Source organism: Motacilla alba, chromosome Z, assembly GCF_015832195.1.
Source record: "Motacilla alba alba isolate MOTALB_02 chromosome Z, Motacilla_alba_V1.0_pri, whole genome shotgun sequence".
In the NCBI taxonomy this organism is placed as follows: domain Eukaryota; kingdom Metazoa; phylum Chordata; class Aves; order Passeriformes; family Motacillidae; genus Motacilla; species Motacilla alba.
Window position 1 is genome coordinate 63,602,258 of NC_052046.1, and position 144,179 is coordinate 63,746,436.

A 144,179-nucleotide genomic window follows, 5' to 3' on the forward strand; every position below is an offset into this window, starting at 1 on the left:
AAAATAGCATAACATACTCTAATAACCATGCCAATAAAGTGGGAAGAAATTGACCAGAAGTCATTAATATGCATTTTGTACTCATGAAAGCACCTACCTAAGTACAGACAGCAGCAGGAAAGTCCTTAAGCAGAGGTCAAAGAGAAAAACATGAACTTTACATGTTTTCATTTGGAGAGTTGCAACAACATAATTGTCTATGATTCAGGAAAGCAAAGACAAAGCCTTTATTTTAGAGTATGTATTTTATGTTTCTATTTACATGAAAGCATGTATTTATACATCCTCATAAATAGACACAGAAATGTATATATGTACAGACTTATGCATATACATGTGCTCGCACAGGGATGCTGTATCTGCTGTCTCTGGCATAATGAGAAAACAGAGACAGTCCTACTAAATTCTGCCTCCAGTGAGGAACAGATGCAAAAAGTCTTGCTTCAGAAAAATAACTTGCTTGAACCCTGTGTCAGCTGGTGCAGAAACCCGAGTATCTCCTTACAGTAGCTGGTGCAGAGGAGCTGCCCTGCTCACCGCACACTGGTGACAACTTGCCAACTGACAAAGCCCGCCAAGCCACAGGAAGTAGCAGAACTTTCTGCTGTGTGAAAGAGCTTGCTCACTAAGAGAGAGTTTCTTGTTTTCCCCAGAACTCTTAGAGCTGCCTTCCTAGTAGGCTTCCTCACAGAGCTTTCTCAATAGTACAGAAGCAATACTGTTTTAAATCATCACTAGAAGGAAATAGGAGAGGCAGCTTGTGACAATTCCTGCAGCCTCCCCCCTATTCTCCAGACAGAGTTTATCAGATGGCTCTTCCATTTAATGGACACTGCAAAAAGCTATCTTTTTCAAACTTTATTTTTTTCTAGATGACATTAATTCTCAAAATGCAAGGGGCTTTTCCATTTGGTAATTTCTTTGGAAATATACCTTACTTTTATAGTAATTATTTCTCCTCAGACTGCATCCCAAAGCCCTGTCCTCATCTCTCTCTTTAGATTTTAGCTTTTAAGCTTGTAGCATCCTTGGGGTTTCTCCAGAGACCCAAGCAGCCTTCCACTTCACAGTATGCAGTCTATGACCCTGTCACTCACAGGTCAGGAGCAGCCCCGTTGACTTCACAGCCCAAAGGATACAGTTTTCAGTCATATGCATTCACCTGAACATGGTTCCAAAACAAACACAGCATCTCCTCACCATCCTAAAGTCTCTGTGGAGCTATGCACAGCTGAGAGGAATGGGCATTCCTAGCAACACAGGCTCAGGATCTTTGTTGATTTAACTGCCCAGGCTCTAAGGTTTTTTAATTACCTTCTCATGTATGTAACACTTAAATGTCTGCAGTAAAATTAACACACCAAGTTCAAATCAAAACCTTTTATGGCCTCTTCTATTTTTTTTTTTACTGTCTTAAAAAGCACTCTTCACACTGTAAAACACAGTTCAACTGTGAGCTCCAAGCAAAGCCCACACCCATCTACCAGGACACACAACAGCCGAGCACAGGCAGCCACGTCCTGCACTACTGCAGCTGCTTCTGCTGAGCTTCTGAGCCCCTTTGCCTATTTAAAGAATTGAGAGTGCAGTATTTAAAACTGTGAGAAATCAGCAACACCATGAAGAACTGAACAACCTGTAGTCTCCTAGGAGCGTATGCAGAAGCAGCCCTGTCACTCTGCAGGCTTGCAGGCTCTAAGCCACCTCCCATTGTCCTCAGAGGAGCAGCACCACAGTGGCACTTGCTCCAGGAGCCATTATGAGAAGCAGACACACTTCTTTCAGAGGACAGCATCCTTACTGTCAACATCACCCTGCCTATCTTCCATGCTGTGGTTCCTACAAATCATTATCTCTGTTTAGAGCCAAATTTGTCAGATGAAGGCGTTAGAAAACACAGCAAAAAAAGGAAACATTTTGATCATTGAGGAAAACACACTGAACTCCAATTTTCCCGAAAGCCTATCTCCTGGTCCAGACAATGGTACCTTTCTGTGAATATTAGAGAAAACCTGCCTCTAAGTTTGGACAGTGAAATAGTCTGCTACATGACATATAGGATTTTTTCAGCCACCAATGAGAAAGATGGCTTTTTGCCAAATCCTCAAGGATTTGCCTGTGGAAGTTCTGGTCTCATGATGTTCTCAGGCACCTTGCAGAGACTGAGAGCATTTTACCAGGGAAATGAATGAGTGCACACTAAAACATGATCTTCTCTTCCACTTTTCAGAAGCAAACACAATGGTCTTCAGTACAAAGGAGGAAACCCTTACCAGCAAAACCCTCAGGTTTCTGGGTAGCAACTAACATGACTAATTGCTCAGGCTTGCAAGACACAAAACCACAGGCTGCTGGATACCAATTCATTGTGAAAAATCCAAATTAACTCAACTGTACAGCGGAAAATGGGGCCTCCTCAATTTCTACAGAGTCATCAATCATTCCCTGCCAAGTTCCTCATGTGCATGCAACCCCGAGCAGCACTGCCTTTTTCTTCAGCTTCATCCTACTTCAACCTATTCTTTTTTGCCAGTTTCCCTATCTTTTGCTACTTTTGACTGTCCTTCCAGCACAAGTCTTCTGTGTTCTGAACTTCAATTCATTTTTTTGGAGACAGTGACTTGCTTGAATTTCACTCCTGTCTCCCACCTACAAATTCTTCTTCATATTTCTCTGGTTACTAGTTAAACTCAGCCTTATTTCCCATAATTTGGATTGCTTTTAATTGGCCAGCATTAATGGGTTATGGTTAGCTTATACAGGGAGAACTTTTCTGGCCTTTTGTCTGTCTCTAGTCATCACACTTTCCATTCAGTGGGTCACACATCATGTCACTTAACGTCACTATCACAAAATCACTGGAAAGAGGACCTCAGATTGCTTTTAAGAGCCCTCTCTGTAAAAAACATGTAGCATCATTCATCCTTGACTAGAGAATGGGTTTTTGTTTTGGGAAAGAGGAAGGGAATTGTTACAAATATACAAAATTAAATCCTCATGTCGTTTAACATAAATCCTCTTAGTGATTATAAATGTGTATGACTAGCTGACCCATTTTACAGCAACCTGTTCTAATTTTAATGCAATTTTTCATTATAATAACAAAAATTTCTTGTTCATTTTTTTTTTTTAAGTCCTAATCACCAGGGGTTATATTGTGCAAAATGAGAAGATTTTCCTAGGTCACTAGTAATCTCTGCAACGAAGTGTCTTGAAAACACTACACAATATCTTAACAGTTTCTGCATAAAATAAATTGGTATTAAAACCTGGAGATTAATGTTTGTGCAATGGCTAGGGCAAATGGCATCAGATCTTGCTCTCAGCTTGTGCTTGCCTACACAAAACATCTGCTATCAGTGATTTTCCCCTCTGACTAAGGCAGACTGCACAAATCCCTCCTGAACCATTGCACCCTGGAGAGTAAGTCTTACACTGTATCACTATTTGATCCAATTTTCTCCTAGGAATAACCAAATACCACACTCATGCCCGGAACCTCAGTAGGTCACACCTCTTTTCCACGAGACAATGCATCAAAGAAGATGTATCGATGCATCAAAGAAGATGCATCAAAGCTGTTCAGGTGAGAAAATTGAAGGATCCCATTTCTTTTTCATGTGGGAGTACATGGTAGGCCCTAATGTAAGCTCCAGAGGACAGAAAATTAAGGAAAGCTGAGATAAATGCTTTAACTGTGGCAGAAAGGGGAGAAAATAAACTTCATATTAATTATACTCTTGTCCCTGTGGTAATTTTTAGGCTTAGAGGACATTCTTCTTGTGGCTGAGGAAGTCGGCTGCGGGCTGAGCGGGTTACTCTGAACTTCTGTAGGACATGAAAGTGCAAAGGCCCAAGTCCATGGAGACAGAGCACAGAAGAGACTTTCCACCTGGAGTGAGGAGGAGACCAGCATGGCATCAGACTGAGGTCTCTGAGGGATTGGCCCAGCCAGCAGAAACCCACAGTGAGTCAGACTCATGGCAGTATGGCACAGAGCCTGGCGCAATGACAATCTGAGAAGTCTGGCCAAGCAGAGAAACCACTTTCCTCCATTTGTCAACATCCATTAAGTGCAGGTCAGAGTACCTGGACTAGTAGTGGATTACATTATTATACATTGATACATACACAAATATCTCAGGTGGGCCATAAAATTTTCCTCAAGGCAGCCCTGATGATCAACCTGAGTCACACACAGCACAAGAAAACCACAGCCCACATGGCAGAATGTTGATTTTGTTAAAAAAAAAACAAACAAAAAACCACAAAAGGACAACTTAATACAAAGCACCAAGGTGACTGGCATGCACATGCATGCCTTCAAACATACACACAGACACAGACACACATCTCCCCATCTTGTGGGGAAGCTGTCACAAGCTTTGCACTTGAAAACCACGTGGATGTATTTTGCAAATCACATTTGCTACTTGGAAGTGGTGTCTTGGGTGACCACCATTGCTTTCCATCCTCTTGAAGCACTGACACTCACAAAAGCAAAGGCAGCAATTTTGTTAAATGTGTTTCTGCATTGCTTCCGTCATTGGCTGACTCATTGTTTTGAAGGTCACTGTTTTCAAGAGATGACTAGATGAGATTTATGTATCAAAGCTCCTTCCAGATGGTTCATGAGGGCTCTCATGAACTATCAAAGAGTAAAATCATCCCTATGACACAGAGTGCATAAATGACCTTCCTTATTTGTCTTCTTTGAGATAAAGCCAAGCCTAAACCAATCTTTCAGCGACTCAGGTCATTACCATGTGCTTCAGGAAGGTACAGTAAGTACCTTTTCCTACAGTGGTTCAGTACAAAATGTGACACATTGTTTTCCAGTGAGTTTTTCTAATAGCTTTTCCTATCAGGGCTGTCTATGTTGAAAAGCAAAGTGAAGCATTAGGCCTGGTAAACCAGTAACCTGCTACATAACATATTTGTCTTAGATAGGGTGGCAAACTAAGTGAATTGGGTTTTTTCTCCCCCTTCCTGCAAACTCTACTGTTTGCAGCCTGTGGTTAGGCAAACTGCCTTCAATGCTGTGTGCCACAGCTGGCCCCTCTTGTGAAATTCACGGGAGCATCATACACAAAACCCAGAGCAGTATTTTTAGGAATTAAAACTTTCTGCTTTTTTCACTTCTCCTTTACTGTTTATCATTTTGCCTGCATTTGATGCAGTAATTTTTCCAAGATTCATTTTCAGCTCTGGCCCAGAAAGCACTGTCACTGCTTGAACTACATGGCTGCTAAAGGGCATGCATGGCACACCTGGCTTACAGGCAGAAGGGCAACAGACCTTTCTCATTACAGAGCACGTCTGCAGGAGAACTAAATGGGCTCCTCAAACAATAGCCATATCCTTTGGGACAAGAGAAGCAGCGGTGCTTTCTAGCCTATAAAACCTTGGAAAGGCACATGAGTAAGGTGAATGTAAGCTAATATGGACAGATAATAAGCAAATTGCTATTAGGAGACTGCTTTGGCCATAACTTTGTTAGTTCTCCAAAGGCAGCCTCTAGGATCTGCCTGGGCAGTGCAGTTGGAGCAGGATTTTTTATTGCATTTTCTTCTTACATGCATTTCCTGATTTCTGCTGGCCCGAGATTCTGAAGCCTAAAATCATATTTATTTCAGACAAGCTCAGCCTTATTGAAGCTTGCTGCTCAGCAAGTCTGTCCCCACAAGCAGCACAAAAACTACTCTGTGGGTTTCTAGGTGACTGCAAGACAATTATGTAGGTTAGAAAGGAAAGAAACATAAATTAAACAACTGACAGGTCAAATAAGGACATGAAGCCCCTAATCAGAGTCTATGAGATCGCAATGAAAACATATACATGTACATCTATTTATACCCATCTATATTAACTGGCAGAATATACTGAGCAGAAATGTTTTTTTCTTTAGTACTGTGGGAGGAAGCCAATATGAAGCAAGAAATAAATAATCCTCAGAGTGACCTTCTGGGCTGATGTGTACTGCAGACATTCCCAAGGCTGATGGAGACAGCATGATTAATTTTCATAAATTATTGAACCAAAACCAACTTTCAGCATCTAGAAATACATATCCCGTTGATAACCGTTGCATTATTCACCATACATGGCCTGATTGTAAACCTATTTACCAAGTAGTGAGTCAAATGTTTACTCATGGCAGCAAGGACATGCACACCTATACACAGAGTCACAGGATTTTGCTGAGGTTCACATCCTAATAGAGGTACCACACATTTATTATTTACTGCTGGGTTGTTTTGCAAGATTCATTTGCACTTTAAATGGTGACATCCCCATTCAGTGTGAGTCCTAAACACTCCAGTTCTGTGAATGCTCTTTGAGGGGCCAAGTCCAACGTCCTAGCTCCTGTTCATGCTGCTACTTGCTTGCTATTTTAGGCCACACATGAAAAATATGAAAAATAAATTTTCCTCTCCCCTGGCCAAAGGCAATTTACACCTTCATAATTCATTCTTCTTGAATGAGTTTATCTGGACAAATGCTATCACAGGCAGGCTGCAAAGCAGAATTTACTCAGCCACAAATACAGAAAGAAGTGCTATATAGGATAAATCAGGAGGGAAGGATGTGGAAAAGGGGCCAGGATAAGAATACATATATTTTGGAGAGGATATTCAGAGTATATACATGCCATCAAGTTATTAATATGTGGTCAAATGTTTCTTGAGATTTGTTTGCATACCTTTCATTAACACTTCTGTTCGTCAACACATTTTCCAGACAGATTCACTTCCAATAGCATAACACCTATTACAATGCCACAGCACCTAGTAATATTTTCACTGAGAAATGGAAAATGTTTCACCTGGAAACCTGAGTTTTTCACATTCAAGGAACAATAAAGCCCAGGGTAAACTTTAAAATGTAACTTTTTTTCCAAAAGGAAGTCAAAATGGTTGAAGAGGAAATTGTTTTGTGTTAAGTCCAGAATTCTGTAGAACAGCAGTTTCAGCAGATATTTTCTGACAAGTTGACTGGTAACCTCCTTGAAACCTCATATAATTTAATATCAAGCTAGAGTTTTGTTTCAAATCTAACTGTAACTATCATCCAACTGATGCTATTTAAATGGCTTTGTCATAGCAGAAGCCAAGCAAATTAACTTCTTTTACTTTTAAACATTTTCTTTTCAGAGATATTCTGTCCCTGTGATGTCTTGACTCTTTGTCATGCTTTGCTGTCATATCTGGTTACTTGCAATATCAAAACTACGAAATTCAGGGACTGTCTGTATTTATACCTTTGTACAGACCTAGGAGGGGGCCTAGAAAAAACAAATGTCACTTAAATGGTGGCTGACTTGAGCACAATAAAACCAGAATATAGACATTAGCACTATTTTGGCTATATTCAGATTAAAAAAATTGCTATTTCTATACATATAGATCCAGGAAGAAGGTAAGACCCCAGGTATGTGATTAAGATATTGGCCACTCACTTCATTTGGAGGTCATCTTAGATAACCTGCATTTTTCAAAGCAATAAAAGTAATAATGGAAAAAATACTAACAAAAGTTAAAGCAACAAAATGCATATTGGGACCAGGGAAAAGGAGCCTTCATACCATCTGCATCTTACACTAAACAAGCAGAGTAAACATACTGTCTTTACGCAGATACTCAGCTTTCATCTTTCTCCCACAGCATCATTTGCAGTCCCCAGCCCCCTGGCCTCACAGAATTCCCTCCCCTGCCACTAGGGAGGGAGGGTTGCAGAGCTCTCTCTCCTTGGGCATGGCATAGCTGTGCCTGGGGGATCATCCCTCCCTCCCTCCCAGCAGCAAGTCCTTCAGCTGTGCTACCAGCCCTGGGATAAACTGATGTCTTCATTAAGAAATCCTGCTCTCAGAGTAATATCTGCAAACAGAATCGTTCTTTAACCAATTTGACTGTGAAATAAACATTTTATAAATGTAGGGTAATGCAGATTGCCCATAGGGAAAAGCCAGTTGACTGGTCCAATGCAGCATCAGGATCATTGTCCACTTATGAACACTCTGATTGCCCTTACACATCAATGTTCATTTCAGAGTTATTAAATTTAAGATATTTTTCAACAGAAGTGTAAAACTGATTTGCTATGGAAGTCATTTCCAACACTGGAAAAAAAGAAAAAAACAGGGTGAGTTGCTGCAGCCATAGCCAGAAGGGATCAGTCCCTTGGAGCATGGTCCTGAAACAACAGCCTGAATTACAGGCAGAAATTACATTTTACTTCTGTGACTCATTTACACCATTTCTCTTTCTTCCTAATATTTAGTTAAACTGTAATCTTTCTCTGAGGAGGCCCCCCCAGAGTCTGGAAAACTGAAGTCTAAAACTTTGTTTCAGGAAATGGAAGAAAGATTTCTAGAACCAGAAAAATTGCTGGGTCACTCTCAAGGCTTCCTGAGAAGCCTTTGAGTAAGCCTCATTTATAATTTTAAAGGCAATCTGGTGGCAGGAAGGGGATCCCTGTGGAGGCAACAAACAGCCAAAAAGCAACACTTTGAAGTCTGAAATGGGATTGTGCTGGGAGAGAGAGTGATACCTTACACCAAGGAGGAATCAAGGTGTGACTGTGCAGCAACAGTACCCCTCCATTAACTCCTGTTAGAGCTTTCCAGTAGCATATGACTTCAAAAACTTCAGCTTGGCTTTTAGACTGAGTTTGCATCACTAGCTGGTGGCTTTCCTTTAGCCTGTAGGCTGGCACTCTGAGTACATGTATTAGTATGGAAGGCTGTAGCATAAAATCTCACAAGCGGCGTTCTACTGCTGCACGAGCAGCAATCACAAGTGCCAGCTGAAGACTTTTCCCCCATCCCCAACCCAGGAACTGACATCAGCTGACTGACAGCCCTTAAAACTCCCAGGGCCACAGTTACCAGTTGGATTACTGGATCTCAGGTCTTCTGACCTTTTCATTGAAGTGTCTGTATTGGTCTAATACCTTTGATTAGGTTAATGACTTGTTATTGATATAGCTGCTTCTGTATGTGCTGTACAGATGATCATCCTTTTTACTGTTTATTCTCTGTCCTAACAAGATTAACCTACATAAGGATAAACTACACTGCTAAACAGGTGTAACTTTTCCTACTAGTATGCTTTCAGCTGCGTGAACAAGAGCAAAAAAAATAAAGCTAACTACTTTTAAGTCTAGATCACCATAACTGGTGTTAATTAATGCAAGGGCCCTTTATGTTCATGATGCTCAAAATGAGCACCTCCTACTCCCACTTGGGTTTAGCTTTAGATTTTTTCCTAAGCTGGTTCTGTGATCGTATCTGCAGCCTTGGGCAAACGTAGCCTTCCTTTTGCATAGCACAGACAATGAAAAATCTGAGTCATTCCCATTGCAAGCCTTGCAATTACTGCTAAACTACTAATATCTTCACATGACAAAGAATCAAACATACTCCTCAACAATTTCTTCTAAAGGCAAATTCCTTTGCTGAGAAAGAGTTGTAATTTTAATTTTATTTTGGATATCTGGAACCATGTTCCAACCACTAGACCTCCATTATATTCCTGCCTGCTAAGATTAAGCAATATGTAGTAGCTGATATGTTCATTTTCTTCACTTATGGTCCAAGATCAAGTTGCTTGGGGTCAAAAAAGGAAGACATTTCCATTTATCAGAAGCACTGACATAATTTCTTTTTGGCTGCTTTCCCTTCCCTCTGTGTGTTATTTTACTTTTATCTGGTCAAGTCACTCATCCATACTCAGTTTCCATTAAACATTCAGCACACGATTCGTTCGCATCAGCTGGGTCAACTGCAGTGCTGAACAATGGCCCAATTGTGCCTTCCAGGACTTCTCAGCAAGGACATGTCTATGGAATTGCTTTTTTTGTACACATCACACAAAAGGACAAATGGTTGATCACAACAATAGACTCAAAAGAAAACAGAAATAAAAGGATATAGCAGCAGCATTTACCCAGCAGCCAAAGGAAAGGGGAATTAATCCACTGTTAGAAAGACTGCCGGACCAGTTTGTTGTGAAGCAAAGTAACCTAGCAGGGAAAGACCCAGCAGCTATGCAACTCACCCTGGTTTGGCATTCCAATCTTCAAACATACCCCCATCCCAGCCTTGGAGACAAGAGAAGCTCCTGGGTGCGCCCTACCCTTTGACTGACTGTCTTGACACCACTGCAGGATGGCATCACTACTTGACTCCATGCAAAAACAGCCAAATACCAACTGAACTGTCTGAGCATGTGCCTCTCACATCCCTATGACTTGACTATGTGGGCAAACATTATCTTATCACCAGTGCTGCCACCTAACCAAGTCTTGGACAGTGAGTTCAGTTAAGAGTACCCAAAAGAGAATTCAGGGCTTTTCTCTTTACAGCCCAGCAGCCACTGTGGTTTATGAAGCCAAAGGTTCATCACACCTCTGCTGAAGCAGAAGGCACCAGGACAGCAGATATTCAGAGCCATCTTTTTCAGACACTATGCAAAGTGCCACTTGTTTAACAGAAAACATTTCAGTTTAATTTTAATCTTTCTGTGAACAATATCCAAACTTCATGCTACCATCAGCTAACCTAGAAAATATGGAAAGTCTATGGAAAGTTGTCACTCTACTCCTCAGCTAGACCTGAATATCATGCAGAACCCAAGATTTAGTTGGTGAAAAATTTGAAACAGATTTGAAAAATAAATCTGTCAAAAACCCCAAGCAAACACAAATAACAGAAATATGACAGCAGAAAAAACTCTTTTGTTGAAGCGGGGCACAAATACTCTTGGGCTAAGCAAATGAGTTATTGCTGCAGGTTAAACTGGCTTTCAAAGTGCACTTACCACTTAATCACAACCCAAACTTCCACTTCCTACAGCAGGTCATCTGAAGCATCATACAGCATGTCTGTATGTTTGAGTGCCTTTTCTCATTGGGAGCCATGCCGCCCAGACCTTGTCTCCTCTCCTTCCTAAGACTGTAACACTGGAGCTTTTCTGTTAGCATTGTCCACTCCAATGGCCTTGAAACACTGCTAGATAGGATCACCGCCCAAAGGGTTATTTCTAGAATGGTGGGACAGAGGCCACCTCTTCTGCCCCTTGCCTAGTGACTGCAGTGAGCAGTGCCTCAGCGGGGGACAGCGCAGTCTCTGAGGCACTGGGGAAACTCATGATGGTGCCACAGTGCCAGCAGCAGCTCTGTGGTGTGCACATCTGTCCAACAACTGAAATGGAAGCATATCACTTCACACAGACTGAAAAAAAAACCTTTCAGGTAAGCGCTCCAGGTAAATCTTTCTTTAATGTCTATTCTTGTTGGTATTCTGCTTTATTAAATGTCTCAGATTTCTCAAACTGAATGCTAAGGTATCCCCTCAATGACTGCAGAGAAATAAAATGCTACAACTACTCAATTTAAGGATGACTCAGTTTTTCATGTCTTCAGCTCTATGGTTTTATTACTGCAGAACCTGATTTGGCTGCCTTCATTCCAAATGAGGACAAGACATACAGTAATTGAGATCTTACTGTGTCTGCTCCAAAGATCTATGTACAGAGACTTTAAACAGATCTTAATTTAAGGCCATAAGAGAGAATGTCATGATTCTTCAGCCAATAAAAACAACACAGATAATATGATTAGCTGGCTGGTCTGGAAAATTATAATGCTGATGTGCTCTAATGAAAAGAAACAGAGACAATGCTTGCTCTGCTGGCTGAGTGGCCTGATTCCTGCTCCAGCTTGGTTCATGGAGGCAGCTCCATCTTCAAGAGTCTGACTTGTCCAGTCACTTGCATGCCAACAGACACATGCTTTTCTTGTTCTGCTCTACCATACCCAAATCTGGAATCTGAGACCTAGAAAAGAAATAAACCACCGAAGCCTGCTGATGGTTTCACAGAAATACAACTTGTTTCTGCAGAGAGGGATGGGCACACATCCCTCCTGGGCAACAGCTTGGAACTAAGAGAGCATTTAAAAGAATATTGTTAGCAATATAAAAATCAGGAAAAAAAAAAAAAAGTGACTCCAACTTCTTACAAGAACAGCTCTACGTCATCCCTATTCAATTACTTGGAATTGCTTTTCCAAAGCAAATTTTTTTTTTTTTTTGGTAATGTACATGATTTTACTCCCTTGGATATATCTTCTTGATATAGCCTCTACAACCCTTTATATCTATATCTAAATCTAAATACCTCCTGTACCACACAGAATTCTACACAAGAGGAAGAAGTTAAGTTTGGCATAGGAACAAGGGACATTTTTGATAATTTTTGCTTTAAATACAAGTGGAATAAAACACAGTTAATCTCCCAGTGATTTGAGCACATAAATGTACCAGTTCAGGCCCAGGATAGCTGAGCATATGCACATGTCCCACTAAAGTCAATTAAATAGAAATCCACTCATGGCACATGCTGATTGCACTAAGAATCCTTAAAACTGTTACAGGGGCAGAAAGGAAGTTTTAGGCTCCAAAGCAGATTAGAGTAAATGAGGACTAAGTAATAAAATTTAATTGAGATGGGTGCCTTACAACCATAAAGAAGCTGGGACTGCTGCATTAAAAGGTAAGAAACAACAATAGGGGGAAAAAAGCAAGCATAACACTGCTTGGAGAAAATAAATTGGGATCTTCAATTCTGCTATATCAAACCTCTGTATCAAGAGTACTTCTGCTTTCTCCCATCTGAAAGGTCTTGAAATGGATGTAATTATTCTGTGCATCAGATAAAAATGCATATACCACCTGTATTTTCATCCTACTTCCTAAGGTCCCTAGCAACTTAGTACTGAAATATTTGTGCGTAGTTATGTCCAAGTATGGTTTTCAATTCCTGCCACAGTTATTAATAAATGGTGATTTGAATCTCTACAGTATAAATTGCAGTTATTCTTATTTTCCAGCTGTTATGACACAACAACATTAATAGCATAATGGCTATAAATATAGTAGCATAACAGCTGGTATGGTGGCAATAATGCCACCTGCAGCATCTCTGTATACTCTCCATCTTCTCATTGCCCCAGGCAAAACTTAGACTTGCCATCCTTTCCATCTCAGAGCACAAATTCAGGCAGAGAAAAGAGGCTCAGCAATAAAAAAGCTGTTGTTGTTTAATCTAAATCACAGTGAAGTCTCTAACTGTAGCCCAGAGAAGAGTCTTTTGAGTAAGCCCACGTGTTAGAAGCAAATGCTTAAGATGCAAATGGGACATCAGTCAATAATTTTTCAAACCAGCTCATATTAAAAATTTGTTACTACATATAATACAGAAAGCATCATAAAAAAAACATTCACCTGCCATGAGCAGAAAAATCAGATGCTCCTTTTTCTGTCCTCTTTGATGCAACCAGCCCAGTCCCCTGAATCTTTTTGTAGTCCTCTAGTCAAATTCCAGTAAATTTTTAAGCCGCTATTTTTTTACAAGACAAGAAATGGATACAGCTCCAGGAATTTCTTTGCTAAATCATCTTTGTTTTTAAAATTACTAACTCAAGTCTCACTTACCTCGATCAGAAATGGCAGTAGCAACCATGCTATATGTAAGCATTTCCACTTAAATCTCTGCTAAGACATATAAATGAAGGCTCAGTAGCAATAAAACTTACTGTCCTTGCCCCCACCTTAAAAAATACCGTCTAACTCCTTTCCATCTAGGTTGGGTTCACCCTGGTGGGATGTCAGCTGCTCACCAAAGCCATTCTGTCACTTCCCTCCTCTGATGGCCTGGGCAGAAAAAACATAATGAAAGGCTTCTGGGTTGAGATAAGGACAAAGAGAGATTGTTCACCTATTAATTACTGTCATGGACAAAACAGACTCAGCTTGGGGAAAATAAATTTCTTACCAATCAGGACTAGAGAAATGAAAATTAAAAACAAACCTTTAAAAACCCCACCTTCCCTTACCCCTTCCTCATGACGCTACCTTCCTCAGGGAGCAATCCTTCAGGCACAGCTTACTCTAGTGTGATACCCTCATGGGGTCACAAATCCTGCCAGGAAACTTGCTGTTGTGTGAGCTTCTCTCTCCATGGGGCCACAGACCCTGCCAGGACCCTGCTCCAGTGTGGACCTTCCATGGGGTTGTAGCCATCTTTGGGCATGCACTTGTTCTAGTGTGGGCTCCTCAATGGGTTGCAGGTGGATCTCTGCTTTACCTTGGATCTCCATGGGCTGTAGGGGCACAGCTGCTTCACCACAGTCTGCACCACAAGCTGCAGACGAATCTCAGCTCCAGCATGTGGAGCACCTCCTGCCCCTCCTTCTTCACTGATGCGGTACCTACTGAGGTGTCTCTCACAGCCTCAATCTCTCCTCTCTGGCTGTAGCTGCTGTTGCTTGGTATGTTTTTTTTTCTTTTATTAAATATGTCATCCCAGAGGTGCTATCATCATCAGCCTTGTCCAGCAGGAAGTCCATCCTGGAGCTGACTGGCACAGGCTCTGTCAGATATGTCGAGAAGTTCCTGGCATCTTCTCACAGAATCCACGCCCACCCTCCTCCTGCTATCAAAAACTTGCCATAGACTTTCCTACTTGAAAAAATGCCTCATACAAAGGTTTGTGGTTTTTGCTTTCTCTGTTTTCTAAAAAAAACTGGTATTATAAAGATGAGTATCCCTTAGCCATAGAAAATGAAAGAGTTATGTAGCTCTGAAGAAATAGGACCAGGATAGAGTGTGTAACTGTCAGCTTGAAATACTAAACAGCACTGGGGTACTTTCAGTACAGATTTACTGCGTCTCAGTAACAGATCACATTGTTCTGAAGTATCACTTCTGTGAGCAGAAATTATCATCACCAGGAGCAACCCAGGTTCTGTAAAAACATCGATTTAAAACAGATATTGTACCTGAAATAAAACTCAAGGTCACACTGTAAACACATATTAGTGTGCCACACATACTCCACATTTGCTGTTTAAATACTGGTTTTCTTATGTTTAAACATTCTCATTTAAATGCTACAGTAATGACACTGTAGTCATAGAAATACTCAACAGGCCAAGTCTGTTTTAATTACAATTACAGATTAGAGTCTAATTCCTAGTCTTTCCTTTCACATCCTTTTATTCCCACGCCAAAGAAAATACATAGTGAGGCATTTATGTTGGTATATATTATCCTCCAGATTACATGTCTAGCCTAATAAATTCATTAACATGACAAGTAGTACAAATGTTGGCTCTGCATCTCTTTCACTAAAGCTCATTATTTCCTTTTCTTCCTTACTTAATTTGTCTGTGCTGGAATGCATTCAGCATTTTTGCTGTTTTCAGACACTAATAAAATGGTGGGCTGGACATATAGACCAGCACTGACAGCCAGGAGCAGTACTATTGCCTTCCTTATGCATCCTTCCTGAATGGGAAAACTAGGTCAACTGATAGTCCAGACTCTCCATGTGACCAGCACAGGGCAGGGTGGGTGGAAGAAGGCCAGCATAGTGATTATTCAGCAGAACAAATACAGAAGAAACCAATTTGTGCAAATGTATGTGTACTTCAAATTTGTGAAAAAACTTAGAAGGGGAATCTTTTAGAAGTGAGGAAAAGAATGAAGAGGGAAAAAAAAGGAAATCTAAGCTTTATTAAGGAAAATAAAACCAAACCAACAAACAAAGAAAACCACCAAAAAAACCCCCAACAAACCACGTGAGAGCAGGTAAGCGCCTACAATCTAAGTTTCAGCCGAAATAAAACTTTTTGTTTTGCCATAAACTAGGTTCAGCCACTTTACTACAGAAAGTTTGTGTATCATGCCTTGGGTCATGCCAACAATGGCAGACCTACCTGTGTAAAGAGTAGTGATGATGATGATGATGATGTTACCCATCCCTGTAGTCTTATCACTTAACTGTGATCCAGGCATCAGTATGGCAACATGGCTGAATGCAAGGCCAAAAAACAGAGAGAAACCTATTCAAAAGTTAAGACACTAATATTTTGACTGCTCTTTTCTTTGGAAACATTGGAATATATTCCTCCTCCCTTAGAGGTCTGCAAGAGTCCTGGGAAAACCCAAGAAAGCCAGCTCAAATTCAGTGTTGATCCTGTTTTGAGCAAGAGGCTGGACTAGAGGATCTTCCAGCCTCACCAATCCAATGACTGATTTTTGTGAACTGCCCTTCTACAACCTTGAATAGCCTTTAAAGCTGCTTTCAGAACAGCAGAAACATCTAGAATTCATTGGAAAATCAGCACTTCATAAAGTTGCAGTCTGTACACTGCCCACTTCCTCATCTAGCAAACAAGTGGCTGATGCTGCCTCACACTGTGCCACATCCGCCTCCACTTCTCCATCACCTTGGAAGAACGAGGTGCCTTCTTTCAAACTTGTTAAATGACAGGCATCATTCAAGCCAATTCAATTAAAATAGCACAAAGTTGCATGTTGATTAGAATCACATACTTCAATGAAGTTTAATGTGCTGATGGATTATTTTGATAAATCTATGGCAGATCAAACAACTACAATTAAACCCAAATGGATATATGTGTACATACATACATAAAGCCAGTTTAAATAAATACAAAATTTCAAATATATCATCAATTTATATGTACAGAATCCTGTAGCTTGGCCCTCAGGGATCCTAATATTCTCTTTTATTAACTTTTTTGCCACACGAGGACTCTATTTTATATGCAAGCACTAATACATGAATCTGTAAATACTACCAATATTTAATTTTTTACAAACTATAAATTACATCAAGTCAGGACAGCCTTGAGTAGACAGGGCATGTCACTGAAGTGCGCAACACAGACTTAAAAATAATCCCCATTTATTTCAGAAACAGTACACTTAAGAAATACTTGACCTGTGCAGACACAGACTCTATAAATAGTTTTGTGGATAACAAATTATCCGCAAAATAAGTTAATACTAAATAATTAGTATTGTGCAACCAAACCCACAACACGCACAGGTTTCAAAGTGCTTAGCAAGACAATAAAAATGATGGTTCTCATTTTACAATGGGAACAACTGAAAGAGAAAACTCAGGTGGCTTCTCTGAGAGCTTACTGAAAATCACTGTCGCAAATGTGGAAAAATGCCTGAGAATCCTGACTCTCAAACCAGTCTTGAGCCACGAATGACTTCACTGTGACCAAATTTAGAGACAAAATCTGAGACTAAAAAGCAGCTTGGTTCCTTCAGCTCAAATAAGGAACAAAGATTTCTCATTGATATGAGATATGGTCATTACTATAGCAATCTGTAGATCAGTAAGACCAGATACAGATATCCCAAAGTCACTCATGGGGAAAGGTCCCTTAATGAAAGACAGATGGCTAGAAAGAAGACAGTGGCATAGAGAAAGCTAAACCCCAGGATCCACTGGAATCACCAAAACTCAACTTGTGGCAGGGTAGCACTCCAGGGAAACCCCCAAAATGCCAGCAACATTTCTGAGTTGCAGAAGTTTCTGCAGAGACCCCTGCACTTACAAACACTTCCCCCATGCCAGAGTGTGGGAAGCCCAGCTACGAGAAGACTCCCGAGCCATTTCACTACTAGGGGGCCTGGCAGAGCCATGGCAAGCAGGGGCTGTAGGAGAACTCTTGCTCCACAGCTGAACCAGGGCCCATTCAGGCACCTGTCAGCCTGGGATCATGGTAGTGCACAGCCACAGGACTTGCACAGAAACACACTTAATGCAGGGTCTTCATTTCTGTAATATGGCTATTATGACTACTGCTCAACTTAGTGCGTTCAACACTTCAACAAAGCACCACACTGCTGAACACCCACTGGAAACAGCTCTGTGTGTAGGGATACAGTCTCAATAGGACTGGGAATTCACATAAAGATATTCCTACTGGCAGAGAGAAATGAAGATTGACCTCTTTTGGCACGAGTACCTCCCCCAGGTGGCTGCAGAGACTGCCCTTAGGGCATGCATGTATTCTGCCTTTGGAGAACACACAACTGTGTGCACTCAACAGTGCACAACTATTTCAACCAACTTACACTGTTTGTGAAACCAACGGTGTTGGCACAACACCTGATCACATGCTTTGTAGAAGGAAAAGCAACACCCAGGTTAGCTGCGAGAAGAGAACAATGGTACACACAAAGTAGCATATAGGTATCTTCTCTCCCTTATATCATCCAGTCATATTCACATTGCAAAGATCTATGCAGCTCCCACAGACAAGAAGTGTGGAACTTCAGGTGGGGTCACATGGCTCATTTGGTGTTCATGCTGATCTCTTGGTTTTCTTCTGTGAGATGGGCACTTGCAATTTTCCTGAGGTAGCAGATACAGAGGTCTTCCTTTAAAAGCAAAAGTGAAGGAAAAGAGGAGAGGCAGACAGAAGTGCTGAAGTTTCTTATAAAAGATACAAACACACTTGAAGTAAAATACAGTTCTGAAGTACTCTACTAGGACAGAGAGCACAAGAGCCTCCAAAAGCAAACTTCACCATCTCAGAATCACCCTGAAGACAATTACAGGTTTAATGTGGCAAAACAGTTAACCAGCGAGAAATTACTTTACATAAATAAATAGCCAAGCACCTGGCTCTGCAGGGCCTGGGACGTTATATAGAATGGACTTTTCCCTCACTGCCATCCTGCAGCAGGTCAAGGCAGCAGAACTGCAGGTCTGTGCACACAGCAGGGACAGCAGAGAACACAGCGCTGCTATGTCAAGGCATTCGTAGAACTTAAGTGCAGAAAGTGCTCATCCGAGGACAAATGTACCCACTCCTTCTGTTGTTCTGCCACCTTTTCTGCCAAGCATTTTACCAAAACAGGATCTACTTTGGAGTCAATCTTGTTGGCGAACCAGTGTCCGTAATTCAGCAGCCATCTTAGTTCTCCAGCCCCATAGATGCAAACACTGCGAAGGTGGGTACCAGTGCACGGAGGATACAAATAGTCTTCAAGGTAATTCCATTTCACCAGACGAGTTTTACTTTGCAAGTCTGTTATATCCTGGGATGATCTTGGAACTTCCCCAGGGACCCCAGGGACACGTACAAGAGTGGCCCAGAAATGTTCATCTGGAGAGTATGTGTCCCTTGACCACTCAAAAAAGTCTTTTGCAAGTGAGCTTTCAAGGGTATATTGAATAAATTCTCGGCTTAAAACAAAATAGGCACTGCCTACAAATATCTCAATATCATGAGGTGGCGGATTCTTGGAAATGTTGGTTTTTACAGGCATCTGCATGTATTCATAAGGCACTTTCATAAGTTCATAGTGATAAGTAAATCGTTCTCTTTTACTACTGCTTGGCTTTGAAGTTTCCAGCATGTTTCCTCCACCAAGTTTCTTCAGTTCAGCAACCAACTCAAAATTTGATCTCAAAGGGAAATCTTGGCCACACAAATTGATAACATACTTCCATGGAACTGGAGAGTCCATCAAATCAGACAAACAATTAAAATCTGCTTGCAGACGTGAAATATGTGCATAGTCCACTGTCTCCAATTTTGATGCAATGAAAATATTTGGGAAACATTTAGCTAGATTGTTCAAAGCAGATTTGAAACTTTTTGCTGCTTTTTGATCATAATGAATGCAGTAAATATTTTGATGACTGTACAATGAATGTATGAGCCTTTCTACCATTGCTGCATCTTTGTGAACAACCAAAGAATAGGCAATTGGAAAACTCTCCTCCTCTGGAGAAACAGGTTTTAGCTGGTATTTCCTAAGTGAACGATACACTTGACAGTCACTTGTCATTGCTACAACATCTTCATCAGCTAAATCAACTATTTCTTTTCTTCTTATCTCTAAACTCTTGCCAATTTCATGAGGATCTTGTTCATATATAGATGAACAATTAATTTCATACTGGAACTCATTTCTAGGGTATGAATATCTGTTTCTAACATAAGAAGAAGTGCTCAAGAAGTGTTCAACTAAGTAAATGCCTTTAGAAGGAAAAAAGTGTCTTTCAACATGGAGGAGCTTCAGCAGTGCAATCAGCCACCCAGTGAGACACAGAATCAAGATCTTCCTTTGTGAGGGACATTTGTAGGACCACTTGTGTCTCGTCATGCTGCAAGAAAAAAAAAGACATAGTGTTACTTTAAATCAGGAATCGTCTCTGAAATCATCAGAGATCATTCCAACCTCTAAGAAAGATATGTGCACACCAGTCTGCCTACGGCATAAATACCACCTTATTAGAAAGGCCACTGGTAATCTCAGGTTTCTTCCTAATCATAATTTTAAAATTTCATTCCCCTGAATTAGCTAAGTGAAGGCAATAAACCAGATGATTTCCCGTCAAATAAGAGTATCAGAACAAGACTCCCACTGGTTTTTTTCCAAACCTTTTAAAAATTTCTAATGAGTCACAAACTGAAGTACAGCAAACCCTGGATTGGCAAAAACATTACCGTCACCTATGTCAGTAGGAAGGATTGTTTATTTTCCTGAGTAACTACAAGGTATTCAATGGGAGCAGCAAAGGGATGTCTAGTAAGTCTACAAAGAATGTGTAGATGGTAGATAGTAGTATAGTTTTTTAAAAAAGCATGAAACCGTAAGTTTTAGTATTCAAACACTGCATTCTCATTATCACAAACACTGGAGCTGGCTCACAAAGATGTCCAAGAGGAAATTAATTTCCTCCCTATCCTGTGCCAACAAGATCTTCTGGAAAATACTTCTAACTTGTCCTGAAGACAGAGGTGGACAAAGACATAGCACTTTCATCCACTGGTATGAACATATAAAGAATGTACACCTCTGAAGGCAAAAGGGGTGGTTGTAGTAAGCAATAGTGCATCCATCCTGCTCTCTGCCATGTGACACAACCTTGGATGTGACCACAAAAACACGTGGCCCCTTTTTATACAGCATGTTATTTAATAAAATTCCTGTGTAGCACATTAACAACTGAGGTATTACCACAACAAAAGCTAAATACAGAGATCCTCTTCCACATAGCTTTGCTTTACTGGCTGAATGTAATCAGCATTGTTACTAACCCTGAATTAAAATTAGACCAGAGCCTCATAACAAGTGCAGCAGTAAAATTAGCTCTACTTAGCTTAAACAAAACTCCACTTTGTTTTTAAATTGAACAGCTTGTTGCTTTTCTGATTGCAAAGGTGTGCGACCTGGTTCTGATGAAACAGCACGGCGACCTAATCCTCACGGTCGCTCGGGCCAGTAACAAGACGCTAACACCAATGTGGTGGATGGTTAAAGGCGTTTATTATCTCAAAGCTGGGGTTTAAGTACCTTGGGGTTCTTCACTACATCAGAGGGTCCTGAGTTAGTAGGGAGAGTGGAAAAGTACTAGCACATTGTGTTAGTGGGGGTTACACTCCGGGGGTGATAGCTTATCTTGGGGAGAAACGAGTCCTGTGGCCTCTCCGTTACAGCCCAATATCTTCCGAGCGCCTTTCCCTATACCTACAACAGCTCCTAGTATTTTCTTTTGAACAGAAGCTTTTCAGAGTGCTTCCAGAGCCAATAAAATGGTGGGGCCAGCAGATGTGGCTCAGATGACTGAACATCTCACATATGTATGTAAAATGAAGTACTGAGATGTGCAATCAAATACATCGCAAAACTAACTTAGGCATCTTTAGCATACCCTTTGATGTCAGGTCTTGCAAGCTGTAGCTACATTCAAATTGCAGCTTGTCAAGGCAGAGCTTTTTCATTTGTCTGTTCTCCCTTGACTTAGCCTTTCCCTGTGCATCTTTGTCCTTAATATTTCTATTCTAGGGCAACAGAAAGAAGGAAACATTATTTCCTGGGGGTTGCCAGGTACAGACAAGGGTCAGCCAACACATACCTATTTTGCAGAAACCAAAGCTCATCAACTCTCTGCGGGTTTTAGAAACAGTCTCCAGATATACTAACAAAGAAAGAGAAAAAACAGATCTCATAGAATCATTGAATAGTTTGAGTTGGAAGGGACCTTAAAGACAATCTCATTCCAAAATCCCTGCCATGAGCAGGAAACTTTCCCCTAGGCTTTGAATAATTCCAGGGATGGGGAATCCACAACTTCTCTGGGCAACCTGTGGCAGTGCCTCATCATCCTCAAAATGAAGTGAGACATTCATACCCCTATGAAGCCAAAAATCCCATGTTCCCCAACAGCAAGCAGGTGCTTTCCTTCATGTCTTCTTCAAAATAATCCTAGCTCAATGTCTAATCTGGGTTTCCCCTTTACCTACTTCCTTTATGCATCTGTGGTCCTGGAAAAAAAATCACTTCTAAAAACTGCTCCTAACCAAAGGCAGGTTTTCAATCATATGAAAAAAAGCCCTATAGAGGGGGAAACAGGTAACCTGCCCTGTTTTTTTTCTTTGGAGGGAGAAGACCTATGTGGTGTGGCCTTTCTGTGAAGCCCACCCCATGCCTCTGCCCAGTATCTCCCTGGCTACCAAGGACAACACTTACCACCCCTGCCTGAACAGGCATGGCCTAAATCAAGGAGTGAATATTCTCTTACTCTCTCCTTCAGAAAGGCGAGTCTGAACAAAGAAAAAGGGGAAAAATCCAACACATTCCAAACTTCTCCCTAACCTCTCTATCTGTGTCAGCTCTGGCCAGCTTCTGCCCAGTGCCAAACATTCTGTTGCTATGAAACCAAACAAAGCCATAGAATCTTAAAATGTCCTGAGTTGGAAGGGTCCCACAAGAACCAGTGAACTACAACTCCTGGCCCAGCACAGGAGTAACATCATGTGCCTGAGAGCATTGTCCACCTCTGGACCACGAGAGTACTGAACTGTATCAGGCTGGTGCTCTGTGACCCCTTCCCTGGGGGGCTTCTTCCAGTGCCCAGCCACACTCTGGGTGAAGACCCTTTCTCTTATACTTAAACCTCCCTCAACAAAACTTCAGACTCCCTCGGGTCTTGTCACTAAGAAGAAATCAGTCCCTGTCCATCTGCTTTCCCTCACAAGGAAGCTGCAGGTCAATGTGAGGTCTCCCCTCAGTCTCCTCTGGGCTTAACAGACCAGGTGACCTCAGCTGCTTCTCATATGGCTTCCTCTCCAGATCCTTCACCATCCTTGTGATCCCTCCTTCTCTCCAACAGTTTTATGTCTCTCTTACACTGTGGCACCCAGAACTGCTCCCAGCACTCGAGGTGAGGCCACCCCAGTGCAGAGCAGAGCAGAGCAGGACAATCCCCTGCCTTGCCCGGCTGGCCATGCTGTGCCTGATGCCCCCAGGACACGGGTGGCCCTCCTGGCTGCTGACCATGTTCAACTTGCCATTGACCATTGCCACTGGTCTGCTTCCACAGGGCTGGTCTCCCAACCTTTTGCATCCTGGTCTGTCCATACATCCAGGCTTGCCCTGTCCCACGTGCAGAACCCAGCATCTGTTTTTGTTAAACTTCATATGATTGGTGATTGCCCAGCCCTCTAATTAGTTGAGATCTCTCTGCGGGGTCTCTCTGCCTTCAACAGCTCCTCCCAATTTAGTGTCCAAGTTTATATCTTTGAGTTTATCTTGAGTTCTGTATCCAAGTCATTAGTGAAGATGTTGAGGAGCACTGGCTCTAAGATGGAGCACTGTGGAACCCCACAGGTGACAGGTCACCAGCCTGATGCCACTCCATCCACTGTAACCCTTTGTGGCTGGCCACTAAGCCAGCTGTTCACCCACCACATAACATATCCAGAAGGATCCTGTGAGAGACAGCATCAGAAGCTTTACTGAAATAAAAAAAGATCACATCATCAACAAGGTGAGCTACCTTGTCATAAAAGGGAATTAGTTTGTCAAGAAGGACCCTCCCCTCATGAAACCATACTGGCTATGACCAATGACTGCATTTTCTTTCAGGGGTTTTTCAATAACTCCCAGATTAATCTTCTCCATAATTTAACCAGGCACTGGAGTGAGACTGACAGTACTGTAGTTATCAGGGTCATCCCTCTTGCCATGAAGGAATTCCTTCTCATATCCAACCTGAACCTTCCCTGGTGCAGCTTAAGGCTATTTCTCATCCTGTTGCTTGTTGCCTGGGAGAAGAGGCTGACCCCTATCTTGCTACAACCTTCTTTCAGGTAGTTGTGGGCAGCAGTAAGGTCTCCCATGAGGCTCCTCTTCTCCAAGCTAAAAAACTCCAGCTCCCTCAGTCACTCCTCATATGACTTAGGTTCTAGACCCTTCATCACTTTTGTTTCCCTTCTAAATCATTTATCAGTATAAAGCTAATTTCAGCCAAAACTGGGATTTCTTGATTAACAGTGGGAAACTGAAGGATTAAATCTCTTGGGATAGAAAGGCCATCACACACCTCATCAGGTTTTGACTCATCCGAAAAACTTCATTTTTTATCACATGCAGACTCAAAGCCCTACTGAGACATTGAGCTGTACCATACACACCATCCTCTCCAGAGGAGCACAGAATGAGTGAACATGGCAGACGAGAACCGCAACCTATTGCTGTCCAAAGCACCTATCTTGGGTAGCACTGACCAGATGCTAACTCTGGCTATCTTGCCCACAAAAACTTTTTCCTAGGGTGATGCCATACAATACACATGCAAGGTTCCATCTTTTGTATCAAGATTTTATATTATGAGTTTTGCATTGACCTCTTGGTTTGTTCTATAAAATGGGTTACTTGTCTTTCCTACATGTGAGAAGACTCCTGAGGTACATTTGCTTGTTCCAGGACTTGAGGAGGGCAGGAGCCGCAGGTCTTCATGCAGTGTAAGACTTCTATCCAGATCTTCCTAGGGTTACACAGCCCTTTCACAAACCGGGGCTCCCAGGGAAATCCTCTCTTCCTGCCTCTGCACCATCCCATTAATAAACCTCACAGATTTTACCCTCTCCATGTTGGCCAAAAACAAACATGTGCATTCGTATCTGATTACCAGATCCATTATCAGTTTATTATGTCAAAAAACCTGCATTTCCCTTATTACTAGCACTGTAATGCAAAAAAAAAAATTATTAAAGTCGAGGAATTGTGTCTCCCTTCACAATTGCTGCTCACATTCAGAGAAGATGGATGAAGGTAAAGCATCCATCCCTCGATCCCTGAACTACAGTTCAGCCTCACAAAGATCATAACCTCAACTGCAAGGACTACTGTGTCAAATGTTTCTGAATTTGTAAAGCCATGCCAGCACTCAGGATTCAATCCCAAAATGAAAATGAGTGAAGTTGTCAGGGAAGGGAGGAAATCCTCTCCCCAGGTCCTCAGGCTTCATGTGGGAGGACTCAGGCTCTTCAGGAATGTGGTAGCTGAGAAGTGACTCAGCTAAAAGCTTCTAGTCATGAACCTCAGGCATTAATTGCAACTCTTCTGATTGACAGCAAGCCTCTAAGTGTGTCTTCCGTGATACTGAAGTTTAAAAATGTTAGGCAGGGTTAAGGTGTGCTGCTAACATCAGACACATCAGACGCAGGCTGGAAAACCCTGAACATGCTGCTCTCTGAACCATGTGAACAACTGAACGATTTTGCATTTGACTGGTACCCCCAAAACACATGCACACAGCCTCAAGTCAATGTATGTCTTACAAACACAATAGAAATCCTTTCTCTTTCAGTGTTTTCTGTTTAAACTGAACTGAATTCTAAAAAAATCAGTTTTAAATGAGAACAAATATTACAGAGGGCAACAATCCACTTTTTGGCTTGTTTTACAGATTAGGGTATCTTCATCAAAATTAGGATAAATTAGAACAATGTTTGCTTCCTCATTTGTATCTTTTAATAACTAAAAAAATGTTCTTTTCTGTAAAAAATCTGTAAAAGCATCAGTGGGACTTCTGGCCTCCAAGGCAGACCCTAAGTGGGAGTGATGATCTGCCTACCAGAAAAACTATTCTGCTGTTTCACCTGAGTGCAGTGTAACTTTTTCTGCATTCTGATCCAAATATTCTGGCTAAGGCCACTGTGCACTATCACATATTGGGTATCAAGGTTACTGCAAAATTGAAGCTTCTGATTCCTGTATTATTTAGTTTTTGTTATTAAGAGTTCCATAACACTGAATATCTAAGATACTGTGGAACCAATACTAACCAGTGTAGGCAAGGTTTAAATTGGTTTTGAGTGTACCCACCAGAATTTTCCCTCTATTTATCAAATCAATGGAAAGCGAACCTTATTAACTTTGCATCTTCTCAGTGCTATGCAAAGAAATTCTTGTGGGCCCACTGGGGAACTGCTTATCTGGGTAGCGTTGCATACCTCATACCAATCCAGCATCTTTTCCCTGGAGGGAAGCAGACCACACGTACAGAAAGGGGAGAGAAGCCTTATCCACCTCCCTGTAAACACACAGGGGAAAAAAACCAGGAACTGTTGTTGTTTTTAACTGGAAGAAGAACACAGCAGTCAGGTAAAATTGTACATTATGAGATGTGGCAGTCGAAATCAAAGAACCACCTGTGAACTCATATATTAACTCATTGGGAATAACATTTTTTACAAATATACCTCCATTCCTTCAGGGTAAAATCATGTTTAAACTATCACTCCTACTGAGAAACTATACACCATCATATGTTGTTTCATAGAATTATAGAAACGTGGAAATACATGGCTTGGAAGGGGACTTTTAAATGTCATCTAGTCCAACTCCCCCACCATGGGTAGGAACATTTCCACTAGACTACTTGAGGTTGTCACATAACATCTAGTAATGCTTTATGTTAGGTAGCAGAACTTAATGTGGTGAAACTACCCAGACTGCTTCTAGATTTGGCCTTGAAAAAAACCAGCAGACAACCTGCTTGGCATCCTAGTTGCTCTACTGTGCACGTGAGACACACCTTGCCCAAACTGAGATTCTGATGCACTCTGCAGCTGGTGGAAAGATACCAGGAACTGCAAAGGATCAACAATTCATCCCAAAACATGAACTGTGAGATGGGCTGGACAAAGCATCCCTGGAAAAGTCATGGTCACAACAAACAGAAGCCACAAAGAAGCCCAGCTTTTGCACCATAACTGCCAGTTCTGCCAACCCTGCTTGCAATGGCACAGCTTTCTTGCACCTCTAATGTGAGGAATTCCAGGGGGAGCAGTATCGCACATAGCCATGATCCTCTGCCAGGAATACTCCAGCAGCTCCTCCTTCCCAGAGTGGTACTCAGATGCAACAGAGAAAAGCCAGGAAGCTGCTCTGGCCAGCACAAGTCTGAGTTCACTCAGAGAACCAAGATCCTGCTCTGGCTTACCTCCAATGGTTCATATACACCAGCACTACAGCAGCTTCTTTGAGGACACCCCTCTATAAATGTTTAAGGAGGTATTTGAGAGCTCAGAGGAACAGACAGGTTCCCTTCATCAGCACAAAGAAACTGGCAGGCTTTGGGCTCACACTGTGTCTCTGAAGATGAGTTTTTACTTTAGAAAGACTCTAATAATATTATGGAGACCTGGTTCCTGTGAGAGACCAGGGCACTTATTGCAGCTCCTGACACTATTATTTTTGCTTTTTCCACAACTTCAGTGTACCCAGACTCCCAGCCTGTGCAACTTTGTGATGCCAACGTCATTCTTGCAGAGGAGTCTACAGCTCCCTTCACCCTGAGCAGGAACAAATTAACAACTCTCATATTCCTCTTGCTCGGCATGGCAAGTCTCCCCTGCTGTCCACACAGTGCAGAGGTGTTCCCAGTTTGTCCAGTTTGTATTCAGAGCATATGGAATTAGCAGCTTCTGAGCTACCTTGTTTGAGAAAATCCAGAATTCTTCAACTCCCAAGCATTCCATTCCCTTTCCTTATTGTCTTTTCTGATACAGACTGTGCTGCATTAAACTCAAATGCTTCAGTGATTAAAAGTAGAAGCTTCCAGATGAATCTACAATGCCCACAAGCTCCCTGGATGTCACCTGCAGGTTGGAGCCGTTATGAATCACCCAGATCCATCACAGGAAGCACAGAGCCTGGTGGAGCTAAGATATCAGATATACCTACAGGTAGAAGGAGAAAACTCCTGCCTTGAAGGTTGGGTTTTGTTCAGGAATAAAGAAGGGATCTCTGCTCAAAGAGAGCTGACACAACAGAGATGGAAAGGCATTCCTTTAGTGGTGGAGGCAACTGGCTTAGCAGCAGGCATGCAGGCAGGACTACCCAAAAGTCTGTAATCTGTCTGCCTGCAATAACCAATGCATCACAACTTTCCTGAGGAAAACAAACATCCACTGCCCCCCCTGTTCTGTCCTCTGCCAGTCCTTCCTGAAGGACCTGCTCAGTAGGCAAGCAAAAATCGAATCTCAACTACCAGCTACATTGAGCTACAGAAAACGAAAGCCAGGATCTCTCCTAGTGCACAGCATTACCAAATTTATAATACTTCTTTTCTACTTAAGCTATATCAATAAAAGAGGTCTGTGACTTTCTGCCACAAATTACTTTTGGTGCCATGCAAGACAGACAGCTAGTGGGAACCACGCCTTGTCTTTTGTCACATCTGCTTGGGGCTGGTTTACCCAGAGCACAGACAGGACATGTTGACTGCTCCTAGAATAGGGATTCTCAGAAACTTCAGGCTGCCAGCAGGCAGTGTTCTCTCCTCAGTGGATATGAAATTCATGGGGCTTGCTATGAAAGCGTTGTGAGGCAGCCTGCTTCGGTGCTTGCCACGGAGCAAGAGTTAAGTGAAAAGGTCAAGTTTGAGTGCAAGTCTGTGGAAGGAGATGAAAGACAGAGAACAGTTGTAGGGGAATAGGAGTGCTTTTACCCCAAGAAGTGATTCTTTCTTGCATGGAGAAACCCTTCTGCATATGTACAGCATGAATCAAACTCCTTGCTGTCACCTAGGTTAAAAAAAAAAAGGGAATGCATGCTGAGAAGAGCAGGAGCAGCAGAATAAGGGTTGGGAAATTACAAAAAAGGAGAATGGAGAGAGGTGTCGGGTCTCCTGCCCACCCAGGGATGCCAGATGTTGGGTTTCCAGCCCCCGGATTGTGGTGACCCCAAAAGATGGAAAAGCCTCTCCTCCAACCCGTGCCTTCTAAGAAAGACTCAGTAGTCCTCTGTTGTCTGTTCTCAAGGTTGTTTATTGTTGGTTATCTAAAAGATTCTTCTCCCTGAACTGCTGTGGCCCGTTCAGCAGCTCAAAGGCACACTGCCCTCCCAGGGGGCTGGTGCCATCTTTTATATCATATATTACATACTACATGTTTATACCTTTTCCCCAATGCCTACTACCTATATTGAATAGTGACTTTCTACTCTAAACCAATCTGTGAGTGCCAACATCACCAAAGACATGGAGGTTAGGAAGGAGAAAGAAAGAGGACAGGGCACACCCAAATCCCTCCATCTTAGATCTCCTTACCCCCATGTACAAAACTTGGACCCCTGCGTACAAGGCTTAAAACCCCCTTGTACAGCACTCAAAAATCCTTCCTTTCACTTCGTGATTATCTCTACTATGCTATCTAAACTTGTGTGTGTGTGTGGCTTGTAATTCTTCATACAGAGTTAGTAATTTGCTCCATGGGCAAAGATCAAAACCCCACGTGTGTCTTTGGCTGCATGCCAGGGTCTCACAGCCCCCTGCCAGCAGCTCTGGCCATCCAGGACACCCAGAGGAATGTTCTGGATTCCGACAGAGAGGGAATGAAAAGGGTAAGTAATTAACAACAACAGAGCATTAACTAAAATCAGAGTAGCAGAACAAGTGATTTTTCGAACCTATTACACCCCCATCACTCAAAGACATCTGAAGCAAAACCAGTGTCTACCCCTTTCCTTGGAAACCAGGTCACAGTATATTTCAGCAGCCAACACCATTACTTCATAAAGCAGGAACTTAAAGAGGGAACAGTTCCCTCTCCTCGAAGTAAAAACACTTCAGGAAAGTTCCCCCTGATAAAATATCTCCGTTTGTTTAAAACACACCTGCTCACGCAGCAATGCAAACTTGGTGGTTTCATGACCAACCCTGTGCAAAAATTTAGTTAGCTCCTCCTGGTTTTCCCTGTGGTCTATACAAATCAAGTCTGGGCCTTGAAAGGTCTATGGGAAAGACAGAGGGGATGATGTTCCAGGGAAACTAGGAAAAAGGAAAAGTAATCGTGTGCTTTCCTAAGCTATTTATTTTAATTTTTTGTAAACTATCTGCCTGAATTAAACTTTTAACACTACTTAACTATTCAATGCTGCTAACTGGAAAAGCTAATTTATTATTGTGCTATTTTTTTTACTGCTGTTAGCCGGTTATTTCCATTGCAAAATCATCTATTGATAGGGATCATGGGATTTCTGTAGGAGTATATTTTATTGTCATTAAATCTCAATCAGTTCATTCTATCAAGTTAGTCTGAGTTTCCACCCACTTGCTCTGCACTGGAGCCCCAGCCTGTGCCGCTCCAACAGAGTTACACTTAGCACCAGCCTCATTCTGCACCCCATCTCACCCCCTTGTTTTGGCTTGCCTGCCTGAGTAAGTTAGATTACTTACTTTTCCCTTACATTTTCTCTGAATGATGGACAACTAAAGAGCTAAGTAACTTCAATTACTTAAACACTTAATTGCAAGACATGGAAAAATAAGTCATTACTTTTAGAAGTAATCAGATTATAAACTTGCCAATTTTAAGACCGTGAAGACTTAAAACAGCACAGTGTCCCAATGAAAAACAGTAAGAAATTACTACAGTTTAGCACAGCGTGATTTTTGCTTCTGGAAGCAGAAAGACATGTTCTTGCCACACACCTGTGGGAAACACAGCAAAGATCTGGCAGTTATGGATATGACACACAACTTTGTCCCAGTACTGATCATGAGGATTGTCTCTTGCACAGGATCTGTACTTCCTAGCAGAACTTCCTGTGCAGACAGTAAGTTGCTTTGCTTGTCTGTTTGCCACTCAGTTCCGGCTCTCTCTCTCTCTTTCTCTTCAGAAAAGGCTGGATTCTCCTTTCCAGTTGCCTCCAGTGGCAATCCTCACAGTTTCAGGAAAATATCTTACATCAATTTCAGCATGTTCACATCCCAGAGATATGTCAAGGTAAGGAAAGTCAATGTCTCAGCTCTCTGGCCAGGAAAAGAGGCAAGCAACTTCTGGAAGGTCATGCAAGCAGCACAAGAGAGAATGTAATTCCTCTGCAATCCCAACTAATCTGAACTGCTTTACAGAAACTTTTCACAAAAGTTCTTTTGCTGGAGGCCTGAAAAGTCTCTCAGCAAATCCCTTGGTACATCCCATACTACTGTGTGATGCCAGTCAGAGGATTTGCAGCCCTCTTAAGGCAAGGAAGTGTTAAGAAGGCACAGAGATAGTCAGTCATCAAAATTCCCAAGCCTGATGCTTATACATTGAGAATTTCAGTTCTCTGACATTGTGACATGGGGGTATCCATGCTTGCCAAGCACCTAGTGTACCATCAAGGTAGGTGTCAAGAAAACAAATAAACAAAATCCCACTAACAAATACATACTTCAACCAACAGAGTTTAGTCCCTTCTAATTTGTGGCAATCTAGAGTTTAACAGCTTTTTTCCACCTCATATGGGGGTTTAAAGCAATAGTACTACAGTGGAGAGAGGGTTAACCTTTAAACTACAGAATAACATAAAAATTAAACCCAAAGGGACAGAATTTGTGTTCATTGGCAAGGAGAAGCACCGTAAAAGAGGGTGGAAATTTCTTGTTAGACAGGGAAGCAGGAGAAACTGCATGGCACTGCAGAAAAGCTCCCTTTAACAGCTGAAAATATTTCTCCATTTCCTTCACCCCACCAGCAAGCTGCCTGCAGATTCTTTTCTGCCAAGCCACACTGTAAATCACCCTCTTTAAGTCATTTCCCCCCGCAAAGTCACAGCTTGTCACGTCAGTAAGATCACATCAAAGAGAGCTGCAGACCTATCTCCTGGACTTTGGTGTGGTCTCTTCCCCTCTTTAGGATGCTCTGTCCCAGGAGATCGATATGGGTACAGCCAGCTTGGTGGGCAAACAAAGTCCTAGTGTCTACTCCATCCTGCCACTGCCCACAGCCTCCACCAGTATCAGTGCTTCATGTGCATATGAAGTCAGACATACAGAAGTAGTAGGGATGACGTTATTTCTTGCACAAATCAAAAAAGAAAATTGTAAAATGTTAGCTGAAAAACAGTGAACATGGAGGCTCGGTATGTTAAGCCCCAGAGGTGGCTATGGTTCTGAACTAATAAGCCTCTGCTTTTTAGCTGGTTAGTTGGGAAGGTTTTATTGTTATTAAGCTGTGGAAGGCATTATGTGTATAAGAAGCATATTTTCTTGTTTACACACATAGCATTTCTGAGCACCAAGAAGGCAGGGAGAAAGGAACACCATAAAAAGAACAGATCACATCAAAGCAACCTAATTTCCTTCTTCAGCAGAGTAAAGAGGACTTGGGGAGAGGCAGAACAGCACTGGGACACGAGGAGTCTGCCAAAAGCCTCACCAAGGTTGAGATGGACGTAATACTTCAGGTACCAAGACTCCAGGTGTCAGAGGCCTTGCTCCCTCCACAAACAAAACAGTTCTGACACTAAGCTAAGGCCAGAAGTTTGGGCTACTGTTGTGAGACTCACAGTCCTCATGATACTTCCTGACATTCTCTCTAGTTATGATGACTTGCATTGCAAGTTCATCTATCCATAAGTACTTCGTACGGTATACAAAGTCTCCATGGCAAGAAATAAATTTCTGGGCTATTATACCTAACTTTTCTCTGTGTGATGCTTACAAAGAAATTTAAGGAACTCAACACTGTACTATTTGTGTATACCACAAACACCTATCATGGTATTTTCCCTCGAGGAAAGCAGCATTGCAGCAGTATTCCTAAGGCATATGCAGCATTGTCCTCCTCTCCATTCACATTTTGACCAAAATACACACACCAGCCTCCTCTTCATCACCAGTCTCCCAGATGCTACAGGATTATAAACTGCACTTTTGTGACTGAAGTAGGCTGAGTGTCATAAGCCCCAAAGAGGGGCTCTGGGTGTCACAGATTCAAGGGCTCCTGCAGTCCTGCCCTAGCTCATTGTCCCCAGCATAGTAAAATTATACAGAAATAACAGTAGCCAGATTCCTTAATATGGAATATTAATACTTAATATTGGCACTCTCTGTTTGTACAAGATGCAAAGTGGCAAGACAGTAGCTGGTTCAACTTAACCTCTTTTTTGTATGATGGGAGGGTACCATGGCCAATTATATAATGTGTTATAAATGGATTTTTAAAAAATTAAGAAAATGGGACATTTTTTGTGAGACAAAAGCTCCCAGCACATGCAAAACTGAAAAAGGTCTGCAGACAGCTATGCATGTTTTGAGTAAGATTTAGGATGCTGAGTTGTCCCTGCCTGGAAATCAAGCATTGCAGAAAGACCTCCTCCAGCAAACAACAATGGACCACAAAAACACACACAGGCCAACTGCACCCCACAGTGAATTTAAAAGGAAAAGGTCTTTGATTGGCACCAGGGAATCCTGCACAGGCCACGGGCTAGCTACTTGACCCACCAGACAAGCCATACAGTAGTTAGATAATACAAGGGGGTCTGTTCCAGGAGGATCGGTGGATCTCTGACAGGCTGGTATCTACCCTACCACCTGCCTTTATCTCGGTGTGGTGCAATTCAAGACCTCCCCTTTCTTCACAGCTGTCTCTCTTGTACTAAAAGCAGAGTGATCCCTGCCTCATGCTTGGTCACACTGCAAAACCCTAGTGAAGCCTTCTTCGAGTGTTTCAGGGAGTTGTCTGATGAGACTTGACTTGTTGACAATTACGCAAAATGTACTCCCTTGCTGGATTCAGCACCCCGCTGTTTATGTTGCAGAAATGAGCTTTTTATGACTCATCTGGTACATTTCTTAGTTCCTTTATCAATATTTCTTGGAAGACCTCAAAAGCTGGAGTCACCATATGACTCCTGATGACTCTGTAGCTGTAACTGCTACGTAAATGCTTTAAGCTTAATTCCTCTGAACATACATGGACTACTTATTTCAGATACAGTCTCCTGCCTCCCAACAAGGCATTTATAGGATGGTCACAGCCAGCCTGTTGACTGTCTAGAATAATTTGCACATATTAGGCCATAAAACAGCATGTACAGTATAGGTTAAGAACCACAAAACTTAAAGAACCTGGTACACTGCAGTTTTCAGTGTGTGGACCCCTTTCTTGGGGGTCTGAATATCCAGTGAAATAACACACAGAGGTGGTGTCAACCCAAGCAGTTGAAACTTGAATGTACTCCTTATCACCATTACTGCTTTTCAGAAAGTTATAATCCTTAGGAATTACATCATAATGCACTAGCCAGGTTTGTTGGTAATCTTTAAATGCCTTTACAGCTGGGCAGCATACACAAAAATACATGGGAACTGGGCCAAAACCCAACACTATCAGATGTATAAAACCAGAAACCACAGTTGTTCAAATGTTGTAGCATTTCAATTCCCTTTCTATGACCATCTCAGAAAAGCTATGTGCATGAAAGAACAATCACATCATATCCATGGAGCCCATCCAGCCCAAGATGTTGTCTCACAGTAGTCAAAAGCTGATGCATGGAAACAGGAGAAAGAATGAATACTCTTTAACATCTTCTCCACATGTCCTTTCCAGATCCATTTCCTTACAGCTCAGAAGCTTTCAAAGTCAGGTTAAAAATGTCTGTTTCTTATGAAATTTCGAAATCTTTTCTGTTTCTTATGAAATTTCGAAATCTTTCATCCAGTCATTTTTGGACCTCCATAAACTTTGACTCACAGAGACCAGGGAGTGTGGGGGTGGGAGGCAACACGATACAGCTCACTTGAGCATAGTGTAAAAACCCACTGTCTCGTACTTGTTTTCACTCTTCTGCCTCCCAGTGTCACTTGACTGTTGTAATTCCCTGGCTAAATGAAGCAAGCAGCTCTTTCTTCTTTCAGCCACTTCAGTAGCAAGTTTATCTACCGTCTCTACCCCTCAGCTGTTTCTCTCACAAGAAAGCAAATGCAAAAGGATTACTACTAAGGAAATTTATTTATGCAAAAAGGCTACTATTAAGGAAACATGCCTATCTCAAAATGAAACAGGTTGGTTTATGGATTAGATATTTGGAATGAGTCAGAGGATGTTCAGTGGAGCAGATCCTCAGGTGGGACACAGTTCAAGTCCCCTGTAAGGTCTTCTTTTTCTAAGCCTTACTCTGGCATTAGTAAATCTGTTCACCCAATAATAAGGGACAAGATGCTACTGTCTCTCTTCGAGGAAAAAAGAAGTTCTCACAGTTCTTGCTATTGTTACCTTCTGTTTCCTCACAAGGAAAAGGAACCTCTTTCCATATTAAAGAAACCACCAAGTGCACTTGGCAAATTTGAACACAGCTACATGAACATTCTGAACAATTTATGGGGAAACGAAAAAATGCCAACATCACAGCAACCCCGATTACTCTTACCAAACCTTAGTTTCAAGTTGGTGTAACAGTTGATTCTGGAGATAAGGTCACATCTGGGTACACCGCCTACCAGCCGGGCTGCGGGCAGGTGTGTGCCCCGGTTCCGGACACCCGCACCCTGTAATTGAGACGCAAAATGCCCCCGTAACTAACTTTTAAGACAAACAGCACCTTCTTACCGGAGCTCTCCCGCAGCACCGGCACCGACCCTCCTCCTCCTGCTCCGGCCGCCTCCAGCGCCGCGCCCGGCCCGGCGCTCTCTCCCCCGCGCAGCGCCGCCCCGCTGCGCTCCCGCGGAGTCACTCAGTGCCGCCCTTTCCTCCTTCTCCTCCCGAACTCCGCCGCCACGGCCGAGCATCCAAATTTGCGCCTACAGCGAAGCTGCCGGGAGGAGGGCGGGAGCTGCTGCCACTCCAGCGCGCCGCTCCCTGAAGTTAGAGTTTAGCATCGCGGGCCGGGACGTCTCGTTGCCGCTGTCCCGGGACGGGCCCGCCGGTCGCGCACTCACCCCAGTGGATCGCGGCCGTCCCGGGCCGGCGCCCTGCTCGGCTCGAAGGGGCGCTCTTGTGTGCACAGGGCGTGTATGTGTGTGCGGCACAGCATTTTCCTCTATGACGTGGAGGAAAAAACAAGGGCAGCCGCCCGCCCCGAAACCTGGCGGGCAGGAGGACGAGGACGAGTGGGAGGTGACGGTGAGGTCCCCGCCAGCACCTGGGAGCAGGAGGAACCCGCCGCCTCCACGCCTCCCCTCCGGCAAACGCGTCTCCGATTTCCCCATGACTGCCCCTCGGGGGCGGAGCGGCCGAGGAGCTTCCCAAACATTACAGCCGGCTCGCCCGGGCGGCAGAACAGGGCTGGGGCTGGACTGGGGGCGATTCCCTCCCGGCCCAGGCTCCTTGTTCTCTTCTCTGCTGCCCCGGGAGCGCACAGCCGTGAAGAGGGATGGGCTCTGCGGTCCCGGGGCGGGTGGGCACAAGGTGCGGGAATAGCTGCAGCTCTGAACTAATAAGCTGCACCCTGGCATTAAGCCTCTGCTTTATAGCAGGCTGGCTGGGGACGTTTCATTATTTTTATTTAGGAGTGAAATAACCTACCGCTGCACTGGAATACTGCAGCTCCCCAGCCACTTCCAGGCTAAGGGCGGTGTTTTAAGGTCAGGCCGAGCTGCTGGCTCTGCTCGCAGAGAGCCTCGAGCTCTTGGCCCACTGGCTCGGTGAGAAACGTGGAAGACGCCACAGCACCGGAGAGCATCCGTCTGCTGCTGCAGCGCCGACCCTGCAGCTGGGCACCACTGTGACAGCTCGGCTTAAGGCTGGTAATTGCATAAGCCACTGTGACCACGTTATATGTAACTGGGTGTTTGAGTTCTCCCACAGAAATGAGTAAGTGAAATCAAAAGGCCACAGATGCTGGAAAACTCACCTGTGGATAACTACAACACTAATATTGGTGTAAGTGGTAAAACCTCCTGCCACAGACAAAGCCAAAGCTTTGTTTTAATAAAAGCAAACAAACACCCCAACAAAAAAAAGCCCACAACCATAAAAACATAGAGGCACAAAAATCACATAAAAAGTTACTTGAATCCTGTTCTGAAGTCCCATTCCTTAGAAATGTTTTACTCCCTTCCTGTGTCATGGTTTTCTTGATATGGCCAGTGATTTAGCACTTCAAATGTCAGATCACTTCAATCATTTCCTACCCAACTAGTTAACTGACTACTGGTGATAAGAATAAAGGGCCCAAGTCTCATGTAAGCAGTCGCTCAATCTATTGATTTGAACAGAGAATTTTCCTCCAGTTTAGTATTAAGGTTTGAAGACCAGGAAAAAAGTCTTTGAGTTATCATGACAAAACACTTGCCAACTGCAACTGCTTCAAGAATTTATCCAAACTTCTATGGCAACATTATTCATCCCTCTCCCTCCCCCTTAGCTGCATTTCCACCATCAAAAACCCAAGCAGTATTGCCTTGGACTACTGTAAATACCTTTCCCAAGCTGGCTTTCATTCCCATTAGTCTCTTCCCTGACCCACTCTGCTTTGCCTGGCAAGAAGGTACAATGCTTTGTGTTGATCCTCTGCTTAGAATTACTTTAGCTCTCTCTGCACCTGCCTTTACTTTTTTTCCTGTTCTCCATGTGTTTCCCTTGCTCACAGAGCTTCCTGACCTCTGACCTGTTACTCAGGAGGTCACATTGGTTCCTACTGGCCTTAAAATCTACGGATCTTGCATTGTATTTTCTCCCTCCCAGCTGCTTATCTTCCTCCTCACTCATTCTTTTGTTTTGAATCTTGCATTCTTCCTGACTGGTATCAATCTCCCCACCATTTTTTTTAAAATCCCATGTCAGCAATAAATAAATAAATAATTCAGTGGAAATATGAATCTGAATTTTTTGTTTTCTGCATCACCTCTTTATCCTTTTATTCCCCATGTGACTATTAACAGCAGTCAGAATGCTAGGAGTTCTGTCTTAATATTTGCATTTTATATCCTTTTTTTACTTTAGCCTGCACCACATGAAGTAAGTGCTAATTCACAGCCTAGGAGTGGAGAAGGTCTACTAAATAAAATAACTAAATTGTGAAAGCAGCAGAAGGGGCTGGGAGGGTGACCTGCCACTTGTGAGCAGAAGCTGTGTTACTCTGCTGCAGTTAGCATCACTAACAGCTGCCCATCTTTGACCAGTGACAACCACTTATATTTTTATGCAGAAGTACACTTAAAAAGCATAAATTTAAACTGATAAAACATGATGGTTTAAGTTTTTTCTCTCTTCATGGATCTTTAAAAATCATTAAAACTTAATATTTTAAAAATAAAAAACATTAAAATCAAAGGATTCTAGCAGGGAAAACAGTTTTAAGATTTGGGAAGCAGAATCTTACATTTGTTAGTCATATTAAGCCATATGTTGTCAAGCTAATGCCTTTCTCAAGATGCTTATATACAACTGAAAAACAAAAAAAAGCCTCAGTGGTAGATTACTTTTACATACAGCACCTGTAAGAGACAGTGGTTTTCATGTAGCACTTTGCATTTTTACCTCTTTGCTCAGCTTGCTCATTCAATTTTCTGTCACTGTATCTTAGGATTGCCTTAGGTCATGTAATCACATTAATATAATAGACCAAAACAGTGCTGTCAAATTCTCCCAGGTTTTGTACATTAATTTTATTAGACATCTTGCAACAAAGAAAAAAATTCAAACAAACATGTAATTCAGAGGTCATTTTAATAGTCAAATACGTTTTACTTTTCAGTGAAAGCACAGTATTTGAATGAGCACTTCCTTTGAAACAATATGCCTTCAGGTTTGTTTTGCTGCTGCAGTTGTGAGAACACTCCATTTTCTTTCTTTGTGAAACTGACTTTACAAAATACCTGTCACTCAGCAGCTTTTACCTTTTCTGACTTCCAGGCCATTGGCATTTCTTTATTCTTACAGCCCATCAGGCTATGACCGCTCGTGCATCCTAGGGCACAGTACTAGCTCTCTGCACATCAGACCTCTCTCACTTCCCTAAACCAACTTCTGTTTAAGACACTAATCAGATCCTTGCAGAAGAGCTCTTCACACTCTAAACAGCTTGCTGACATTATGTATTAATAGGAGATACTCCCCATCCTATTTACTCCCCATGGAGTTAGGAGTAGCAGGTACTATTATTCCATCTCTTCTTATAATCCAAAGAACGAAAGAGCAAGAATATCACCTGAATGCAGATAACTCTCTTAACAGTCAAACTGGTTGCAAATATGCTGCTAAAGCAGATTCAAACATTGTAAAACTGAAACAAATAGAAACCCCTCATAGATTGGGATGAATATCTGAGATGCTGTTACTTGGAAAAATTTGTGTTCCACAAACAGGCTAATTGCATTTCCTGTCATATGCCAGCACATTTTCTGCCTATCAGACAGATTTGGCTGAAACATGAATGGAATTTTCCTGAGCACTTCCAATTGCTAAGACTCTTCTTTTAACCTCTCTGAGCACCTGCCTCTCTTCTCAAATGTTTATATATATATATATATATATATATATATATATATATATATATATACCACATAAAGCAAAGCTGATGATGATTTTCAAGGCTGCTCATCTTGATTTTTGCCTAACCTAACAATTTCTGTTACTACACAAACATGCACTGCTATCTGCCATTTCTGATAGCGCATGCTCAGCCACAGCAGTTCCAGGTTCAGGTGTAAGAAGTGACCGTGAGTGCTGATGCCTGTTTCTGTCCTGCCCCATCAAGCATGGGCAGTTACTTTATTCTTAAATTAAAACTTAAAAGTTCATACCAAGTAATCAACCTGGAATATAATTCACAGTGAGCATCAGTATGTAAGTCCTATCTACTTCCCCATTTCTTAATCCTGCAGCACAAGAGTAAATATTGACAGTTATCTTTGCCTGCTACTAAGTACTTCCCTGTTCCTCACTTACCCAAACAAACTTTCCATCATGCCAAGTGCTGGACAAATGATTTATCAAAATGGCAGCAGAAAAGTACTTAGTTCTAAAGGCTCAAATGTTTACTTTTAAGTGATGGCAACGAAAAATGCATTAGTACTCAAGAAGTCTTTAGAATCCAAAATCTTTGCATTCTTTGTAGAAACTCCAGTGCTTTTCCATTGCAGAGCACGGTAGAAACTCCTCTTTATGTGCCATTACTATCTCATGGAATTGAAGAAAATGTGTCAGGCTTTCCACTGAGTTGAACTGGACAGAAGAGCCTGTTGAAAATGAATGCAAATGATTACAGAGTGTAAATTAGATTAATGGAAAGCAATCACTGGCACTATTACCTAAAAAGGTGTTTGCAGTTTGCCAGAACCTTGCAAGTCTTAGTGATCCCTAAGAATCTGTAATGTGCCCTAAGAATCTTGTGGGGTAAGACCTGTGACACTTTACTAGCAGTCAGACCCAGTCTTCAATGAGCCAAGAGCCACACTACATCTCCCGGTGCCCAGCCTAAGAAGCTAGCCATCTCAAAGATTATATATTTCCAATTATATAATAGGAAAATGCAGTTGTTCTTCATTATTGCTTAAATTTCATGTATTATGCCTACAAAGAAGCATGTTCAATGTACTTTCCCAAAAGAAGGAATCTCTCTCACAGAGAATGCTCCTCCTGAAACAACTTTATAATAAAGTGTAGACATGTACAGAAGAGATCGCAGGACTGAACTATAGGTATTTTCAATATTTGAGTATCTGCTGGACTGAATTAACTATTGTAATGCACAAATTTAAAGCACTTTTGTCAGTACAGGAGAAGCTGGCATTTTCTCACTGTTAAAAATCAGTAACAAAGTAACATTGTAAAGATCCACCAGTAAGACATATTAGAAGACATTGATCCATAACACCACAGATTCCAAAAGGTATTTGGAACTTCAGATTTCAGTGTTACTTGCTTTCATACATCTTTCATCCCCACTTTCTCCCTTAAGTATCCTTGCACAAAGTAACACAGCTTCTGAGCTGCCACAACCAGACCAACACAGAAAATTGCCAGTGAGGGCAGAACTGTCACACCTAGCAGATGGTGTCAAGAGAGAGAAGTCTCATGAAATGGGAGATGGTTTCTGTTAAAGAAAACAACTAAAAGCCAACAACAAAACCAAAACAACAAACTGCAACAAAATATTGTGTCCAAACAACATTCAAGTGTCCTCAAGAAACAAACCAAGATACATATTTCAGGATTATTAGATCAGTCAAGATAAATCTTTGTCAAAAGGCAGAGAAAACATGTTTGAAGTGACATCAGTTGGCCATTTAGCTTGTACTTATTACTGGACTATCATATGCCATCCCAAGAGTCTTTCTTTGTTACTACCACTTTTCATTTCTGTCACCTACACCGATTCTAAGAAGCAAAATATACTCACTGAATGGACAACATCAATGGTATCAGTGCTAAAACAAACAGTGCTATATGCAGGTGTTAGACCTTTTAATGCCATGTCTTGGTGACCATTTCCCTGCCATTTCCAGAGTTCCAGGAGCATACCATCCAAAGCCAGTGAAGTAGCAAATTGCTACTAGAAGAGAGAAGTTGGTGTTCAGAGGTGCAAAGAGAGTCTTGTGTGTCTTACAAGCTCCGTGCATGTTCAGTACATGTAACACAGAACGTAATGGAATGAAATGTATGATCTGATATCTGGAATATATTTAAGTATCACTGACTGCAACAAAGATGGGCAGGCTACACACTAGACGTACACAGAAAGTTACATCACAACACTCCTCACACTTACGAAGCAGCAGTCAGTCACACCAGAAAAATCCAACTTATACACTCATTTAGAAGTTATGTTTTAAAGGGTATAAGGAATGCTTGGATAAAAAAAATCACAAAATAATTTTAAAGACAACTTCAGGTAAAAATGATCTTAAAGTATGCCGGGGATTTTTTAAAAAGAAAATAAACTGGCAGAAACTGAGATGATACATTTTCATTAATGCTGAGTATGCAACGGCATGATAGGCATGACTTCAACCTGCTCTAGTTCATTGAAAAATGCTTTTTTTGTTCTGAAATTTCTACATTTTGTATGCAAGTAGAAGGAAAATTCTTAGCAAAGCCTGTAACTAATTTAACATCTAAATTGATAGATCATAGTTGGAGAAAAGATGCTATTTTCTGACTTTGGAAAGGCTCTTCTCTGTATTGCAATGATTTAACTTACTGAATAAAAGTTCTCAACTCAAATGTGAAGTGTAAGAGAGGTAAGACCAAATACATACATTGAAGTCACCTTTTTCAGCATCAGCTAACAGCTTTCTTTGGTGATTCCTTTGTGTCAAATTTATGTTTTACATATTGGATTAATATTTTGTTGATTAAACATCACTATTCCACCATAAGTACTTTACCTAAGTGAATAATTAACATATCTAATATCTATATTCTACACTTCTCAGTAATTTTAGATAACAGTCAACATCTAGCAAAACCACAGCAGTTTATACATCCTAAAGCTGCCTTTCTGAGTTCTGACATCAGTGTTTGATAAAGAAGTTTTTATATCCACAGACAGTAATTTTCCCCAGTAGGTATGAATCAGTATTTCGGTTCCCATGTTTCTTCTTCTGACACCAACAATTTCTCTTCCTTTGCCTTTTTCTTTCTCAAGTCTTTCTCCCCTTTCTATCTTCCTTTGCTACTATATTTAATCTTCTGATACCCACTTTGATGTTTTCTTTCTGCACTTTGCTGACTGTCAACTCTAATCCACTTAAAAAAGACTGGCAGTTTAGAGGCTGTAAGCAGCCAAGAAAAGTTCCTATACTGTTATCCAAAACTCGGTGCCTCAGGTACAGAAGCAAACTTAGTAAATTTAGACACATAAGCAGGGCCTTTCTCTGCTTTTCCATCCTTACTGTTCTATTCTGTCAGTCTTCTATCATCTTCATGAACAGTAAGGTAAAGTATCAATATCAGAATGAGTGTTTTTTTCCATAAATATGGGGAAAACACATGTTGTCTCTTGGTAGCTTTTCCATCCTGCTTTTCAATATCCCTGCTGTCTTTGAAGGCATCCATTTTAGTCTTACAGTTTTGAAACCACTCTAATTATTTTCAACTTGTGTTTCCATTTTGTTGCATCTCTACCAGTCCTTGTCTGCTGTGGCTGCTAAGAATCTGAAAATTGTACATAAGGAGAATTTCCATTACTGGTGCAACTACATGAATGTCAGACTATAATCTCCAGTTGCATGAGCGTTAGTCAGTGAAGAGAAGACTGTCACTTCAGTGCGGAGTCACCATTTTCTGATCATTCTAATAGCTCCTGAAAGATTAGGCCTTAAAAATCCCACTAGTATCTACCTTATTTTTCCCAAGCAAGAAAGTGCGGGAACTATTTAAAAACTGGGTTACCTATTTTACAATTATCTTACTGGTATAAATTATCTGCAAAAGAATTTAAATGCTCTTGCAGTTTAGGCAACATACTTGAGTAAATTTACAAGCATCAGTAAATCCAATTTAAATGCTTCTATAGAACAAGTAATGATGATTATCAGATCTGAGGGAAAGATAAACTGATTTGCAGTATCTGGCAAAGCCACAGGAGATTTTACTCTTCTGAGATTTAAAAGGATCTGGTTCAGCACAACTAGCCTAGACACAGGCTACAAATGCGTAAGCAAAGAAAAGATCTAAGAACAACACTCTTAAAGGTGACAGCATTTGATCTTAACTGTCACAGCGGAATATTAATAGAACAAAAATCTGTCTTAAGTGCTTTCAAGTTTCCTGAGCCTTATCCACACTCCCCTCAAGAACTTAGAAAGATCAGTCACAACCCAAGGGTTCCAACAGGCATTGTCTATTCAGACCAAGTAAGGCCTCAGAAATGACAGCCAGCACTTCATATAAACAACATTTTTGGGCCTTCTGAATCTTTAGAAAAAGGCTGCGACTGGATTGAGGCACAATAATTCTGCCCATGCTAGTAATAATTTTGAAAATAACTTTTCTTTCAGACTAAGTGCTCCTATTACCTGTTACACTGAACCTGGACACTAGAAATTGGATTAACACCTGAAATTTAATAACTAAGCTCAAAAGTTCATCAAGGCAGTTCAACATGCTACTGGTTCATTATATTCTACAATTATTAAGGAAGAAGAAGAAATCTCAGTTAGAGGAATATGAGCTTTTTGGCTAGTTTAGCCTGAAACTATAGCTTTCCTATGCCTTATTTCCCTTTAACCCAGACACATGGCCTGGTACATAAAGCTCTTTTTCTCTCCTAAGATTAGAATTTATCAACGGTTTCTGTTACAGACACATCAAGAACTTATTTTACTTAATATTTTCCTGAGGCTTGAGTCAAAACAAGTAACTGCCTTTTGTGTTCTTCAGGTTTTTAAAAATTTGTATTCCTGATCTATCGAATGGAAAGAAAAGCTGTTTGAGACCTGGTATTTTGGAAAAAGAGATGTATGTGGACAGATTGCCATTGTAAGACCAGAACTTTATCTGACAAAACATAATGTTTTCCCAGTAATTTAATAGTTTCTTTCCTCTAAATGCATTCACTTTTTTTCAGGTCTCCCCAGAGTTCTTGATTCACTTTACATTATATAGATGTCAATTCCTTCTTTCTCTTGTAAATGCTGGAATCCACAGCCTCTGTCCTTACAAACCAATCAGTAAGGAGACATCTTCTTCTAATTAACAGATCAATCATGTCAGTCAGACACCAAAAGTAAAGTGGTGTCCACCCACTACAAGATATAGGCTAGCAGGAATTTTGACTAACTGCATTGTGATCCTTTGCGTTCATCTCCATCCCAATGCTGAAAGTACTTTTTCCCCAAGAATTAATCTATCAAGTGACCTAAATCACGCACACTGCATTTTTTGCATTGGTAATCATGGACCTTTGGAAAAAATATCAAAGGTTATTTATAGCATCATAATAATAAATCAATAGTTTCAGTTTAGAAGCTCCTTAATGGACTACAATGACCAGGTAATTCATAGAACAGCTGTAACACTGCCAGAATGACACAGAGTACCTCCTGATAGTATCTTACAGTTTCTTTCTTCACATATCAGGCATGACTCATCATGATGATCTATAGGTTAAGTTCACCATCTGCCTATAACTGAAATCTGCATAGCAGCAATGTGGAATTTAATCCATACTTTCACAATTCATTATTTTATTCCATTCCTTCCAGATAAAATTGTATTTTTGAGAAACATTTCTTTCTCCATTCAATAAAGGATAGTATTCCTCAGAAGTTCAAGGTCTCTTTATGTATGCACTGATATTGGCAAAAGCAATGCCATAAAGCAGAAAAAAATATTATTAGGTCTTTAGAATCATTCTTCTTTCGAACTACTCCATAACAGTGGCCTTTCTTGTTGCACTGTGTCTGCATAGTAAAAGGACTCAGGTAGGATTAGAGACCAAGTATTCATGCCTTTTATTCTAAAGCATCAGTTTCAAGGTTTACACTGAATTCTTGATTTACTTTATGTTTCATATGGTAGAAAGTATTATTCCCACAAATGAACCCAAAGATGTTACACTTTTTCAAGACAGACAGTTAATATTTAATAGTTCATCTGTTTCTAAATGTCTGAAAAATGTACAATAGAAATATTGCTTCATAACCTTCTTGAGAGCACTACCCAGATAAGTGATATGAATATATTATTTTCCACTAACTTTCTGCCTACATCATGTTCTTATATAGTGACTGTTTTTTCTCCTATATATCCTGGGGTATATGGCTGTTACAGTGTAACAAATGCTCATTATGTGACATATACTGAATTATTATTTTTCAGGTACCTTGGATTGGTGCATCAAGATATTGTTACATTGTTCATTTAACCATGTGGCAAAGTCAAGTCCACCAATGTATTGAAGAAATCCAACGTTTCAATAGTCCCTCAGAGAAACAAAATGACAATTTAAATCTTAGTGGCCCTTTTTTTGCTATAGATATAAAATGTTTTTATCCCCAAAAGGTAACAGAAGTATAATTGACATATATGCCAATACTAACTGAGAACTGTGCACATCCTCCCATAAAAGAATCTATCTTGAAGACTGAATTTATAAATAAATAAAATAAAATAAGTACTTTAAAATAAAACAGAATGGCTGGTTCCATTTTTCTTATTAAAAATATTTTCTATTAAAAATAGTTTTACACAGCTGTCCAGATGACCTTTCAGGTTTTCAAGTCCATCACTGTATTTAAATATCAATATTAATGATTTTGAACTCAACATCAACAAAAGCATATACTAGTATCCATTCTTAAAAGACCCAAAGATTGCTTTAGAAATAATTGCAGGAGACTATTTCTTGGTATGACTAGGACAGTGTAGGTTTCCAGCATATGATTCTTTCTTTTTAACCTATTATGTTATTGTTGTAGACTTGTAATGATTCACTTGTATACTCACTTGAAAGGAAAATGGCTCTCTAAAATTATTTCTAACCATTTTAGAAAACCTGAAATTAATGTGCCAAGATAGTACATAAAAAGTTCCAGCTCTGAACTTGGGTAATTAAAACCAGAACACTTTAAAATTCTTGCAGTTTATAGCAGACTGAAATGCAGGTTGGAAGAAACAGAAGACAAGTTATAAATCAAGTTTCAGTTCAGGTCAGAACAGCCTTTTGAAACACCAACAGCTCCTGTTTCTCATGCACTGGTAAAATCTACAGCAGCTGTTTTTTGAGTTTTATGTACAGCCTCAGAACAACTTCTAGAGCCTTCTCCTACACTGTTATCACATGGTGATTGAAAGACTGAATTGTTTTGTTTAAAAGCTTTGTCGTAACTTTGCTAAAAGTGATTCCTGAAAAAAAACCACCAACCAGATGAAAAAGTGATAAAATTTGAACACTTCCCAAGATAAAATCATCAGGTAATCTCCTAAATATTTTCACCTCCTGTTACCAATATGATGCCAAAACAGTCTGTCTTGTCTGTCTAAAGCAAAGCAGCAGGCAGATGTCAGTGCCTCTTGAAGGCTGATGTGTCTCACACTGCCTTGCATTTATTGCTTTCATAAATAAAACAAGAGAAGACTTGTTCCAGGAAGATAATCTACAACAATTCTGTTTGTCTCAGTCTTCTCTCAGTCTCCACCGGACCACCAAAGCAAATGAAAATGCTATAGTGCACCTGATAAGTAAGAAGATGAGTTTGCTATCAAAGGATTCTTTTACCACTTGTTTCACAAAGTAAAAAAGGCCAGAAAGCCAATGTTCAAAGCACTCAACTAGGAGTCAGCTTTAGGTACTCTGGCTGGATTTCTCAGGAGAACATATTTTCTGTATCAAAAAAAAGGGCAAAAGTTTTAACAAGCAAGTTTCCAACTAGATATTGGGGAAAAATTCATCCTGAGCATGGTTAAACATAGGAATTCCCATCCCTGAAAATATGCAGAATTTGCCTGGACAAGGCATCAAGAAACCTTATCTAATTTGGAAACAGATCCTACTTTGAACAGAAGGTTGGACTGAAGACCTCCAAAGGTCCCACTGAATCTATGTTAGCCTACGATTCTGTGCTATCACGGTATCATCTGATTTCTTCTGAAATAATTTTCCAATTTCAGAAAAATCTGGCTTACAGATAAGAATTACAGACATCAGATACTTAGAATTGGCTTCCATGGCATGCAGTCCCTGATAGTTGTTTCTTCCCCTACCCTCCTCTGCCTACTCACAATTTTTGGCCCTCTGAAAAGTGATTTTTGTTTGGTTCTTGCAAGCTACATAGCTCAAGTCTGAATCAATCATGTGACATTTTACCTCCTACCCTGCTGACAGTCAAATAATAGCAGGTAGAGGATTTTGGAAAGCAAGCCTATACCTCAGCCAAGGTATGCAGTTACTGGAAAATACTGCTTTGTAAATTCTGCAGACAGAACTGTGCATTTCTTTGTAAAGCATGTAAGCATGTAAAGCAAATGCCTGGAACTTTACAGTACTGAAAAGTACTTTCAAGCATTTTGCCTGTAAGCCAGGGAGAAAAAATATATATGAGATGTCAGAGTTTTGTTTTTTGTTTGTATACGGTTTGTTCATTGGGGGTTTTTAAATATTTCAAGTACTTCTCTTTCACATCACTGTTGCCATTATTAGTAGTATGATAAGCTAGTACTTCAATAATACTCAGTCAAAAAAATTTAGATATATAGAATCAAGTTCCTTAAGCCATGCTATTTTTGTCAGAAATAATAAATTTGGGGTTCTCAGTTTACATCTTGGCTTTTCAACCACGAATTTTATTCATCATCTTTTCCTGCTTTCCTTCAAAATCACGAAGAAGATAATAGTAAAGTTTTCTAGTGAAAGTAGTTTCTAACATAACTGTCTGAGCCTAACCAGAACCTGGGGTTCTGATGTGGACTACAGCACAGCACAAAATATATTTTTTTACAATGGGCTAGATTTATTGTTTGGATTATGTTACAAAGTATCTTCAGCAGTTCAAATACGCATATGAGATCCCTGTCCTGAAAAGTTTACAATTAAAAGGATAATGGAAGATGTTGCAAATATGCATATGCAGTGTTTTCTAGTAGCTTGATTTTACATTTGTTTAGGTACTGACACATATAACAGCTAAGTTTCATCTAACTGGAATGATTCACGTGGATTTAAATGCTCTCCTGTTAAGTCAGCCATTTCAGCATCACAGCTTTGTACTGGAGTACAAGTCAGGACGAATGACTATCAAGAAAACTGAAATTAATTACCTTTCTATCATTTTCCAGGACTAGTAAAGCCCACAAAGTAAACTAGTTTAAAGCAAACTTTTACAGCTGAGCTTTACCTTCAGATTTTATTTAGCACAGTAAAAGTAAAACAGCGGTGGCATTGTATGTGCCTAGTTCTTTGGAAACAGAACGGGAGGGCAAACCAATGCAGTAAATCCATCTATGGGTTATGGGCCTCCTCACATCACTTAGAAAATTTCATTTAAGAGCCCTATTGAAGCACACATCCTGAGATGCTTGCAAAGGGAATTTCCTTCTGAAATAGGAGTTTGCTTTTTATAGTTTATTTTAGAAAATTTGACTCAGACCTCCACAGAAAAGATTTGAGATCCACAAGGCAGAGATGTCAAAACTGAGATGGTGGATAAATTTTTAAGCATTATACTGCATGTTCAGCAACTTTTTTTCTTCAACTGACAGAGTAATTATAGTAAGTATGAACAATTTATATATGGAACAACATTCCTGTAAATTTAGAATTTATTAATTTTTACTATAACACGTATCTTTAATTTTGCAGTATCTCCACTGTCTGTTAATGGTTAGTTCTGTTACATTATAACTGTACACTCTTGCTGTAACTGTTTCCATTCAGGACTGAGCACCTAGATGGTAGGGTGACAATGACCATATATGCTACAAGACGGTTATTTTGGCAAGAAGAACACAAATAGTAGGCATATTTGAGAAAATGTCAACGTGGCTGTTCATTTGTTCAGCAGAGATACATAACTTCTATAAACCACAGTTTTTGTTACTTTTCAATTAATATCAAAGAGCAGTTCAATCTGGGTTTTTGATATAAATAAATGTAGCAATCTACTACACAACCTATTTTTTGTAACTTTAAAGACCACCTTCCTCTAAATATTCCGCCCTGCCATTTAAGATACTAAGCCTGTTTCCTTCTATTAAAAAAAAAAAAGGACAATAAAGGATTTTCTCCAGAGGTTTCTCAGCTTAATTCTTTGCAAGGTAGCCGTATGGCCTATGTACAGAAGCATTAAGAATTGCTTTAAAATGTAGATGCACTTTCAATTTACAGTAACGAACAAAGACTAGATTCACTTCTGTTTTCTGTCTTACTGCCTCCCACGGCAGACCTGGCTTGGCACTGTTATCCTTGCCAGTGCAGTATTATCTGACACTGGGGTTTGAGCTGGTCACTCTAACTTTGCACTGTGGTGAGTCAGGGTCATCCCTCCGTAGTGTAATCACAGGCAGTAGAGGCAAAAATACCAAATGAAGTGCAATAGGCACAAGTATTACAGACAGGGTTTAATATGCAATCAATGTAAAAATGCAATACTGAAACACAAAGTTACAAGCTTGGTCAACTACACAAAGGTCAAAGCATCTTCAGAAGCATTTCCACACCACCCTTTAAATTAGATTACAGAAGATTATTTAGCAATGCTTATGTATCATATTTCTCCATCTAAATCCAGAAGACATTTCTCCATGGTATTATTTTTTGAGACATTTAACTGAGTACTCAGTTAAATTATATGAAGTTATTTTGTTAACTACACCAAAATAGCAAAATGTTTCTAATTTGGACACAAGAGAGTCGACCACATTGAGCTCTGAAAAACGCTGCTATTGGGTCATTTAGATCTAATCTAAACCCTCAGGAGTGTAATCATTTTTCCCCAGCACTCTTTCCCTCCCACACACAAATCAATTCCATGCCACCTACTTTTCTTTTTTCTTTCATATCTCTTGCATAGCCCTTGCATCCACCATTAGGTTTTCTAGACTGCTAAAAAAACACTTACTCACAAATTCCCTGGCAACAGCTGCTTCTCCTTCAGCACACAGCTCCCACAACTTGTGTTTGTGGCAGGGATGTGGTGTTTGGCTGCATGTTACTCAGGTCAAAGCTCCCAAGAGGCTGAGCAGTGGAGCCACTACCAGGATTCTGATAGTGCTGGCGGTTCCTTGTGATAAAATTCTTTCCTAGCAGTATGAAAAGATACTTTTGTTCGAAGAACAAGAAGTATCACTTCACACTGATGGTTTAATGCACATGCACAGAGAAGTTATGCTTTTTATTTTTCTTAATTTGTTTCTTTGTATTTTCATTTAGCCTTTTATCACCTAACACATGTAAAGGCAAACTTGCCTTTGCTCCTTTATGAACCCAGCAGTTGCTGCTGTAAAATGATTTGGGCTTGTTTTTTGGGTTTTTTTAAACCTATATCTTCCTTCGCAAAATTACAACAGACACCGCAAAATTCTAACTTGAAAAGTAGCCTACTAAATGTATGTGTTTCATTGCTTGCCTCACAGAAAACAGCAACATACCATATCACGTACGATCATAGCACAACTTTTTCACTTGTTTTCAAGCATTCCTCCTGAGTTCAGTTTAAAATTTAATACTCCATACCTGAAATAATACTACCATAAACATTTCAAAACAGTTTATGGTTCAGCCATAAAGAAATCATTTGGATTCCCTTGAAAACACTCTTCTTCCATACAACTTTGGGACCTTTCATGAACTAAAGGTGAAAAAGAGCTGTTTTAATCTTTACAGGTGGCTAATGGTTATTAAAGGCAGTAAGGGATTGCCTGAGCACAAGAATTGGACTAGTCATGCTGTTTTCCAAAGACTGTCTTCCTGAAATAGCAATCTGCAAAATGAATGTGCACATTACACTTACTGTAACAACTGAATAAGCTTTTCTTTTAAGCCACTTTGCTGGAATTTCAATGTGAAATATCTAGCACCAATATTTGCTCTACAACTTAAATCTGTTCTTCAGCCGACATCGGCTTCTGAATCCTGGTTATTCTTGGTAATTTTTAACAAAAATTATGACAAATATCAGAAAGCACAGAGAAAATCTAAGCCACATAGTAACAGTTTCTTCTGTTTTCCTGCATACAGATAGTCTAAAAGTACTGCTCATTTGCTTAATGTTTACTTTTCACTCAGGCTTGATTATGGTAATTCTTCCTTTCTGCTAACATGATCCTAGGAGAGATTGAAGACTCAGACTCAAAGAAGATATATACACTGGAATTTAGTTAGGATTTAGATGACCACTTCCAAAATCGCAATCTCTAATGCTTCTATTAAATACCTGCATTGGTCTGGGACTGCTTTACTTCATGGGCTCTTCAAGTTTTATTTTACTAACACCTCTAAGGTATCTAGAAGTCTGTTGCTACATAAACATTGAAGCACCTTATAAATCTCAACCAAGCTGAAAAACTGGACCATTTCTTATGTTAGCTGCCACAGAACAGCAACTCCTTCTCTTCTTGCCAAGGGACCTTGATTTGGTAGAGGCTTCAAGGACAAGCTTCCTAAACTGGGCTGTACAAAAAGTTCATTGGTAGCTGCTTCTTTCTATTACAAGATGGCTAGGTGTAGCCACTGCATATATAATTTTCTTCCCACTTCTCCATGCTCTTCATACAGTAGCTCAATGAACACTGGGTTAGGTATGGGAAGCTACAAGGAGAGTGAGGGAGGGGTATTAAAAATAATAGCATTCTCCTCCAAAATTGCTCAAATTCCCAGACCCCAGTCTTCTTTTTTAACGATGCTCTGGGATGCACAGAAAAAAAATCAATAATATAGAAAGAAAAAAGAAGTTTGGTTCTCTGAAAAGCAGAAAAAACTTCTAATATATAATACACACAGGCCCTAAGCATATTAGAAAGATAAAAGAGTGCCTGAGAATGTCTCCAGGTAAGCGGTACAGAATCGTTCACATCCACACCAGCAAACTTTCCTCTGCTTTTGAGCAGGGTGGCTGCAGGCAAAGTATCTGATGGAAAAAGCACTTGGAACAAGCTAACTCATGAACTGAGCTTGGGAACCATTTGAGGGTTGTCCAATGACCAGAACTGTACTCACAAAAAACCAGTGCAGATTAATTCTCTTCTGAAACAATTTAAGGCACTGTTTAATGTCCTACATATCTGGCCATGTAGTATCTGAAATGGAACTGAAACTGAGAAGACTTTGAGTTTCCCTCCCTCAACTTCTCATCTAACACTAATGGTTAGGCAGGGGCTACTGCCATCTTAAATCACATATCATAAAAAACTTCCTTAAATACTCTTTTCCAGATGACCCTGGACTACTTGGGGAAAAACACTTGCTGATCTTCAGACCAATTTTTGTTTGTCAAGAATAGTTCTTGAATAAATAGATTTCTCTGTTCTAGAAGTTACAATGTTTATCATAAATTTTTTCACAATACAAATAATTCAGTAAAACTAGTGAAATTTTCAAAAGCCTATCAAAAAGTTTGGAAACTAAATCCAGATCTAAGTCACTTACACCTGGTAAAAACTGAAGTTACTGAAGAAAGGAAGAATAAACTCACCATCTGGAAGCTCTTAGCCTGAAGCAAATACCAGCAGAACACAATTATTTGGATATCAAGTTAGTTCTTTTGAACTATCATCTTAAAATTTACTTTCAGTATGTTAAAAACAGACCAATCCTGGTGTCCCAGTTCACATAAAGTGGAATGTCTTATCAAATTAACAGAATCAATCCCAAAAACCCAAAAGCTTTATGGACTCCAAGTACCACCGGCTGTCAAAGAGACTTGTGTTTCCCTGAGAATACATTGCTTATCAAACTTAGACTGAGGTTCTTAAGGTTCTTTGCTAAGCAGTTCTGAAAAATTGTTCAGTGTCATTTTGTCATATCAGTGCACTTTGTTTCTTTTGACTATTTATTTCTAGAGAATTAAGTATCCTCCTAATTATTACTGTTGCTTGGGCAATAGAATAAAAAATATTAAAACAGCTTACTCGAAACTTCACTTCATAGGAAATATTCTAATATAAAGTGTTGGGGTTTTTTTACATAGCAACCAAATAATTAGTAACTATTATCTTCACACAACAAATATATGGAAGAAGTGTAGTTTTTTAGACTTCGTGTACAAGTTCTGGCACTATTTACATTTCAAGATCAAGATCAGTGATAACCATATACCCCAGGAAAAAAAATCAGAAAGCAACACAGAAATTCTAGAAGCTTTAAGTTCTTTAGAACTAACTTTCTGCTGCTTTCAGTATGAAGAATATTAGATTTTAAGTGGTACATACCCAAAGGATTTCCTTTCTGTGTTGGTAACTCCAGGTCACTGGAAACTGACACTTCACCAACACTAAACTTTGACAATTCTGTCCCAAGATATGTAACCTGTAAAAAGAAACCTAGATGGATAAGTGATTTTTTTAATTAGTATTTTTTGGTGGTTTTTTTTTCTGATAGGTGTAGAAACTTCACTTTTCTTTTAAAACTGAGTTTATGCACTTTTAAGCCTAATTTGCATCTGTCAAGACCAAGGAGAAATTATGCTAATTTGATTTCTAATTGAAAAAAAACCCAAGCATAATACAGCCCATCTGTAATGCCATTTAAACTCTGCCAGTGTTTTTGTAACAGTCATGCATGACACCCTGATACTTCTGTAAGTTTGCTCCTTTTTATTCAAACTACCTTCCAGCTTTCTCTATCAGTCTTAATCATCTTTAAAGCTACTCTTTCAAATCCCTTTTAGCTTACAGTGTGAGCACTCCATGTTCTTTCAACATTCATGACAAGTTCATCACTACAGCTATGTAGCTACAGCACCTTCTTTGCTGCTCATTCATTAGAAGTGAGAAGATATTTGAAATTCAGGCTTGTACCCTCTTTTGCTTTAATAACAGTAAGGAAATCAAGATTAGTGAAACCTGTTACAGCCATTCATTATTGCTAACTTCAGGAATCAAATCAGGCCTACCTTATTCCACACATACTTCCATGTCACAGAAATATCACTTCCTAGTAGATCTTTAACCCACTGAACTGGATTCTGTAGTATTTGTCCTTTACTGGTTCTGATCTTGCCATTCTTCAAGAGTGTAGCTTTATGACTGAATTCCTAAAAAAAGAGTAAGAAATAATTTCAATTCATAAATTAACAAATATAAGATCTTTGAAACATGAAAAATAACAATATAGCTGAAAAGTTGCAGCTAATTCTGTTTTTCTCTGGAAAAAAAAAAGTAATCTAATGCCACTATCAAAAACTGTACAAAATAAGATGATTTATTCCACCAGAATAACATGCTTTAGCCAATCATAGGACAAATCCTCCCGTGTGCGTTTGTCAGACCTGTATTTGTATCTTAGTTCCTCTTACACATAACAAGGCTTTGAATAAATTAATGTGCAACAGTGAACTCAAGCACTTACACAAAGGCAAATCTGTGCAACAAGAAACTGCTATAAGAGGTAAATATATGTCAGAGTGCAGTTTCAGCAACCAGTCAAACATTAAACATATTTGCAAAAAAAATTCACTTTTATCAAGGGATATGACTTACATGTTTTAGGGGGAATCTAACAGCCTTACCTCATGCAAAATTATGAATGAACTTATAGTTAATGCCTCTTTCATAATGGTAATATAGCCCAGTTCTGCAAACATTTATACCTTTCCAGAAGCACAAGTTATAGCTGTTTATAGTTGAGTAAGTCATGGTTTTGTCATATTGGCCTCAGTTGCCTAACACAGCTAAATAATGCAACAATTAGCTCTTGATCAACTCTGTTAGAACTTAGTAAGGTCACTTATCATTCATAAGGTTAAACAATCCCAGTAAGAGAATGATGCACCAGAAAATACTGAACCATCTCCCACCACATCCACTGGCTTGGGGTTGCTTTAAGAATTAAATTAAGACAATTAACCCAAATATTTCAATAAGCACTCAACCGAGTTCATAAGTTCACAGTTTCACAGCCTAGGTCTACAGCATTCAACAACTGCATTCTGCCTGCCCAAAGCTAACCTTAAGTTAGGACTATGTACCAGCTGTATGTTGTTATCAAATACATCTCTGTAATGATAAAGAAGGGAAATTAACTGATCATCTCTTTGCAATGCAAACAGACACTGGCTTCTAAATTTCAATTTCCATAGCACTGTCTTCCAACACATAAATGAGTGTCATTTTCATCCTAGTAAACATCACTGACTTTTCTACATGCCAAACACTAGTACTTGCAGCATTGGGTTATAATTCCTTAGGATCTACATGCATCAAGTTGCTATCACAGACAACTGTCTTGAAAAATTACAGTAGGACTACTGAGATTTTCATCCTTCCACTTAGTCATCTTGCAGTTCAAAAGAATATTACATGGTCTTCAAAAAAAAAGAAGCATGTCTCCATACCTATCATATGGCCTGATGTACAGCCTTGTAACTTATACTACCCTATATTCCAGAACACAAGACCACATGAAATGGCAGCTCTCAGCAGAAAAGCATTCCTGAGATTATAAGTGTGTAGGAAAAGGAGTTCTTTCTACATTAACTAAACTGGTGAGTTGGCTGAAAAGAACTTTTCATACTTTTATCAATATGCTGCCCTGGAAATTAACTAGCTGTGTTGGTTTTGCACAGCCTGGTTTATCATAGTGGGGGAGGGCCACAGACGTGCCTTCTGTGAGAAGCTGTCAGAAGCTTCCACCATGTCTGGCAGAACCAGTCCCTGATGGCTCTGAGGATGTACATGCTTCTGGCCACATCTGGGCCAATTAGAGATGTTGGTAATGCCTCTGTTATAACGTATGTAAGAAGAAAAACAAAACAAAATGGGCAAAGTTTTTCCTTGCCAGAGAAGAGGACGAGGTGAGAAAGTGTGAGGGAAACAACCTGGAGACACCAAAGTCAGTGGAGAAGGAGAGGAGGAGGCGCTCCAGGTGCCAGAGCTGAGATTCCTCTGCAGGCCGTGGTGCAGACCATGGTGAAGGAGCTGTGCCCCTGCAGCCCTTGGGGATCCACAGGGATGCAGAGATCCACCTGCGGCCTTTGGGGGAGGTGCCCATGCTGGAGCGGGTGGATGCCTGGGAGGCTGTGGTCCAGTGGGAGACTCTATGGAGAGAGGGGCCTCTGCTTCCAGGTTGGAGCAGCCTGTCCTTGGAGGACTCCGTGGAAGAGTGACCATGCCCCAGCAGTTTTGGGAGGACTGCAACTCATCAGACTGGAATGGGGAAGTTCACAGAGAATTGTCTCCTGTAAGAGGGACAACACAGCGTAGCAGGAGGACTCCTCTCCCTGAGCAACGGAAGAAAACCTTGAGTGATGAACTGACCAAAATCCCCACGCCCTGTCTCCCTATGCTGTCAGTGGGAAGGAAGGAGGGGTTGGGGGGAAAAAGGTGGTTTTTAAGGGCTTATTTTTACTTCTAATTATCCTCCTCTGATTTTGTCAGCAATAAATTCACTTTACACATCTAAGCTCAGCCTGTTTTGCCCTTGGAGTGTTTTCTCCTGGTCTTTATTTCAACTTGTGAAGACTTCATTAAATTTTTCTCTCTCTTCTGCCCAGCTGTGGAAGGGGAGGGCAAGTGAGTGACTTTTGTGGGTGCCTGGCATTTGGCCAATGTCAGACCATGACACTAGCTCACATCTGGGAATTCAGTCAATGATTCCCTCATATACTCAATACTAGCCCCTAGCAGCTGTTGTAAAAATACGTTCTTTATTTGGAGGGACAGGGAAATGCTTTTGTATTAAAAAATAGGGGTTTCTTTTTTTTTTCAAATATGGTTCATACCATACAGTAGGTTTATAGAATCAGCAAGCATGTAAGCAAGAAATTTTGCATGTATTCATGCCTATTACAGCACTACAAAATCCTGATGTCACATTTTTTATTTGAGGGACTTGACAGTTGTTTCCAAGAATGACATTAAGTCATAACAACAATTACATTCCTGCTCCTTTCAGTATGAAAACCATGTCGATTTTCATGAAAATCAATGTAGATCAGCCAAAGATTCCACTTATTTAATATTCTGGGTCTTAAAATTATGGGCTGACAGAAGACTTCATCCATACAATTTTCCTTTTAAACTCATGAACAGTTATCTATAACCAATGAATAAAAATATTCACTAGTAAGTGCTGAAGATGCAGACGAAACCATGAGAACTGCTGTTTCTCGTTTTAGTGTGTGGGGTATTTTCATTATCTGCTAATATTAATATTATTACTATTATAATTTCTCAACAATTACCTGCAGTTTGAATTCTAAAACATTTTCTCCGGGCTTTATTCTTCCCAATTCAAGCAGATCTATCAACTGATGCTTTTTCTTACTCTTCCATCTATATCTCACTTGTTTTTGTTCCCATTCCTGATTACCATAACTCTGTGAAGATTTCTCACTGGTATTTGCTGGAGAGTCTGTATTTGAGGAAAGATTAGTCAGCATGAGGTTGGCATTAAATGAATTCTCACTACTCTGAAAGATCGTTTGCTGCAAAGTATTAGAGAAGCTCTTTGTAGATGCTAATAAAATTTCTTGCTGCAGCTGCTGTTGCTGCTGGAAAGCTCCTTTCTTATTCATATATCTGTGCAGATCCTCATGTGAAGGAACCTGCTTGCAGTCACTGGTTGTCTGATAGACATTCCTACTGACAACAGTGCTTTGGGGTTCCACAGTATTTAATGTGTTGGTCATTGAAGTGTGATTTAAAGACCTGTTTCTTTGTCCTACAATTACTGCACAATCAGTGTCTTTTTGCTGTGCGCACTTTGTTTTAGCAGTGGAAACAGTAGGTTCTGAAGGCAATGTCATCACTTCTGCAGCATTTGTCAGCTTTGACACGCTGTCAAAGGCATATTCTCTTACTCTGTTTTCAGATGCCAAAACATGATCAGAAGCCTCCTTGCTTGAAATTGCTTCTTTCTTTGCTCCCGTCTCATACAAGCAGATGTGTGGATGTTGGATGCATTCCTGAGCTGAAAATCTATTTTCTAAAGAGATGTGTGCTTCTACTCTATTTCCATTAGGCTCACTGGCACCAAGCTCCATACTAAACATTCCTGTATTAGGACACATGATTTCATTAGCAGTTAAACTTTGTCTTGTATTGCTCCCATGAAAAGTAACTAAGTTTGAGATTTGCTTCTCTGATGATGAATTGAACATTTGCTTTGTTTTTCTGTAATTTTTTAATTTCTGCACTAATTTTTCCTGGTTTTGGGCAACAGTCAACAGGCTCTTTTGACTAGAAGCAAGGTTAACTAATTGTTTCCTTAGTGCGCCTTTTTTAAATGATTCCACTGAAGCCCTATAGAAAATAAAAAATAAAGACATTGGAGTTACTGTAAATACAAAATTAAAATAGTTAATAGACATAACTCACAAAGAACAAGAATATGTTTTAACATTTAAAATCTGCCAACATTTAAAATTTGAACAGTACTTCTATCTTGCATGAAGTTTAATGTTCAAATCCCAGGTTTATGAACAACAAAGCGCAAAATCCCAAAGTAGGATACAGAATTAAGATGCAGGTGGGAATCCCATAGAATTAGAATGTTAATAATCAAAACTTAGGAAATAGCCTTGCCTAAACCACTCCTTAATTCACAGGACTTATACTCCTATACCACCTTTAATCAAAGAATCAAAACTGTGCCTGTAGTATCACTAACTGCTCTTTTAATACCACAAATCATAGTAGTACATCGAATCCCATGTCTCAAAGGTCTACTTTGGAGCCTTTTAAAATGAGTCCATGATGAGTTCCTGAAGGATGATACTATAAGGATTTTTTTAAGGTGTACACAAGAAAAGATTTCATAAAGCTACCAATGTAATAATGCCACATGACCTTTATGTAAAGAGGACAGAACAGTTTAGAATGTTGCCTGTGTAATCTGGGAATGCTGTACATTCATCAGACCCTGCTCGCAGACTGAGCCTCGTTCCTGTGAGACCCCTTCCCCGGGGTACTTTACCACCTTTCTGCTGGAAGGGAATTCTTTATTTACCCCACTTTCTTTGGTACAAGAGCCATCAACTCAGTATAACATTATTTTTGCCCAATTCCCCTTCATGAGACAAGTGGCATCACTACAACTCTAGCACCATTTTGGGAAGACAGAGAAGTAACACAAGTTGCGTGGAACAGAAGTGCAGTTATGGTTTGCTTTTAAGGCCACCCACTGCAGAGATGCCACGGCAAGTAACACCATACCAGTCTCAAAAGAGACTGTTGAGGGGATCAGGACAAAGGTACACTAAGACGAGATGGCTCAGAACAAGGACAGAAAAAACACAGCTTGACAGTGTTGTAGTCTGTACTGTGATACTGCTTGGTATCTCGTGTGCTTGGAAAACATGTACCATCAACATATTAGCATACAGTCAATCACTGAGTAATCCATGACAACTATGGGCTTTCACACAGGCCAGTGAGGCTTCCACACACTTTTCTACCAGTTTTTGCTCTGGGAAGTTTTGTTGCTTTATTGCTATACAAGTACAGACAAAGATGCATCTGGAGAGGCAAAGACAGTGTGACTAAAATGACAAAGTAACTTACAGCCACTAAGAAATATAATACTTATTTTTTCTTAATTTTTCTCAGGTAAAAGATATATCTTAGTACCTTAGTACAGAAGATGCTAGTACCTATATCTGAGTACAGAAAAGGAGCAATGTAAGTAGTATCTCTCTCTGGGCCAACTAACTGAACAATTGGAAGATGGAAAATATGATGATGCCTCCCAATCTTCTAATGACTTATGTGACAAAAGTTATAAGCCAATAATTAAAAATAAGATGTTGACTATAAAAATAATGAAAAGTAAATATAATGTGATTTGGAATATAGCTCATTACTATTGATGAATGGCTGTTATATTAGCTGCAGGATACCTGCAATACCCAGAAATATTTATCACTTCACTCTGGAACACAAACTCAATCTCAGTACTAGAAAACAGGTAAGTTTGTGTAGCTATTAATTTTACTGTCCTTGTTTCTTAACTTAGTCACTATTTTGCCCACCAGGATGATCTGGAACTCCAACTCTTCATAAAATCCTTTTTTTAAAAAAATTACCTGTGTGATATGTGTATCTCACATTTTATAGCTGGCAAAATGGCTTATGACAGAAATATTTCAGTCTCTTTGCTCAACCAGACTTTATATTTTGCCATGGAACTACCTGAAAGTTTTACACTGCTGCTTTTACATGACCAGCCAAATCCTGCCCACAAAAGCAAGAATGGAAACATCCTCATCAGCTGGCCTAGAAGCATCTGTTGAACAGGATGCTACATTGTTAGGTGAACCTTCACAACATGACCAACCCTGAATCTTTCTCAGAAGGAAGTAAAAAGGGGCCTTGTGAAAGCTAGCATCATGAAGCTGCTAATTCACACAGTCCATGCTCACACTTAGATAAGCAATTCTAGCTGACATTTTAATTGTTCTCACAAAACTTGAACGTCTGCAAGCATGCTTCAAGTCATTTCTTTAAATGGCTCCTATTGGCCATTGGCTGAACACTCCTAACCTAGGAGTGCTGAAGAAACAAATCAGAGTCAGGGACACTCCAAGTAGTGTCTTGAAGTGCTATTACTTTTCTCCATGATACTGCAAAATGAGTCTAATTCCTCAATACCCCCACTTCCTAATTTCTGCTTAAGTATCATGGCTACATAAGGGGAAAAGTCCTGCTTATCAAACCTGATTTCCTTTTTAAACAAGGTAACCCACCTAGCTGATCAAGGGACGCCAGGTGATGTAATCTTCTTGGATTTCAGTAAAACTTGGTACCATCTCTCACAGGATCCTTCTGGACAAAATGACCAGATAAAATGAACACATCACATAATGGGTGAGCAACTGACTCACAGGTCAGGCTCAGAGGCTTCTAGTGAATGGGGTGACCTCAGGCTGGTGTCCTGTAACAGGGCTCTGTGCTCTTCAAAATCTTTACATCTTCACTTCACCTTCACTAGTAACTTGGATGCAGAACTGAAAGGGATACTAGGCAAGTTTGATAACAACACAAAACTGGGAGGAGCTGCTGACTCCCTTGAGAGCACGGAGGGCCCTGCAAAAGGGACCTCAACAAATCAGAGGACTAGGCAATCACCAACCATGTGAAGTTCAATAAGGAAAGTGATGAATTCTGCACCTGGGATGGGGCAAGCCTGGATGTATGGACAGACTGGGGAATGAAAGGCTGGAAAGCAGCTACATGGAAAAGGACCTGGGGGTCCTGATTGATGGCAAGTTGAACGGGGTCAGCAGTGCCCTGGCAACCTGGAGGGCCACCTGTGTCCTGGGGGCATCAGCCAGGCAAGGGAGGCGATTGTCCTGCTCTGCTCTGCACTGGGGCAGCCTCACCTCAAGTGCTGGGGCCGGCTCTGGATGCCACAATATCCTAATATAAGGCTAGAGAGTGTCCAAAGGAGCACCATGAGATGGTGAAAGGCCTCGAGAGCCTTGAGGGAAACTGTATGAGGAGCAGCTGAGGTCACCTTGCCTGGAGGACACTGAGAGGAGACCTCACTGCAATCTACATCTTCTTCTTGTAAGGGGAAGAGCAGGGACAGGTACAGATCTCTTCTCTAGGGTGACCAGTGACAAGACCCAAGGAAATCGCGTGAGGTTGTGTCAGGGGAGGTTTAGGATGGATATTAGGGAAAGGTTCTTCACACAGGGAGTAGCTGGGCACTGGAACAGGCTCTCCAGGGCAGTGGTCACAGCAGCAAGCCTGACAGAAGTGTTTGGACATTGCTCTCAGGTACATGGTGGGACAATGCTGTGCAGGCTAGGAGCTAGACACGATGATCCTTGTAAGTCACTTCCATCTCAGTATATTCTGTGATTCTGTGTTTTTCCACACATTCTGTATCGCTCACTGCCTAATTTCAATACTCACTGTGAGTACAGCAACTGATTTGTATGCTTTAGCTAAATCCTGAAGTTGTTCTTTCATGTAACTGAGGTAACTAAATCCAATACCGATCATGCTTCCAAAAAATCTGAATGAAAACTACACAGATTTACTTTTATGCCACTATATGCTCCTACAACTTCTATCACTACTACTGCAAAGAACAGCTTTCTATGAATACAATCCTTGTATTCTACTTACCTGTATTTTTTAGCAAGGGTATCCCTCTCTGTTTTCTGGTTTGCAAGTATTTCATTCAAAGTATCTTGTATCTGAGACAGCCTTTGGAAATACACATCTGTTCAAGATTTTGAAATAATCAAAATTATGATGGCGATAAGAAGTAGGAAATCATTTCATTAATAGCATTTTCAGTGTAGCAAATACATAGCCAATGTATAAAGACACTGCTAGAGCAGTATCTTATACCGCAATGCATGCTGCTAGCTCCTTACAATTGGAGCATTTTTAATGAAATTCTTATAGAAATAATTAAATATAAGTTTAACTTTAAAAATTAGCAGAAGTACTGGAAAATTTTGAAGTGCAAGTACCTTGTTTAGGAAATTATTAAAAGAGAAAGGAATAAGTTAGAGAACTGCCTATGGATGATAAGCCCTGAAAATTTTAAAGCTCTTCGTGTTGCAAGTAGCTACACAGCATGGCAATTATACTGAGGCTACCTGCAGAAGTTACACAATCTTAACAAGGTGACTAAAACTTTCATTTGAAGTAGTACAAAATAGCTAAATGAATCTAGACTGTTTTCAAGTTGCATACAAAGGTAAAAGTATATCTGTCCCAGTTTTACATCATTTCTAACTCATATTATAAAGTTAAATGATAAAGAAGAACAATTATAAATTCTTCTTTATACACCCTATCTCTTAGACATCTAGCATGAGGGTTAGAAGTCACAACCAGTTACCACTGGGATACCACTGGGATAATTTGCTAAAATTGTAACCTAATTCCTGAAACTCTAAAAGTCAACACAAGCTTTACATATCCAGAAAAAAAAAAGAGAAATTACAGTATTAAATTGGAATTTGAAAAATGTTTTCCCAAACCTTTTTCACAGTACCTACTAGATTTGCCTACTTAGTAATATGTAAATATTGCTCTTATTAAGGCAGTTTAATAGAAATTTTGTATCTGTTATTTACAGTAGATTTCACTGCATGGAAATACCTTGAGATTTTAGTCTACTTTCTTTTGTCTTGGCTCAGTCTTGTGACTCATCAATAGTTATGACTATGACTTAGTTTAAGAGGTGCCCCATTAGTAATGCTTTTGTCAGCAGTGGTAACAGATCATCATGTTAATTTCTCTCATCCCCCTGAACTAGAGAAGTCTGATTACCCCTGAAAAGAAGAAGTATGATAGTCCTTTTTGCTCATTCATGAAATTGCACAGATGTCTGTGCACAGGCGTCTGTCTGTTGTATCATCTACCTATTTGTCAAACATTTTTCAAGAAAACACTTATTTTAATTAACACCCCAAACCCCATAAATTGGAGTTGGACACTATCCATATAATTCCATATTTCACATTTATTTTTAAAGGGATAAATTTACTTGTAAATACCATTTGAAAGCTTCAGCCTATATTTAGGAATATAAATTTAAAAACAAACCCTTTCTTTCTGTCAGGAAGCAAAACCATTTTGTGAGTAGGAGACGCTCCAATTAAACAGCCCTGCCTAGATGGGTGAGGGCAGAGAGACTTTGGTCAAACGCATTCTGGCAGCAAGCTATGCCTCCTGAAGCATCATGGCATGGATACAATAGACTTCAACAGCTACACAGCAGCAGCATCATGATCACCTAGAAAGTCACTGTCGCTTAGTAAATTCTTGAAATTAATCTGAACTGAGATTTGATAGCCTAAGACAAATTACACCTCTGGGCATCAGCATCTCTGAAACTGCCCATCATTCACATTGTCTGCTGTAAAGAATTCTCTTTTTTCCTCTCATAAATTACTTTAGGCTCCTGGAAGTCTAGCCACACCAGAATGAAAATGCTGCATCTGTTACTTTACCTACAGACATAGCTGTTCTTGATCGTGCCAGGGCTCATGTGCTCATAATTGAATAATACTGCCAGAAGTATGCATTCTTATCTAATGTTCCCTTTTTATATAATTAGGCACATGCCTCAAAGTGATATGCCTTCCTTTTCTGTCATAATATTCATTCCTATGCAACAGAAAGTACTTCAGGAAGTGCCCACACCTTGGAAGTGTTATTGAAGTCTTATTCTCTGAAGCTGTATTTTCCAGAGAAGATTCAACTATATTATGCGCAATAATGTTTAAAAACCAGTTATATTGCCAAAGATATTTACACACTAAAAATAGGTGAAACACTTCAATTTATGTCTACCTGCATCTTTGGAAGTTCTCAACTCAAACAGCAACAGTTCTTCCTGCTTCTTTTCTGTATCCTGTATGGCAGCAACAGACTCCTGTTAACAAACACAAAAATTACCAAAAGAAGTAGAGCCAAGTGCACCATACAGAACAGGCCATGACACATGGCCAGCAGTTTAGGTATTGGTGGACTCAAGTAATTTCAGGCTGGGAATTACTGCGTAAAGGCAATGGGGCACTGGTAGGACAGAGGTACATGGCACCAAGTACATGCTCTGCAAGGGGCTGTCACAGCCTGGGTCTGCTGTGGCATTCAAACTACTCCCTGCTCTGAGTCCTTCAGAAGCTTTTGAGTGCACAGCAAAGATTGGACAGTGAATTTCACCATGACAGCATCATCTAGACAAGGCAGACATAGGTTACAGACACCAGGAAAAGCTAACAATTTGTGCAAAAATCTTTCTTGTTGTTTTGTGTTACGATAAACAATATCTAAATATCTTCATCATCGTGATGACAATTCATTACTGTTTCAAAAAGAACCACTCTGGAAATGTGGTTAAAAGCTTCAGATCTCACGACCTTTTTTCCTATTTTTAAAAGCAATAAGAAATGTGTGTCAGTATTGACTACCGTTTCCACAATAAATTTAAATGCACAGGGATTATAAACAGAGAGAGGTGATAATAAACATACTCATATATGTAAAACACAATTTATCTACTATAACTCTCTGCATGATGCTGTTTCTACATACATTTCAGTGGATTATTTATTTAAATTATATTTATATACTTTTCAGTCAGCTAATGTCACTATGCATTTGTACACCACAGAGCAATTTAAAAAAACTCTAATCTATACTTACCACACTGTATTTCTCATGTTGTGTCTCCAAAGCTGCACCATCATTTTTACAGCAGTTGTAACAAGGACGTTTTGATTTCCCCTCTCCACAATTAAGAAAAAATGAATAAAATTTAAAATTAATTTACAGGAGCATCATAGGCTAGATTAGCTAATACAGGTTAAAAAGATGCAATGGCAGATCAACTAATGAAAAGTATCTTGTATATGCAAAACAGATCAAATTTAGTTAGCATAAAGAAATGAAAGCTACTGCCTTCAAAACTACTCATTTCCCTTCCTGGGAAGGGAAATATTGATAATAACAAAAATCTGAATATCCAAGTATGTTCTTTTTACCTCATTCTCTCAGAAAAAACAAACCTATCCACTCATGCTATCTTCTGTAAATAAATAAATAGCATTCAATAGTTAACAGAATTAAAAATATCAGTGCCATACTACTTGAATGTATGATTTTTCCTTAAGGATACGGGGTAATCCTATGATTTATATTACAAAGCTAACATACCAGTAACTTCAGCAGTTTGAACAGGAAGTACAGAGTCCACAGCACCATATGACTTCAACAGTTCTTTCATTTCTTCATCATAAGCTTGATCCAAAGCACTTTCTCCTGAACCATCCCTCTCATTGGGATTTGCTCCATGCTGCAGCAGAATCCTGGCTGCCTATTATGTATTTTTGTTATTTCTACTGTGGTAATTCTTGTTGTGGACTTAATATACAACTACATGTGTTATATCTAACATAACAAATAATACAGGTTCTCTAGATACTCTAGAGAGTATATAAGTAAATAAGATACTCCACAATCATTATACTTGCAATCCAAATTAAAAAAAACCAAATAACTGGCTATTATCAACACAGATTTCTATCTTACATTTCTTACATTTTTCCACTAAAATTCACAAATAATGCACAAATTTTCACAAAACACATAATTTTCACAGTACTACCTTTTATGATTTTATAGTTATACAGATCAATTACAGAACACCATGTAGCTAAATTAGAAGGAGCTGGTCAATGGCATTAAGACCAAAGTGCAGAACAGAAGTGCACTTCCTTCTTTAACATTGGTTTCGATTTCAAGGACTGATAATTTTTTTTTCCAAATTCCAAAAGACTCGCAAGTTTGCTTAATCTCAAAATGTGGAAATCAGATTAGTGGCTTCAGTGGAATCATCTACCCCCTAAATTCAGATCGTATGAAAGTACTGATGAGGTCAGACCTCGGATGGTGGAAGAAATTTCATACATATGACTTCTCAGCTTTAGCATTTCTTCTTATTTCTTACACTCAGAGTGCACTTAAATAGGAAAATGTATCAGAACAAGAATGCTGACTCAAAGTTAAGGATGTTCTCTGTTGGTTTTCCCCCAAAATACTGAATAATACACTTAAAACTTTGCAAGAACCCTACTGATAGTTTGACTCCAAGCCTGTGAAATCATCCCCTTTGTTTTACCCTTGCTCACAGAAAAAGATAAATGTGATGAAACACGAATTGTCCTGACAGAAATAGAAGAAGTATGTTTGAGCCAATTTGGCATCACCTTTACACTTCAGTTCCCCAGAACTCACTCTGTCAAAAGAACATTTCATTTATTTCTGTGCAGTGCTGGGCACCACAAGTTAAGAAGAATGTGAAGGTCCTCGAATGTGTCCAGAGGGCAACAAAGCTGGTCATAGTGCTGAGAGACATGTTCTGTGAGGAGCTACTAAGGACTTTGGGCTTGTCTAGTTTGGACAAAAGGAGACTCAGTGACCTCACTGCTCTCTACAGTTTCCTGAGCATGGAAGTGGGGAGGGAGATACCAGTCTTCTCCCCCTGGGATCCAGCAACAGATGAGTGGGAATGGATCTAAGCTGTGCTAGAGGAGTTTGCTAGAGAGGTGGTGAATGTCCCTAGACTGTCAACATTTAAGGAACATTTGGACAATGTTAATATGATTTAACTTCTGGCTGGTTCTGAAGGGATCAGGCAGCTGGACTAGATGATCACTGCAGGTCCATTCCAACTGAAACAGTCTGTTTTACAGAACCACAGAATGGTGTGGGTTGGAAGGGACCACTTAATAAAAAATTGTTTATTCTTAAACAACAAGCCCAGAATCTTTTCTTTACAAAAATAATTTTTTTTACAATGAAGGTAGTGAGACACTGAAACAGAATGCCCACAGAAGTTGTGGTTACCCCATCTCAAGAAATGTTTGAAGTTTGGTAGCACAGAGCTCAGGGCAAGCTAAGCTAGTGGAAAAATATCCAATTGATGACAGGGGCCATTATGTGTTACTCCACTCTCCTGCTCAAGCCACAACCACCAGGGCCAGTGGTGATAGATACATCCAGCCTACTCCAGACTTTGGGGGGGACAAAGGGCACTGTCAACAGTGACCCAGGCATCTTATTGGTATGCAAATATGACCATAAGTCAACCACCTTACTTCATAAATAGTGCACAGCCCAGAGCCCCTTGAGCTCTCTCACGTAGATAATGGGCTGTGCAACAGGATCTCCCTTTGAGTAGGGACACACCTCAGCATTACTCCTTGAGGCACAGAAATTCCCTTCACAACAGATTCTCCGTAATTGATGCTAAACTTTGAAATCGTAGCTAAGTGATAGAAAGGATTGAATGTGAATATACAGTCCTTTAGACATAAACTGCTGACTGAGTCTGGAATGAAGTCTGGATCTAGCCATCTGAGAAGGCTAGATCTTAGAAAGCAAGGGGGTCCTTTCTGAACATCATGACTCAACAGCAAGTCCCTCCTTACAGTTGGGGCCCTGTTCTCTATGCAGTAAACAGTACAATTGTGTTAGACAACTGTCCCATTTATCAGTGAACTTTGTTACCTCACTGTCTAATATCACTAAAGCGTATTATTTCTTCTCTCTTGAGTGAGAGGTGCATCACTCCCATCTGCAGCAGCACTGAACTATCAATAAATTGAGAATGTTCAACTTTAAAACTGTTTTTAAGAAGCTCAAACCTGACACAGAACCACAGGGAGTTTCTGAGTTTTTATGACTTGTCTGTTGTATTAAAGAAGCCAACTAACTGTACAATTTCAACTGTCACTATTGAAGAATATTTTTCTCTAATTTTTATCACTTTAAAGAATACTGGTTTATTTTCTAAATGCAAACCTACACTAAAATTGTGTTTGTAACTTTAATGAAATGGGGATTTTGCTTTGCTGACCCTCTGCTGGAAATTGGTGTTAGGAAATCTTATGTAAAAGAAAAGCATACCTCCAAATAATTGCCAGAAACAGCATCGTGTATTGGTAAAACACCACAGAGACTTCTGCTGTTAACATCAGCACCTGCTTTCAGTAATTCTAAGATCACATCAGAAAATCCTCCATTAGAGGCTTCATGAATTGCTGTCCAACCTAATAAAAGCAAGATAACACAGTATGCATTTGATCTGGCAAGATCCACAAAGGTCACTAATTAGTAACTCCACATTTTGCTGCATTTAAGACAAATCTTACACAAATAATCATCAGGAAAGGCTAAGGTAAATGATTTTGTGTGCAATTCAGTTTACTTCAAAGAAAAACTCATCCAATATTAAGCAGAAAAACATTGCTTTCTTTTCTACTGCAGTAGAAAAATAATAGAAGAAACAAAACACTGAAGCGGAAAAACTCCAAGAGCTGAGGAGAACAATTTTAATAATCTGATTTTTAATACCAGTAGCATTTTATAATATCAAGTCTGCCAGACTTGATAGTATAGAATAGTATCCATTATGAGACTATGAAAATAGAAACATGATATATATTTAGGTAAGAAAAAGGAAAACATAATGTTGTCATCTGGCTTTTGTTCTTATTTCATAAGGAAATAAGACCTGTCTGAATGTGCTTCACACATGCATATACTGATGCACATAAGCTCCACCAAACTTTCAAGTTCACTTCTGTACACATCTCTGAAAACCTGCTCTTCAGCAGAGTAAAAAGACCCTTCTGAGAAAAGTCTGCATTACCTCCATACTAACATGAAAGCTATGTATTCATTCAGTGTGCTTGCACTTGTTTAATGACTTCCTTTCCTTCTCAAAATTTTAAGCCAATAATCTGGAATTTTATTAAAATGATGCAAATGATATAAACATGTCTATACTATAGATTATGTAAAATTGTAGTATAAAACAAGCTTATAAGGGAGTAATTTTTAAACCTGCATAGTCCTGTTCATTGACAGAAATTCCAGATGATATTAGAGTTTTCACCAAAGACACATCTCCTCTCTTAGCAGCAATATGCAGCTGAGTTTCCCCTTTTCCATTTCTCCTAATTTTCGTCTTTCTCCCAGCTCTTGCCTTACAGGTACCATGTACAATTACAGCTGCTTCCCTGGTAGATTCTAAACAGATATTGGATGTTCATTAGATTTTTTTTCACAGAGAATGCTTAAGTATAAACAGAAAATGAAACTTCATAATTCATTTGAATTACTGTAAATGTGTGTAATATTGTTGCTTTATTCAAAATAAAGCAACAATTTTTCAAAAAAAAATTCAATTATTATTATTCAAAATTAATAATTATTCAAAAACATTAACTGACTATAGCAAAAAGTTAAAAGGTACTGTGGTAGGTCTTGTGCAACAGGTCAGATGACAAGCAGATGCTAGGCTTACAAATTTCCAGTTAAAAGCTAGATGATTCAACAAGGGTACAACAAATTAGGAACACATAAGAAAGGTAACAAGGTTGAAATTTTACACTGTATAGAGGGAGAGAATATGTTAGGTTTCTCCATGGACTGCTTTCAAGTTACCAGGCTGCTAAATATATAAACTCCACACATAAAGATATGTAAAAAACTATAAAAGTGGAGACTTTTTATTGCACCACTCCTTATCAGTTCCTAATTCTGTACCAGGAAAAAGATAGGTGTGTGATTTATATATAGATATGTATATGTATGTATGTGTGTGTATATATACATATATATACACATACACACAAGTTTTTTTTTACAGCTATGATGTGAAAACCTTCTGTAGATTACAAGGTTATAAGTCTTTGAGTAATGTTTAGTGGCATAGATAATCTATCATTTAAACCTGTGCACAACTGGACCCATAACTGTAAATAAACTTGATTTATTCCTCATTGGTTCACAAAGCAAACAACATTTACTTTAATGATGTCATGTGGTCATCACAGAGGTTCTAATTCTGAAGCTTCATGTAACAGATCTACCAAATTCTAAGATACACTACAGAAAAAAGAGATTAACAAAGCACTTATTATATGTATAGAGTAAGGACAACCCCCTCTTCAAACTGGTACTAAAGAGACAGGATACATAAATCCTCCAAAGCTCTATCATCTGTGCTAAATTTTTTAAACTCCTATTCCTTTTATTACAATATCATACTGCCCAGACATTTTTTAAGAGTTTACTGTATTCTTTCTCTGATTTCTTGAAAATATGTAATTTATTCGAAGAACACAGAAGCTTAAGGTTTTCAATAAGTGTTCTCCAACTCGTATCCATGGAGTTTTTTTTCCTTTTATTTCTATGTACAATTAGTTGCTGCATCTTCCCCATCTCATCAAACAAGCTCTTTTCTAAAATATTTTCAGTCAGCATTATCTATTAGTGTCAAACATCTTCTGTACTTGACACCTGCCTTTCTTCAGGCACCTCCTGCCTTGTAGAAAATTGTTTTTTTCAATGTTTTATTCAAAGTAAACTATGGAGCTTGTTATACAAGACTATTTGGAAGAACACGAAAGACAGAATGAAGTGATAGTAGAGACAGACATACAGTGAGATATACACATCTTGGTTTTAAATTAGCTTACTGGAGGCTGTTCAGACCTGTGAGAAAGCATTCAGGCAATCCCCTTTGCACTGACACTGCTTGGCCTACACTGTACTGGCAACAAGAAAAACTCAAGAGCTCCTTTTTTAAATGAAAACTTGAGATTCTACAGTACAAAAAGGCATCACATTATTAAAATACTCATCCAATCTAAGACCTACTTTACCATAAGATAATGTATTGTCTTTAGTCTAAAAGCTTTTGAACTCCCAAAGCAATCATCCACTTTCTGATTCTTCCTTTTCTTCCCTTTTGATTCATGGGAGAATGTCCTAGGGATTTTTCAGAGACGTTGAAGAAAAAAAAGGGCACACAACAGCCCATTAAGCTAATGAACCTTAGCAATATTGGCTGCAAGTGAACAGAAATAATTGCAAAGTTTTCCAGTTAAATTGTCACGCACAACAGTTTGCTTCACGGCTGTTAGGAAACATTTGCAAAAACATGATGGGACATTGGTTTGTGAATTGCAAAATACTGGTCCTCTGTGGAATGCATTGCCAGGTGGGTCATGAGAAGCAAAGATCCCGATCTTGGCAAATACAAAGTCCAGTCAGCACAGTACAAAGATAAAATGAAGAGATTACCATAACTAGCAATCAGGTTGGATTAGGCTGACATACCTCAACAACTTCAAGGACACTGTCCTTCAATACCTCCACATGGGTCTATGAGCAATTATTTCCACAGGTTGAACTATAAGAAAAGAAGCAAGCTGTTTGAAGAAGCAAGCCTTCCAAGCAATACCTTCCTTCTGTTTAAGCAGAATGGAAATGTTGGGAGCCTAGTAAGTAACTGACTGTAGAGGAAAGTGACACTGTGTCACTTGTGAAGAAAATATTTTTATTCAATAATAGAATAATATATAAGCAAGATCAGTGGGACATAGAAGCAATCGGATGGGATAAAAAGGCCAGTTAATGACAAAAAAGTGTAGGAGGGCAAAAAATCCAAAAACCTTGCAAGTCAGAAAACATCATCCCATTTTTCACTTTATTTCTACAGCAATCTGAATGCCATTGTCCTGGACTCCAAATTCATTACAACCTTCAACTGTATGAAGGGCTATACTTTGGTTGCACCACCTCTGAAAAGGCAAGACTCTCCTGGTATGAAGGGAATAATTAATTTTATCAAATGAAATATTACCTGAAGAATCTCTTACAAGGAAAAAAGTAGCCTGGGACATGCTATCCCAGAAAAGACCAAAATATAAGACACATGATGGAAACAAAGCCTTTTAAAATCATAACAGCACAAATAGGAAGCGAAAAAGGTTTTCAGAGGGGAGGGATCCTATCAGAACTACAGGTTCTGGTTTTAGCAAGTCTTCAGTACCATGGTTCTCTGGTTCCAGAAAGAACCAAAGTACACACAATGAGTGCCAGCTTTATCAAAAAAATCTGTAAGTGAAAATATTTAGGGGTTAAGATGAGTTGGAGCAGGCCTCTATTGTGATCCTAAGGCTACAAGATAAATGAAAATCTTAGATATGGGATGAAAATGCTAAACAAAAAACTGCATGTGCAGGCAGAAGAGAATACAACTACTGGAGGATGCTAGATCCTTATTCTCATGAAAGTAAGTTTGTATCTACACTACAGCTAACCCAAAGGTATCAGTACAATAAGAGTCTATGCTGATTTGTGCCTGATGAGGCTGTATTCTATATATTATCATATTCTATAAAATATAAATTGATCTTTGTGTTCCAAATATATAGAGCCCTGTCCTTTGATCTGTGACACGTAAAACAGTTAACTAAAGACCAATCAGATGTTATTTTAAGCTGCTGTTTATGTAACATACTTAAGTAAGGATAAGCTTGAAGTTCTCACTTATGATCCTGCATCCTCTCAACCATAATGATGAAAGACTGATGAATATAACATAAATAAAATGTGCATTCTGTAAAATGGAGCGCAGATATTTCTGGAGCTATTTAGGTATCCACTAGAGTATTTGCTCAACATGCTATATATATCTCTCGTCAAACTTTCCCTCATACATTTCAAAAAGCCTTCCTCATGTACATTTGGAAAAAAAACTCCACTGGTTTATAAAGTATTAACTTTTCACCTGACTTCTTAGACGTTTGCTGTTCTGATGCTTGACTCAATTGTGATTGATTAGATGAAAGCTTCTTATTGCTGGCACTGGAATATGAGGCTGCCTTTGCTTTTTGGCTTGTCTTCCGAGGATTTGCACATGCTGGTTCTGACTTCTCTGTCTGTAAGGAAATCTATTAAAACAAAAGCAAAGAGAGTTTTAAACTCAAGGCTGATCCATTAGTTTTATTTCCATTAACATCAGATTACTTGATTTGTCAAGTTTTGCAAAAAATCATTCTGAAGGTGTTCTCATATCAGTATTCAGACTCCTGTCACTTAAACTACTGCTGTTACTCTGTACAAGACTGCACTGATACCTGTCACATCCTGCTGTAACTTTAAAACAGATACATTGTGAGAGGAAGTCAAAGCAAATCAGTATTGACTAAGAATCAAGTGCTCTTAGACAGTTGTGAGAAATGGATTTGTAAAGGATTCTCAAAACCGGACTGAGAGCTCACACAGTCTTTCATATCTGTATGCAAACTCTGAGATAAGGTGTGCTGACTTAGAAAGGCCATGGAATAGAGATGACGTTGTTGAGAGAGACTGAATTAGAAACAAGTTTCAAATGATGGCCCTGCAAAAAGACCAGACATTTTGGAGAATTAGAACTGTGAAAGATGCATTGTAGCAAGAATATGTGGGGTAAAATAATAGATGATTGGTGTTAGAAGTATTAGCAGCATTGTGTGGCAAAAGCCAATATGCTAAAAAGCATTTATAAGGTATTGTAACCAGGAAATAGCTTAGCTTCTGACAGAATGGCAAAGAGTCTTACATCTCTTATCTCCCCCTTCTACAAGACTGATAATGGAAATCAATCTTTTAAAACTCCTCTCAGTTGCCCTGTCTCTGTAGAGCTTGGATTTTCCACCAAACAGTCTGAGAATGTTGTGCACACACTTCGTCTCCAGAATCCATCAATGTGAGACAACACAAATTGGTGATCTCCTCCCTTTTACAAAGAAGTTGCTGAGCTTCCACCACAAGTGCTGCCCTTCTACTCTGCAAATGAATTTTCACTGTACCACTGCTGAATTACATTCCTGTTGCAATGAATACCACAGCTCAGTTTCCCTACAACATTAAGTGGGATGTGACAATTATGAACAGACACAGCAACAGTCTGGCCCATTTTATTTGGTCCATCCAAATAAAATATTTCCATGAGGAAAATATGCTTCCTGTAAAGCTCCTTGGATTGTAAGGGGAACTATATTTGAGGTCCATATGACATGAGATAATATTTCTGAACAGTTTTACTCTTTGTTGTAGCCTCTGCGATAAGAAAAACCTTTTCTGATCTTGTTGTTTAATTTTTTAATTTTTCTGCTTTCAGGGAAAAGTTCCTAAGAGCTTTATTACTGTGTTTTTCACCAAATTTGTTTTTCTGCTTTGTTCATGTTAAGCAAAATTTCCTTTGATGCTCCAGTATTATCATGTTGAAGTACACTTGCATTTGATTCTACCTCCAAAACAGGCCACATAATTAACTTCATTTTCTGATAAATTCCTTTATTATATACTAAAAGAAAACTGTGCTGCTATGAAATTAACTGATTTCCTCTGTGCTGCTTTTTTGAAGTACCAAGAAATTGAGGAACTAAGAAACATGTGTATAATAATGTAAAAATTCATGGGCAAAATACAACAATAAATATAACTGAAGTGCTTTAAACTCATATTTATTTTTGAAAATTGAATGAGTATGAATTAATGATCTGCCTTTAAAACTGCCTTGCTTTTGTGGTCATAAACCAGAGCTCTAGTTCCACATTTCTGACAAGCCTGTCTGCAATTATTCCAGGAAATTATAAGGAAGGATAAATGAAACATCAAAACCTCAAAGAATTAACTCATTGTAATCTCAAAACACATCTGGTCCAAAGGCCAGTGACTATCTAGCATTATCCTTCTGATTACTTTATATCTGGAGACAGAACCAGAACACACACTGCAACATCTGACACAACTACTGAAATTACCAGCTACAAATCTACAGTAATAGGTTTACATATTAAAATGCTTACAGCACCATCTTTATCAATCATTTAATGTTTTAAAGCATAATCTAAGACTATACACCATGGATGCTGCTACACATTTCAAAGGATGCATGGACTGCACAGCTGTGAGTAACAAGGACAGCTATCATCACCACATAAAACTTCAAAAGCTCCAAAAGATGTATCTATGCTCACTACATCCTACATTTCAGATATTATCTGTTATCATTGTTGAAAGGAAGAAAACACAGAGAGAAAATGCAGCTCTTAATGCTAAAAGCTGTTGCACTATATGCAAACACCAACCCAAGTGACTGATCAGTGTCTTGTCTTCACATGAGGCACCAGCTCCCTCATCCTGCTGAGACCTCACAGCATAATGGCACAGCCCCTATGCAAGACAGTGTATTCCCAACCCTTCCCTCTCAAAACCCAAAACTTACTCTACACAGAGGCATGACATAATTATCCTATGGCTACAAGCCAGGCAAAAAATGGCAGTTTCAGTAAGGTTTCTTCAAGCACAAACAGGCACTGATGTACCACACTTCCTGTAATTAGCTCTGCAGAACTTGCAAAAACAGCAAGAACCACATGAGACACCTGCCTCCGTTTTACATCCTCATGAGGCTGCACCTTACCCCAGGTACTGGTAAGGATGAGCCTAACATTAACTATTGCTCTCAGTCCCTGGTGGACATACCTAGTACATTGTGTGCTGGAATTGAAACATACTTCAGAAACACTCATTTGCTTTAGTTTACTCAAGACTGTCAGCAAACTCCTAACAATTTATGATCAAATCAGATTTCTTTGTAAAGATATACCTGGTTTATACCTTCTGCACACTGAGTATTTAACATGTTCTTTGAATCATCTCCACCTGAAATGAAAACAAAAGATAGAAAGAAACCAGAACTTGAAGAAATCGCAATTTACTTTACATATATACCATCTTATGTCTACAGTACTGCACATAACATTACTTAAAATATTTAGCTTTCAAGGAAAATTATCAAGCCCATAAAGGTCTTACTGGATTCTAAAACATATCAAGATATAAAATATTTATCAAATTTTGGGGTCTAATCTTTGTTGCAAATAGCAGCTTGTTCAAATTATGTTTCAAATTTTCTTGATGGTTAGTGTGTTGAGCAATTATTTTTGAAACTTAGCATAACCCCTGGCTCCTTTCTATAAGACTTCAAGTGTGCTTTAGGAGACACAAAGAATTTCAGATCAGCAGGCAGAGAGCCCTCATAGCACCCCATCTATCTAATCTTCATGTCACCGGACAGCTTTTCATGGGCAAACCTGATATTATCTCAGCCTCCCTTCAAGTCTGGTTTTGAGCTCTATCAATGAGCCCTGCTAACTTATGAGCGAAGACCTTCTTCCTTCTCTAAGAAAGGTGAATGCCATCTGATACCAGAAGGCCTGGGAATATCCAGACTGTCCCTTTACTGAAAAACCCAGAATTGTGGCAGGGACATTAGCTACAGAGTCATGCATTAATATACAGGGTTTTTCTGCTTCTTCCAATGTCCCTACTCACAACTGAAAGAAGAGGGGAAAAAATTGCCTGAAGTCTCTTGAGTATCCCTGGACTACATGTTACATCTTTATTGCCACCCATGTGGAAAAGCAGTAATGGATAATAGTCTGAGGGACTGGGACTCCTTCTGACTTACACATATTACAGCTCACACTGGCCCATGGATATCCGTGGTCTTAATCCTAGCTGTAATCAAGGCTTATCTTGTACCTGCTTCTGATCAAACAGCCGCCTCCAAACGTTCTTCACAATTGCACAAGTTCCCAAGAATGTACAAGACCCAACTCCCTCCTTAGCCAATCACTAGCTCTAATCTAACTTTTTCCTTACAAACTCACTAGCTGTTACCTACAGTAATATTTTCCTGTACCCAGCCCTATCAGCAATTAAGGCTTGGCAACCCTTAAGTTCTAGATCTAATAGTAGCTTCCCATTTTTTTCTCTTATGGATCCTTCAAAATTCAGACTTCATGCCACTTTAAAATGAAATTGTATCTCTAAACCATCTCTCATCCATCAGCAAGTCAAGCAATGCTGCATCTTCCATTTAGATAGATAACTATTGTGTTCCACATCCTTGTTTCAAATTTAAAGGTAACTCCAGCCCAAGAAAGAGCTGGACATTTACACTTTGTCAATGTACAGCAACTGTGGAGGGTAAGGAGTGCTCACTGTTAACTCAAGGCATCAGACAATGAAGGCCACACAGGTACTAGCAGTAATTAAGGAAATATAATTCAACAGATATTCTAAATTTCTCCATTTAGCAGTGATGCTATGTCAGAGTAATTCTTTCCTACCTGCTACTGAGTATCTTCTGGATTTTGCCACATAACTTCTAAGAAGTTTCATCATAGATGGGTCAGAAGCTTCTTCTAAAGCACACCTTCCCATCTGATTTTTTAATAAGGGATCAGCTCCATACCAAAGTAGTAAGTTTGCCATCTAGAAAAATAAGTTTTTCAGATAATTTCTTTTCTGGTAGTATTTTTCAGAATCCTTATACAGGCTTCTCTCTTTTATACTTGACAATACGAGCAACTAAAATCAAATCTCTCTTTATTTTACTTCATACACACCAAGCATTCCCCTAGATGCATTATTATCCTATAGTTCTATTATTTTCATAAATTGTTCCAGTTATTAACCTGAATCCATTAAAACAAGGTCTCTCAAAATACAGGGTAGGATTTATCCTCCCATAGCTCTTAATTGGCAGAAAATAACAGGGTGATTTTAGGGTTCAAGTCAGCTTACCCATCTAGGATATCTACTTTAGGAGAAAATAAACTGTGCTCTAGATGTGTCTATTGTGACTCCCGTGACTGCAAGGGAAGTTTTGACAGCTATTTCTGATGTACAACATACATCTGCTCAAACAAAACACATTCAGATGGTCTTGCTAACAACGTTATGATTTTTGTACAAATATAAAGCCTGAATCTATTGTTACTCAAGAAATTACCACTAGCAAAATGTTCCATCAACCTTTGCAAAGCACTTTTTTAAGACATGGGAAATTTACAGCCTGATTATTTCATTTCTATGGGTAACTGCAATCTTATTCCAGCATTAGTGTGATTTTACTCGTACCTCTATATTTATTTCTCCAGCATTGGTTATCATTTCAGACTAAACTTGACTCATATCCTTCACCTGCGTGTTCAAGTCCCTTTTTACTTCTAACCAGATTGCTAATGAGAAAATTGTTAATGATGTTTTCCTAACTCATACATTCTCCTAACAAGAGAGGAAAATAAAAAGGGTTCAGCTGACAACAAAAGCCTTTTTCAGTTTCATAATTGTCCCAAGTCTTTAGATTTTTTTCAACCAGTAACACTGAGAACATTTCTTCCATAAACGGGATCATTGAAAGCATCACCATATGGGTGCTCTCCCCTTTAACTTGACCACTAGAAAATCTTCTCTATGCTTACCATTTTTTCTGAAATAAATTGATTTTGCATATCGCAAGTATAGAAAATGATAAAGTAGTCAAAAGTTGTGTTTCCAATCCACAGTAACAACCTCACACAGAGAAGATAGCTTTGAAAAACACAGTTACAAATACCATGTTACTGAAAGTCATATTACTGAATCACTATCACTCCTTTGTTGCTAGTCAAAAAACAACAAAATAGAATGTGACAGAACAGTACAGTAAGACAATTTTACTGCTACTGAGTAAACAGAGCAATGAGTAAATACAGCAGCACCATGTAGTACCATTTCTTCTGCATATACCAGCTTACATAACTTTTACTCAGCTCTGAGCTGAATGATTTTGGTGTGCCTCAAGTGATCTAGTTGAGATACGTGTTCTTCCAGTATCACCCAAGTTTCTGGCCCCTAAGTATTATTTGCACAGATGCATAGTCCTTCATCCACAACCATGGGTATCTTAGGTACTGTCACAAAACTCAGAAATATTTCACGAACCTGGAACAGCCTGTGATGCACAAGCTGCAATTTATTCTTGGGGCTCTCAAGTCTCAGAAAAAATTATTTACCAGAAATCCACCTTTCCTCTTTGCTCCAGGGAGACTTTTCCAGGAGAAACAAAGTAAGTCTCATCGCAGTTGTGAAAAAGACCAAATGTTCAGGAACAACTTTTAGCCATACCCCAAAAAACCCTTTAAAATCTGGAAATCAGTAAGAATTAGGCAGCATATATGCAGGTTTATAGAAAAAAACTGTCAGCAAATAAAAGGGACACACAGAACTCCTACACAAACTTGGTCCACCCTAGAAACATGCACAGACAGGTGGAGGTGACCATTACCAGACTGAAAGAGAATCTGCAATTCAGACACAGGCTTATGAAAACATTGCATTTGGCAAGACATTTTACCATTAAATCAAACTGACTATTCAGTTAGTGTTCAGTTTAAGACCCTAAAAAATATAAGGCTGTCTTCATGATCCTCCATATTCTGTGTTAACACATGGGTGTGCATGATTGTGATGACCTGCCATATATCCATGACTCCTAAATCATGAAAAAAAAAGTCATTAATAGTCCAGAATACTGCTCAAATCAGAAGTTACTCTGCAGGGTGATTACAAAATTGTGAATGAAGTAGTATTAAACAGTAGCAATCTACTCCTCAGTAGTACAACCATTGTCTGAAATAGTTAGAAAAATTTTCTCCTTTTGGACAAATCTTGCTAAGCATGGAGTGCTTTGAATAGAAACCAGGCAGAGAGGACTTGAACGCTTCTGAATTTACCTATAATCTAAAAAGATTGTACAAAAACATATGACCTGTACAAAAACATGTGACCTTCTGGACTCAACAATAATAACTTCTATTCCTAAATCACACTCTTTGTTCAATTCAGATATACCTCATAATGGCCTTCCTTAACTGCATCTTGCAAGGGTGTTATTTGTTCCTTTTGCATAGCATTAACGTCAGCTCCTGCTTTCAAAAGCAGATTTGCTATGCCATAAAAGCCTTCCACACTTGCTATATGTAGCGCAGTCAAGCCTACAAAAAAAAAACACGCACATCACATTCGGCTGAAAAAAATTCTAGAAAATCATGTCACTTTTAGGTTGTCTTTCTGATGATGACTTCACAGAGTCTCTTGAAATGGTAAAAACTAATGCGTTCCAGTAAGATGTATGAAGAAATGTTTATGAGAATGTCACAAGGGTTGGCAGATCTCATGCTTTTGGTAAAATTTGCACCTACTGAGGAAGTAGATGCTGCTGTAACAACATTAAGTTTTAGATTTGATAGTTCTGTTATGAAAGGAGAGAATAAAAATTATTCATCCCATATTTTAGTAACTTCTCCTGGAATAAAACATATATGCCATTTTAAGGACAAGGTAATTTTTCACTGCACTCTTTTATTTACATGACTATGCTGAAGAGGGTAAGTAAGAAACAAGTGACAAAATAAAGACATTAATTATTTAATACCAAACAAAAATGTTTGTAAGACCATCCAAGAATTGTTCAAGTGTTCAAATAAATGAAAAATCCCTAGTAAAATTCCATATTCATGCCCAAGTATATGGAAAAAACCCAAGATATCACATGAATTCTACCCTATGAAGGAGCTGTCTAGCAAAAATATGGAATGTAAGTCTTTCAACTGGATTTAGCATAACCATGCATCAGGTCCTTAAACATGCACGGTGAGAGACATAAGGAAAACACACAGAGGATTTTCCACATCCTGACTTCCAGCTCTGAAACCAACATGCCCTCCACAAGATCGCTTTGATGGATAGTCAATCTTCAACAATTTTCTATTACTAGAAGTTTGTCAAGGCCTAATTCACATACTAAATATGTATATTAATAAAACTTAGTAAGATTGTTTCAGTCCCATTAAGCAAAATTATCTTAATTTCACTAGAGAGAAACTCTCAAGGCTCTTTTACACACAACCCAACCCTGAATATTGTATATTCCTAGTAACCAGGTTTGTTATGAAATCTATCAAAGAGATAATAAAAATTTGCTTTTAGGGGAATGTACTAATTTCTCCCTCAGTAAAAAGTATCCTTTACCTGATCTAATAATAAGACCTGGAAAAACTGAAATTGCCACACATTCAATTAATTATCACTAGAGATTAGCAACATGAGTCTGCAAGGACACTGTGCATGCTCCAAATCAAGAAGAAACACAAGTTTCAGTGTAATTGCTTCTCAGATCCCTCAGGACACTGTGAATCAAGACTCAAATTAGAGCACAAGACAGTATCTTTAATATGCTGGCCATATCCTACATGCTGATGTCCAGGAAATAAAAGGAGAAAAAAAACCCAAAACAAAACAAATAACACAAGATCCCAAAAACTCAGTAAGGTACTGAAGCAGAGTACCATAGCATAGGAAAAAATACTAGGCTAAGATATGGATAAGCACTGGGGGGAAGCTTTAAAGAAGGAGAACAGACACAGAGGCAGAATATAATATTCAGAACAATGACCCAAAGAAACCAAGATGAAAGTGTGTGCCAAAATGACACAAGTCTGTTAAGTCTTTCTGATTACACCTGCCTCACTGAAAACAAAAGAAGCAAAAGAAGCAGGGCCAGGTAAACCTCTTATCTCTTCAAGGAGTACAACTAAAAGATATTTTGTGCAGCTCTGCTACTTTTGCACCAAAAGAATCAGCAGCGAGAATCTGGGGGATGAAAAAATAGTGGCCTAGCAAAATACACAAAGGCAGAAAAAGGAAGTGGCTGCAACCCCATAATCTAGAACCACTGCACTTTAGTACACTTACCTACTGTGGCTGCAGCTGAACCCACACTATCAGCACTTCTCAGCTGTCAACACAGGGCTTTGAACCCCACCAAGAAAATATTTTCTCCCCTGTCTCCAGCACATGTTAGTACATACTACAAGTCACTCCGTTAGCTCAAAGGCCTCTGCTGTAGAAGTCTGAGATTTGCTGCTGACCCAATATATCTCTCAATATATTCCGGAACACAGAGAATTTCAACCTCAATTCTGGTCCATTACCTGCCTGCATTATGCAATAGCCTGTAACTGCAGAATGTGTTTTTTTTCTTTACCACAGGACAGTTGTGAAATCCTAGCTGCTAGCACAATATGGAAAGACCGTAAGAATGAAGTTTTCTAGCAGAAGAGACAGCTGTCTGAAACAATTTTCTTTTTCTGTTACAGAATTTTTTCAGAGACTAATGGATGAGACTGGGAAGTGCAGATTAGGAACAGTCTTATATTTGAAACAACCAAGTAATAATTAAGGTGTAGTGAAGTCTTTGACACGGAGTAACATTCAAAAAAGCTGGATAAGGCAAATTGCTTGCATCATAACATTAACACATGGCTGCTCTTTGTCAAGATTTTTTCCTGCCCAAGACAAAGAAAAAATGGAAAACACCAAGTAATCACAACTTTAAAAATTCAAAGCCGTGCTCAACTTCACTCAAGATGTAAAGGGTGAAACCAAAGTTCCTGAAAAATTTAACAGGAAAATTGTATCTTGACGTCTCAAGTTGGCCCCTGAAATGGACAAAAAAATACCCCCAACTTTAAGACCTATGAAGGTGATTATTTAATCAACTGTATTTAATGACTGTTTTGTGACAAGCATGCATGGAATCATTGAACTAAGGCACCTAATAAACCTAGTAAACCTAATTGCATCACTTTGTAACTTTTTCAAGTGCTTAACTTCTCCCTCAAAATTTTCTTTTCTTGTATGCTTTTATCACTAGATCTACATGTTTTCCCATGAACAAGCACCAAGTTAAACCAATAAAAAATTAATAATCAGTTGACCAGTTACAAGTTCACAGTCTTTTACACTTCACAAACTCATAATATACACTTTTATCAGTTATAGACAGGTACTTGTACTGAAAATAATATTTTAGTACAATTGCAACTTACCAGCATAATCCTGAGCATTTACATTTCCACCGGCTTTTATTATCCTACGTACAAGATTTATGTCTTGGTGAGTAACAGCTCTATGTAGTAAGTTCTCACCATACATATTCCTCCTGTGGATTTTTGAAAGTGAAAGGGGGCAAGTTGGATTTACAGAATTCCTACCAAAGGCTTCTCGTCCTGAAAAATAATGTGAGAGATCTGTTGAACAGAGAAGTATCTTTTCTCTCTTATCTTGGCTTCACTCCATATCACAGCTGGTAAATAAGCTTCCAGAAAAAAACAAATGTTCAATCAATCTAGTAAAAAAAGAAAATGTCAAAAAAAAATCACCAATTGAATAATAAGGCCATTTAATAAAAGATGTCATAGTGAATTTCGTAACAAAACTCCAACTGAAATTAAACACACAGAAATAAGAGTATGTAGAAGTGTCTGAACTTCAGACTTTTTCCTTTCTAATGACATTTTTGCAAGGTGCATTGCTTCCCAATGAATAATAAAATCACTATTCTGCATTCAAATCATAATAAGGTGGCCATTTCAATAACTAGTAAGTTATTCAATAAATTAACTTTCCTTAAAAGTAAAATTTATCCACCATTCTTCTTTATTAATCTATCTTTCAAAACCTCTGCTTTGTGAGCAAGTATTTACACTAGGATTGAGATTAGCTTCCTCAGGTTATCTTTTCTCATTGCTTCACAACCAGCTCAGTCATTTCTGCAATGACTGAAAGGTGAATATGAGGTCTAAATGTAAAAAAGTAAAATTTAAGAGAGACTGCTTTTAATGTTTAGTTTAGTTTTTAACAAAACAAACACTATCTCCCATTATGCAGTCACAACATTTTTCAGCTTGGCTTAAATTATTTGCAATACTCAGATGAGCTGCTCTGCACTTCACCAGCACTGCCATTCCAACATCCCTTAAAACTGTAGGGAAGAGCATCCTGGCTGCTGCCTCTGATGAAAAACAAGGAGGGAAGAAAGAAGGGAAGAAAGACCAGGAGAATTGTTTGAAGATAAACATAGGGCAGGCCTAGGCCACTAATTCATCTACTTATAAAAACTCCTAGGAGTTTTTATACATTGCTCCTCTTCACAAGCTGTAGCATGTGTGCCTAAAGAACCTAGAAATGAAAAAAACAAACTTTCAAGGCAGTATTAGTATGGGAGATAATATAAAGGCTGGTCTTTATTAGAAGCCTCCAGGGGCAGATATGGAAAATGCACATCTCCACATGGGATGAATACAGTTTTGTAAGTTTATCAAATTAACGTAACTGACAAAAATCCTCAATTGGAGACATAAATGATGAGGTAATTCCCCTCCAGTTCAACCCTTTTCTGAATCTTCCCACCTCAGACAGGAACTAAACTTTGTTTATGAAAAAGTGTCTCAAAGAGTTGGTTTCAACCTTGGTTCCCAGGAAGAACCAAGATAGGATAGGGGCATTAGACCCCAGCCTGGAGCCTTTGGAATGTGTTTTGTCTTTCTGCCTATCACGGTAGGAAAAGGTAGGGAAAAGTAATGGGACTACTACAAATACAATAATGGGCTACAGAGCTACATATATATGTGTAAAGAATATAGAGACTACATAAAAGCAAAAAAGGCAATAATCAATTTGGCATCACCAGAAATAGACCTTAAAACCCATAGTTCTTCTAGAGCTGTAACTCACACAGCCTGATGTTTTGTGCACTGTGATACTCTGTGAGTTTGGACTAATTCCAAACATTCTGAAATTCTTGACTCTGAGTAATTTTTAGAATCTAACAGATAGGGGTTTCCCTCAGCTGAGAACACAGTCCCTCTCTGCTGTCCAGCCTTGTAAAACGTCAATCATTTAAGACAAGCAGTCACCAGCGAAAGCTGGTCTAAACCAGCCAAGCACTTCAGGAAGGATTAAACTGCACAGACATAAACAGAATTATGTGCAGTTTTATGTTACACTTTACCTCATTAAAATCTTCCTTGAAGGGATCTATTTCCCATTATTTCCACTTCCCTTCCCTACAGCTTTCCATGCGCCTGACCTTGTGCAAAACAAGCGACACATGCAGACCCAAACCAAAACTTATTATGGGGCAGTTTTTAGAGCGAATTACCAAACAAAGATGACTCATGGGCTCTTAAAAATTCTGATGTGAAAGGGAGGTAACCTTGCTACATTGCTTTACCATGAAGCTACCTCTAAAGACAGTACAACTCCTTCTGTAGAAACCATGCTAAAGAATCAGTAACTTTTTTATTGAGTGGAAAATAGCAAGTTGATTTGAAACAGATGAGCAGTTAGTCATTCAACTTTAAATCTCATCAAAATGGTGCTTCCACTGTGAATAATTAAAGTCCTGCAAAAGAGAATTAAATCCTGTTAACTGGAGGTGGACTTCTTCATGTTTATTAAGATCTGTAACACAGCTGTTGAAACTCAAATACTTACAAACTTTGTAAGATGTTTAAATGATTGTAAGTAAATGGAAAAACCCTATCTGAGTGGACTCAAACAAACAAAAAAAACCCCAATACCAACCAAAAACAAACAAACAAACAAACAAACAAAACCACCAAAAAAAAAACCCCAACAGATAAGACGTAATCATAAAGGTGCTGGAATGAACACTTAAGTGAGGAAATTCTTTATTCTCCCACAAAATTCCTCTGCAAGGTCAAGAACTTCTCTGCACATACTTTCAAAGGATGAAAAATAGCAATCTGTCGCTCCAACAAAGAATATTACAAATAAAAATACTTCATAAGAGTGCTCTGTGGTAGTAAAGGGCCTATAATCCTGTAGACAGGGTAACAACAGCAGGCATTTGAAACAGAATAAACTGTTTTGTATAGGTCAATTTTGGAGAAGGGCACTGCTCTGACTATGATTTTGCACACAGAACACTACATGGCAGAAGGATAAACAACTGTAGCTCAGGATCTACCTTTTCACTCTGCATAAAAACAATTATCTTCTCCTTTTCAGTACACACCATGTTTTTTCATATAAAATACTAATAAAAATGGCTTTCTGAAAAACATCTCATGATTCTTATGCAAACAAGTTATCTGTAAGTTTGCTGATATAAGGGTTTACAAAAGAAGGGAAATTATCGATAACTTTAATTATTAAAATGAATATTTATACCATATTTTTAAAAGAAAACCATGCCACAGTATATTGGAAAAATTGTGAATTATATTTGATTCATTATAGTTGTTCAAATAATAATCTGTATGATAAAAACATAGAGTATCTTACTCCGTTTGTTGTCAATTCTCTTGCTTCTTCTCCTCTGATTAGCTTCTGCATACTCGTTCAGAATTATTTCTTGCCATATGATGGTTTCTAGATCCTGCTTGTCTTCAGAAGGAGATTTCTGAATTTTACTGACAAGAGATTTGCTTAGAATCAACAAAAATAATCTCTATATAAATCAATATTTACAGTAGAGCTAAGAATATGAGTACATTTTATTTCAAAAGGAACTCTGTAATAGCAGGCTAACTTAGGTAGTACTGAATAAGGAGTAAACTAGGAGAGAAACTAACTCTCAGGTCTTTAAATAAAGGGTAAAAATCTTTCTCTTTGATAATTTACAGTCATTCAAATGACAAATGAGTACTCCACATGCATCGTATCTATTCCATTAACATATTGAAAATAATTTAAGAATTATTATGCATAAATTTCTCAAAATGGTTGGCTTTGTTTCTTTTTATACTGCCACTGTGAGCCATTCCTGCCATTTCTTCTAGTATTTGGTAATGAGAGGAAACAATCTCTGTAGTTTCCTGAGGAGGTCTCACTTACCTTGATGCTGTTTGGGCTGTTTCTGCACATGCTGCTGGCTCCACTGAATAGGAATGTCCCTCACCAGTTTGTTTTTCACAAAAGGTGGCATCCAAGCAATCTGACATTACTTCTTCCTCTCTCTGTTGACCACCAACAGGCTGTGACAAAAAAAAATAATTTTAGAAGCAACTGGTAGATATGAAGTTAAAACAAAGGCTCTATATAAAAGAGCTCCAAGAACACTCTTTTTTAAATTGTATGCCCACACAGAATTGAGGGGTTGCTTGAGTGAATAACTGGAATTCTAAAGGTACGAAAAACAGAGGCTGCCACACAAGAGGCAATCCTGAAGTAGTATGCCATGCAATGTGTTCCTGGCAGAATTAACCAAGAGAATTAGGCTACTCAGAGTCACAACTTAAAATATAAATCTAGGCTGGATGACAGCAAACAAAAGTTGTTCTATCTGAAAGTTACTTGACTGGACATTTGAAATGACAACAGATTAATTTCAGTTTCCTATGGACATGAGTTCCTGTCCTAAAAAAATAAGATAATGCTTGAGATGTCTTAAAATAGCCCATACTACCTCACTGCTGCCTAAAAATTTACACAAGGTGAGATCCATGTTTCACCTTTTGTTCAGCTCCCAGCTGAGCAGTTATTTCTAAAGATATACCATCCCTGAGCTACAGCCACTACAGCTGAGATTCACTTCACTTATCTTCAACCTTCTAAAAGCCAGGCATGTAGATGACACTAAGCATCCTCACACTCCACGACTTGTAAAGGGGAAGAGCTACTCTGAGATAACAACAGATTCACCTCATCCCAAGCTGTGCAAAGAGGAACCTAAATGATTCACATATATCAGAGACTTAACTCTATTCCCACTCTAGACAGGTCACCACATGGCAGTTAATTGGAGTTGCTTGAGTTTATTCACTGTTTTAGCTATGTGACTGTGACATGCTGCTATGTATCACTCAAGTCCTGAAACCTGGGTTTAATTAGTTTATTACATACTTGAGTAATGTTGAAAGCTTTTAGGACACACCCTCAGCACACATGCATAGAAATTCCTTCACAATGATGAAGGAGAACTGGTTAGTCCTTTCTTGCGATACAAACACAAACTGAGAATGCACTGATTTATTTTTTTTAATTGACATATTTAGCAGAGAGGTTACTAAAGAGAGGAACTGCCTTCTCAGAAGTGGTCCCTCTGGGTGAAGAGATAATGCATGTTAACATGGGGTCTGGGGTCATTTAGCCTGAAGAAAAGGAGTCTCAGCAGTGCCTCTATCGCTCTCCACAGCTGCTTGAGATGAGTTTGTAGTGAGGTGAGGGCTGGTCTCTTCTTCCAGGTAAAAAGCAATAGGACAAGGGGAAGTGGCTGGTTCTTTTGCCAGAGAAGGCTTAGATTGAGTATGAGGAAAACTTAGCTCACTGGAAGTGTGGCTAGGCCCTGGAACAGACCGACTAGGGAAGCAGTGGAATCACCATCCCTGGAAATGCTCAAAAGACAGGTGGATGTGGCATTTGGGGACACAGCTTAGAGGTAAACACAGTGGTTCAGGTTTGGACAATTGGACTTGATGATCCCAAAGGTCTTTCCCAACCTTATGGTTGTATGGCAGCTGGGGAAAGTCAAATATATTACCTTAGAAAAATATCATAGTTGTACTTTCCATGGATCCACATCTGAGATGGGAGCAGGGTTAGAAAAGGAGAAGAAAACATTTCAAAGAAAAAAAACCCCATGCTTGCTTTATAAGAGACCATATACTAAAATATCTGGCATAGCCAGCATCCTGATTGCATCTACAAGTTAGTATGAGTACAGACTATCCTCCTTTGGATACTTGTTTCACCACAAGAATATTCTGAAGAAAGAAGGGTGAGAAAAGACCATGGTGAACAGTACACTGTTAAAATTCAATAGTTACTAAAAAATTAACTGGTTTGTTGTTTGTTTTTTTTTTTTTTCTAGTAATTTACCACCTTACCTTCTGCCTTTAAGAACACCAGACAACGACACAAATAAAAGCTAAGGTTGATTGCTGTTTGATAAGAGGGTAGAGATTTCCATTTCCACAAGACTCTGCTTCTCAATTTTAACTGCAATTTTGAGTAAATCTAGACATTAATCTTCACACAGCTGTGCTATAAATTTCAGAAATCAGTATCTCTCAGAAAGAGCTTTGTAAAGTGCTATAGTTCTGAGACAACTGGCCTACAGACCTTTCAGAACCTTGAAATTAGCCATCTTTGTGGCACATTTAATGTTCCACATTTACGTCCTGATATATTCAGTTAATACTACCAGTAAAAGACAGAATTAACTCATAGTTTTTGGAGGCTTTATGCCATTGTGGTTTGTATAACTACCATAAATAGCCAGCTTTACATGACTGATCACAGATTTGCAGCTCCAGATTATATCAATATTTGCAATTGATTTGCAGCTGCAGATTATATCAATACCCTACAGAGCACAGAATCAGGCTGCAGGTTTACAAGAGATGCGTAATATACTCTGCGGCATAAATCTTTGTCTCCTATCTGTCCTTCTCTTTCCCTGACTATAATCTAAACAGGAAGAAACTATGGCTTTCCTTTCATGCTCCTCTCCATATTTTTGCATTGGTGTTACTGAATAGAAACGACATGTTACAGAACACCTTCACAGCACAAGAAGCAACAGGAAGGATCACATGCTGTATCCATACATACTGGTTTCTTCAGGGAAAGACAGGAACATAAACACATGCCACAGTTTTTCAGTATATCTTGCATAGGCAGAACTAAGCACAATAAATACATTTCTAAATACATGTGTAAAAAATCCCCACTAAATTATTTTCCTATAGGAAAGACATAGCTGTAATCTATTTTGTAATACTTGCAAGGCATTTGCATTTACAGCAGCGAGAACTATGACAAAAGAAAACAGCACACTACTGCTTGTATCATAAACAGAACAGGATACAGTAGGAACCTGGAGATGGAATTGGCTGGTATATACCAGTATGCTACAATGAAATAACAGAATAGCATTTTGGAGAGAACATGAGACACAGAACATGTACAGGCAGTCCAGGAGTTTCTGAAAAACCCAGGCTGATTCTAGGTTTCCACATCAGTGAATAAATTAACTTCACTAGGATTTCCCATCCCAGCAAGCTTAGTTATTTTCATAACATGGATACAACCAAGCAGGAAATACAGTACTTCTAAAACAGCAGGAAATACAGGACTTCTAAAACAAAAACAACTGAAATTACTTAAACATGCAAATTACTGATGCTAGTTTATTCTTTATTAAGACTCCCATCTTCAAGAAATTTGGCTACTTCATATAATATTTTATGATAAATATAAAATTTCAGATATTAATTAAACTGTGGTTATACTTGCTCATTTGTTGTGCCCTGCAAGTTAGATCCTGTGGAGGCATTTTTTTCTTCCACCTGTATTGCAGCAAGTCGAGGCTCCATCCCGTTCGTTATTTGTGTATAGTCATCATCTATCTGCAGAATGCTGGTTTCTGAATTTAGCTGCTCTTCCTTGGCATTGAGCTGTCTCTCATTTGGCACTACAGGAATGGCAGCTTGTACCATTGATCCTGACAAGGCATTCAGAGACGCCGCAAGCTCTACTGGCAGAGCATCATTGCTCTCAGCTGCTGATGGATCGACAGAACAGGCGTGACCCTGACACTCTAACTTGTCCGGCAATGGGTTTTTAACTGTAAGACTCTCAGAATCACCAGGGTATCCCAACAAATCACTGATGTCAACTTCACTAGTCTCTATATTCTGTTCAGTGAATACATCCATCAAAATCTTCCCTGGGGATGACAGTGAAAGATCTGTATCATTATTAAGGGAATGCTCTTTTACTGTGTTATCTGTGTCAGTAATGGTCAGGCAGGTTCTGTGGCAATTATCTAAAACATGTGGAAATGTATCTTCTGGCGTCTGCTCCTCTTGAACTGTCATTATGTCTTCCACAGGATGATGTATACAGAGGCTTACTTCTGGACAGCAATCTTTATTACTTAATTTTCGTGATACCTAAAAATTAAATTGAAAAAGCTTACAAAAAAGAACGGAGCAACTCTTACTAAAAAGCATTTAACTAAAATTCACTTTAGAAGTCATCTCTCTCTATACATACATGTTATTATGAACTTTTGCAAAATCTAGTAAAAAGCCTTCCTTTACACAATATATTAACAAGAGTTAGACTCAGAGCTCAGCTTCAAAAGAACTTTCAGCTTCAGCTGTTCAATTCTATAGCAGTGAAAATCCAGGGCAAAAGAGACTACATCTGTTTTAGTCAAAGATATTATGTTATTACCAATGGCAACAGCAAATAACCTGAGGGTGTTACAAGGCTTTAAAAGAAAGTCATCAAAAATTTCTGATGAAACAGAACACAGAAATAATGAAAGTAAACATATTCACAATAACTTTTTGATTATATGTTTATGAGGATCCAATACAGGTATCGAGGATTTGTGTCTCACAAACTTCAGTTCAAAACCTTAGGATTTTGAGAAGTTTGTAAGGTGTGGTTTCCACACTGAGTACAGAGCACAAAATCAAAACCGTTCTTGGAAAAGTAGTACTGTTGTTTTCCTAATCACTTTGAGCTACATTCAACAGAAGCACCCATTCTTACAAGAAGAAATTGCTTTTCTAATTTTTCCCTTATCCCTGTTTTAAATGCTCTGCAGAAAAAAGATATGATGCCTTGAGAGACCTAAACCAGATTTTTTTTCTACCTAACATTTCTAAATAATAGTGCTCATACTTAGTAATACTGGAAGAAAATCTTTTTCGATGCATTTTTGGAATCTTGCTGCCAGCAAGTGGCAATACCAGGCAATGCAAGAAACCTTTAACCACTGGTGACATGATTTAGATAAAGCTCACACACTACAAGGCAATAAGGGCAGAAATCTGACTGCACACACTCAGGTTCAGTTTGCAAGCTAGTATAAATCCTTGCTTCTTTCTTAAGAAGTTATTCCCCTGCCAGCTGTTTCCTATCTTTTACAAGTGCATCAAATTGTTTCTAAGTACTGATTACTTCTTACTTTGCTTTATTGAATTACACTTTATTTTTACACCACTTCTCTAATTCATCCAGACTTTAAACAACTGGGGAAAAAGAAAACTTCACTAGTGATAATTTTCTCTACTTGAAGAACTATGGCATAAACAGCATGATATGTATTACAAATTTCCCAAGAAAAAGGCTCGATGTGCATGTTGAAGATTGAGTGAAATTCTGCAAGACTCTAAAATCCCCAAAGTCAACTGAAATTCAACCCTTAAATTTGACATGTTCACAAAACTCCAGACACAGTAGTCCAGGTGGGGTCTCACAAGAGCAGAGCAGAGGTTCCACCAGGATTCCAAAGTCCTTCTCTGGCAGAGCTATTTTCCTGCCAGCTAGTCCCCGGCTGTATTGGTGCCTGAGGTTTTTTCTCCCCAGATGCAGAAATTTGCATTTCCCCTTGATGAATTTCATGAGATTCCTCTCCTACAAGTTTTGCCATCTTTTCAGGTCCCTTTGAATGACAACACAACTGTCTGGTCTATCAGTCATTTCTCCCAGTACCATCTCTGAACTTGCTGAGGGTACTGCGTGTTCCATTTTCCAGGCCACTAATGAAGACATTGAACAGTAGTGGCCCCACTAATGACAGACCAACCACAACAGAAATCAGTGCTGCTACATCATCAAAACCAAGAAAACTCAGCAAGACTAATTACGAGGTATCAGAATTCTATGCACAAATGATAATTTATAGATTTTATATTTTCAAGGATACACAAAACTAAACTATTCAGTGACTCATTGCTGGTTGTTAAGGTGTCTGTCCTGACCTTGCTTGAAATCAATACATGGAAGCCTGTGACGGTCATTGGTTCATCTCACTAAAGATCCCTGTGCAGAAATCAGACCTTGCTAGGGCCAACATCAGCCAATATCCAAAAAGTAAAATCCACTGTAGTGATTTTTTTTTTGTTAGATTATTTCCAGCCTTCTTACTCCAGGCTCCTAAAATATCTTCTCTGGAGATACTCCCAATGCATTCAATCTGCTTATTCTCCAGAGGTTATTAATAACAGGCAATCTCTGTTTCAAGGCATTTAGAATTTGTTTTTTGGGACTAACCCTGTGCGATGAGAATGTTTCATTTAATAAACTTATAGTTTTATATTAACAGCTCTGTATTTTTCAGAAAAGAATATTCTTAGAGATTTCATTTTTTCCTCTTTGTTCTGAGATGGAATATTTTACCCTGTCATCACTCATATTTGCTGGAAGACATGAGCAATAAGGACAGTAGAAATGAACAGCATTTTACTCTGATAAGGACAGTAGAATAGAACAGCACAGCCTTGGAGAACTAGATTAAGGATGTAACTTAGGCAAACAGAAGCCATACTAAATGCAAACAGGATGCTAGCTCAGTTCTGCAAGCCTGACGAAGCAGAGGTTATGCAAAACAATGATACTGAGCTTACTCAAAAGTAGGGGTCAAGGAACAGGCACCTATAAAGGACATGGGACGTTGAAAATGCCCAAAGAAGACCCCAAAGAAGCATACAAGGATTTCTGATAAGGGGTGCAGCTATGTAAATGAAGTAATAGATGTACATCAAGTAAGGGGGGATAGCTAATGAATGTGGGATTGGTGTGTATGATAAACACTGTTCAGCGGACGCTCGGGCACTCAATGGAGTGAAGGATCCTCCAAGTGACCACTGCTGCAGTAAAGAATGACTGCTCTCAAATACTCACAACTGTGTTAGAAAGTTACCATCTGGCCAATTTTGGTATCAATACTGGTCTCAAATCTGCCTTCGGTGAATTCTACCAAGAACTGCTTTTCCCCTGACAAAAACCTCAAAAAGAATCCTTGAAAAATGCCAAGTAAAACTGATTTACATAGAACCCTAACTTTTTATGGGTAGGTATAAATCAGTGGGACTAGGTGATACAGTCATAATGATATGACATCTGCATTAAGCATAGTCTTTCACAGCAGAAACTCTGCTACCTATTTCTGACCACAAGTAAGACTCTCCCAAACAAAAGGACAGTTACAGATAACCTCTTTCTCCTCAGAGACCTTCCAAATGCACTGCGTGTCCCATAGCTTTCACTGGTGGGGAACATCTTAAGCTACTAAGTGTCTTCATTACTTTAGCTTAAGTAACAGCCCTTAGAGATTCTGTCTCATGAGGACGTCCTTCTCACCTCACTTTCACTGCCATGCTTCTACCCTTGCAAACTGCAAGCTTAGCAACTACAGTTCTTACCGAAAAATCAGAAAATAAAGCTTAGGTTTAAAGTTGTTTTCAATGTGCTCAGTGTCAGTGCAAACAGCTATGTGTTTGCTTACCTTTTCTTCTGCATCCTGTTGAAATTCATTCAATTTGATATCTAAATTTAGGAGAATAGAAAAATATTGCAGTTTTACTTTCCACTTCTGAAAGTTCTTACCATCTCTTAAAAAAATGGCATAATTTCCTAATTAAGGCTTAAGTTTCAAACTTTAAAAATTACTATAGTCAGGTTCCCCTAAGGGCAACTAACAATAAAATCTCTGGTTAGGCTCTGTAGTCACCAAACAACACGCCAGAACTATTTTGAAGAAGATAGTTTCCACACTGAAGAAATATGACAATATTTTGTCACATTTCTTCACTGTAGTTTAGAGTCCTGTGTTTCCAAAGACTACCAGCAGATGGAATTGCCACCCATTTCACATGACAAGACCTAGCCTCTGCCCTTGCTAACTACAGTGCAGTTAGACAATACTGCTAAAACAATCCAACACCTTACTGCCTCTGGACAGTGATCATCCCAAACCTCCTGATCTCATCACCTCATTTCAACATTCATGTGACTCCCTGGCAATTTCCTAATCAGAAATAAAGTGAATGTTTTTTCTATTTGATTACCAAAAATAAACTCAAGTGGAAGAGAGCAAAACAGATGGGTTAGTCCTGCACTTTTGGGAACACTGAAGAATGGAAGTACAACTTAAGTAGCAGCACATGCCACACAGACCTGAGGAACAGCTGCATTTTTGTTTCTCTTTTCTTACAGATGCCTCTGATTCTTGGGTATGTTAGAAAGAAGCGAGTAGGAACCCTCCATGACTTTTTTACCTTACGCATCTATAAGGTATTTAAGCACTATGTGGCCTGTAACCCTTGCCAGAAAACTCCACAGCAATGAAATAATTTTAAACTGGATACATACTACTGGCTTGAGAATATAGTTATTTCTTCCAACAATCCTAACACAATACTTATAAAAACAGAACTTGCAGTCCACAACTATAAAAACTGAACAACTGTTGTAAAAAACATGTATAGTCAGATACTGTATAAACTTACATGGATACTCCCCTTCAGCTTATCAAATTATCTTCTCAAATTATTTTGCCACAGCTGGAGCAACTACTAGTTTTGTACAAATACAACATACCTACAGAATTATTTTGCTGTTCTTCTGCTGCAGAATTTAATGAAAAGCGAGGCTTAGAAATATTTTCAGTAGATGGTGAATGGTTTATCCAATCCCTAGGATTAAATGAACAATAAAAAAATCTTAAAGAATTGTAATCTGCTCATCTTAGGAACATTTTTACAGTACTTTGAATTGGCTGCTACCTGTGGAAACAGCTGCAGTTATTTTAGAGGCATACTTTTCTTTACATGGACATGCAATAAATAAAGACTTCCGGATTTCCTATGTGGAGCTAGCAATGTTTTACACATTTGTTGTCTAAGTGAAAAAAAAATGCCCTTTTCTATTCTTTATTACTTCTTTCTATATTTCTGTTTTAAATCTATCTTATACTGAAAACTTTCCACAGCTTCCAGGAACAAAAAGCCTAATATTATTTACTACAAGCTTTTATTTGTCTAATGGCTTTCCCCAAGTTCCGTTATTCTTGTTAGTTATGTTCTTAAACCATTTAAGATAGTATCATCAACAAAAATAAATCCAAGTACAGCTTGATCCATATTGGCCAATGAACTACTGCTGACATAAATACAGATCCTTCACTAAGCAAACAAGAAAACCATTTCTCAATAGAACACTGGGAATAAAATAATGTACAAACGGAAGTATATCAAGATTATTTGATTACATTATGCCTGACTGGAATTCTCATGTGATGTACTATACTCACTTCAGTAGGGATTGAGACTGCTCAGATGTGTATGCCTCTTGAAGTACCTGAAAGAAGAAAAAACAAGTCAGTAAGTACTTAATTGTTTATTTTCTCAGTTTTATTGCAGGCTTATCTTCTTCCTTCTGTAATTTAGTTGGGAAATGGAATTCTTAGATCCAATTATTACATACATTACTACTAAGCTACAAAAGCATTCCGCTTAAACTTTTTTTTTACTTGTACTATTTGACAAAAATGTTGAAAACCAAATCAAGATTACAGAAGAAAACATTCACCCACAAGGAAAACAAACTGTTGCAAGAAAGATACAATTGCTCCAAACTTAAGACGTTTTATACATCAAAGGACCAAAACACAAGGTATTTTAATTTCAACTCACATTTTCAGTCTTTCTTTGATAATTTTTTTTCATTAAATAAGACAGGGTGCTGTTCCAAAGACTGTGATGTTTAGTATACTGTACTCGATATCTCTATAAATATTGCATTTAAGGAACTTCAAGACTTGCATATCAGCCAGTTCTGAGCGGCAGGGCTGCCACGAACCCAACATAGGAAAGAGCAGGTGGGTAAGGAGAGCACTGATGTCACAGCAGGAGCCAAATTCCAACTCCTTACTACAAAGACCTTGGATCTTTTCTTCGTACCTTTGCCAATAATGCAGAGATCTCCCTCAGTATGAAAAAAGGAGCCTTTATACACAGTCTAAGGCAAACTAGACTAGGAATTATTAAGACAGTCAAGTGAACTGAAGAATGGTTCTCTTACCATTTAGCTAAGATTGGGTATTACTAATGGACTATGCATACACTGGCTGCAATTTTAAACAAATCTTTGACTTACAGTGGACAACATTAACAGCACTAGACGCCTCTAAGAACACCTTGGTGTGGACACTAAGTGACAGCTTCTCTGGCTTACACAAGGTACTAGCCACACAGCAAGAACAAACAACTTAACAACAACTGCTTCAAGAGCAGGACATAAAAATTTTCCAGTAGCAAGGACTGCTAAAAGGCTCCCTGGAACAGAACATATTCTTTAGTCTGTGCAACGATTATTGACTGATGTAATTCCAAAACATGGCAATGAGATAGTTCACAGAAAGTTATTTATTTTGTTTAAATAGGCCCTTCAGGCGAGTCAGCCTGAATATTTATACAGAACATTATCCAGAGATCAAGCAAGGTCAGGATAACATCAGAGCAGCTACTAACTGGCCAACATTGCTCAGAGAGGTGCTTTAAAACATCAGCAAACTACCACTACAACTCAGATGAAGACGCAGTTTTGTCTGCTAAAAAATTAGTTTCTAAGCAAAATCAGTGTATTGGTCATTGGCTGAGAAATCTTCTCAAACCATATACACTATAAAAACTGTATTTCTGGCCACTGACTGAAGCACTGGGAACAGTCTTTCATCCTATCCTCACTTTTGGTGAAGAAATTCCTGCAAAATCTCAGTATTTTTTCTCACTTGAAGACTTATTTGTATATGAGGGGACTCTGGGTGTTTCCAAAAAAAAGACTAATGCTTAAAAGTTGTTAGGTGTTACCTAAAAACTCTTGGAGCACTTCACCAAACAGTGTAAGAAAAAAATATATGAAAAAGAGGAAAGCACAAACCTAAAATTATTATATCTGTCTGAACAAGCTGTAGAATACCATGTTAAGAGCTAATGAAAATGGCTTGTTGAAAAGAACCTGGATCCTAAAAAATCTCCATATATGTCTACTGCATCTCTGGTAAATGAAAATTCTTAATTACAATTTTTCACATGACAGAATCAAAGACAGGACTGCATATCATAAGTCTCCCACAACCCATCTGAAGTACCAAGAAAGCTAAGACTCTCTGAAACAACTGGAACAGATGTTACTTTTCCTAAAAACATTCACAGCCATTTACTCTGCATGAACCTCATATCACATCACATGCTGTATTCATACATTATCATTTCTGAGGACAAACTAGAAGGAAAGCTTCTATAATTGCACATTCCATGTTGGCTCTTGAAGTGGTTGAAGAGCCACATTGCTGCAATGTACACATGTGGGTATCAAAGACAAGAGGCCAAGACCACTGCTCATAGTATCTGGCAAAAACTTAAAATTTTAAACTGTCCCCAACCTGTGCATGACCAAGCCACCAGTGTATTGCTACACAGGTTTCACCAAAACAAAAAATACTAAGAATTACCCAAACTATTTGGTGAAAAGTACTAGGTTTCTTTACTTTTCTGACTTTTTCTTTAGTGGACTGGGCATTTGTCCTTAGACTTGGGAATGGCTAATCTGGTGAGAACCAGGAAGCCAAAGGCTAGGGTTAAGAAGCAGCTACTCAGATCATCTCCCAGAGGGGAAAGGGAAAGAGCAAATGTGCACTTCTCTCATTCCCTTCATCCTTAGAAAATCATGATAAACTTCAGTCAAGACAACCCTCAGACATGCAAGGAGCAATGTAAAGTTATGAAGAAAAATTTTTGAAATAAAAGCATCTTTTGGATTTTGTTCACTGTTTCTCGCACTGTCAATTGAGACAAATTTATTTGCAATTCTAGAATGAGCTGTAAAACATTCACTTCAGTAGAAAGCATGTCTTTTTTCAATGTACCTTTTGTCATCTAGGAAGCAGTCTAGCTCTTTTTAGAAAAGCTCTCTATTACCAGAATAAGGATATACAGACTGCAGGCTTTGGACAGGTGAATCCAGGCTAAAGACAGTGTAACAGTCACAGTTAAAAGCAGAGAACCTGTTTGTCTCTAATTGTTTAATGACCCTGCCATATGCAGGTGGAAAGTTAATTGCTCAACTGAATATATATTTATGGGCTAGCTACCAACCATGGTAAATACATTAAAAGGTAGGCTAATTAGCAGATTAGGGAACCCAGAATTATCCATAAAGTAAAATAATTACTCCATCATCATACAAGCAGACATTTTATTCTGCATTTTGGATTATTATCTCTTTCCTTTTGAAAGAAGCAATTGATCAATCATTGGATCACAGCCAATCTCATAATAAGCAACCCAGGGTGTATTCTAGCACAGTCAACCCAGATGACTACCCTTCAGCTCCTGAAAGGAACATATTAAAAAGTCTGCGCTCCACAACTTGTTGGCTTGTTACCCAAATTTGTTACCCAAATTTAAAAGGTTATAATCTCATTAAATACCACAGAAGACACTTTGATACATTCCTGCAGACTATGTGCTACATGGGTGACAAGATGAAGTTCAATTCAGCTGTAAACCACCAGACCTCCTCAAGGGGATGCCGAGTGGGTTTATCAATAATTAATAATTAGATATGCTTAGAGAAGACATTACCATTGGTGGACTTACTGGGTTTATCTGTTCTGCCTTATGATAATATGTGTGGTCACCAAATTTCTGTACAAAACAGATTTCTGGAGAAAAAGTTCCTAGAAAAAACAAACAAACAAAAAAATCCTTGGTAATTAGTTTTGATTTTTATTTTTTTCTTAATTTCTATAACTTTTTAAAATTTTATTTGATTTTAATTTAATTCCATAACTTTTTACATAACTCAGTAACTGAGTTACATGCATCAAAGCTTCTGATATGCAATGGATTTGACTGGCTATATAGTCTATCACACTAGATTTTGAATCTACATGAATGAAATAGAAATTAATAAAACAAGCCAGCAGTGGAAATTTACTTCACTTAGTCTTCCAGGACCATCCCTGATTTTGCATTGGAGATTAGGTCTTTCCTATTATTTTTTTAAACTAATTATTGTAATTTTGGTAACCTGTCTGACCCATATGACTAAAATATACTTCTACTCCTAGATGGCATCATTTCTTTAATGACTATACAAATGAAGACCTTCTCTCAAAAAAAAATTTAAAAAGACCTTGGACGCCATGCTTGAAAAGTAAGATGTTGTTATTGACACTAATAAAACCCTAATCAAATTAACATTTATACTGTGTATCTCATCACCAAATTACTAGCACACAAGTATGCACAAAACTGTGAATTATTAAATTCTAATTAAAACTTTCTAAATATAATATGAAGCACACAGAATGCTAAAATATCACAATCTATTACAATTGCAGAGACAAAAACTCTCCACTCAACTGTCAGACAAATGCCCACTCCACAGATCGAACACAGTCAAACAGACATGCCCCATGTATACTGAACGTTGCAATGATTTAATTCCACTGGACAACCACAGGGAAGTTCAAAATGGGATGATGCTGCTCTCCTCACTCAAGATTATTAAGCAACTATAAAAGGTTCAGCATTAGGAAATCACAGCCATTGGAACGTCTGCAGATTTCAATGGACTGAAGGTAAGATTTGTATTAACTCAGGGCAGGTTGATAAAAAATTATGGCTCACTCAGATCTTCAAACTGGCAAAAAGATAAACACAACCAAATCCGGAAGAACACCACGTGTCACTTAAAGTATTCCCAGTCTGAAATATAACAGAAATAAAACCTATAGGATACAAGTCAAATGGAACATATAAAAATGTCAAGGAAGTAATATGAAACTATTATGTAACTAAAACATGCTTGGCCATGTAAGCCTGCTCAACAGGAGTTATTAGGGAATATTTTAAGATCTTAAATGAGTGTGCATTCCTTCATGCTGAAAGTATTTAATCATACACTAAACATAATGCACTGAAATATCCCTACTCAAACTCTTCATTTTAAAGAGAACAAATATACCCCTATTACTGGGGTTTTAAAAATACCATAAGCAGCTAGAGCTACATACAACTAACGCATACAAAATGGGTTTATTTTATTCTGCACAAACACATACACAAAAATACACATATGCAAATAAAACTGATATCTCTATACATAGCTCGAACTCTTCCCAAACCAGGGATTCTCAGTCACAGTGCGCAGGAAGAACAGAGAGAACTCAAGAGCAAACCCGATCAAATATTTAAAATATGCTGAACAATCTTTTAAAATGTGAGCTACAATTAGGAATAAAATCCAAGAGCACACAGTTCCTAAACATGAACTTCATGCAACACCCAACTTTAAACATGGACTCAAGCAAAATCCAAAGCAACAGTTGAAGGAAAAAACCCAACAAAGACTTTAAAAAGTAGACTGTCCTACCTTTATTAATACTTATCTCAGTTGTTAAGGCAATATCCTTGTTAAGAAAAGCCAACCTTTGCAAAATAAATAAAACAAAACATCGTTAAGGAGCTTTAAGCATTACAGTCCTATAAACTCAGAGGGCATCAGAAAGCACGCATCCCAGCCTCTGCTGTGGGGACACGCCTAGAAGAACGCCGACACAAACAGCAAAAAAACCAAAACAAACTCAAGGCATGTAATGTGATTTTTCTGCATAGAAAACCATAACTAGGGAGGCACCTCGCTGCTTTAAGTATTTCCAAGAACTACCGTGCCACAAAGCCGTCATAAAGATCTGCGTATGGTTTCAAATCCTTGCTATATCTTAAAGGATTCAAGAGATTATGTCATGAAAATTACATCAAGGCAAAGTTGCAGGGAAATAGAATTAGCACGAATTGTATTTAATAGTGTTTATTTTCTCCGAGTTGTTTTCTGGGACATTTCACTTCCTCTGACTAAAATGTTACTAAAATGGTGGGTCTGAGGACATAAGCTCTGAGGCAACAAGGTGTGTGATAACAGAGCTATTTACAGAGCTAAGAAATGCTGGGTCCAGGAGCATATAAAACGGCTCTGAACAGAGCGAAGAAAACAACAAAACAAGAGAAAAGAGATGAGTAAGGGAGGGAAGGGAGGGGAGGGGAGGGGACGGGGAGGGAAGGGAGGGAGAGGATGGGAGAGGAGATTCTCATCTCGGGAGCTGCCCCCTCAGCCGCCGCCGCCCTCACGCAGGCAGGTGGGCAGGTGGGCAGGTGCCGCTCCCAGCCACACCGCATTACCACCTCCTCCTACGGAACTCCTCTTCCTCCACATCGCTCTCCGTCACAGAGCCCTCTACGACAGTCTCGTCGCTGTCCGTGTCGCTGTTGCCGCCGCTCCCGCAGCGCTCCATGGTGCAGCCGCTCCGCTTCCCCGGCGCCTCCTCGGGCAGCCGCCATCCCCCCTCGGCGGCGGCCGCCATCTTGTGGCCGGGCCTCGCTGCCCCTCGGGTGGCGCCGGGCTCGCAGCGCTCGCCGGAGCCACGGAGTCGCAGCAAACACCGTGCCGGGTGTGATCGTTTCTCCGAGTGTGTGCGCTTCTGACGTTGGCATCTCAAGAGTCAGAAACGGTCATCTGCCCAGACAGTTACCGAGAGTGAGAAGGGGGTTGTGAAACAGTGTCTTATCAGTGAAAAAGGCCAGACAGCCTCAAAGGGGGGGACCCGGAAGTACTGAAGGCTTACTTGGGCTTTGACTGCATAGTCTGGGGTCTTAGAATCATAGAATGTTAAGGAGTTGGAAGGGACCTTAAAATTCATCTAGGCTCAAGACCCTCTGCCATGGACAAGGACACGTCCCACTAGGCCAGGTTGCTCAGGGCCTTGTCCAACCCAGCTTTGAATGCAGCCAGCATCGGAGCATCCACAGCCTCCCTGGGCAACCTGTCCCAATGTCTCACCACCCTCACAGGAACTCTTTTTCCAAGTATCTAACCTAAAATCCCCTTCCGTCAATTTGTACCAATTGCTCCTTGTCCTATACTAGAGGTCCTGACAAAAAGTTCCTGTTGAGTTGTTGGCTACTGCTGTGCCTCCTGTCACCTGATTGGAGCCACAGGTGCTGTTTGTATGCAATGGATCGGTGCCAATTCATGGGCTCCTTAAGTCTTCCAGTGAGAGATTTCAATCAGTAACCCATGAACCACCATCTAAAGAAACCCACCTACTTGAGAATGGTGAGTGTGCAGAAACATTAGCATGAGAAACAAGCGAATCATTCAACCAACAGAAGATAGAATACTAATTAATAAGAGAACGAAGTAACTTGTAAGCAATGAGCTGCGATTTATATGTTTGCTAATATCTCTATCTATCTATCTAGTGCAAAGTTTCAAGGATTGGTGTGCTTTATTTGGGGAAAACTCCACCTTGTACACTGCACAGAATAAACAATGTCTCCTTTCTAAACTATGCTATGTCTCCATGTTTAGTAGTCCCTAACTTGGCAACATTTCTCTGCCATGGTTAAGTAGCTTACTTCATTGCTACCAAGGAATGGTTAATGTGCTCATGAGCGGGAACAAGTTTGAGATAACCAAATTGTTAGGTGACAGCATTTTCAGCATTTGCAGTAGCACTCTTCAGTGGTCGTCTGTCAATTACAACAACATTTTCCTCAGGCAGAGCCGTCCTGGCTCAGCTTTGCCTGCCGTCTCCTGGGCAGTGGGGCAGCGCAGCCCCCGAGCACACTCCCAGCACACGGCCAGGCTGGAGGCAGACCACCGCCAGAGCTGCAGATGCGACAACTCAATGTCAGCACATGTGGTGACATGTACTTGTCGACACTACAGACCCCAAATCACCACAGTGACCCCGGTAAATTAGAATTTTTAGTATTTGCCAAATCATGTTTATTGAAAAAGTGGGAAACAGAGCGGAAATACTAAAGGTCATCTTAAATGACATGTGAATTACATATAATTGTTGAAAGTGTATGAATTGCTGTTTTGCTTTGTTTTAGTCATATGCATATGCAGTTACAGCAATTGGTGCACATATTAGCAAAGAGTCCAGAAGTCCCACTGCTAATACTTTACATTTTTCAGCTAATGAAGGTGAGATTCTGGAAAAAACAGTACAGAAGCCATCAGGGGAGATGGATATGCAGCAGTAAATTATTAAGATTTAGAAACATCACATCGAAGACGAGAATGAAAAGTGTATTTACAGGTTAAAAGAACTGGCATTATTTCATCGCTCAACAGCTACTTTGGGTGGAGTTCTTCGGAAACCTTTTCATCAGCACTTACTTTTTTGAGGTTCACATTAATGTTTCACAGCATAGTGCCATGTGGAGCTACTAGAAATATTTCCAAGTGAGGTGGCACATGTAAGACGCAGTCTGGGGAAAGCCAGGGCGCAGGTCATCCACCACAAAAACCGTTGCAGGTATTTGTATTGCAGTTGAGTATGCTCAGCCCCAGGAACACGGAACAGCCATGCCACCCTGCAGTGCTGCTTTGCAGCCCCGTGACTCGGTGCCCAAGAGAACCACACAATTGCTAGGGAGGGAAGGTGTGAGATACGAAGCTATGTTTCGTGTCAGGTACATACAGGCAGCGTGTGTACTTGTGATTGTGATATGTGTGGAAACTGATCATAGGACAATTAAAGGACGAATTCTAAAAAATAACTGAGGGAGTAAAGCATGGAAGAAGGCCTTTGAACTTATCCTTTGTTTGCAATTAACCTTTATAGCATCTGAATTAAAGCTTTAAGGATGTTGCTGCTGGACAGGAACTTTCTGCACGTAGCTAAGCATTAAACAGCTTTGCAATAATAACCTTTTGAAGTATAATTTTAGAATATTGCTTGTAGTAAGGAGCTTTGAAAATATAAGTTTAGAACATATGTAAAGGAAATATGCTTATCTCAACACCTTAGCAAAACAGTAAAAAAGCAGCTTGAGAAAGGAAGATGAACATCAACCCAAGGACTGATAGCTTCGACCAAGGGAAGCTGGACATCATTGCTATGAGATTTATAGTCTTTGCAATTAAAAGGTGGGCACACATCTGGAGTCTAGACCGCACCAGCTGGGAGACCTCTTTCTTCTTTCGGAAGTCAGACCCCACCATCTGGGGACACTCCTTTCTGGGGTACATCCTGAGAAAAACAAACTCACAATAGTGTATAGAATTGTGATGTAAAAATTTGGAATAGAAACTGCTGAGAAAAGCTTATGTGTACCCCTATAAATATCTGTACACCCCAACCATCGGTGTGCAGCTGGAGGGAAAACTTCCCCCACTGTACCCAGCGCTGTTTTGCTCATACTTTACCATATTAATTAATAAATTGACTGCTGCTTGAATATTGGCCTAGTCAAGCTTCTTATTTATAACAGATCCAGCAATCCCAGACAAATTTTAGTTGTAAGCACATTCCCCTTGGATTTCAAGGAAATGAAGAAACAGTCCACTGAAACAATGGTTTCCCTCTAGAATGGTGTGATGCATATAACTTCCAAGTAATACAAGAAGAGAACCTCACCTTTTAATCCATTCCCAGGGTAATCATCAGGCTGACTGAGGCTGTGGTTTCAACACTCACTCTGTGTGGTTTTTGAAATTATCCAAAAGAAAAAGATTAAGTTCATCTGCCTTACCTCAGATGCACGCTCTTATTACTGTTTTTTAAAGTCAGAATCTTTTTGCATTACAACACAGTGACAGTACAGGTTTTGCAAGCACAGGCTTTGGCTACGGGCTGCAGATGGCAGCTTCAGGCAGCGACTGAGGGTGGCAGCTGCAGGCGGCAACTGCAGGTGGCAGCTGCGGGCTGGCTGCAGCTGTGGGCTCAGCTGGGTGCGCACGCCAGCTGCAGCCATTGGCGGTTGTGGTTGTAGTGCAGAAAACACAGTGGTGGCGGCGGTTGCAGCTGGATGCGGGTAACGGTGGCTGCGGGCAGCTCGGTGCAGGCAGAGGCTGCTGTGGAGCATGAGGTTTTCGCGGTGACGGGCTGGTTCACGGACACGGTGAGGCAGGGTGAAGCAGGTAGGGGCAGGGAAGCAGGACCACAGGGAAAAATACTGGAGGGTGGAGGAAGAAGGCCCCAGCTGACCCTCCGAGCAACCCCCACCTCCCTCCAAGCAACCCGAAGCAAAATGCCTGCTGTTATGTTACGGCTAGCTGCTTTTATGTGATAAGGCTCCTCCCACTGCTTGGCTTCGTGGGCATTTTTCGCAGGCATCCAGGCTTTGCCTCACCAGGAAGTGGGGGAGGTCTCTTGCAGTCCAATTGTGGAAACTTTTCCTGCCCTGATTGGCTGCCAGGCGAAGCCTCTCCAGGGTCAGGGCTGTCAGAACATACACAGCTATATAGGAATCTTTCACTTCATCTGTAATATGTGCTGAGGCCTAAATAAAGAAATCATTGGGGTCCCTCTTACCTTCTCTCCAGGCCTTTTTGTAAAACAGGATAAAAATATTTCTGTATACTCAAATTATGTTTATTCAAGTTTTTCACTCTCCTTCTCCAGGTTGAGCCTTTCCGCATTTTGAAGGAAGAGTAACAGAACTTCTAGATTTTTTTATATGACCTGGAGTAAGACTCCTTTTACAATGTTCCATGTGGAAATTTAAAAAATGTAGTAACTAATGACATAATGCTACAATTATAATGTATTTGTTGTGGATTTGTAAGGGAGGGAATGTGGCTGGAAGGCTTTTTATCTCCCTAAATACTGTGTCATATTCAGCTGGCACAGAACATGTTCATGTTTCACATAGCAGAGATGATCAACTGAGCATTTGTCAGCATGCATATCAGAGTGCAACTGTCTTCGGTCAGACAATGGAAGAATTCCAAGTTCAATAAAACAGATGTAAATGCACCTACTACATTTTATTTATTTTATTAATAGAAAGCTGATTAAAATTTCTCCTTCTGAAAAATTTCATGCCTAGTTTATACCTAAATATTGTAAATGGAATTTCTTGTCACATACACACACAGACCAGTTCCTAAAAAACCTGAATGTTATCTAAGCAAAATTCAAGTGATAATAGAGTGAATCAGCCTTATGTTTAAGAGACAAATAAGGGATCACTCAAATAGTGAAGATCAAATGACAGATATCTGCAGAGGAGTGTTTGTGAAAAACAGTTTATGAATAATTAAATTCGTTAAAATATTTTCCAAATTTTCATGTACCTTTTTTCCCAATCTAATATTGTTACATGTGGATAGAAGAGTTAATTTTTTAGTATTTTTTATTTGCAGTGTAAAGAACCTGCTGAGTTGGTATCATCTTGACATCAGATAAACACTGAAGAGCTGATTGAATAGATTAACACATTGGTAGGAATAGTACTATTACCTGGCCTATCACCTGATGAGAAAGATATATAATAACAGACAGAACAAATTTTCTTTTTTCATATTTTTGCTAGTAATTTTCTTTTACTTCACTAGATGTTCCTTACTGAGAAATCCGTTTTCCTTTAAGGCTATTGAAAAAAAACTTTTTGAGGAAAATTATAGATAACAAAGGCGTTTTGAAAATTATTTTCTAGTTTGTGCATTTGGTGAATGAATGGCCAGGTTAAGATGTAGATTCAGGATTTTTCCCCCTTACAGGCTTCTTATGAGAGATCCTGTAGTACTATGCTCACCGTGATAGAGTTATCTTTCCTGCTTGCAAAATTTTACTTTATAAACTCTAAAAAAATAAAAGGAGTGTCACCACATCCAGCAGTCATCCCTTCCCCTTTTTACAGAAGTAAAATTGTAATGCCACAGTGTAAGTTCGTTTCTAGCAAACAATTGCATCTTTTTGGCCAAAAAATATTATCATGAGATCCTGGGTATGAATTACACCCAATAAAGTAATTTTTCATTTGAACTTCAGTTTTCCTCTGTGAACATGGAATGTTGTTCTGACAAACCCGGATATCACAGTCAAAATATGAAAACAAGTCTGGATTTTTTTTCTATTTTTTCTTCTCTTTTGCTGGGCTTTTATATAATAGAAAATACTCATAATCCTTATAATCCTTGTCAAATAAAGGACACTTCTTGTAATTTAAATATCAAAAATAATAACATGTATATTTGGAGAACAAGTAGTTTCCAAAGTATATAACTTGTTGAAAATCATAGACCCAACCAACAACATTTTCACAACACAGTTAATGTCTCTCCAGTTTTACAATTGTACAGAATATGTGTACCCAATACCTCAATTTTTTACTGCAATGTGAAGAGTAGGGTTTTCTGCTCAGTTCCATGCAAGTCCTTTATTTATACTTTTCCTGCAAAATTGAACTTTGCATTTTGAATTGGGTAAAAATATTTCCCAGTCCTGTGTGGATTTTCCTGTTTTCCAAAAATATCTGACCTGGTTATGGAAGCAGTAGAGTCCTGGCATGTGGGGCTTTGTTGTGTTGCGTTGTAACAGAGTTCATTATGTCCAAGGAGAGTGCAGCTGCCAGTGCTGGGCATGGGAAAATAACAAGACATATCTTCATTTCAGAAAGCTCAAAAATCCATTTATTACCCCTGGGGACAAAGGGAGGGATGAAGATGAAAGACTAAGCAAAAGTAGGATTATGGGGTTCTTATAGGGTATCGCAGGGGTGGAATTTAGGGTTTCGTCAAGGGAGAAGTTATTCGCAACATAAGAAGGGTAAAATCAAATTCCCACTGAAACATAAACTTTAAAAATTTAAAGATTTTAGAGAAGCTAAGATTTTAGTTAGAGATAAGCTTTGTTGGAGCTTATTAAAAAAAATAGGTAGGCTTTGATGAAATTAAGAGTTAATAGTTAACTAATAATTGATTGCTTGTCAAAATACAGAGCAGGATAGAAGTACCTGTATAACAGCTAGCAAAGAAATAATATAGATTAAGAGTCAATATGACTTACCATAGAATTTATGATGGAATACACATAAAGCCCTTTCCTTCAATTTATGGAAAAGTACCTATTGCCGGCCAGGGGTCTAGCTACAAGTCATGAACGGGACGGGACTGCTGAGGAACGTGTCTCAAGCTGTTTATTTTCCAGCATCAGTCTCATTACATGGTTATGACAATGGGAAGATGCCATCAGCTCACATCCCCACCAGCAGACAAAGAACTTAATGTTACAACTTACTTTAAGTTTTTTGACCAATCACACAAAGCAAAAGCATATTGACAGTAGTTTTATCCAGCCACTATAAGCACACATACCTTGGGTTAAAACAATGCTTATTTATTTTGAATACAATACCCACTTGTAAGCCTTAAAACACAATGCACAGAGTTCCATTATTAAGCTTAGAACTTCCTAATATCTTGCCAGATATATTTTTCTGTAGCTTAGAGAGTTATTCTCAACAAGTGTTAATACACAGACCATTGTTCTATTTGTCCTTACTTTTCTACTTCTTGTATAATTTTTCTGCTAACAAATCTTATGGCTACTGCTTAGCTTTAATCACAGTTCTGCTGTCTCTAGAGGCCTGCCTTCTGAAGCTTTCTCAAAACCCTCTGGCTTTAGGGATTCCCAGAGTACCCATGCAGATGCATCCAAAACTCAGGGAGAAGTCCTACATGTTTCCAGGGTGTGTGCAGCAGACTTCTGTCTCCATGAAAGCTTGTGTAGCTTTTATACTTTGTAAAGTGAAGTGTCTGTCAGTCATAAATTCCAGCAGCTTTTGTCCCTACAACTTTTTCTCAAGGCAAGATACTTATTGTCAAATGAGAGTTCCACCTCTGGCACTAAAGAGAGAGAGCTATAAAATTCACTATCCAGCTATAACTCCCTACTGTACAGGTGCCTGGCTTGGTGTCTCACCAATTTGTGTGAGGGGAAAGGTGCTCAGAGTGAGCACTAGCTGATAGAACAGATTTTTTGTGGCAGGTGAATGTTCTGCTACAGGTTGCCCTAAAAGTATTTCCTTTGCCCTAAAGCTGTGAGGACAGGCTACCTTCTTTAGGGGATCATTGAGTATAAGTGTGCAGGTGTCGGCAATGGAGAGATTGAAGGAGTGGCCTTCATGAAAAGAGGCTAGAAATGCCTCATGCCACACATGGTTGATCCATCTGCCTCCAATAGACTCAACACAGGACACAAGTGAGCTCCAAAGACATAATGTTTGTGCCTCTGAAGAAAATGGCTTAAAAAGGAGTAATGAACACTGTGCAGCAGACCATGAGAGTGAACAGAGAACAACATGTGTAAGAAGCAGTTCTGTGAGCACCAAGGGGAGAGGAAGAAGCTAGGACAAGGCACTCCAAGTGCTGGAATAACATTTCCTCTGTGGTCCATGGAGAAGACAATAGTGAAGCAATTATTTCCCTGCAGAAAACTGAGGATGACACCAGAGCACACTGCAGCCTGTGGACCACCTTGTGCCACTGCAAGAGGACATGCCATGAAGGAAACTGCAGCATGTGGAGACGTCCTGCTGGCAAGCTCCTGGCAGGAGTTGCAGCCCATAAAGAAAATCCTATGCAGGAGAAGATGTTCTGGTAGAGCCTGTGACTCCCTGCTGAGCACACTGCTCCTTATAGGCTGTATACCATGGACAAAATCCACTCAGGAACAGATTTTGAAGCTGTGGGAAGGGCCAATATTAAAGCAGTTGGTTAAAAACTTTTTCTAATGGAAAGATCCCAGACTGGCTGAGAGAACTGTGAAGAGGAAGGAGCAACAGAGACAGTGTTATGGACTGAACACAGTCCCATTCTTTATGTTGTACAGAGAAGAAGCCTAGGAAGAGGAGAGAGAGCTGATATTTAATTTTTTATTTCTCAAAATCCAACTCTATATTTAAGTGATAAAAAAAAATAAATAATTTTTCCCCAAACTGGATCTCTTTTATCCTATGACTGAATTGATCAGAGGTCTCCCTCTCTTTAACTTACAGCCTCTTTCCCTTTTATTTTCTTATGCTATCCTATTGAGGAAAAATGAGATAGCAGCTACCTTTATGTCTGCCAATCAGCCAAGGTGAACATACCCCAGGTATAGGGCAAGGATGTGCATGCATGTGCATATGTGTGTGTGTATCTTCTTATTACATGATGCAAGTTCAGCCTCCCTTCCACTTGGATTTGAGTGCTTTGAGTTGCAGCAGCTTTGCCTCTGCCAGCAAGACTTCCCTTTCCTGTAACGTAATACATCAGTGGAACAATTAATGCATGCCTGCATTGGGATTGTCAGTGATAGGAATTAATGAAACAAGAGCTGTTTTTAATTTTGAAGTTAACACTGTCAGCTGTAGTCTATACCTCTGTTGCAATAAAAGAACCAGTAAGTTCTTTCCATCAGAGTTTTTTCTTGGAAGTCTATCATAAATTTACCTGGTTATACATTTTGATCCTTCACCCTTAAAGTAATTCTTGAAATTGCATTCCTGAGTATTTTCCAAGTGCTATTTATTGTAAAATTCTTGTAAATGTTAGCATTCACTTTCTAAGTTGAAAAGCTCTTGGTTTTCTAAGGAAACATAGTCAGCCTGATTTTGGCTAAAAGTCACCAGTGAAGTTAGAGTCCCTGCCCAATTACAATGCACAGCAATCTTTGTAACACTTTTTCAATTTGAAAAAAAACCAGTCTTGCTAGATCTTGACAATGAAATCAAAAAACTTATAATTAATGGAACTAATCAATAGGAGAACTGAACTGCAAAGAATGTGATATTTGACAATTCTATAGCAAATACGTTTGTGAGTAACACAGCTGGTGGGGACTGCTAGGCTATAATACTGAAATAAGTTAACAAAATAGGAGGGCTTTGGCTAAAAGAGTGAGGAATGATGAAAAAGTTCTAACAAAACTCTGCAGTACCAAATTTACTTTTTTTGCTGGGATTTCCACCTGAATGGGAGTTAACAGACTTCTCCACATGTAGTGCTTGCAAAGAGCACACTCCTACAAACTGGACTTTTCTTCTAAAAAAGAAGTTGATATATTTTGACTGACTCAAATTCTAGCAATATGGCAGTCTCTGTCCTGCAAAACTGTTGTCATTTCCATGTAACACTCATGAGTGTGATGCATGAGTAAACTTCTCCTGCAGAATTATAGCAGTATAAGGAGACATTTATACTAGAGCTTAGATACTGTAATATTTAAATCTTTTGAGCTGACATGAGAAGAAAGGGATTGATAAGTAAGGAAAACTGGCATGGTGACAATGATGTGGCCATACAATTAGAAGACTGAAGAAAGAAGTAAAGATGATAAAAGCAATTTACAGAAAGTCAGGGTAGAAAAGAAAAAGCAATTATTTAGACAAAGTACTTTGAATACTGTTAGCATAATAATAAAACCATATGTTGAGTAATTAATGAGAATAATATTCTTAACTAAAAAATTTAACTAAATTTTTAAATATATGTAGCTGTGGGCTAAGGTGAACAATATTAATTCCAATACAACTGCTGTGAAATTCTCTACTGAGCACAGTCCAGATTCTGCACTAGCCTGCTAATATATGTCAGATGCGGGTACACTCATCCTGATGAACAGAAATTAAGGAACTGAATTGAAAGTGAAGAAGATGCTGAAACAAAGCAAACAAACAAATTACAAAAAAAAAAAAGACTACAAACATAAAATTTTCAGATTTCAGGCTGCCTTTAAAAAAAAATTTAAATCCAATAATTATGCCTATGGCTGTGTTCTTCTTTGACAGGCACATCTTCTCAGGCAAGAAAAATCTAAAAACATAAATGAGAAATCACCCTTGACCAACCTTCTATGAATAAGTAACTGTTTTTTTTAGGCAGAGGGAGAACATTAGATACTGTTTGTTTACTTCTGTTAACTTCTGTTAGGCTTTCACCACTGATCCCATAAAATCCTGACAAAGAATCAAACAGAGATGTGAACTGGATGGACATTGCCTGAGCAGTAGGAGTGTATTCTTTAGCAAGATTTTTGATGACAAAAAGCTGGGATGAGCTGATACATGACAAGATGTCAATTATACATATCAGATTGATTGTGTTGGCGCACAAAAGGGCCTGGACAAGCTGGAGAAGTAAAAGGCCTGACAAAACCATCATATATTTCAACAAGGGAAAACATGAAGTCCTGCAGGAGGGGATGAAAACTGCCTGACATAAGGTAAATCTTGGTATTGATCAACTGGATCAGGAGTTGATCTTTGACAGGAAAGGACCAGAGAATCCTGGAGGATAAAAATGTGTGCATGAGCCAAGCTGTCCTTGCGACAAAAAATATCCATGTAGTGGTATCTTGAGACACATTGGAGGAAGAATGTTATCAGTGGGTCAGGGGAGATGGTCCTCTAAGTTCAGCACTGATGGGGCCACATCAAAGAAAGCTTGGGGAGATAGGGAACTCAGCAATGTGTCCAAACCCCTAATTGGAGGGTGGAAAGAAGTGACATCTAGGCTCTTTTTTGTACCCAAAGGCAAAGGTCACAAAGTGACATGTACAGGATTTCAGCTGAACATGAAGAAACACGTGTTTTGCTGTGAGAGTGACTGGGCAGAGATTACCCAGAATATGGTGCATAGTTTCCATTCATGGATATATTTGAAGCCTGTTTTGATATTCTCTTGAACAGGTGGACTTGGATGACAGCAGAAGTGTTGGACCAGATGAAATCCAGAGGTCCTATCTCAACCATTCTGTAAGGGTATTGTAAGAGTGTCTTGATCTTGCACAGGCTGGATAAACCAGAGGAAGGAGAGGTTCAGAGACCCGAGGCAATCATGAGTGCAGAAGTACAGCACAGAAACACTCTACTTGTGGAAAGACAAGAATACTTTGACCCAACAGATCTATCTATGACTAGTGATAGGGACTTGTCTTGTAGTTTAATAGCTAAACTCAAGACTCAGAAGAAGGTAAATATGATTACAGTTAATATTTAAATGCGAGAAACAGAAGTTCAGAGTATGATATTCAGTGCAACACAGGACTGCTTTACCCTGTTTATTGTAAAAATCTCCAGTCATATGCACTGTGGTCACAAACTGTTGGTTTGGAACAGCCTGAGTTTTGGTAGTGGCATGGGGGAAGGGGCATGGGGGCACCTTCTGTGAAAAACTGCGAGAGTGTCCTACCATGTCTGTTATTGATAAATAGCCCAATTATGCCAAATTAAGTAATGTTGTGAGAGCCAAATAATGGGGCAACAAAAACATAATTTATTTTGCAAATCAGATCATAAATTTTGCCAGCCACAAATCAAAGGAACAGGGCTGAGCTGGGGTCTTGACTCTGGGTGAACGCAGATCTGACCCCCTGTCGCATCAGGCCTGGTGAGTTCACAAAGTCCGTCCAAGCGAGTCCAGGTTTTATACTCTTTTTCTTGCCCGAAGCTACTTTTCCTTTGTCCTTTTCTTTGTTGACGAATATTCTGATGTGTCTCCAGCGCTGGAGAATCCTATCAGATGGGTAAACAGTGCCGAATCCAGAGTCACTGGAATATTCATGTAGTCCCCTTGTTCTCTGTCCATTGGCTGTAGACTTCTGTCTCTCACTTCGATGGTGCAGCCTCAGAATACACATTACACGTGGGAGAACACATACACGTATAATGAAGGTTTACGGGAATCCCCTTTTACATGCTTGTTGGTTTACGGGAACTCCTTTTTACATGCTACTTGGTTTACGGGAATTCAGTATCCACACAAAACAGCTTACTGGAACCGCATAGTCTCTGCTTTATCTAAGATCGCTAAGGGCCGATGATGGCTTCAGATGTTCCTGAGATCCACTTGGAACTTCTATAGAAGAAGTTCCTTTTTACTTGCTAATTAGAGTTTCTATTCAGTGGACACCGAAGCTACAAGCTGATGAAGGAACTGATGTCTCAATTCCTGTGTAGGATTTTTAGGATTCCAGGTGCCCCTTCTGTGCTAAACTCCAAAGCATGATTTTAACTTATATATATTATATTATATATATATATATATATATATATATATATATATATATATATATATATTTCTTTAATGTTATAATTTATTTGAGCACGAATTTTAATATATCTAACAATGTAACAATGTAACAATCTATACATATCTATATGTAACAATGTCCAACAGCACTAATCTCTGATGACTAGATCTAATGACCGTGTCCTGGTTTGGAATGGGAGGAAATTCAGGGAAGTGATAACTTCCCTGTGATAACTTTTTGTGTAACTTGGTAAAAAGTGGTAACTTTTTGTGTAACTCAAAGTTTGTGGAACCACTGAGAAGCTGGACACGCCTCTGAGAAACATACACGTTAAAGACGAAAAACCCTGGGAACTCTCTCTTTCCTTTTTGGTAGGTGAGGATGTGGTGAGTCGCGGCCGCAGCCCCTGGTCCCGGCTCCCATCTCGGCCAGGGCCGGCCCCCTTCCCCCTCCCCGGGCCACCCGCTGGCCCCCTCCTCGGCTCCGGTCTGGCCGGGCCGGGCCCCAGCAGCTGCCGGGCAGAAGGCGGGAGAGGCTGCCGAGCCCTGGCCGGAGCAGGGCTGGCCATGGCTGTGAATATCCTATCATCAAATCCCCTTCCCCAGCACAGCTGACGCCAGAGACCCCTGCAGCCCATGCAGAAAAGCAAAGACTGGCCATGAGGCCGATCCTGACACAGCCCAGCCGCAGGTCCCCACTGCAAGGTATCGGCAGGCCAGGTAGGCCTCAGGCGCGATGTTAACCTTTTCAGTGCTTCAATCCTCCCTTGGGTGAGAGAAAGGAACAAGATGCCAGTATGTAAAGGAACAACATGAAGACACTGAGGTCAGTGAGGAAGAAGTTAAGTCTCAGATGGGAGAGAGGAGGAGAGGCCTTGTTTTTGGACCTGAAATACTCTTGTAAGCTATGGAGAAAAGACTCTTTTTCCTTGTAACATATGAAACTAGAGGGAGATGAAAGTGTTCAAATTAATATTGAGCAAAAGCCTCCATGGTAAGATAAGCAGATGTTGAAATAGCTGTGATCCCATGAGAAATTTGAACACAGAGAGAGAGAGAAAGTAGTCCTGTGCTTCCAAGAGAATAAGAAGATCTCTGTTCCCAGGGATGAAGATGATTTTAGAAATAGATAATGAGAACTTTTGCCTTTTAACAGCTTATCTTTAAAACAAACCCCATAAGTCAACATAGCCCATCAACAAGCTGTGGGAAGGCTTGTGGAAATGGGAAGGATTTCACAATGGCAGGGCTCCTCGGGCAGCTGCTACTCGAGATGAAAGAGAACCACTAGAGAACTGGTTTTTCCTCTTTTGGAGAAGTCTAAATAACCTTAGCAAGAAGGACTTCTCTGCCTCATGCAACTGAAGAAAGACTATTTTAGAGGTGCTAAACTGACTGGAAATCTTCGATATGGTTTCTTTACATTGTCAGTGGGAAAGAAAAGGTTGTGGGGGGAGGAGAAGTGTTCTGAAGGGTGTGTTTTGATTCTTACTACCTTTTTTTTCCCCTTCTAGTTACTTTTTGTAAAATTTTCTTAATACTCTTTCTAAGTTTTGAGCCTGCTTTGCCTTTCTTCTAATCCTGTCTTACAACAGAAGTGAGTGTATTGGTGCATTAGCCGGGGAAATCTCAAAATTAGGGAAATCTTAAATTGGCGAACCAAAACCACTACAGATAGACATGGTGCTGGTCCAATTAGAGAGGTTGGTAATGCCTCTGATGACTATGTATAAGAAAATCAAAAGAGCAAAAGATTAATTTCTTTCTGGGGTGGGGAGGCAGTGCTGCCAGCAGCGAGCCTTGCCTGCTTAGTTGCCCCTAGCCAGCTGTGCTGTGGGCAAAAGGGAAGGGCGGCAGTGGTTTCCCCTTCCAGCATGGCATCCGGCATGAAGTGAGCCATTAAATAGCACCACCACCATGGCAGCCACCATGGCCCAAATGATGGTGGCAGGGCCCCATTACTGGGACTGAAAGCATTATGAGCAATTTCCTGATGGAGAACACAGACAAAATCCACTTCTTACTGCTGTGGGATTTCTCAAAAAATTTGGAATTAGTGGATCTTGTTAGCAATGGTACATAAAAGCAGCAGGTTTTGCTCTAGTCAGAAAAGAGGAAGAAGTGAAGACATGTGAGGGAAAACAACACGGCAACACCAATGTCTGTGGAAATAAAAGAGAGGGAGGAAGTTCTCCACGTGCCAGAACCAAGATTCACCTGCTAGCCTTGGTTGAGGACTATAATAAAGCAATCGATCTCCTTGTAATTGCATGAAGTCCCTCATCATTGCATGGAGGGAATGCAGAGATCCACTCACAGCCCATAGGAAAAATGCTCACGCTGGAGTGTGTGGAGGCTACAGAAATGTATGGTCTAATGGAAGACCTGAACAGAGAGAGAGACAGCCCCTGCTTCCAGAGATTGAGAGGGAGGGCACCTGCTTCCAAACAGAAACAGAATTGCCATAGCCTCTGTCAGAGCTGTTTAGTGAAAAAAAACACAGTGGAAGAAAAGGCAAGTGTTACAAGAACAAGTAGAAGTATGCCCTAGAGAACAAATTTTTACCCAATGCTTTTTAGCAGAGGTTTTGATGGCTCTTAATGATAAAGATTCTTGAGAACATATATTGGTCCCTGAGCCAATTATGAAGATATTTTTTATGCTTTACTCTTCTAAAACATTTCATATATATATATCTTCTCAAAATATGACTCTCTCCCTGGGCTGATTCTGATCTCCTCTGGGAATGAATTTATAGTTAACTGTGATTGATGTAGTTATTCAAGCTGATATGACAGAAAGGGAAAGTTTGCTTATGCTTTCCCCGACCCCTCACCCAGGATGAATAGAGCAATGTATGTGCTCATAACTATACAGTATTTTTTTCAATTTTGAGGGGCAATCAAATCAATAATGTGTGCCTGTATGTATTCAGTTGTCCTTCAGGGGGCTAAGAAGAAATGAAATCTTTCTCTTTTATGAGAGTTTTAGATGAATAAAAAGTCAAAAATTTAAGGGTGGCCTAGATTGGGTGACTCCTTTAAGGACTGTGCTGACATTCTAAGATAGAAGTGATGAAGCACTCCAGTTTCCCTTCTGTAAAGAGCCTATAATTCTAATATGCTATAGATTTTTAAGTTTTTTTGTCCCCTTGCAACCCCATCACAATTTCACATCGTGGCTTCAAAAAAGGGCTCCATGATTTTTTATTTGTTGATCTCTACAATTTCATCGATTAATCTATGCTGCATGTTTTTACTCTCATTTATTTGCAGGCAAGTCTCAAATGCAAGGTACTATGGGGTGCTAATAAAATTTCCTACGAAAATCCAAGAAAAGGAATCCTGTCATTAGTTCCAAGGCACCTGTGCTTCATAAAGTCCAGGCACTGCTGCGTGAGTGCTGAAGGGGGTGGAGCTGCTTCATGTCAGAGAGCTGATGCAAAACAGTTCCCATTGCCAGGCACAGCTGAGTGCCACAGCCAAGAGCATTTAAGAAGGGAAAAAAATGCTGGACAGGGAGAGGGGGAAAAAAAATGAATTATCACTCTCTTTGACCATCAGGAGCAGAGCAGGAGGAGCTGCTCCATGGAGGAACATCACCCTGTAGATCCCACAAGGCAGGCTGTGGAGGACCCCATGCCGGAGCAAAGAAATATTTCTGAAGAACCTGCAGCTACTGGAGAGGCGAAACCACAGCAGAGGTAAACAGAAGGATAAAGCAGCATAGAGGAATTATTTCTTTGTGATGAAAGCCAGTACCCCACCATTCCACTTGGGAGTGGAACAGAGTGAAGATACACCTGGGAAAATAGAGAAAGTTCTTAAGATTTATAATTTTTTTCTTTCTCACTACCTGAAACTATTTTAAATTACATTAAATTGTGATAACTTCCTCTAGCAATGTGTGTTTTGTGTATGATGCAAAATGGCAAACAATATTCCTGACTTTATCTCCAACCCATGTAAAGGATTTCTCCTGGTTCTTTTTATTTTCTTCCCCTCTACCTCCAGGATGAGTGAGCAGCTGGGTGAGTGTTCAGCTGCTTCCTAATGCTAGCCTCTAACAATAATGAAAGCTACCAAGGATAGTAGCAAGATATATAAGTGTTATGCAATTTCTGTACTTAGATTTGAGCCAAAACATTTCTCCAGCACCATTTTGCTTTTTGAAGAGAGACAAAATATACCGTTTCTTGTTCTGTAGATTTTACAATGTCTGAAGAACTGTGTATTAAAAAGAAATCTAAATTATATAAAGCCCGGACTTTATACCTCTTTATACTTCTTTATTCTTGAGTCTATAGTCTAGCATTGGTCTCTATAAAGAAATTTTTACTACTTTCATGATTGTGACATCACTGTATGTTTATCCTAACTCTTCTGTGAATATTTTTCTCTACCAAAATCCTGCAAAACAAAACTAATAAGGCTTGTAACCATGACACAAGATAAACCTTACTGTACTGCTGAGGGCAGTCTGGAAGTTTTCCAGTAGAGCTTAACATGTAAAGCAGGATTCTACTTTTGAGGGTGCAATGATTACTCAGATTTGTATTCTCTAACTGGTAGTAAATAGGTGAGAACAGGAAAGGATGTGGTAGCTGGCAATCATAATCACTGTTGTATTAGAGTACTTACCTGGCAATGAAAATTATTACACTGCTACAATTGCCTCTCTTTTTATAAGCTTTTTCTTTTTTTTCCTTTCCTACTAGTTATGCAGCATCAGCCATTTCAGAATTAGTGACTTGGTTACCAGAGTGCCAGCTGAGCATTATGTGGGGGTAACCAAACAGTATATTCAACTGTCCCTCAAGCATTTCTAATGAACTCTTAAGGAGGGGTCATTTGCAGAAGTCTCCAAAGTGCACTCTCCACTCCTCAGGTTTTGAACTGGGTGTTAAAGACGATAAGGAAAAAGAGACAACTCCGCAAGGCAGGTTGGTGTTTGTTTTTCTCCATACCAATGATTCAGTTGGGACAGCCTCTCCAGGGAACCAACATCACAGCCCAAGGGCATCATCTCTGCTAATGGGCTGTAATGGAATCAATAGCAGCAGAATAGGCAGCTGCAATGATACCATCAAGGACTCAAATAATATCCTATGGATTTGGGGACTTGGGACACCACCACTGCTCAATAGATCCAGAGGAAGACTGGCACTTCCACAGGAGCATCGTTTTCAATGTCAACTACCACTTGATAGGACTGCAGCCATCATTCTGACAATAGGTGCTAGGCTGTACTCTGTAGGTTTAAGCTGATTTTCTGTGTATCATTGCATTTATTGTAATCTTTCTATTAAACTGTAACTCCAACCTAAAATCTCTCTTAAGACAATCATGTGGTGTACATTTCTCCCAATGGTTTACTTTCAATCCAGCACAGTTTAGAGTCTTGAAAAAACTGACCAAAAAAAGGAAAAAAACCCAATGAGATTTGGCCTGAATTGGGATAAAAGTATAAAAGTATATGGTTATTGTTGTTTTTACTGTGAATATATATGGCCATGAGTATACTGAAAATACGGCTATGAAGACGATGATTTTCTTGTAGATTGTGAGATTGTGCTGGGCTATATAAGCAGAAAATAGTTGCTTTTCTCTTGATGTGTTTACATTCTCTCTGAAGGTTGTACAATATTCATTTGTAGTTTTATTTGGTTTTTATTATACTTACATACCTATATGCTCCCGTATTCTGGAGCTTTCTCTAACATGTCCTACTATTGTAGTGATGACTTCATAAAGTCGTTGCAAAAGAGTCAGAAGTGACATAAGGTTTTTGCAGAGGAGTCAGAAGTGACAGAGACAAATTTGAGCTAGTATATAGTTAATTGATTTCTGGACTGTAAATTTAGGAAAAGAAGATATTTAGTAAGTACAGATGGATTGGCAGTTATACTACTTGCTACACGTAAACTTAGTATGGGCTGAAAAGCTTTTTGGGTAAGCTTAACAGAAAATATCTTAAATGTTACATACATGCAAAAAATGTCCCTTCCCAACCCACCAGTGCCAGCTCAGCAAGCTGTTACCCTCAAGGGGTAGCCATGCAAAGTGTCTTTGCTCAAGGGAAGATCACCACCACAAAGACAGATGCTGAAGAGGAAGAGCACAAGAGACCTTGACGGCTGCAAGTACTTATAAAGTTGCTGACTCATAGTCAGATTTTTTGCAGTCAAATTTTTCATGCAGTTTGCGAAAGCCAAATTATGATAAAATATCAAAGTATAAAATTTATTTCATGTTCGAATTCTCAATTGAAGCCAGCCACGAATCAAAACGGACAGAGCCAAGCCCGGGACACTGGCTCTGGGTGACGCACGTACGCAGCTCTGAGCCCCTGTCGCATCAGAGAGGTCATGGCACACTTTCGCCATGTCCGAGTCCAGTTTTTATACTCTTTTTCTTGCCCGGAGCAAGGATGTCCTTTGTCCTTTTCATAATCAGACAAGTTTCCAAAACTTCTCCGGTCCGAGGATAATACTATCAGATGGGTAAACAGTCCAGTCTCTGAAGTCTCGGGAATAATTCATTGGTCCCTTTTCTTTTGCTAGACGAGTTCTCAACCGCATTGCAATACACAAAACCGCGTCCAGGAAGACATACATGTTAAACAGTCTTTTACCAATAGTCCTTTACATGTTAGAGGATTTCCCCGAAACAGACAATGGGTTATGTAAATTATTATAAAATATGCTATCTCTCTAGTTATCTGTGGCCAGGTGTGCCACTGATGTCTTACTCCCTGATTCAGTTAAGATTTCCAGTTCCTGTGCTGTCTCCTTTTCTTCACATGTAAATTCTGCAAGACTATAGGTGGTATGCGTAAGACGATTGATTTCCCAATCCTGAAAGTTTCAGTGTAAACCTCCTCTCTTGGCTTTGGCAGCTAGTCTGGGTATGTTCCTCTTAACAGTTTTCCTTTGGTCAGTGTAGCTATAAACCTTTAATATCCTTATGACAGAGCTATGTTAAGTATATTCATAACACTGTATTTATAATAACACTACATTTGATGTATTTATAACACGATAATGTTTTATCTGCCTATGAATTTTGATATATCTATAACACTACCTATAACAGGAATAAGTTATGTTAGTCCTTCTTGCTGAGAATCTCCTTGGAATGAATACTGTTAGTTCAAATACAAGTAATGTAACAATCACAAGGATGACAAGAGTGAACTTCCTGAACAAGAGTGATGGAAAGTGTGTTTGTAAAAGCTTTGCCAGAAGCATCTTCAAGGCCCTTGGCATCCAACTCTAAATGTTTAAAACATGCCAGAAGGAGGTGAAGGTACCAATATTTCTACATCTTTATTCTTCCTGAAAATTTATCTTATCAAAAGTTCCACATCGAGATCATAAATTGGTTTAGCCTTGTTTTGGCTCAAAAAAAGTCCTCTTCCTACTAGTACCTCCATCCCTTTCCCTGGCTTTTATTACTCGTTTTTTATTACCCTCTAGGCAACCTCTGAATGATTTCAAGGCACTTCCTGCCCTCTTCTGACCTACGGACTTGATGATTTCTAGTCCTTGAAAACACCCTGTGGTATATTTCCTCTCAGTATTACTAATTTTGCAGTATTAGTAATTAGCTCTGAAATATTTGGGTTTTTAACTAATGTTTGTCTGTTTGTGTGGCTAGGGTCTTTGTTTGCTTGTTTTGATTTCTTTCTTATCTGCTTCCTATTTTGCAACCTTTCACTGGCTTATTTTAAAACAGAACATTCTCACAAACAAACATATGAAGTCTACCAAACATTTTTTAAAAAATCTGAGAGTTAAGTATGACTCTGAGTCTTTGTAAATCAACACGCTGTAATTTTCTGGGAAATAATCCTGAAAACTCTGGATTTTAGTGTTCTGCTTTCTAGAAAAGTCAGTATCTAATGAGATAGTGCTTCAGCTCTAATTCTAGCCATTTATATTTCCAATATGAAAGAGGAAAAAAGCTATATTTACAAAGCAAATAATCGTTTTTCTTTTTTTTGCAATTATTGTGGTCTATATAATACAACTAAAACATGTTATATGAAGTTTATTACAAGTTTACAGGATATTAATTTTAAGTGCTTGATTAGGGATAAACATACAGAATAACTTCTGAATAAATTTGGAAGTTTAAATCTGTGCCTATACCTCTAGGTATTTAGTTTTAGTATGAAGTGCATTATTTTTTTGACATTCAAATTTCTCTTTGAACAATATATTAACCAGAGCTAATGACATACTGTTAAAGCAATAAAAAAACAAGTATTGCTTTACTTTCTTTTTAAGAGTTAGTAAATTTACACTTTAACACAGTACTTACATCACTTTCTTTCAAGTTCTTTCTAACCCTGCGGCCACAGAAGAATATATTTCCCGGATTATTATTCTTTTAGATCTTCAATGTTGCAGTAACATTGCCTTAGCAAAAAATTAACAGCAAAATCTTACTGTTTTTTGCAATGACAAGCCTGCTTCAAACTCATTCTTTCATTTGTTCCTTGGTGTTCCACACTGTTAATTCCTTTTCTTCTTTCTCTCACATTTATATTTTTCAAAAATTAGGCAACTCTTTTTATCTGCCCAGCTATGTGCACAGAATTTACACCTTTGGAATTCAAAATGTAGGAGTCCCATGCCATTCAAAGGCAGGCAAAAACAAGTGACAAAGAAAGAAGACTAATATTACATATTTTGCAAATGTAAGCGAAAAAACAGCTTTGAATATTTTAGAACTTGTTGCAGTATGCATGCATGATAACAAAATTTCCCCCTTTCCTAAAAAAATCGAAACCCTGGATGGACTTTAATTTTGTTGTAATAATGAATTTACATCAGATTTTGCTTACAGCACAGAGATACTCAAAAGCATAATTCTTGAGGTAATTTGAATTACCCTAATGCATCTTAGGTTTCTAAACTATTACATAGCATCTGGAATTAGATATAGGACATCAAAGTGTTTTACTTCTGAGTTACTGACCTGAATTCAGCAGAAGTTTAGTTTGAATAAAGGTCATCTGTACATATTGACCCACACAGAAGTAAGACTCCAACACTAATTTAGTTCCTGGTGTAAATGTCTCCACCAGGCAATAATACAAAAAAACCAAATTAATACAATTCATGACAATAACTCCTGGTGCTAAGAGATCTCACTTCAAATTCTGGATCTGTTTCAGATTTACCCTTGTATTTTATGTTTCTCTAGTAGGATTTGACTTGTTTTCTTAAAATCACTTGTACATTAACCTCAGACATTCAGATGTGATAGGAACATAAGACATGTCATCACCAACAGTAACTCGACATGAGATTCCTTACAGACATTCATGCTTATACCACTTTCCCTGGGTTCTTTCCCATTTAAAAAATAATACCGAAAGCAATGATCCGTTTACTATATAGCATTTCTGTTGATTACAGATTCAAACCAGTTCATCTGCAACCACAGACCAAATTAGACAGGACTGTTTATCATAGTTCTTGCCGCGGGATGAACTTCTGCCTAGATAAAATCAGTAGTATAGAGATTTACACTGCACAGGAAGTACTGAACTGAAACCCAAGCATCATCAAAATTAGTGGATATCTGAATATATTGTATTAGAGGATTGGTTTCAGCATAATATGATCTATTTTTCATTTTGTGTTTAATAGAGTAGATAAAACACCAAAAAGTAACAAAATATGTAAAAATAATTAATATGAAGAGACTAACCTCTGTTCTCTCTGCATTTAACACACTCTTCTTTATTTAAGGTATCTATGAGGATAATTGAAAAGGTCAAGGTATAAAGTATGTTGTAGGAGACAACAAAGATAATAGTCACAAAGTATTAAAGTCTCTGGGCACTTAGCCCTGGTTGATTTGCTTAATTTTTCAATATACAATGGAACACAAGAATGTGAAGCTGGCAAAACTGCTGTGAGAAATGAATCATTTTCCTGGATAGTTATGAAGGCTTGTGTGAGAACTGTACAAAATTCACATGCAACTGGAAGTGAATATTGGATTTCTTGTGGAGGTTAGATGATTATGAAATAAACACAGCCTTTATCATCACTAGTGCCAGAGAAGGTTGGGTAACCATACCAAAAATCCCAGACCTGGGTATGGTCGTAGTGACAGCCGGACCAACAGGACCAATAGAGGAAGTCAATGAGAGGAGGATAGCTTTGTTTAATAAGAGACAAAGGAGAGAGGGAAGACTTCATGTGTGTGGGGGAAAGACAAATGGAGAAGAAGATGAAAAGTGGTTTGGCTGTAAGCAGGCTGATTCTGACTTTGCATGCCTACCTTCTTGGGCTTTGTGCATTTGTCTACTTTTGAATTTTTTTTAATCTGAGTGTCATTTGTAGCCTCTGACTGAATGCATGCACATGTAAACTTAGAACAAGGCAGTAGATGAACACCAGCATTTAGAAATACCCAAGATCTGATAGAGATGTGATGTAGAAAGTTTGTGTCAGTATTTGAGAAAACATGATGGTCACTTTTCATATGAAAAGAGGGAGGGAGGATGCATATATCTAGTAAGGCCAATCTACATCAACTAGGACAAGAAATGGGTTCTGGCTCTTTGTGTTTTTAATTTATGTGTGTGTGCATTTACAGAGCTTATATGGATGTATGTAAGGGCACAGCTATCCAAGCTGATTTGTAAACACCTCATGCTTTTTGTGTTTAGTGTGTTTACACCTTTGGAATTCACGCTCAGTGACCTTGATGGGTGGATATGTAATCAGAAAGAGCTGGAATATCCATCTAACAGATAATGAAGGAGAAATCCTTCTGCTCAGAATGCTCACTATAGGGTATAGCCAAATGCTATACCCTAAAAATGTGAGCTTCTGTGAGTTGCTAATAGGTTGGGGATTGAGGCATTGCTATTTTGTCCTAAAGCATTCTTTAATACAGCAAAAATTGTGTGGAAAAATCTGTATTTTAAATATATATATGGAAAAAAAAATCTCAGAGAATACTGTAGGGGGAGCCAAAGAAACATCTTTTCCCTCAGCATCATGGACTCCAGAAGTGAACACAGCTTGAACGGCTGAAGACATATCTCAGTATCATGCTCTTCATGTGGCCTGACTGGATAAAATCTCTTTGCAAATCAGATAAGAAACATCGGGGATGGCTTTATCATCAGACCGACTACATGTGACCAAGGATAAGCATTAGGTCCAGTCTTACTCAACTTACTTTTTGACAACCTGGACAAAGCAATAAAAGATATCTTCAGCAAGTTTGATGATGATATTAAACTGGGGAAGTAGCTGTACACCTTAAGCCTGTGCTGCCATTCAGAGTGTCCCTGACTGGCTGGAGAGCCAAGTGGAGAGAAAGCTAATGAAGTTCAACGAGGGCAAGTGTAGGGTCCTGCGCCTGGAGAGGAATAACCCTGAGTATGAGTACAGGCCAGGGGCTGGTCTGCTAGAGAGCAGTTCTGATGAGAATAATCTGGGAGTCCTGGTAGTTGGCACTTTAACCATAAATAGACAGTGTGCACTGGGAACAGGAGGGTCAATAGAATCCTTGGTTGCACCAAGAGGAGCACTGGGAGCAGTTCAGTGGGAGGTGATGCTGCCCTCCACTTGGCCCTGATGAGGCCACATATGAATAGTTATGTCAAACTTTGGACTCCTCAGTACAAGAAAGACAAGGAACTATTTTTTAACTCCTGTTAAACATGTTTATTTTATTAAAACTGTACCATTATATTTTAAAAGTAAAGATTTAAAATCTTGATATATACGAAGCAGATAAGAAATACTAATGGATAAAATTCAGTAGATAATAAGCCCTTGGACTGTAGCAGCAAAGAAAGTGGAAGTTTTGGGAAATAAGTATGTAAATCTGATGGCATGAAAACAGAATAATAATTCCATTTTCAAGAGGAAGCCAGTTCCTCAATGAAAACTTGACTGTCTTGACAACACCGAAAATTATGCTTAGACTCACTGGATCACATAAATGTACAAAAATTACCATGATGTAGTATGCAGACTGCTTTATGTCAATATACTCACCTAAAAAAAAATAAAAATTATATCTTCTCTGGGAAAAAAATAGAAACCCCCCCCCCCAATAACAACAACAAAACTCCATTAATTTATACTTCCACATGTCAAGGGAACACCAACTCAAAAATCAACAGCTTCACTGATTTCAGAAGAATCTAGCACACTGAAAACATTACTGAATGTATTTTTTTCAGTTTTATCTGTGAATTTGACCCTGCTGTATGCCTTTCTTAGTCACACACTTCTAGTTACACAGGTCCAGTCACATAAATATTAGAAAATACATACATTTCTTGGGATTTACAGTACTACTTGAATTCAGTTGGTCCTACATACACTTACTGATAGAATTGTTACTAAAAGCATTTCTCAGCAAGCCATATTGGCTCATATTAAATCTAATAGTATAGTAGAGTCCAATAGTAGAAATGTTTCCACTGCACTGAATTGTAATTCAATTGATAAACAGCGATATTCACTCTATATTTGTTTTATAACGTGCAGTCCTATGGTGCTAGGCCTCAGGAATGACTCTGGGGGCATTTCACGAGGCCTTTGATGCATTAAGACACCCCCTCAACTAGCCCTAATATGAATGTCCCAGAGATGTGGCCTTCCCAGGGTTGGGTGTTCCATAACTAGTTTGTGTTAGGGAGGATGGGTTCACTGCCCCTGAGCAGAGGTTACAACACACCCAGACTTCCTTCCCCCGCTTTGCTTGGGGGGGAAATCTGTGCAAACCTGCTCCCAGCAAATGGGTCTGGGGGCTACAGCCTTTCCCACCCTGAAGCAAGCCAAAGATGATTCTTAATGTTACCTCTTGGGTTTGGTTCACATTCTTTTACCACTTTATATGTTTGTTTCAGGTGATTGAAGAATGGGTTTTCCTTTATCGAATCTCAACAGTTTTAGTCCAAAGTCCCAGACAGGTATCTTCAGGGAGGCTTCTTTTGTTGTAGCTTTTTTAAACAGTTTCTGACAGAGGCATGAACTATTTCAGTCTCTGACTGAAATGAAAAAATAGCAGCCCATGTAATATTCTGGAAAGCTCATTAAATTTAATTTATATTGGACCAAGAGTAATCTCAAAGTATTGCAGAAAGAAAATCCTTCGTAAGGACCTCCAGAAGCCATCATTTTGCAATGCATCACAGATGAAAAAACAGCTGTGGACAAAAATATGTATCTTTTAGCAAGCACACAAAGTAACTTTGGGCATCTGACATGCATGTGACACAAAAACCTCTGCTGCTTTCATTCTAGCTTTTCTTCAAGAGGAGAAAAACAGCTTTTCTTTGCTTAGTTTGTCTTTAACCCTAACTTAAGTGTTATTCTTTACAGAGACTGAGCCTAGATTATAAATGCCTCAAGTGTGTGTGATTATTTCTGAAACCTGTTAAATAACCCTAACTAATAATTAATATATTTGAAGTTCTCTTCAAAAAATGGTCAAAGAGAAGCCTCAGGCTCAGATGAGGAATGGCAAGTCTTTCTGTAACACAAGAACTTGAATATTGTGACCAAGCTTCTGGTGATGTTTTCATCTCTTCATCTTATCTAGTCACAAATTCATTCAACCACCATCAGCCACTGTGTTCTGTTTATCAGCTACTAATTATGTCCATATTCAAGACACTCATAAATTCTGAGGGAGTCTTGAGCAATACCTGATTTGTTATGAATCTGTCAAAAATTGAATCCATCATTCTAAGTATGGATTTTTTTCCAAGGTCTTCAGTGTTTACCCAATGCAACTATAACAGAATTACAATGCCATTTACAATTGTTTTTTCAGGATTCAACATATAAACATTTTATGTACAAGAAAAAAAAATTAGCTAAGATACTAAAGGGTGAAACAACAAACTTCTGATGAGAAGTTGGAAAGGGACTTGCTCTTAGAAGGAGCTAAACCTTTTTTTCTGGTTGATAGTATCCCTTCAGAAAGAGCTGCACATAATTTTAAGTTTCACAGGGGCTGCATCTACCTTGATAAGAGTAGCACATCATTATTATTTAGTAAGTGTAACCAGCTGAACATACATATCTTCCTTAGCTGTCAGTGTTCATCTAAATATTTTTTTCTCCTTGTGCCTGTTCTATCACAAACAACATTCATTTCGTAACTATGAAACTTATAAAGAAAAAAAAAAAAGAAAAAAATCTCTTCTTGCTATCTCACATCCATTCCATGTCTCATAGAATTTGCATATAGTAATGTATCTCACAGAAATGTACATGCTTTGAGAGTTTGGAATTCATAGAATCATAAAATCATAAATGGTTTGTATTGGAAAGAACCTCAAAGATCACTTGGTTCCAACCCCTCTGCCATGGGCAGGGCCATCTTGCATCAGACCAGGTTGCTCCAAACGCCATCCAGCCTGGCCTTGAGCACTGCTAGGGATGGGACATACACAACTTCTTTGGGAAACCTGTCCCAGTGCCTCACCACCCTCACACTACAGATTTTTTATTTCTTCCTTTTTTTTTTTTTAATATCTGATCTAAACCTACTTTCTCTCAGTTTTAAGCCATCTCCCCTTGTCCTATCCTGTATTCCTTTATAAATAGTCTCTCTCCATTTTTCTTGTGGCTGGCTTCAGGTACTAGAATGCTGTAATTAAGTTATCCTTTTATTTTCCAGCCTGAACAATCCCAATCCTCTCAGCCTTTTCCCATAGGAGAGGAGCTCCATCTCTCCAATCACCTTGGTGTCCCTCCTCTGGACTCTGTCCCACAGCTCCATGTCCCTCCTGTGCTGGGCCCCCAGAGCTGGAGACTGCTCTGCAGATGTGGTCTCACAAGAACCTGGCAGAGGGCCAGAATCTCCTCTCTTCCCTGCTGCCCAAGAGGCTTTGGATGCATCCCATATTTGGCTTTCTCAGTTGGGAGTGCTCATGGCCAACTCATGTCCAGCCACTAACTCACCTGCATCCTTTTACATCATGGTCACTTAAATCCAGGGACAAAATAAAGTTCTTTTGCTCTGGAGAGATGGATCCCAAGCAGATGTTCTCAAGAGGTAAAAACACACAAAATTTATTCATAAATCATAGAAAATTAAGGAACATTAAGGCAAAAAAGGAATTATATTACACCACTTATCACAGCATAGACTTATCCCATTGAACATAGATAAAGCTTTAAATCCATTTGATGTTATGCTCTGCGAGAAGAGCTAGAAGAAGAAGAAAGGGATAAAACCAGAGAGATTGGAAGGATGTACAAAACCAGATATAGCTGCGAACTTCTGGGTACCAGTGATGTAAAGCTCCAAGATGAAGGTTGCTTGCCTCATGGTCAGTCTTCTTAAAGATCCTTCCTCCCTGGTGGGACTTTGGGTTGCCCAGCCATTTAGAGGCTGGGTTAGGCAGCACTGGCAGGCTGCCTCCATTTTGCCACAACTGATAGACGCTACGAGGCTGGGGAATATGGGGGGGCAGGGCAACAGCTCACCAGAGCAAGGAGGCTACCAGACCCACTCCCTACCAAGCATTTCAAGCCCCTAAGATGTCTCAAAACAGATTAATGATCTTCCCCAGTCTTTGACACACCCCTAAGTCCTTCTGGGCAGGGCTGCTCTCAATATGTTCATCCCCATCCTGAGCTGATACTGGGCTTGCTCTGACCCAGGAGTTGTAGCACCAGCACTAGGCCTTGTTAACCCTCATGATATTCCTATGGGACACTTCTCAAGCTTGTCTAGGTCCCGCTGGACGGCATTCTGTCCTTCAGGTGGGTCAATTGTACCACTCATCTTGGTTGTCATCTGCAAACTTGCTGAGGGTTCATTCAAACCCTTCATCTCTGACATTAAAATGGATATTAAATAATAATGGTCCCAGTATGGACCTCTGAGGGACAGCACTTTTCACTGCTGTCCATCCAGACTCTACTGGATGCAGCTTTGACTACTATCCTCTAGATGGAACCGATTCTTCATCCACCAAATAGATCTCCCATTAAATCCATCTGTCCTCAATTTGGAGAGCAGAAAGCTATGGGGAACTGTGCCAAAGGTTTTAAAGTTCAGATAGATTACATTTGTAACTCTTCCTTTGTCCTCTGATGTAATCACTCCATAACAGAAGACCACCAGGCTGATCCAGTAGGACTTGCCCTTGGTGAAGCCATTGTGGCTGTCTTGGATCACCTTTCTGCTCTCCATGTGCCTAAACATAGCTTCTTTATGATCTTCCCAGGCACAGAAGTGAGACTGGCAGGTCGGTAATTCCATGGGGGCTCCTTTCTACCATTTTAAAGATGTGTACAATGTTACTCTATTTCCAGTCACCTGAACTTCACCTGACTGCCATGGCTTTTCAAGTACCATGGAGAATGGCATAGCACTACATAAGCCAATTCCTTCAGATCTCTCAGATGCATCTTGTTCCGGTCCCGCAGGCTTACGTATATCCAGGTTCCTCAGGGGGTCACAAACCATATCTTCTCTTAGACTGGGAGGGACTTTGCTCCCCCAGTTCCCATCTTGCTTTTCATTGACTTGAGAGGTTTGGGAAGAGAGATCATCATTGAAGACTGAGGCAACAGGGCTGTTAAGTACCTCAGACTTCTCCTCCTCAGATGTTACCAGTTATTCAGCATTGTATTCAGGGGAGTTACACCTTCTTTGACCTTCTTTTTCCAGTTAACACACCTGTAGAAAGCCCTTCCTGTTATTGTGTTCTTTGCCTTGTTCAGTTCCAGCTTCACCTTGGCCTTCCTCTTTCCATCCTTAAACTTCTCTATACTCTGTGCATCTCTACACTCTTCCCTGGTTACCTGTCCTTGCTTCAACTGCTTGAATAATTATTCTTTTATTTTAGTTTTACCAGCAGGTCCCAACTCAGCCATGCTGGGCTCTTGTCTTCCTTGCCCAATGTCTTGCTCTTGGGGATTGTTATCTTATGCACAGTATTAAAGACTTTCTTTAAGGTCTGCCACCTCTCTTCCATCCCCTTGTCCCTGAGGGCAGTTTCCCAGGGCATCCTATCAACAATTACTTTGAAGACCAGCAAGTTTGCTTTCCTGAAGTTGAGGGGTCTAACTTTCCTCCTTAACTGTCCTACACCTCTCAGGACTGTAAACTCCACCAGTACATGTCACTGCAGCCCAGGCTGCCTCCAATCCTGACGTCTCCAAGTAGCTTGCTTGTGTTGGTGACCAACAAATCCACTGCATCCTCTCTGATAAGCTTGTCTATTTGGGACAAAAAGTTACCCTCCATGCATTCCAGCAGTCTCCTGGATTCTCTACATCTGGCTGTACTCCTTTCCCAGTAGATGTCTGTGTCAGCAGCTCTCTAGCCACGAAGAGAAACACAACTTTCCCAGTCACCATTCTGGGAAAAGGCTGTGAGAAGATCAAAGAAAAGAATGAGAAACAATTCTTATCTTAACTTGCTGCACATGGTGTTGTGAACATGTGGAATGTGTTACTGAGATTTGTTTACCAAAGGTGGTTTCTTAGGGTGCCAATGGTGATGGTGTTTTAAGTAAAGGACCAATCAATTCCACCTGTAGCAAACTAGGGTACAGAAAATAACAATGGGTTTCTTAGTAAAGAATTATTCATCAGCCTTCTGTAAATGCATGGAGTCTATGCCAGTTATTGCCTAGGTGGGGACCCTTTGCAGTGACAGATGACAGAGTAGCTGAAGTCCCCCTGCAGGACAGGAGGCTGTGAACCCAATGCCTCCAGACAAAGCCTGGAGCAGGAAGGCTCTCTCAATAAGCTCCCCATCATCAGGCAGCCTGTAGTACACACCAGCTATGAGGTTCCCTTTGTTACATCAGTCTCTGACACCACAGATTTTCAGCCTGCTGTGTAATTAATGGTGTGTTGCAGGAGCTATGCAGGAGTAAGCTACAAATTCTACCAAAATCTCAAACTTTTTAGCATCAACAAAACCATGGTTGGTTTCAAGGCTTTTTTAAATTCTACATCAAAATTGACACAGCTTGTCATCTTAACTTTTGCTATTTTTTTAAAGTACTCTAATTAAGCACAGTTTCTATGTTGATGAGCAGTGGGAAGAAAAACAGCAGTTTTAGATGAAGAAAACACAGGAGATGCTAAGTTCACTCTTTCTAAAACCAGTCAAACTAAAACCTGTGCTACGTGTTACTTTGAGTGGGTAATACAAACAAAACAATGACAATAAAGCTCACGTGAGCCAAAGGTATACAAGGTCTTACCTGGGCATAGGCGCAAAGCTGGCTGCAAGAATGGCTCAATGACCAGCAGAAGATAGCTCAAATTATTTATCAGTCAAAAAACATCCCTAGAAACAGATACAACATTCTGTTATTAGCAGACCAGCACAACTTCAAAGCTTGCCATAGAAAACAATAGTTTTATCTCAAGTATTTCAGTTTGAGATAAAATAAATTCCTAGTCATTGTCCGGAACTACCAAAACTCAGGAACACTCTAATCTACATTGGAACGCCAGCAACACTAAGTTAAAATCATAGCAAACCAGAAACACAAAACTCAGTGTAAAAAGCTCCCAGTTGAACAGACAAGGATTCTAGGTACTGGCATAAGATGTTTAGAGCACAGCTCAGGCAGAAAAAAAAAGAAATTAATCTCATCAATGCAGAGATGATGTAAGTTATAATGCAAGTGTATTTTTATTTCTATAAGACATGGTGGTCTTCCTTGCACTTAGATAGCTCCATGAGTGGAGACACAGCTAGATGTTGAGGAAAGAAAAGATCTAGCAATGGATGTGTTTAACCCATAAATATTACTGCAAGTAAGATATCAGCATAACAAAAAAAAAAAGTGATACTTAGAAAATTAGGAGTTCTAAACTTCACCCATAATTGATTTTTCCTTTGGAGTATCAATTTATCTATATCTTAAAGTCAGTTTTTCCTTTGATACACACTAAAGTCATTAAACATCTAACTTCCTTGTGCTTCTACCTAGTCCTCTTCCAACCCTCCGTGGAAATTCTTGCTCTTCCCTTTTGTTTCCGAAATGCAGAGAAGTCAATGGCAGCTGCAGCAGAGAAGGGCAGTACAGAGTGAACCTGTGAGGTGGATGTGACTTAAGTGGTGAAGGGTAAAAGGTGCAGCCCATGGTTGACTTTTACTTGCACATACAATTGCGACTGGAGAAACTGCTGAAAGATGTCAGGAGAGTTGTGAGTGAAAAACCAAGATGGCACGTCTGTCTGAGAAGGAAAGTGCCAAGAAGCAGAATGTTGTGCGCTCTTGCAAACCTCTTCAGAGAAGGAACGCCTTACATTGCGCAGAAACCTTCCGCAATGAATGATTAAAGAAGTGCTTATTTCCATGTCTAGAGAGGAGGTCCCACGGCTGCAGCTTACATTTTCAAGAAGCAAGAGCCTACGCAGTTGACTGTGCTTGTGAGTGAGATGTTGCTGGATTTTTGCAATTCCTTCATGTGTGCAAAAGCCCAGTGCTTTTCTGCTTCATCTTTTGCATTCTGTGATTTACACAGGATTGAAGCTGAATGAGGCTATTCAGCTTTGCTGCTTTTCAGCATCTGTGCTACACGTATGCACTGCAACATCTCTCAGGATCTGTTGCTTTTGAGAGGCATTGATATGCCTTTGGCTATTCATGGTGGGGAGGAGGGGGTAGAGAGCATGGCGGTCTGACAACAACTTGCAGGTTACCTAATAAAGAGGAGTGCTTTGTGGATGTGCAGCAAATATGAATTTCAGGGGCAGGCTCCAGGAAAGTATGCTTTCCTGGCACAGTTTCAAAATGCAACACAAAGTGGAAAAGCTTTTTGCTAAGAGGCAGGCGACAAGACACTAAGAACACATGTCTACAAAGCTCTCCACTGGTAAGAACCAGAGTCAGGAGCCTTTCGATAGAAAAAGATCACCACAGGGCTCAGCTGCTGCCACACAGATCTGTGCAATAAGTAGATCCTTCTTTGACTCCGGGAGATGGAGATTGCGACAGCTTCTGAGAGGCAAAGAACGAAGCCGCACAACACCGGGATTGGATGCGCATCTTTCAAACTGCAAGAGGACGGTGGCTTGCCATTTGGCAGCCTCTTAAATGCCCTCTAGCATTCATATGGAAGGAGTTGCTGGACAACATTGCTGTGCTTCATGGTAGTCCTTCTGCAGCCCTCCATGGAAAATCTCACGCTTCATTTTTTGCTCCGAGATGCAAAGAATGCAATGAACTTGTAGGGCAAGATCAGGGGATGTTTGACTGTGCTGGCACAGCTCTTCTTTACGAGAGGTAGCAGAAAAGAATTCACTAAGATGCAGGCAACAAGAGACGCAGAAGACAGGGCCCCGGAGCTCATCGAACGTTAGTACCCCTTTCGGCAGAAGCATCGCTCTGGAGCGCAGCGCAACCGGCACAAATATGTGTGTGCGAAGAAGCCGCTTCTTTGCCACCGGGAGTCGGAGAAAGCGGTGGTCACCAGGAGGTGAAGAACGAAGCCGCACAACACTGGGATTGGGTGCACAGCTTTCAAATAGCAAGAGGACAGTGGCTTGCCACTCACCTGCCTCTTAAATTCACTCCAGCTTTCCTTAGGATTGAGTGGCAGGACAACTTTCCTGTGCTTCTTGCGAGTCCTCCTGCATCCCTCCGTGGAAATTCTTGCGCTTCCCTTTATGCTCTGAGAAGCAGAGAAGTCGATGGCTGCTGCAGAAAAGAAGGGCTGCGGTGAGTTTTTCAAGAACGAAGAGCATTGCAGCCGACTCTGCTCGGGAAAGAGCAGCTGCTGATTTTTTGCGATTCTCGTCAGTGCACACAAAAATTCACTGCTCTGCTGCATTTTTCTTGGTTCTCTGGGATTTGCACAAGATTGAACCTCAGCAAGGCTTCAGCAGCTGTGCTGCGTGTATGCACAGGGACATCTCTTGGGATCTTTTGCCTTTGGGAAGCTATAACATGCCCGCTGGTACAAAGAGCTGGGCGGGCAGCGGGCAGAGACCACGGTGATGGGACAAGAGTTTGCCGGCTATCTAGGAAAGAGGAGTGCCAATTGAATAGGCATCAAATGCAAATTTCAGGGGCAAAGTGCTTTCTTGGCTCAGTTTCTCCTTACAGGATGGAGTGGAAAAGTTTTCGCTAAGTTGCAGACCACAAGACACAGAATACGCTGCTACGGAGCTCTCCTAACATAATTTCCTGTCCCATGCATTTTTCGGCAGAAGCAGCATTCTAGAGGGCGTTGCTCCAAAAAAGAGATCTGTGTGGAAAGTAGACCCTCCTTCGCCTTTGGCAGATAGAGAGCACAGAAGCTTCTGAGAGGCGAAGACCAAAGCTGCACAACATCAGGAGTTGGTGCGCAGCTTTCAAACTGCTGGAGGACAGCGGCTCTTGCCAGCCTCTGAAATTCCCTCTAGCATTCCTATCAAAGGAGTTCTTGGACAACATTGCTGTGCTTCATGGTAGTCCTCCTGCAGCCCTCCGTGGAAAATCTTGCACTTCCATTTATGCTCCGAGATGCAAAGAACTAAATGACTTTGTAGGGCAAGATCAGGGGACGTTTGACTGTGCTGGCACAGCTTTTCTTTACGAGAGGTAGCGGAAAAGCTTTTCGCTAAGAAGCAGGCAGCAAGAGAGGCAGAAGACGGGGCTCTGGAGCTCCTAGAATGTAAGTACCCCTTCCAGGCATCTTTCGGCAGAAGCAGCACTCTGGAGCGCAGCCTGACCGGCATAAAGATGTGTGCGCGAAACAGCTTCTTCTTTGCCTCCGGGAGACAGAGATCGCGACAGTTACCAAGAGGTGATGAATGAAACCGCACCAGACCCGGATTGGGTTCGCAGCTTTCCAACTGCAAGAGGACGGTGGCTTGCCATTGGACAGACTTTTAAATTCACTTTAGCATTCGTATGGAATGAGTTCTTGGACAAATTTATTGTCCTCTATCAGAGTCTTCCTGCATCCCTCCATGGAAAATCTCGCGCTTCCATTTATGGTCCGAGATGCAAAGAACTTGATGAACTTGTAGGGCAAAATCGGTGGTTGTTTGACTACACTGGCACAGTTTCTCTTTTCCAGAGGTAGTGGAAAAGCTTTTTGCCTGGATGCAAGAGACAAGTGATGCAGAAGACGGGGCTTCTGAGCTCTCGGAATGTAAGAATGTCTATCAGGCATCTTTCGGCAGAAGCAGCACGCCGGAGCACAGCGTGACTGGCACAAAGATGCGTGTGTGCAAAATAGCCCCTTCTTTGCCTCCAGGAGACAGAGATCGCAGCAGTTTCCAAGAGGTGAAGAACGAAGCCACACAACACCGGGATTGGGTTCGCAGCTTTTAAACTGCAAGAGGACGGTGGCTTGCCACTCACCTGCCTTTTAAATTCACTCTAACATTCGTATGAACACCATTTGTAGGAATGTGCCCCCTGTGGACAGAGTGACAGAAGTATCCTCTGTTCCCCAAAAAGAAATATACCAGAATTTACTACACCAATCAGGTCTTCATGGGACCTTTCAAACCTCACCTCAGGTTTGGGGACAGCTAATTTGCCGCAAGCCAAAAGGTCCTGCCTGACCCATTTAGTGGAAAAAGAGAGAACAAAGAAGCTATATCACTTTTGTGAGGTGTCTGTACCAGGAGAAGAGACCTGTGAACCTGGCTCGGTTTTGTGTTTGTTATTTTGCCTTTTATTAAACCTTTTTTTGTTCCTGATGCTGAGCATAAGCCTCCTGCTCATTTATGCCTCCAGAAAGAGCTGAGCTTTCTGGGGTATAACATTTGGGTATTGAGAGCTTATCAGATCGGCTCAAAACCCCAGGGCAAAACGTTATAGGTGTTCTTGGACAACATTCCTTGTTGTGCTTTGTGGTAGTCCTCCTGACACTCTCAGTGGAAATTCTTGTGCTTCCCTTTATGCACCGAGATGCAAAGAACTTGATGAACTTGTGGGGCAAGATCAGGGGACGTTTGACTATGCTGGCACAGTTCTTTGCCAGAGGTAGTGCAAAAGCTTTTTGCTAAGATGCAGACGACGAGAGATGAAGAAGATGGGGCTCCGAAGCTCTCCGAAAGGTAAGTGCCACTTCCAGGCATGTGTCAACAGAAGCAGCGCTCCGGAGCCCAAAGCAACCTGCATAAAGATGTGTTCGCAAAGAAGCCGCTTCTTTGCCTCTGGTCACAGAGAGCAACAGACAACTTTCCTAGGCATCGTTCTGGGAAAGTCTGTGAGAAGATCAGAGAAAAGAATGAGAAACAATTATTTTAACTTGCTGCACCTGGTATTGTGAAGTATAACACATGTGGAATGTGAAGTATAACACATGTGGAATGTGTTATGGAGATTTCTTTACCAAAGGGTGGTTTCTTAAATAACCAATAGTGATGGTGTTTTAATTAGATGACCAATTAGGTACGCATAGCAAACTAGGGTATAAAAAAGCAATGGGTTTCTTAATAAAGAAAATCATCAGCCTTCTGTAATTGCTTGGAGCCTATGTAACTTATTGCCCCATCGTGGCCCATTGCACTGACAGATAACTTGTACCAAAACCCAATTCATTCTACGCCTTGTAAGTTGCATCTTCACCTAATGAACTGCAGCTACTTTCTTATAACCTTCCAGAAGATATCTTCAAAAAGGCAGTTTTGGAATGGACACAGTACTGACTCAGTGGTAACATATCTGGCACAAATGTATCATTACCATTTTCTTCTAATTGCTCTTAACTTTGTCATTATTATTTTCATACATACAAAGGAAGATGAATGCCTTCATCTGCTCTGTGAGGCCACTGAAGAAGAAGTATGCTCATTGCAATTAATACCTTTTGCGCATTTTTCTGGCATTTTGCACCAGCTTCCATGAATCAGTATACTCCTAGAAGTAACATATCTTTTAATTTTAAAAATAATGGCCAACAATCTATACATGAACATGCCTTTTAATACCTCTGTGTTGGAACCCAGAACACTCCTCTGGGTGCCCTGGATGGCCCGAGCCGCTGGCAGGGGGCTCTGAGACCCTGGCATGCAGCCAAAGACATGTGTGGGGTTTTGATCTTAGCCCGTGGAGCAAATTACCAACTCTGTATGAAGAATTACAAGCCACACAAGTTTAGGTAGTATAGTAGAGATAATCACAAAGTGAAGGGAAGAGTTTCTGAGTGCTGTACAAGGGGGTTTTAAGCCTTGTACACAGGGGTTTGGATTTTGTACGTGGGGGTCTGAGGCTCCAAGATGGAGGAATCAGGGCGTGCCTTGTCCTCCTTCCTTCTTCTTCCTAGCCTCCATGATTTGGGTGATGTTGGCACTATTAGATTGGTTTAGAATAGAAGCTGACTGTCTAACATAGGTGATAGCTATTGGAACAGAATTGTAAATACAGAACACGTAGCTTTTAGTATAAAAGATAGCACCAGCCTTGGGGGCGGGCAGAGAGAGAGAGAGTGTGCAGAGAGTGTGCAGAGTGTGCCTCTGGCTGACTTGCTGAGCAAACCGCAGCAGCCCAGAAGAAAATCTAAAAGATAACACACAATAAACAACCTTGAGACCGGATGATTGAGGACTACTGAGCCTTTCTTTGAAGGCACAGGTTGGAGCAGAGACTTTTCCACCTTTCGGAGTCACCCTGACCAGGGGGAGACTTCGACACCTCTGTTGCTGTTTTTTCCTAGCTTTTGCTTATTTTTGGTAAGCTATTGTGTACAAAGGCTCAGCCATCTTCTAGTATCAACAGATCCATCCTATTTTGTTCTGTGAAGTGATACGTGCAATAAATAAACTCCACACCCAGATATAGTTATGAAGTGGGTATGTATGTCAGTGCCCGGCACAAGCAGGATAGCTCTCGTGAAAACCTGTGCCCCGAGCTGCAGTCTGTCCCACATCTTTATTCACAAAGGTGTTCCATATGCAATACATTGCACAACTTTGCCATGCATATTCAACCCCTGGCCCCACCTGTCCTCGCCTCATATGGTAATCAGAGCCACGCCCTCTGGGCATGCGTTGTTTGCTGTGGTGGTCGCACGGGGGTCTCTGGTGGTCTTCTGAGGCTGAAGGCTGTGGTCTTCCTCATGGCTGAACTTTTGAACTTTTCTCCTTTGTGCATGCGCTTTTGGTCCCTTGGTGCTTATCTGAGTATGTCTGTCGGACTTAATTAGCTTGGAGACAGAGGAGTTCCTTTTACTGGGCTTTTTGCATCTCTTGGTCTTCTCTGGTATTGTTCTTTATGTAAGAAAATCCAGGAATTGGCATTTTCCTGTGCCCTCTGTACCATGGTAGAGGTTTCTTAAGTAAGAAGGTTAAAATTCAACACATAGTTCTACAGGCTACCTTTTAAATGCTCAATTCAAGTGAGCTCAAAAAATCTCTGTTTCAGTCCCCCTTTTTCTTAAAATATAGTAAATTCTTTTACTATAGGGGTCTTGATTCAAATTTTGACCTACTATCATGACAGCTCTCTTTCAGCAGGATTCCATGAGTCCTAGAGAGCAAAGTCAAAATGGTCACATGTCTTAACATTCTCCAATTGCACATGAGTGTTAAAATAGACATCATTAAACTTATAGTAACTAAAATTAATAAAACTACAATGGGGTGACATAAAGTGTTCAAGATCCCAGTTGCGGTTGGTGACCATCCAAATAGTGCATCCCACCAGTTATGACTTGTGTCTTGTTTTAGTCTTTGCAGGACTCTGTTTATTTCAGTTGTGTCGTGATGGACAGTTACCAGAGTTCTCTGCCCATTATTTTGAATTTCCTCTACAATTTTGATTAGATCCTGATGTTTCATTAATTGTTTTACTAGGGTTAAATTCATTCCAGTGGGTATGGGTGGTAATTCGTTGTATGTTGTGTAGTTTGATTTTATTAATTGGTGGGATACGACTGGTGCTGAATATACAAAGTCACACCCAGTAATCTTAATAAAGTTGCAAATACAAAAATTTGAATGATTCTTAACAGATATCAACCCATGTCACCAACATCCACATCACATCCAGAGCGCCTCACAGACCTTTTCCTTAAATATCATCCCTTTCTTGGAGTTTTTTTTACTACAGGTCAATACAGTACTACAATATTTCAAATATTTTAAAATACAATTTTTAGTTGAATATTTATGATTTTACTTCCATATATTTAAACAAGTAAATAGTCTTCTGGAGTGGAAAAAAATGTGAACCTTTTAGGTCACTGAGTGATTTCAAAATAGTCTGTGTTATGTTTTACAAAGAATTGTAAAAAAAGACATCTTATGTTATCAGAAACAATGGTTACAATTAATATCTATGATTCTCCAGTAAGTCTTTTTATAGACTGCTCACTGTAGGCTAAGGCAGTTAAATAAAGGGGAATGCTGTGGGCAGACACAATGATCATCTTTTTGACAAGATAATGACCTTCATATTGATGACGTAAGTAAAAATCAAAGAGAACTTCAAGCATTGTTAAGCAGGATCTGCAGTAATATACTTTGCTAAGGTAAAGCAAATTAGTATGTTAAAAAAGACACAAAAAACCTCTGTAAGGTTTTTTTTCAGAACAGTTAAAATCATCGATACCCTTTGTTTTGAAAAAGATCCTTGCTTAACTGACTATATAAAAATTTGACATTGTTTAGTTAAAACACAAAACACCACAAAGTTTTTTATCTAAACATTTTATGTCCATTTATATTTATTTATATCTGTTCATATATACTGCTTACTGATCAATAAACAGGTACTGATACAATAGGATCATAAAATCTTGATAAAGACCTGAACTAAAGTAACTATGTTTCAGAACAAGTATGAGAGTATTGGATGACTTATAAGGACTTAAACTGAAAATTTTTGAAATAAAGAAGTAAAACAAAAGTTATCCAGCTCAGGGAGAATACAGTGCCTCATAGATGGCAGCATGCAGTTTTAAGATTTGGGTAACAAACATCTATCCTATCAGTCGCCACAAGGTATTTAACAACAAACATCAGAAACATTTTCCTCTTTCCAGTGATGTAGAGCTATCTGTTGGTTCTCTGCCACAATCCACAAGCCACATAAGGTAAGAGAAAACACTTCCTAGATAAAACTTGGACAGTAGAGGGTGTGTGTTTAGTTACCAGTGATGGAGACTTTGTCAGTCCTCATTGATATTAGTGGCAGGATCAGTCCTCCATTATTATTATTATTATGTTAAGGTCACATTATGGAAGGCAGCATTTTTACCAATAGTCTCTCAGGTTTCTCTCTCATGTTACAAATTTTTTTTGCTGTTTTTGCTTGGGTTTTGATTTGTTTGGTGTTGGCTTGGTTTGGTTTTGGGTTTTGCATTTTTGTTGTTGTTGGTTTTTTGTTGTTAGTCTTGGGGGCTTTTTTTGTTTGTGTTTGTTTGCTTTCCCCAAGGAAAGGGAGTCATTTCTTTAGACTGCAAAAATACACTTTTTACTGGGTTGTAGCTTGCTATCTGTTCAGAGCTGACACAGATGTACAAAATAGTCACTTCCCATTGAGAGCTAAAAGATGATACTTTACTGGCGGTGTTGAAGTACTTCTGTAGTATTTACAGGGACTACCTCATGGTCTCCAGATGGAATTTAATATGTTTGTTATGACCCATAAGGTACTAAATGGCCTACCAGGAATTAAATCTCTTCTCATGCTGTTTTGCCACAGCTGCTACCAACTGACATATGAGACATGATACTTGGCAGGACATTACCCACGAAAGCTTTTTCTCTCATCCTCAGTTCAAAGTAGTCTGAAACTGGCAGATTTCTGGGAAGTGTGCAACACATGTGTGATACAGCTTTTTGGAAAGGAATAGAGGCAGAGGCAGGAAGAAGCAGCCTTCTGTCTGAAATTTGTAGAAGACACTAAAATGCACTTGAGATCTTAAGTGTAGTAATTTTCTAATTAAGTATTTTAGTTTGTCAAGTAACAACAAATAACATAATTATACCTCAGCAAAAGAACCTTGCAAGTTGGTATCTGGAAAAGCATCAAATGCTTCACTGCTCTTACAATGTATTGTCATATTTCTAGCCTTCCCTCAGAATTATGTTTAGCAAACATGGTCACAAATAATTTACCAAGTCTACAGACCATTAAGATACTACAATTCACTGTAAAGAATAATCAAAACTATGTTTGTCAAAAGTATCAGCATTTCTATGGTATATTCTTTATATTTTCTTATTTGCTTATGTACTGGTCTCTAGAGACCCCTCTCTTTCAGGATAACAATTACTCTAAAAATTAATTGGATATGGATACTTCCTGTATCTATCTTCATTGGTAAAAACGTGTTTCTTCTGGACAAGAACAAGAAAGAAAACCCTAGAACCTTAGACTTCATAGAAATAATAGATGTCGTTTTGTCATCACAAGCCCCCAGCCGGGTAATTAGCATTGACTCCATGATTCTCAGAAGGCTGATCACCTCATTATACTGTACTTTTTTAGAAACCCATTGCCCTTACTGATAGTTGTGATACTCTGTCCAAAAATAACTCTTATCTGCCTCATGATTTCCAGACCACCGTGCATCCTGTTCAACATCCTGGTTTGGTGGGAACTTGCCAGGGCCCTGGGACTGGAACTCGAGTTCTTGTTTGCAGGTGTGTTTGTCCACCCTATGGTACACTGAACCCAGTGAAAGGAGACGGGGCACCTTGCCCTTTTTCACCTGCATCACTTAGCAACAACGGCCCTGGAATTTTCCTCACCTCCTAACCTAGCTGGACTCTTTTCTGGAATGACCTTTTGGTGGTGTCCACAGAAGACCCTTCATCTACTGTACAATCACCATGACAGACGGACTGAGATGGGAGAAGTCTTTCTCTCAAAGACTGAGACATGGGACCCTTATATAGAAAACCCTCCTTTTCTCCCAAGGACTGAGATTGAAACCTCTAACCTGGGCAGGGTGGGGGGGGTGGGGGGGGAGGCAAGTTGCTGCAGGTGTGACAACTGGACCAAGAAGACAATGGCCCTTGCTCACTGCTGACCAGATGAGATCATAAGATTATTGTATTTTTCCCCCTCCTTCCCAATTCTCAATAGAAAAATTCCAGT

The 144,179-nt window shown here is 39.6% G+C and overlaps 2 protein-coding genes across 9 annotated transcripts; both read right to left on the bottom strand.

Annotated features, from left to right (window-relative positions):
• Window positions 1-226: 226 nt before the first annotated feature.
• Window positions 227-36,469, bottom strand: GCNT4 (glucosaminyl (N-acetyl) transferase 4). Of its 7 annotated transcripts, none has more exons than XM_038124263.1 (3): window positions 35,853-36,469; window positions 35,350-35,462; window positions 227-20,009 (listed from the first exon to the last, which is right to left on the bottom strand). In XM_038124263.1, the coding sequence occupies exons 1-3, from the start codon at window positions 36,366-36,368 to the stop codon at window positions 18,641-18,643; spliced, it is 1,998 nt and encodes a 665-aa protein (XP_037980191.1). In that variant the 5' UTR covers window positions 36,369-36,469; the 3' UTR covers window positions 227-18,640. The 7 variants fall into 7 exon arrangements, with proteins under 7 accessions (XP_037980191.1, XP_037980196.1, XP_037980192.1 ...); XM_038124268.1 differs by lacking the exons at window positions 35,350-35,462; window positions 35,853-36,469 and adding exons at window positions 28,650-28,725; window positions 35,516-35,665; XM_038124264.1 differs by lacking the exon at window positions 35,350-35,462 and having other exon boundaries at window positions 35,524-35,995.
• Window positions 36,470-38,507: 2,038 nt separating this feature from the next.
• On the bottom strand, window positions 38,508-103,067 carry ANKRD31 (ankyrin repeat domain 31). Of its 2 annotated transcripts, none has more exons than XM_038124991.1 (23): window positions 102,519-103,067; window positions 101,713-101,768; window positions 99,918-100,012; window positions 96,584-96,630; window positions 95,872-95,966; window positions 94,778-94,818; window positions 90,765-91,427; window positions 87,367-87,506; window positions 86,815-86,942; window positions 83,553-83,732; window positions 80,515-80,657; window positions 77,967-78,111; window positions 76,439-76,494; window positions 73,571-73,733; window positions 68,893-69,035; window positions 66,139-66,298; window positions 65,629-65,711; window positions 64,774-64,855; window positions 62,587-62,683; window positions 57,696-58,755; window positions 54,408-54,548; window positions 53,725-53,821; window positions 38,508-40,094 (listed from the first exon to the last, which is right to left on the bottom strand). In XM_038124991.1, exons 1-23 carry the CDS (start codon window positions 102,698-102,700, stop codon window positions 39,943-39,945), a joined length of 4,149 nt encoding a protein of 1,382 aa, XP_037980919.1. In that variant the 5' UTR covers window positions 102,701-103,067; the 3' UTR covers window positions 38,508-39,942. The 2 variants fall into 2 exon arrangements, with proteins under 2 accessions (XP_037980919.1, XP_037980920.1); XM_038124992.1 differs by having other exon boundaries at window positions 99,933-100,012; window positions 102,519-103,066.
• Window positions 103,068-144,179: the final 41,112 nt, after the last annotated feature.

Excerpts from the sequence above, each read along its gene's own strand:
- GCNT4 (XM_038124263.1), bottom strand. The coding sequence starts at position 36,368 with ATGCCAGGGTGCAGCTTATTAGTTCAGAGCTGCAGCTATTCCCGCACC. Across the intron at positions 35,463-35,852 it reads GACGGCCGCGATCCACTGGG|GGTGCGGGTGTCCGGAACCG; the intron begins GTGAGTGCGCGA and ends TCTCAATTACAG. Across the intron at positions 20,010-35,349 it reads TACACCAACTTGAAACTAAG|CATGACGAGACACAAGTGGT; the intron begins GTTTGGTAAGAG and ends TTTTTCTTGCAG.
- ANKRD31 (XM_038124991.1), bottom strand. The coding sequence starts at position 102,700 with ATGGCGGCCGCCGCCGAGGGGGGATGGCGGCTGCCCGAGGAGGCGCCG. Across the intron at positions 69,036-73,570 it reads GCAAACGTCTAAGAAGTCAG|GTTGGACAGCAATTCATGAA; the intron begins GTGAAAAGTTAA and ends TGCTTTTATTAG. Across the intron at positions 65,712-66,138 it reads TCAAACTGCTGAAGTTACTG|AGGGGAAATCAAAACGTCCT; the intron begins GTATGTTAGCTT and ends TTAATTGTGGAG.